Source organism: Rosa chinensis, chromosome 1 (assembly GCF_002994745.2).
Source record: "Rosa chinensis cultivar Old Blush chromosome 1, RchiOBHm-V2, whole genome shotgun sequence".
NCBI classification, from domain to species: Eukaryota; Viridiplantae; Streptophyta; class Magnoliopsida; order Rosales; family Rosaceae; genus Rosa; species Rosa chinensis.
In genome coordinates, this window is record NC_037088.1 from 12077915 (window position 1) to 12199810 (window position 121896).

General features: G+C 38.3%; 5 protein-coding genes, 3 long non-coding RNA genes and 2 pseudogenes across 52 annotated transcripts; 4 read left to right on the forward strand and 6 right to left on the reverse strand.

Annotated features, from left to right (window-relative positions):
• The first annotated feature begins 5478 nt into the window (after nucleotides 1–5478).
• Nucleotides 5479–6534, forward strand: LOC112201117 (probable receptor-like protein kinase At5g24010). Its single transcript, XM_024342134.1, has one exon. It carries the CDS (start codon nucleotides 5479–5481, stop codon nucleotides 6532–6534), a length of 1056 nt encoding a protein of 351 aa, XP_024197902.1.
• Nucleotides 6535–10466: 3932 nt separating this feature from the next.
• Nucleotides 10467–11011, reverse strand: LOC112201125. Its single transcript, XR_005803170.1, has 2 exons — nucleotides 10896–11011; nucleotides 10467–10795 (listed from the first exon to the last, which is right to left on the reverse strand). It is a non-coding gene; the product is annotated as an uncharacterized LOC112201125 (long non-coding RNA).
• A 771-nt stretch (nucleotides 11012–11782) lies between these two features.
• Nucleotides 11783–13516, reverse strand: LOC112173474 (protein NEDD1). 19 transcript variants are annotated; one of them, XM_040510550.1, is made up of 6 exons: nucleotides 13500–13516; nucleotides 13053–13102; nucleotides 12627–12734; nucleotides 12267–12457; nucleotides 11978–12191; nucleotides 11783–11876 (listed from the first exon to the last, which is right to left on the reverse strand). In XM_040510550.1, the coding sequence occupies exons 2-6, from the start codon at nucleotides 13057–13059 to the stop codon at nucleotides 11842–11844; spliced, it is 555 nt and encodes a 184-aa protein (XP_040366484.1). In that variant the 5' UTR covers nucleotides 13060–13102; nucleotides 13500–13516; the 3' UTR covers nucleotides 11783–11841. The 19 variants fall into 19 exon arrangements, 17 of the variants coding, with proteins under 17 accessions (XP_040366484.1, XP_040366474.1, XP_040366496.1 ...); XM_040510540.1 differs by lacking the exon at nucleotides 13500–13516 and adding an exon at nucleotides 13231–13301 and having other exon boundaries at nucleotides 12627–12741; nucleotides 13048–13102; XM_040510562.1 differs by lacking the exon at nucleotides 13500–13516 and adding an exon at nucleotides 13231–13292 and having other exon boundaries at nucleotides 12267–12440; nucleotides 12627–12741.
• A 24572-nt stretch (nucleotides 13517–38088) lies between these two features.
• On the reverse strand, nucleotides 38089–39988 carry LOC112173413 (probable jasmonic acid carboxyl methyltransferase 2). The gene is made up of 4 exons (XM_024311032.2): nucleotides 39843–39988; nucleotides 39350–39751; nucleotides 38977–39231; nucleotides 38089–38668 (listed from the first exon to the last, which is right to left on the reverse strand). Exons 1-4 carry the CDS (start codon nucleotides 39915–39917, stop codon nucleotides 38309–38311), a joined length of 1092 nt encoding a protein of 363 aa, XP_024166800.1. The 5' UTR covers nucleotides 39918–39988; the 3' UTR covers nucleotides 38089–38308.
• A 20013-nt stretch (nucleotides 39989–60001) lies between these two features.
• Nucleotides 60002–62374, reverse strand: LOC112201135 (annotated as a pseudogene).
• A 1236-nt stretch (nucleotides 62375–63610) lies between these two features.
• LOC112173491 lies at nucleotides 63611–66173 on the forward strand. 2 transcript variants are annotated; one of them, XR_005803169.1, is made up of 3 exons: nucleotides 63611–64210; nucleotides 65703–65800; nucleotides 65897–66173. It is a non-coding gene; the product is annotated as an uncharacterized LOC112173491 (long non-coding RNA). The 2 variants fall into 2 exon arrangements; XR_002925582.2 differs by lacking the exon at nucleotides 65703–65800.
• Nucleotides 66174–86756: 20583 nt separating this feature from the next.
• Nucleotides 86757–90321, forward strand: LOC112173391 (probable receptor-like protein kinase At2g23200). Of its 3 annotated transcripts, XM_024311022.2 has the most exons (3): nucleotides 87009–87150; nucleotides 87456–89287; nucleotides 89806–90321. In XM_024311022.2, the coding sequence occupies exon 2, from the start codon at nucleotides 87658–87660 to the stop codon at nucleotides 89278–89280; it is 1623 nt and encodes a 540-aa protein (XP_024166790.1). In that variant the 5' UTR covers nucleotides 87009–87150; nucleotides 87456–87657; the 3' UTR covers nucleotides 89281–89287; nucleotides 89806–90321. The 3 variants fall into 3 exon arrangements, with proteins under 3 accessions (XP_024166776.1, XP_024166782.1, XP_024166790.1); XM_024311008.2 differs by having other exon boundaries at nucleotides 86757–89287; XM_024311014.2 differs by having other exon boundaries at nucleotides 86757–89282.
• A 4667-nt stretch (nucleotides 90322–94988) lies between these two features.
• On the forward strand, nucleotides 94989–97204 carry LOC112201159 (zinc finger MYM-type protein 1-like). Its single transcript, XM_024342181.1, has 3 exons — nucleotides 94989–95438; nucleotides 95543–95664; nucleotides 95728–97204. Exons 1-3 carry the CDS (start codon nucleotides 94989–94991, stop codon nucleotides 97202–97204), a joined length of 2049 nt encoding a protein of 682 aa, XP_024197949.1.
• A 9931-nt stretch (nucleotides 97205–107135) lies between these two features.
• Nucleotides 107136–113561, reverse strand: LOC112188878. 24 transcript variants are annotated; one of them, XR_005804927.1, is made up of 13 exons: nucleotides 112951–113558; nucleotides 112690–112866; nucleotides 112142–112467; nucleotides 111930–112032; nucleotides 111424–111463; nucleotides 110938–111009; nucleotides 109834–109932; nucleotides 109364–109426; nucleotides 109201–109286; nucleotides 108764–108870; nucleotides 108186–108331; nucleotides 107578–107720; nucleotides 107136–107460 (listed from the first exon to the last, which is right to left on the reverse strand). It is a non-coding gene; the product is annotated as an uncharacterized LOC112188878 (long non-coding RNA). The 24 variants fall into 24 exon arrangements; XR_005804923.1 differs by having other exon boundaries at nucleotides 111930–112040; nucleotides 112951–113557; XR_005804926.1 differs by having other exon boundaries at nucleotides 111919–111995; nucleotides 112951–113556.
• A 1518-nt stretch (nucleotides 113562–115079) lies between these two features.
• Nucleotides 115080–118222, reverse strand: LOC112181638 (annotated as a pseudogene).
• Nucleotides 118223–121896: the final 3674 nt, after the last annotated feature.

A 121896-nucleotide genomic window follows, 5' to 3' on the forward strand; every position in this document is an offset into this window, starting at 1 on the left:
CTAGACCAAGCTCATAGTGTTCTTTTTCTTTGTTCAATTAAAAAAAAAATTGTTGAAGGATGTCGACATAATGTGTGCCTCTACAAACTAGGGTTTAGAGTTGTAATAGGAGAAGGTTCTAGGTATTCAATGAATTCGGATTCTATTACCTTTTGTGTACTTTGTAACTCCCTATATAAGGGCTCCTATTATCAATAATAAAATAGAATTACAATTCTCTACAACACGTTATCAGCACGAGTTCTAACCCTAGCCCAAAAGAAAAAAAAAAAAAAACCTAAAAACTCTCTCTCACAAAAATCTGCCGCAGCCCTCCTTACCCACAAAAACCCTAGCTCGGCCTACCTCCTGCCACAGCCTTCTGCAGCCCAGCCTCCTGCTGCACGACCTGCAGTCCCTGCCTGCTGCCCCTCCTTCTGTAACCTGCTGCTGCTCCTGCAACCTGCCGCAAGTCTGCAGCCCTCACAGCCTCCCTGCTGCTGCTGCTGGAAACTGCTACTGCTGCTGCTGAAAACTGCTGTTGCTGGAAACTGTTGAAAACTGCTGTTGCTGCTGCTGAAAACTGCTGTTGCTGGAAACTGCTGCTGTTGGAAATTGTTGTTGCTGCCGCCCTGCGCACCTACTGCTGCAAACTGTTGCTGCTGCCACTTATTGCTGCTGCCCCAAAACACGCCTGCTCCAACACGCGCGTGTCCTCAAACCAAGAACCATCACGTAAGTTTTTGTGAATTAAAGTTGCTGCTTTCATGTATTTTAAATTCTTTTATTTTCTGTAGAATATATGTTGCCAAATGGTTTTGAGTATTTAACAAAGCGGAATTGTGGGGATTCACGCTTAACGAAGTAAGAGTGTTCATAATTAAATGAACTAAGAGCGTTTGTGTGAACTAAGAGTGTTCACAATGCTTGGACTAAGAGCGTCCGTAAGCATCAAATGTTTGGTCTAATCCAAAAGTGATTCTTGGAAATTGATTTCTTGGTAGCATAGCTCGGAAATCTTATTATTTTAGTTTTCGTGGAAGTTTAGCTCCGAAACTAATTCGTTCTTGTTTCACCCTTTTTTAGGATGTCAAACTCGAACATACTCGATTTTGTTCCATTGGATTATGCAGGCAAAAGATACATATTGTGGGCTCAGGACGTTGAGCTCCATCTTATTCCCGTGAGCTATTGCACACAATCCAAGAGCTTTGTTCTGAAGGAACTGCTCCAGACCCTCAAACTGAGATTGACAATTCCAGGGCACTTGCCTTAATGATGCATCATATGGATAGAGACCTTTAGTTTGAGTTCATGAATGAGGATAGCGCCATAAAGCTTTGGCAAGCGCTTCGTGAACGTCATGGCAATGTTTGTGACTCCATCCTTCCGAATTTAGAAGCAGAATGGAATGATCTTCGCTTCTCTGACTTTGATACGGTCATACAATTTTATTCGGAAGCTCTCCGCATCACAGGAATGATGCGCTTCTGTGGCAAGACGATCACAGAAGAACAATTGATTGAGAAAACCCTCAATACCTTCCCTGTCTATGCTATGAGGTCCTTTGATTTACTTCGGACTCATATAAATGCAAGACAGATCACAAGCTTTCAAAAGCTTATTGAAGCTATGGAAATTGGTAAAAGGCAAGACAACGAGCTTGTGAGAAGAGAAATTGATAGGCTTCGAGATAGCTATCCAGAGCATCATCCCATGGCTAGAGAAAGTCGCCACAGATGTCATGATCCATATGATCGAAATGCTCATGAAGGTAGTCGCCAAAGGCGACAATCACGCCACCGTAGGAGCCGTGATTTTGAGGGACTAAGGGTTGGAAACCATAGTGCCAACATTGGCCATGGTCATACTCTTCCAACACCTTAGGTCCTAGGGACCATGCACATTGCGCCAATGCGCCTCAATCAAGGGATAATCCTCTTCATGGTATCTATTTCTGATATGGAACATCTGATCAATGGGACTGAGTTTGCAATGTACCTAAGAAGGTAGCTGCCTCACAGTGATCAAGACATCAAGTTCAAAAAGACTTTAAATCTGGCGATGAAGACAAAATGCCGCAGATTTTTATTTCGAATAGTCTTTTATTTTCCAAGAATTATGTAATGGCAGTTATGCCTTAAATCAATAAATGATATTTTTTTTTTAACTCTTTCTCACTTGGCTCACCTAATTAAGTATGATGTCTAGGAAAGTAATTGAGATTAGTGGTACTTAAGAGAGCCTCGCTCCACCGACATCTCTTCCTACTTTCCTGGTCATATTTGATTGGAGTCATCGAACGGATTGAGTGACTACAATCTGTCTAAGTTTGACTTTTATTTTTGGATTAGACTTTGGTTAAGAAACTTTGATGTAATCATTGGCTAATAATAAAGTGTCGATTCTTTTATTTGCGTTACAGCGAGTGACTGAGTTTGAGTCTAATATCTCATATTTATGCATATTTGAGTGTGCGGTTCATGTGCCAATTGCGCCGCCACAGCGCATCAACATGAGTCATTGCAACGAATGCAAATATATATATTTGTTGGACATGAGTCTCTAACTATAAGTCCACTATGTAGAACCGTTTACAGGCGATCTTTTTTTTTCCGCTGGATTTACGGATTGTCACTTTGATGAGACAGTCTTCCCGTCATTAGGGGGAGATTAGAACGTCAACGTTCAACAGAAACGACAAGAATTGTCATGGTCTGTCCCAACTATGTCTCATCTTGATCCCCTAAAAGTGATGAGATCACATATACCTGCCGCAAACATGTCTACAAGGATTGATGTCCCTATAGGAGGACATGGTGCCACCCAGAGGAGATAGGTACGGCACCACTACCATGGAATGTGGTATGGTGAAGCCATAAAGTGGCATAATGGCGTCATAGGCCATGGGTTCCGCTAGAGAGCGTAGGAGACCCATAGGTTCGATGGATTCTCGCCCTAGGAAGAGAGCAAGTTTGGCACAACTTGATCCATTGATCATTGATACTCAAAATCCGTCTCATGAGAATATCCTGGATTGTGGTTATGTCCAAGAGACATCGTTGGGGGACGCCTCAATGTTAGAACCAATTCCTGAGAATATAGAGATCTCTACAAACTACACTAGTATACATGAGGACGTGGAATTATTGAGACCAATGACATCGAACCTTACTCCGTTGAAGAATGCCAACGTAGAGAAAATTAGCCTAAATGGAAAGATGCGATCCAGGTTGAATTGGATTCACTAACGAAGATGAAGGATTTCGGGCATGAGATGCCAACACCTCCTAACATAAAACTTGTTGAAATTAATATGTCTTCGTTAGATAGCGTGATGAGAAAAAGAGATGATAATCTCGCCTTATGGTGCAAGGCTTCTCACAAAACGCCCTGGAATCGACTACGAGAAGACATATTCTCTCGTAATGGATGTCATTGCACTCCACTATCTTGTTAGTTTGGTAGTTTCCAAATAAATGAACATACAGCTTATGAATGTGGTCACTATGTATCTCTATGGGGATCTAGATACGGAATATAATGAAGGTTCTTGTGGACTTCATTTACCTAAATCAAGTGGCTCTTAACCACGGAGTGCGTTTGCAATGAGGGTGAAACGCTCACTAAAGTGACTATTTGATTCGGAAGGGATATGATGAACTATGCCCCTGCGTTTTCATGACAAGTTCTGGATTTGCAATTGTCACGGTTTATGTTGATAAACATAATTGGAACCCTTGAGAGCTAAGGGAAACCGCTGAACACCTGAAATCTGAGTTTGAGATGAAGGACCTTGGGAGAACACGGTTTTGTCTAGATTTAGAACTTGTAACCGTGTCAATAAATGCTTTGCATTTTGATAAAGTCAAAGATGCACTCCCATGGTCGTCTGTAGTCTTGGCCCTAAAAGGGATCCGTTTCATCCCAGGGATGATGACGAAAACGTGTTAATAGCAAAAGTGCTTACCTGAGTACAATAGGCGCATTATTGTACTTATCACAATACAAGACCGGATACCTCAATTATTACGAACTTGTTGGATAGATATAGCCCCGCACCAACGCAACATCATTGGACTGGTATAAAGACAATCTTTCATTACTTAAAATGTACGATAGATATGGGCTTGTTCTATCCCTGCAGAGAGAAAAGAATGACGAAAGAATGAGAACGGATCTCATTAGCCCAAGAGGCGTCGTCCAAGACGCCATGACCGACACAGCTGCCACCGCCAAGGGTGGCCGGCATCATCCTCCTCCCTTACACCAAAACAATGGTGATGTTTGCTGATGTAGGGTATCTCTCTGACCCTCACAAATGTCACTCCCAAACGGGTTATGTCTTTACCATGGGAAGCACTGCGATATCTTAGAGGTCTACAAAGCAGACCCTTGTTGCTACTTCCTCAAATCATGCAGAGATCATTGCTCTACATGAAGCTATGCGAGAATGCATATGGCTAAGGTCTATAGTTAGACACATTCGAGGAACTTGTGGTTTGAAGTCTACCACAGATGAACCTATATGCATTTATGAAGATAATGCAGCTTATATTAAACAAATGAAATTAGGTTTCATCAAGGGCGATAACACTAAGTATATATCGCCTAAGTACTTTTAAAATCAGCAACAACAAGCACTTCTAAATATTGAAGTGAATCAGATCCGATTTGAGGATAATGTAGCGGACTTATTTACTAAGTTGTTACCTAAATCCACCTTCGAGAAACATGTGAAGAGCATCGGATTAAGAAAGTTATCCGAACTCCCATGATTGTAGCAATCAGGGGGAGGTATGATGTCTACATGTTCGATCTCGAAGAGTGAATGACGTGTTGTGCTCTTTTTGTCCTTCGACCAGGGTTATTTTTGTCCCACAGGGTTTTTGTTACCTAACAAGGTTTTTAGTGAGGCAACGATCTAAGAGTCATCACCAAGTTTGAGCGGCACAAGGAGGAGTGTTGAAGGATGTCGACATAATGTGTGCCTCTACATACTAGGGTTTAGAGTTGTAATAGGAGAAGGTTTTAGGTATTCAATGTATTCGGATTCTATTACCTTTTGTGTACTTTGTAACTCCCTATATAAGGGCTCATATTATCAATAATAAAAATAGAATTACAATTCTCTACAACAAAAATAGAGCTCTTTTTGGGACCATTAATTGATGTTACTGTTATTCTCATCCAAATGCCAAAAGACAGCAAGTCTAAAAAGAGAAGACTTTTCAATTTTTTTGGGCAATCTGAGAAGAACTCCCAAAATGTCCTCTGTCTTATCTGCCAGTGGATGAAATGTATTAGGGATATATGAATAAATTTACGTTTATCTGGCTTGGAATTTTCCAAATTTGTATGGTTGATATTTCAGTTTTCTAAGTTTCGCAGACATTTCGTGTGCTTGGTCTCTGTCTTGCACAATTTACATGCTCATTGAACTCCATAGTCCTCTAAAGTTCTAAGTATTGGCAAATTCACCCAAGTCCATCATTTGCCATGGAACATCTTCGTATCCCGCTACTCTCTCTGTTTGTTTTTCTCCTCAACCTCTCACCCCTTCACTTTCTCTCTTTAGCTGATGATTATTTCATCAACTGTGGTTCACATGATGATGTGAGCCTCACTCCTGGCCAGAATTTCTCTGGGGAATCGAAGCCTGTAGGTTACTCTTTCTCCAAAAGCAAGGCTGTCAAAGACATCAACCAGTTGCCAGATATATCATCTCTATATAAGACAGCAAGAAGTTTCAATAAACCATTCTACTACCAGTTCAGCATCACTGAAGATGGTAATTATCTGGTACGCTTACATTTCTCAGCTTTCTCCTCCTCCTCCTCAAATAATCTCTCCACGGCTGTTTTTGGTGTTTTGGATTCTAAGAATTTCACACTGTTGAACAATTTCACCACCAAGAACACTACCTACTCCCCTGTGATAAAGGAATTCTTTCTCCGAATTGATATTACTGACTCATTTAGACTATATTTTACTCCTCAACCATCATCTTTTGCATTTGTAAATGCCATAGAATTATTCCCTGCCCCTGCAGATTTCATCGCTGAGAACTATACTAGTAATCTCCCTTTACACACAGTTTACAGACTCACCATTGGAGGTTCACCAGTAAATGACACAATATGGAGAAAGTGGGAAACAGATGATAGTCATATCTCTGATCAAAACTCTGCAAAGAAAGCCCCTCCTGAAAATGCACTCAATTTAAATTACCGCGGAGGAATTGAGGGTTTGCTTGCATCTAATGAGTCTGTAGCCCCACTTTCGGTTTACCAGACTGCTAGAGAGATGATGAATGGCAGTAGTAATATAACATGGTTTTTTAGTGTGAGTAGTAAAGCTAGACACATTGTTCGGGCTCACTTCTGTGACATTGTTGGTCAGCCTGGTAACAGTATATTTAACTTGTATGCAAATGCCAACTTCCGCAAGGAGGTCGGCAACATTTCTCAATCTTCAATTTTTCAATATTCGGCTGTTCCCTTCTACTATTCGGCTGTTCCCAAAACTAACTTCCTAAAAACTGACTCCACATAAAACTGACTGCAAATGCAAATGCATGTATACCTGATTCTCCGAGATCAGTAAAGAGACTCTTTGTATGGGAATGCCAATATGACATGTACAAGAGTTGTACCTACAATCTCCCCCTTTGGCATTCCTATACAAAACCATTCTATCACATGAAACTCCCCCTCAACAAGTACTTGAGAAAAATCACTCAAAGAATTCATCAATCCTGAAACACTCATCACACACAGATTGTGAAATAATCATGATAGTAACCAACACATAAGAGCAATTTAAGAGAGTCATTTACCACTAGTCCAAAGTCAACTACTCACTTAAAGCATAAAGAAACCTAGTCAAACTAAACTAATAAAATCTAGCAGAGAACAAAAACCAATTTAGGTCCAATCCTAGTCAAAATAAGTCTTCTCCCCCTTTTTGGATAGGTATGCCAAAGCTCAAGTGGAATGGACAAAGGTCTCACGAAGAGAGTGAATCTCCCCCTCAAGGTGATCTACGTGCTGAAGAAGAGCACCCACATCAGTTTGAAGCTGGTCCAACTTACGGTTCACCATAGTGAAATGATCACGCAAGGTGCGGGAGATTGAAGTGGTGTCAACAGAAATACCCTTGGTCTTGCTTTGGCTAGTACTGCGAAGAAGAGAACTCCTTGAAAAGACCTTCAAGGGAGGAGCCATTTCATCAGAGGCTTCGAAGACAACACCCTTGGCCTTGCAAACAGCAGTGATCACAGAAGGAAAGACCAATGCTGCCTTTTTGTGACAACAACCTTCAATAGTAGCCTTCCGGATGGCAGTATACATGTAATGCTCTGGAGGAAGATAGGGGCCCTTGGCCTGGAGAACATAGATGAGACGAGCTTCTTCCAAGGTAATCTTGCTGCTCTAAGTGGAAGGATAGAGCAAAGTACGAACCAAATGGCCCAACAATCGACAGAACTCACTAAGAGCACCAGCAGAAAGCTCCACGAGAGTGGCATCGGGACGATCCTCATAAATCACAGCCACAACGGTATCAATAGATAAAGCAGCAAGCTCCTTATCAATCGCAGACATCTCGGAAACAGGGGCAAGGAGACCCAACGTTTTGCGGATAGTGGTGGGTGTGAAAGGGACCGAGACGCCACGAGTATCCACATTGTAGCCAATCAGAGTAGCAGCATTAAGCAAGTCAACCTGCGCAAGCATATTTGGAGAACAACAAGCATAAAACTCTCTAACCACAGTGAGGTTAGGAGTGGGCAACACATCCAACACAGATTCCCAACGAAAAATGCGCACAGTCTCAGCAAATAGGGAACCCAATTTAGCCACAGTAAAACGTTTTTCATAAACCACCGGGCGCAAGCAAGTATATGTTTCATAATCAACTTGTTGAGTATGAGTTACAAATCGAGAATCCTTACGAGGCTTAGGTGGCTTGGATGACCGGGACGTGGAAAGAGCAGAGCGGCCGGAAGGGCGAGGACACTTGGCCGACAGAGCAGGAGAGGAAGGACTGACCGAGAGATGGGACGAAGTCGGAGTAGGTAAAGGAGAGACCGGAGCGGCCTTGGAGGCAACGGAATCGGAGAGAGCAGTGGCGGCGGAGGAGCGTTCGGACCCAGAAGGGGATGACGGTGCTTGGGAGGTGGACCGAGAAGGAGAATCTTCCAAGTCCTGAGGATGCTCTGCGGAGGTAGGCGGCCCAGAATCCTTCGGGCGGAGGAGGCAATTGGAACGCCGAGAGGGACCAGTGGCCGGAGGCGGGGCCAGAGGAGAGGTGGGAGCCGGAGCTTTGGGGCGCCGAATGGTGTGCTTGATTCGAGCCATGGGGATGGAAGGAGAGAGAGGGCGGCCGCGAGAGGGAAGGGAGAAATTGGGGAAAAAATAACCTTGCTTAACACACTTAAAGCACACGATGAAATAGAAAAAAAACAACAAGTAAAATTTTTTTTTATTTGAATTTTTTTTATTTTTTATTTTTTTATATTTTTTATTATATTATATTTTTTTTATTTAATAAAAGAAGTGAAGGAACCACTAACGAATCAACTACGAATTGTACAATCTGACCACAAGGTGAAGCACATAGAGCGCGTCATAGTAATCAAGTCCTGAAACCCCTTCTTAATGTACCATGCTATGAATGATGCAAAAATGCAATGCAAACACACAATGATGCTGGTCTGTATCCACGGGCAAGAACAGACTGAATTTGCATAGCTTTTCCAACAAGAGTAACACCACTTAACCGTAAATAAGAGTGCATCAAAATGAGGTTACACGAGTGAAGGTAGTCCGACAACCACAAGGTAAAATAGAGGATGAGCGAGTATTCTATACCTCTTGTGGTGTAGAGTGAACATAGCTCAAGATGGGGTGTGAAATAGTTGTGGAAACCTGAAAAGCAAAGCTCAGATACGAAACATATTTAAGCACATAAACTTTATTCCCCCTTATAACACCATGTGGGCAAGATTTGGAATTGTTCTTTTTGCCTTTCACACAATAGAACTTTTTTTTTTTTGGTTTAATAAGATTACGACCCATGTAACGAGTATTATGCTAGTAGCTCCCAAGTCAGATGACTTTAGGATACTAGACGTAACAAGGACATCCGAAGGAGCACATCTACTCGAGTCAATAGTCTCACAATCCACCGGGGTAACCAAACCATTCCCGTTTCTTCCCAATCCTCATATCATTCGTCATGACCGAGGCCTGTTACTTTGGGAATAGCCTGGCCATGCTCCATAAATCAAATTTTTTTTTTTATATCAAGGAGCAACCAACATGAGTAATTTCGTACATGAGCAATGAGAACAAGCCAACCATCAATGAAGACTTACCACCACTTAGAGTATGTGTGCATGTGAGGTTCAAGATTGTAGAGAATAGGTTGTTCAAGCTCACAATTTACAGAGTGATGTAAGTACAAGTTCAAAACGTGTTAGACACCTTGGTGCACACAGAGTTAAAGAAAAGAGCAGGACCCTTGTCAATCTAAGTTCAAAATCAGCTGTCAGACACATGGGGGTGCAAGCCAGCATTTCAATCCTGAATTTCCAGAAATTAAATCTAACAATGCAGAAACGTAAAGAGAATGCACCTATGCTACCGTGAAGACATACAAAATGAATGCATACTATGGTATATGGAAATTAGGGAAGAGTTTCAGAACTTAGAACACCAATGGCACTTCTAAGTGATTCAAATCGTGCATTATCCAATCACTACTACAAAAAGGTCATCAGACGACGGTGAATTTCTGTTGTCTGATGACCAAGCTCACCGTGGTCTAAGTGAGTGTTGTGTGATCAAAACATCAGACAACGGTGATTTCACCGTTGTGTGATATCACTTTGCTCAACAGAATACTAGTTTCCGTTGTGTGAATTCTGCGCAGGCGTGTGCCTGGCATGGCATGCGCGGGGATGCCGCGGCACAATCAGACAACAGAAAAGGGAATTTACCGTTGTCTGAGATTCATAACACACAACAGATATAACTCATTCTTTGTTGTCTGAGATTCATAACACACAACGGATATAACTCATTCTTTGTTGTCTGAGACTAATAACAGACAACGGATATAACTCATTCTTTGTTGTCTGAGACTAATAACAGACAACGGATATAACTTAATGTTTGTTGTCTGAGGAAAGTAACACACAACTGAAGTAAAATTATCTCCCTTGTCTGTTGATTACTCAGACAACAGAGATGATTTGATTTCTGTTGTGTGATATTAATCTCAGAGAACAGAATTTGTTTTCTTTGTTGTTGGTTGTTAGTTCACACAACAACTATATTTGGTTATCCGTTGTGTGAATATTGTAATCAATTGGGTACCAACCAGTGACTGTTGTAGGAGAAGCCTAAATTTTGAACTCTTTTATCATCATACAACACATGATTTTGCATTAAAGAGTTGCATGACTGAATATTAGATAGTAATTAACACATAAACAGTACTCTAATCCATATCATTCAATCACCATTTTTCAAACATCCATACATTCAAGATAGATAATGTACCAAACAAGAAATCATTCCTAACTACCTATACATGAAACAAAAGCTGATATAATATCTTTACGCTTCAACGAAGTTTCCTTTTGAAGAAGAACAAGGGCAGTCACAAGAGACTTGGCATTTGGCCTCTCATGAGGTTCATACTGCAAACACCATGATGCTAACCGCACCAACTCAATTCCTGGGATCACTCTTTCTGCCAGATTGCATACCATATTAGCAGTTCGGCCAAAATTCGTTCCTCCATGGTACTGTAACAAAATCAGAATAAAAGATGGTTAAATAACATAATTTTACCAACATTAGCAAAGATAAAATTAGTTGTGAAATGTAGAGGAGGAGAATAAGTACCATGTAGTAGTTGGCAAAAGAACCACCATTTTGTATAAACCTTGAAACTGAAAATGCCAAGTCCTGACTGTCCTGTGCAGGTCTAGTAGGAACTGCCCCAGCAAATTCTGTATACTTGTAAAGTTCACATAAAGAGTCAGAATTAGAAAGAGAAAAAGAAGGAATATTCATTTCGTTTAATGCATATAGTAAGTAATATAGGTTCGTTGATCATCTGCTCTAAGGAACTATAAGTAATATAGTAAGTAATATAGGTTCGTTAATATAGAAAAAGAAGGAATACTCATAAGGAACATTATGAGTGCTACTGTGACTACTTTCCCTCCTGCTAAAAGTAACTAATATAGGTTCGTTGATCATCTGCTCTCTCATGTTCATTATACACATATATACTTTTCTTGTCGATCTGCAGTTTCAATTAGGATTCAAGTTATACTGCAATCCTATTTTAGGATGCGAGCCAGCCTGCACTTCTAAGTCTGATTCCTGAAGTTGTTGACACATTGACTCATTTCCATTAGTTGGGGAATATTTACCCATTCTGTACTTACAAATCTAGTTAGCAACAAGCACATGGAAGCAAGCTTGGGACGTACTGACACTAAAATCAGATTTGTTGTTCATTCTCTCAGGATTTCTGGGTGGGAGGTAGAACACAGTTCAGATTCAAGCATAGGGCCTTCCCCATCTGCTGAAGTGGATTTGACATGCTAACTATTCTGATTTTCCAGATTTGAACATAATGAAAGTTTCTACACAATCCTAACCTATCTATATAAAACCATATACCATTCAAGTTCAATAATTAGAATTGTTACTGAACATATAGATTGTTTAATTAAGGAAGACATACCTGAGAAAGTATAATTGACAGAACGAGGAAGAAAGAGGAGGGGGTTGTTCAGGCGAAAAACGAGTTCAGCGATGGCATGTTTGGTAGTGAACATTAAAGCCACATGATGTTCCACTGTGATGTAGAACCTGTCAAACATGTCATTACTTAATAAATCCCCAGAATACGAAAACCTAAATCTAGAGACAACCGAATCCCAAACAACATCATTTCAGCAATTCAAATGTACCTAGAGAACAAAAGCCCATAAATGAAAGGCAAATTGTACAACACAAACAGCAGACATATTCCAATCCACACAACAAATCATTAACACTGAATACAATCTTCACCAGTGCTAAAAAAATTGCAGAAGCTGCTGGTTTTCTTTCCAGAGAGATTAACTTCTTCCGGACCTCAGGTTGGTTTGCTAGAATTTTACTCGTCACAGTTGACATTTCCATCTGTGTAATGGTTCCAAAAAATGAATGAGAAAATGAAAACAAAAAGGGGACAACAAGAGCATAGCAGATGCATACCGCTTGCATGTGGAATTGTCTTAAAATTTCTATATGAAGGTTCCTCATGTCTTCGCATACCGATTTCTGAAAGGAATCAAGAGTCTCTTCTAAAGTAAATTGAAAATCTGAAACGTAAAGGAATTCCCTGCTCACATCTTGTTCAGGGGCCTTCTGCAGTTCTGAGGTTCCTCCCTGTACAAGTATTGTCACTGAGTGAACTATAAAAATCTAGTATGGCAGAACAAAGCCAGCATGATAAACTCCTGAAATGGCTTCTACTGATGAGTTCCATCACCCTTTTTACTATTATTCATAAAAGAGCCTCTTTATATGCTACATAAGGCAATAAATTTTCTAATAAATCAAAGATATTCTTACGTTCATTGCTGGAACAACCCTGATTCTGTGGCAGTTGATGTATCTGACTTAGACACCAAGCTAGTAAACAGTTGATTTTGACCTTTGCCAGCAGAGACCTGTAACATCCTGATGACTACTGCAATTGATTAGTACCACAAATTTATGAAACATTCTGACAATATAAAAATTCAGATCTTTGGCTGAACAAAAAAATATTGTTATTTATGCAGACTATGTTCAAAGATAGAATAACTATAGTCTGTGCCAACAACAAAATTTCTATATGAAGGTTCCTCATATCTCGTGTACCGATTTCTGAAAGGAATCAAGAGTCTCTTCTAAAGTAAATTGAAAAATCTGAAACGTATCAGGCATTTTGACCATACAATCATCTGTCAAGAAAAAATGTATTTTGAATATCAGAATGCATAACTAATACCTTACCAGGCATTTTGACTAGACAATTTTTTATCAAGCTCCACACTAACAAACATCTGTCAAGGGAAAGTACTTTGAAATCAGAAAGCATTTCCGACTATGAAAGATTCACTACACCACAGCATGATAAAATAGCCTCCTAGTCTTATAACATAAGGAATGAAAATGTATAAGTCAATATTACTTATGCCCCCTTGTAATTAGATGGTGAGAAACTGATACCAGCAGTTGGTGCAGAGTGCTGCTTGAACCAAGAAATCTGGGAGTTTGAAGAAAAAAGAAAAAGGAGAAGAGAAACCAATCATAATTCAAAACAGAAGATTAGAGACAACAAATTAGTAGGAATGTAATGTAGTTGTTTATTTTTCTTTTCTTTTCAACTATTACCGTCCCTAGGTCTAATAAGGCAGAAATGATAACCAGTAAAGTAAAAAAAAGGACGATAAATCACACCATGTTAACTTCAATCTCATTCCATTCCCCCGTCTCCTGCAAAATCGACAAGTAGCAAGAAGTAATCAACACACCATTACACAATCCAGGAAAGAAAGACAACAAGTCCCACAATGTCAAGAGGGGAAATGATTTCCAACTCGAAGATAAATATCCTAACACAAGAAATTTTCTTGCATCCCATCTCAGTTACAAAACAAAATTACCTCAATGTTGTCACCACTGTCCGTCCAGGCCACCAGAATAGTCCCCAAGCTCTGCCCATTCTTATGCCACAACGATATCTTCTTATCATCTCCGGCACTCACCACAACCAAATCTGCAAAATCACAACCCACATTAAACAGAAAATTCACCTAAAAACTATTGATTCATAAAAACAGTTGCAAAGTTCAAAACCAAACGCAAAGAAATCTATAACCGTCTTCGAATTCATCAAAATGAAATCAACAAATGAAGAACAAGAGTGAGAGTGAGAGTGACTAACTGGTGTGCCACAAAAGAAGACCAAACAACTCGAAAATGAACAATAAGAATTTTCTTATCAAACATCCAAAAGAGAGCGACGGAGGAAGAGAGGAGAAGCACCTAGTAGTCAAAATTACGAGCAATACACACTGGGTATATTGCAATTAGGAGCAATACACCCAAAACACCAAACATCATGATTCACAAATCTGGACACCAAACATCATTATCAAACATCATCAGCATGGGTACTGGGTAATCGATGTTTACCTTGAAGGAGTCGCAGAGATATACAGAACTGCAGTGAAGGTGACTCGGTGGCAGAGGAGGTGGCTCAGGCAGACTGAAAGGGGAGGTGGCTCGGTGGCAGATCGAGAGAGAGAAATCGCGAACCAAAATGGAAGGCGGAACCAAAATGGATCCGAACGGGGAGAGAAATCGCGACCGGTGGCAGATCGAGAGAGAGAAATCGCGAACGGTGGCAGAGTCGGGACCGGCAGCAGCAAAGCACGATAGCAACAAGCCAGATCGAGAGAGAGAGAGAGCTAAGTGTAAGGGATATGCAGTCGAGAGAGAGAGAGAGAGCTGAGTGTCGATGTAGTCGAGAGAGAGCTAAGTTCTTTCTTTCTTTTAGACACGATGTGGGAATCAAAACCTAGCTAAAAATTTTCTTAAGTTATTCACACAACGGAAATATATCTCATTGTCGTCTGAATGTATAAAATGTGAAATCATGGAGGGAAACATGGCGCCTTCAACATTTTTGGTTAAAATGTTACCGCCAGTTGCATGTTCACACAACGGAAAACCTTAAATCTGTTGTATGATTATTGTAGCTTGCACTAGCCCTATCTCGGTGAAGACATTCAAGCAAGCATCCTTCAACTTTGGTGCTTAGTTTTCAATCACACAACGGCAATAATAAAACCCGTTGTCCTAGTAGCCCAGATTTCAGCTTTTCAACATCCATCCGAAACTCCGAAGTGGAGGGAAATCTCCCGCTAAATTTTTAAGGCTCAGACGACGGACCATGCTTAATTTCCGTTGTGCAATGTAGTTCCTATAAAAAAGTTATCACTTTGTTGGCATTCACACAACAGAATTCAACCAGCACCGTTGTATGATTAAACTAACTTAAACACACAACAGATGATTTGTGTTCCGTTGTGTGATTAGTGTTGTGTGATTAACTTTTTGTACTAGTGAATGGTTTTGTGAATAAGTCTGTTAATTGATACTCAATGGGAACAAATGCAAGTTCAAGTATTTCTTTCTCAACTAAGTCTCGGATAAAGTGATATCTCATGTCAATATGCTTAGTGCGAGAGTGCTGCACTGGATTTTTAGAAATATTGATAGCACTTGAGTTATCACAAAATATGGTCAACTTACCTTGGGAAATTCTGTAGTCACGAAGCATTTGCTTCATCCATAACATCTGAGTACAACAGCTACCCGCAGCCACATACTCTGCTTCAGCGGTGGAAAGTGATATACAATTTTGCTTCTTGCTATGTCAGGCCACCATGTTGTTTCCCACAAAGAAGCAGCCACCAGATGTACTTTTCCGATCTTTCAAGTTTCCTTCCCAATCTGCATCTGAATAACCTGCAATTTCAGCGTTAGTATCAAAGGTAAAGTAGATGCCACAATTCACTGTACCTGAGACATAACGTATAATCCTTTTCACTGCCTCCAAATGATATTCCTTGGGATTTGCTTGAAAACAAGCACATACTCCAACACTATAGGATATGTCAGGCCTACTGGCAGTGAGATAAAGAAGACTACCAATCATACTACAGTAGAGAGTTTGATCAACAGACTTACCTGTGAGATCCTCACTAAGTTTGGTACTTGGACTCATTGGATTAGTGACAATTTTTGCAGATTCAAGGCCAAACTTTTTCACAAGATTCTCAGCATATTTAGTTTGTGACAGAAACATACCTGCTTTCAGTTGACGAACTTGTAGACCCAGAAAGTAATTTAGCTCCCCACACATGCTCATCTCAAATTCATCTTCCATGATGTTAGTAAATTCTTTAACATAAGTATCAGAGGTAGAGGCAAATATGATATCATCAACATAAACCTGAGCAATCATGACATGGTTTTTATCCCTTTTTACAAACAAAGTTTTATCTATTGAACCTTTATGGTATCCTTTACTCACTAGGTAGGCAGATAAATGCTCATACCAGGCTCTTGGAGCCTGTTTCAAACCATACAAAGCCTTTTTAAGTCTATACTCATGATCAGGTTTACAAGGGTCCATGAATCCCTGAGGCTGTTCAACATAAACTTCCTCTTGCAAGACACCATTTAAAAAGGCACTTTTTACATCCGTTTGGTACAACTTAAACTTAAGATGACAAGCAATAGCAAGAAGAAGTCTAACAGATTCAAGCCTTGCAACAGGGGCAAAGGTTTCATCAAAATCAAGTCCTTCAACCTGTGTGTACCCTTGAGCAACAAGCCTAGCTTTATTCCTAGTAACATTACCATGCTCATCACTTTTATTCCAAAAAATCCATTTGGTACCAATAACATTGAATTCACTAGGCCTAGGAACAAGATACCACACATCATTTCTTGTAAACTGATTCAATTCATCATGCATGGCGTTTATCCAATCATCATCATTCAAAGCCTCTTTAACATTCTTGGGTTCAATAAGTGAGGCAAAACCACAATTGGAAATCATGTTTATGTTCACTTCATTTTCAGTCAGAAAACAAATAAGAGCATAATCAATACTAACCTGGGATGCAGCTTGTCTGCGCGTTTAAATTCTCCCATGTAAGTCCCCAATAACATCCTGAGTGGAGTGATCTTTCTAAACTTGTTTGAACTCTGTTCTCTGAACTGGTGGAGGATCAAAAATAGGATCATTTGAGGAATCATCCGTTTCTTCATTCAGTTTCACATTTACTCGGCTTCTTGAGGGTTGATCCTCATCTGCATTAACCTGAACAGTACTCACAGCACAATTATCAATAGATACATTATAGGATTCCATTACAGACATGATTCGCTTGTTGTATACCCTGTAAGCTCTACTATCCAGAGAATAACCAAGAAATATGCCTTTATCGCTCCTAGCATCAAATTTACCAAGATATTTTCTATCTCTATAAATATAGCAAGGAGATCCAAAAACACGAAGATGACTTACATTGGGTTTCTTACCTTTCCATAGCTCATATGGAGTTTTGTTAGTACCTGGTCTCAAGAATGCACGGTTTACAGTATAGCAAGCAGTGCTAATTGCTTCGGCCCAAAAGTTTAGAGTAAGTCCAGCTGAGTGTAGCATCACTCTTCTTATGTCTAGCAATACCCTGTTCTTTCTCTCAACTACACCATTCTATTGTGGGGTAATTGGAGCTGAAAACTCATGTGAAATTCCATGCTCAAGGAAAAAATCAGCAATCAAAGCATTCTTAAATTCAGTTCCATTATCAGTCCTAACTCTAACAATGCATAAGTTTGTGGAATGTTTTTCATTTGTTATTCTTTTGCACAATCCCTTAAAGCTTTCAAATGTATCACTCTTCTCTCTAAGGAAGTTCACCCAAGTAAAACGTGAGAAGTCATCAACTACAACCAAAATGTATTTCTTACCACCCATGCTTTCGGTTTGTGAAGGTCCAACAAGGTCCATATGCATAAGTTCCAATGGATGAGTTGCAGTGGATGAATTTAATGCTCCATGTGAGGCACGAGTTTACTTACCTGCCTTGCAAACCGTCACACATCTTGTCTGGCTTTCCACTCAGAGAAAGCATACCTCTTACACTTTCCTTGTGTGAAAGTTTCAGCAAGTCTTGAAAATTTACATGCCTCAGACGTCTATGCCAGAGTTCAAGAACATCATCTGATGTCTTGGATTTCAAACATGTCTGCACTTCAACAGATTTATTAGCACGTACATGATAACAATTATCTTTAGAGCACAAACCACCCATAATATTTTTTCCATTGTAATCAGTAACAATACATCTTGTCTTCTTGAAATTTACATCCTCATAATCATCAGCTAATTGACTAACACTTATGAGATTTGCATGAAGTCCTTCAACAGACAAGACATTTTGGAGATTAGGAATACCTGGAGTATTTACCGTTCCCTTACCCATTACCTTTGCCTTTTTTCCATCTCCAAAAGTGACTGATCCACTTGTAAACTCACTGGAAAAGGACACAAACCAACTCTTTTCACCGATCATGTGTCTTGAGCAACCGCTATCGACATACCAAACATCACCTTTCTTATCTTCAAGTGCAGTCAAAGCCACAAGACAAGTGGCTTCCACATGTTCAACCACATTTCTGGAACTGTAAGATGAAAGCAAACACGTTGCATTAATACATTCAGAAGATATGTCACAATTATCAATCTTAGTTGAGATGCATTTGGGTCCTTTCTTAACCCAAGTCTGTTTTGTTTTCGTTTCTAGATCCACGGGGATTAAAGCCAGCTTTGCAATCCTGGCTATCAGGTTCAGACCTTCTTTCAACTCAGCTTGCAACGAGGCAGGTGAGTTAAATCTCAATGTTCTTCTCTGATTTTGAGTGATCCTACGAAGCATGTTGCACCTAGGACGTATATGTCCTAATTTTCCACAATAATGACAAGTAGGAATGAAATTTTTGGGGTTGGTAACATACCTAGGCTGACGCATAGAGGTGTGCTTGTCAGAACTTACCGAAAGATTTTTCTAATGTGAATGAACGACTTTATGAGGTTCTGTTCTTTCAGCCAACTTGGAGCCAGATGGCTTGTCACTAGAGCTTTGTGAATTGCTTGACGAGCTCTCACCTTTCACACTTTTTACAAAAATCAAAGGTTTGCATGACTCACCATTATATCCTAATCCTTCCTTATTACCATAGGCTTTGCCAATTCCCATCATCTTAGAGACTTTTTCAGACCCTATAGAGAATTTGTTAAAGCTCTCCTTGACCATCAATAATTCTTCCTGCAATTTTTCATTCTCAAGGGTTAGAGAAACATTTAAGGAGGATTGAGCCTTTATTTCAACCTGCAAAACCTTGATTTTGTTTATAAGCTCCTCATGCTCCTTGTTCTAGTCTTGAGACTTGGACTTTCCCTGCAAAACTTTAATCTTATCACCAAGGTCATTTCATTCATCTTCCCATTCTTTCAAAGACAATTCAAAGTTTTACTAAATTTTATCTTTCTCACTCCTTAAGAATTCAATTTCCTCTTTGAGTTTATTATTTTTCTTAAGAACAATTCTTGAGGCATTGTACAATTACTTGCATTTTTCATTTGTTTCTTCATCAAAAGAGTCATCTTCTAAATCAGAAACATCAGACAGTTCAGAATTAAATGAGGAAGTAAGAGAAAGATTTACCTCTTCACCATCGGATTGAGTGCTATCATCACTGTCACTCCAAGTAGACTTTAATGCCTTATTACCACGCAAATTGTACCTCTTATTGCCACAGTCGGCAACAAGATGTCCAATTCCACCACACTCAAAACATTTTGGTTTTTCAGGAAAATTTTTCTTTTGAGGGAATTTAACAAACTTTGGATTTTTATCAAAACGATTTTCAGACATTTGATCCCTCTTTGAATTAGAAATTTTGTTTGAAGTATTCCCTGAAGAATTTTTGTTTTTCAAAAAATTCTTAAATTCTTTAGTTAGCAAGGCTAAATCAACAGAATCATCAATAACTTCTTTCTTTTTGATAGAAGAAAAAGCAACACTTTTTACCTTCTTTTTAGGCTTGAGTCGCATCTCAAAAGTTTTGAGATTTCCTACCAGTTCACCCAAAGTGTATGTGTCAAGGTCTTGAGCTTCCTCGATGGGAATCTGCTTGGCTTAAAATTTTGAAGGAAGAGCCCTGAGAAACTTCTTGACAATTCGGTGCTCCTCAAATGGATCATCAAGGCTGTGGCATTGGCTTGTAATATTGAGAAGTCAAGCATGAAAGTCATCAACCGATTCATCTTCCTCCGTGGTCATGTTTTCAAATTCCAATACTAGTCTTTGAAGCTTCTGACCTCTAACATTCTTGTTTCCCTCATACGTGACTTGAAGCAAGTCCCAAGCTTCTTTGGCTGTGTCACAATGGCTAATTCTCATTCTCTCCTTTTTGGATAAGGTTGTGAATAGTGAATTTCTAGCCTTAAAATCACAATTTCTGTTCCGAACTTCCTCTTCTGTCCATTCCTTTCTAAGTTTAAGAATTCTTGCAGATGACCCTTCCACTTTCTTTGACTCTTCGGACTTGGTTGGGTGTTCCCATCCATTCTCAACAACATTCCACATGTTTTCATCCTGAGAGTAGAGAAACGCTTTCATCATAATCTTCCATTGTGAATAGTCTTCACCGTCAAACAAAGGCGGGCAATTTATAGAACTAGAGGCCCTGTCACGTTCACGTTCCATCCTTGACCACAGATCAACTAAATAACTTTAGAACCCGCTCTGATGCCAAATGAAAATACAAGGACAGAATGTGATTTTCTGGAAAATGGGGGTTGCAGTGCACTGATCAATCCTTACTGGGCAGCAGAAACCAAAATAACAAACTGGACACTAGATTTTGGTTACGCAGTGAAAACCTCAAATATGAGATTAAAAATACTGCGGGGCTCTTACTCTTGAGAACCCAAAATAATAATCATCTTATTCAAAAGGATATGTTCTTGTACAAACTTGTATAACACTTGCTCGGCTATAAGATTTACACAAAACCTAACTCTAAGTTTGTCTTCCTTCTAGAACTCCTTCACTTGAATAATCTTCAAATCTTGTTCTTCTTTCTTCACAGTCTCTCTACTGATCTCAAGAGAGTATTATGCAAATGAAACTATGATCACAAACACTTATACATGGACCAAGTGTTTTGACTCTTTGTGAAGACACAAACTCAAACAAACATGCAAGACCTTATCACCAATTCTTGCGTTTTTGAAATTCCCCAGTTTTGCCGAGTATATCCCTCCAATATATATTCACCCAGCGGCAACTACTCAAACCCCAACAGAAACAACCCTAATTAGACTTCTATTAGGAAGGAGCTTTTATTCCAAGATATCCACAAAATCCTAGAATTCCTAGGACTTAAAAACTACCCTTTTATTTATCAGAGAAAATCTTTTAAGAATGTAATTCCATTAAGCCCACAACTAACTTCCTAAAAACTGACTCCACATAAAACTGACTGCAGATGCAAATGCATGTATACCTGATTCTCTGAGATCAGTAAAGAGACTCTTTGTATGGGAATGCCAATACGACAGGTACAAGAGTTGTACCTACACTTTCTTATAAAGAAAGGCCATTCATCAAAGAACAAATTCTTCAACATACGCGTGAGATCAGTTGCTATTATTTATCAATCTAGAGATTCTAGACACTAAAAATTATGTGTTCTACTTGCGCAACGTGTGGTTGGCTTGATGTTGGGATCATTTATTTTATGTTTAGAGAGTTAAGAGAGTCAATGAGATGGAGGTTGATATGAGTCTATGACCAAAAGGTAAATGACTCAGCATGCCTAAAGTTGTTCCATTAGACTGGAGCTATGTTTAAAGCACATCCAACTGTGCATGATCTTTTCTCTCTTGAATGAAAAGGCAGAACATAATTAGAGTACTTTAATGTATTAATCCTTCATTCTGATAAATTCAAGTGATCGAAAAAATGTGTATAGTACGTACTATCGCATAGCACACTGATTCCTGTTTCTATTTTTGTGTTATGGTTTATTAAGAATAAGAATAGCACGGTGATATCTTTTCTTCTATGGTTGTATTGTGGCCATTACATGCTTTTTTTTCAAATGATTATGATCTCTTTAGTTACAATAACAAGGATAATGAGGAAAATCAGTCTACAAATCCAATCGTCATAGTTGTAGACTTGTAACTTGTTTGCACCACCATTTTTTTTTTTTAGGAAACTAATTTGGTAGCCATCTTGAATACCCATTCTGTCTCCACCCTTATAAACTCATTCCAGTCCGTTTAGTTAACGGTATGTCTGTATCTGGACCCAAATTAGACTCCATAATGAAACTGACTAGGTGTAATTCTGAGAGAGAACATAAGGTGAGAAAATAGTGATATAAATGTGATCAGTAGTACACTACCATCGGGTTTTCTGGTTCCTTCATTTGATATTTTATCCAGCACATTTGTCAACAATTTCTACTTTTGTGCTAAGGTGTGCAAATCAACAAGAGAGCAAATTTCTTTGAATACATTATATACTTCTTTTGAGTTATCATCTTTTTAATTACAATAACAATGACATCTGTACCAATGCTTGATCTTCATCTCCAAGAATCCAATTGTTTGTAGCACCATTGATAACCATCTTGAATATCTTGATTTTTCCTTCTGCTTTACCCTTAAAAATATTGTTGTGGTCTGTCCATTTTCATCTAGAAGATTTGGTGAAACAGCTCAGAGAAGCCGAAAATGTGAGATGAGAGGTAAGTGTGTATCCTAATTAATTGCTCTGCTTGTTTTGGCCCTGTTTGAGCCCAAAAGTATTTTTGGCAAGATCCTTAGTGGGTTTAGCAGAATAGGGCGATACCTGCGGCCCAAAAATATAGTCTACTTGGGTTCAGGTTACAGCTTCACTCAGTCCAAAATCCATAAGGGAAACGAGCCCTTATAGGAGTCTAGTAGCGGAGGTTGAATAGGAAACTTCAATCAATAATCCTTCTATGACAAGAAACAGTCGAAACCCTAAGATATAAATACCAGGTTTCAACGGAAAAAGAAGACAACTCTCAACTCAACTAATCGCACAGATTATCAAGCCTCCCCAGAGCAAATCTTCAACCTCGTTGAAACCCGGTGACCGTATTTCTAGTCCTAGTCACCCCTGGAGCCGACTGTTAGTGCTACTGCCATCGATACTACCAGCAAAGCAAGGGTAAGGACCTCGCAACCCAGCGAAGCTAAAGTCACGCTTTAGCAAACCCTGTGCTTTCTCACAACTTCCCAGTGATTGCTCTGCTTAGTCTACAACACTAAGTATTGATACGGTGAACGCGAAGAGACCACAACCAAAGCCCTTACCCCCATAAGGCAAAGAAGTCCTTTTCCTGAAGCCAAGAAAAAGAGCCTTGTGACTAGGTTGGTGCTCTCCTCGTCCACAGCGCTTGATTCGAGAAGTCAGGGCAAGGGACACCCCAACGACTGCACCCCACAGTGCTGGCATGCCTGCGCACACGCTCAAAAGAGACAGTTTGAAAGCCAACTGGTTTTGGAGCCAAACAGGCCCAACATGTCTTATAAAAAATTGTTCATCAAACAAACTAGAAAACTATATATGAAAGAAGGAATAATTTTGTATTGGAAGTCATTTTGGCTGAAATTGGCAAAGAGGTCATCACTTGTTGAGTGTGTCGGTAAAGATGAGACAAATGTATTTGATACGGTCCCTGAGAGAAGTAGTTCCTCCAATTTAAGCTATGGCATAAAAGTTACGTAGTCTCTATCTTGCACAAATTCCAAAGAGCTGGGCAAAAAAGCCCAAACACCCAGAAACTGGCCCGATCGGTCTAGTCTTTTGATAGAATTTTGATTTTTGTACTAAAATCTGGATCGGTTCACGTTATATATCGGCCCGGTCTGGTCTGCAGCAGTGAATAAAAAAAAATTAGAAAATGACCGAAGTCTTGTTTCTTACCATGTGTCTACATATAATTCGTCATCCAAAAACTTATGATAGATTTGGCGTAGGTGATTACAAACCCCCTTATAAAAGGAAAACAAGATCAATTTCTCGATTTCAGTTATTCGATCAAATACGAACCTCTCTTCTCAACCTTCTTTCGAGAAAAAAAATCTAAACCCAAAAATGATTGTCATGAGTTCGTCTCCAATTAAAACTCTAAATTCCTAATCACCTCTCTCTTAACCTAATCCTCAAACTCTCACAAAACCCTTAAATCTCAAACTTAGGTTCTCAATCTCTCATTCTCTCTAATCAGTGAATCGAAACACAATTTGGCTCTGCACCTGTCCAACACTCCAACTCAGTCCGAAACTCCGATAGTCTCTCAGTCCAACCACTACACCAATTTTGGAATCAGACAGCACATATCAGACGGCAGCAAACATTTTAACTGTCGTCTGAAATAATCAGACGACAGCAAGAAATATTCAATCGTCTAAGTTTTCGAATCCAACAATAGTTTTTTTTTTTTGCTCTTGTGCAAAAGTATTTCTGACAATGGTTGATTTTTTTGATGTTGTCTGAATGAGTCAATTCAGACAATAGTTATTACGTGATGTTGTCCAAGGTTCATTTATACAATGGTTGATAAAAGATGTTGTCTGATTGTTTTTAATCAGACAACAGTTATTATTTCTCTGTTGTGCAATTACCATTAATATAATGGTTGAAAAAGATGTCGTCTGATTGTTTTGATTCACACAACAGTTTTTCAGTTGTCTATTGTGCAACTCTCTTTCAGACAATATACTGAAATTGCTGTTGTCTGAGTTTAAGGGTGTTCAATATTCTGTGGCCGTATTTGACTTCAACACTAGAGCCAAAAAATCTAAAATTTCATTTTTCCCTCCATTCAACCAAAACACCCAAAGTAGCGCCCCCCCCCCCCTCTCTTTCTCTCTCAAAATCACTTTCGATTTCACCCGAGCTGACCAGCCATCTCCCTCTCCTACTCTCCTTCTCAGCTTCCTCACTGCTTCCCATCTCTTTCCTCCTCCTATACAAGAAAACACATCGCGAGATAGACGACAATTAAGAAATCGAAGCCCAAATTTGTCTTCCTCTTTCTCTTTCTCTGCCACCCCCTACTGCAAAATCCTAGCTTTCGCTTGCCACCGCCCTTATCAATAACGTTTCATTGATGAAAGGGCTAATACAGAAGCCCACCGAACTGGTTGAAGATCTCTACTCCCGATGTAAGTAATTCTCTAAACCCTAGACTTCTGATGTGGGATTTTATAATTTGGGGGTTTTTGATTGGGAGACCCAGAACTGAGATGTGTGTGTGGTTTTAAAGGTGGAGGTTGCAAGTTTGTGAAGAAGGGTATGACCCCGTCTTAGATCGGTGTGATTCTTATGGAATTGCTCAGGTTAAGAGCGTTATCGGTAGCAAGATCTTGCGTATGTTTTTTTTTTTTAATTATGTTTTTATTTTGGTGGTTAAAATAAGGAATTGGTTCAGGCTTGAGCATGACCCCGTCTGTATGATGATTTCCTCTCCTTCTTATTGGTACCATTACGCAGAAGAATAGCACTGTCACACCTCCGAACCAAGGCAATGATTTCAGTAAGGAATTGATTTTAGGGTTTTATTTGGGGGTTTTAACATATTATATCAGAATCTCGTTTTTTGTTTATATTTTCTTGTCAGTTCTTCTGTTAATAGGAATATGATACAGAGTATATTTAGGTAGTTTATGTGATTTTGATAATGGGTTTTATGAACAAATTTTATTCGACAAATGATAGAAGTCTACTGATGTCACAGTTAATTGTGTCCTGCTGCAACTTTGTTGCTAATGAATTAGTGTTTTTTTTGTCTCCCAATTGTCTTGCTGCAATGAGTGCAATCACTATTTTGTATTGATGGGCATAATTGCCTTTACTTTAGATAATCACTATAAGAAGCATAGAATCCTTCCCTACTTCCAGGTTGGATTATTTTCTCCATTTGATACTTGTCAGTTTCTTCCTTAATGACTAGATTTGCATTGTTTTCTCCATAAAGGTATCCTATAGACATTCAGATGCACTATCATTTAATGTAGTTTGAAGTTTCATTGTGCATTTTGATTTGCTTTTAGTTTCTTTCTTAATAGCTCAGATGCAAGGATCAAGCTAACCATCTATAAAACTTGAAAGGTATTTCCTAGTTTGTAGTTTAGTATTCAGTTTGATATTTCTGTGCAAGTAGATTGTGATTGCAATTTGTGACAAGTACAATTGGATAGGTAATCCGGCTACGGGTAATTGGGATGTTCAGTTAGATAGTGATTTGTAGTTTATTTATTCGTATAGTTATGTCAGTGAGTGAGAATTAAGACAATCAAATCTGCAGCGGCATATGTACAATCTGTTGACAATTTGACAAAAAGGTAGTTTAATAGAAACTAATCTTTAGTGTAACTTATGTGGTACTTTGGTTCATATCTTCTTGAATCTTTTGTCCCAAGTCTATGTAGATAGTATAAAGCAACCACATGTCTGATCCGTTAATGAACAATGATCATGCAATTGTACTATCTATATGAGCTGCAAGTTAAAGCAGGAGGCCTTCAATGGTGCATTCGATTATAGGGAAAAGGCCCAAAATGTGAACGAGCATTATATGTGACTTGCCAGTTGTTTAAAGTTTATTTAAAGGTAATATTTCAAGAATACTTAGCTCATGGTACTTTTTTTTTTTTTTTTGAAAAGGCTCATGGTACATTTTAAGTTAACCTGAATTAGCTATAAGGTGATAGTTTGAAATCTCAAAGAAAGCACAAGTTGCCTGAGCTGGATGATGATAATCTATCTTCAACTATGTTGCAGCTTGGTACAGTTCACTTTTGTCGCAGTGTGATAAGGAGTATTGAAACTGCATGGATATTTGATTTTGAGGAATTCCCTAAGAGAGATAAGGTCAGAATTAGCTGTGATTGAGCAGATGCAGTTTTCACTCCTTTTCATTTCTTCTTTTCCCTTCCCTTTTGAATTTGTTCTCATTTTACAGTTCTTTTATGTTTGTTCTCATTGTTGTGCTATGGTATGCAGGTTACCTGGCCTACATGTATTATACAGGCCGTCAGAGGTTTTCAATGAAAACTTCCCTGCTATAAGTAACCTAGTTTTTTATGTTATTGGTATCGAAACTCTGATTTTCAATATCCACTATAATGCATGTAATATATATCTATATTGATCATTTCAGTTCAAGGGAAAAGACACACACTCAAGAAGGGATTGATGTAGTTCGAGTAAGATGGGCAAAGCAGATTGATGGATATATTCAAGATTAGCATGCATATGTAGATTTCTTATTTGTGGTATTATGAAGTTATATAAATTTGAAGTCTACTTAGTGTAGCAGCTAGCAACTTTGAATTAAATTTGTCAAAACAATAGTTTTCTGCATTTATCTGATGGTTGTCTCTTCCTGATCAATGTCTTTTTGTTTTAGCTGGAGACTACATCGCAGCCTTGAGCTTGCTGGATTTCAATACCTTGGTAGACCAGTGAGTCCAATGAGTTGACTCCTCCTCTCCCTCCTCCTCCAGTCCTCCCTTCCCAAACAAAAAGGTCCTAGTTTCAATACTAAATAAAAAGGTTCTTATTATGTGTTCTGGATTATAAGTAAGTGTTGTGACAGTTTCAGCTTATTCACAGTGGCAAATTATATTTGACTAACTGGTAGTGTCAAACAGTCAAACCGAATGTAATTGGGTAAAAAATGTGTTCATTTATTTCATTCTTAGTAATGTTTGTTTTGAATCTTTTCTTAATAAAGTATTGTAATGTTCTTTGTCATAGTACTTTTAATGGGAAATTGACCATGTAATCATACATAAAGCATCATAAAGAGGAAAAAATGAACTGGTTTTTATAGTTTCTAGGACTATTGGACTTGTGTGCTGGGTTTTGGACCATATATGTGTTTATTACAGTAGTTTCATAATATTTCTTGTTTTAACAACTTCAGGGACAGAGATAGATATGTACAATGAGACCGCCGATACAGAAAGGGATACCGCAAGCACAACCCCAGGAAAATGGTGAAGGTATGGGCTGAGAAAGAAAAGAGGAATCTGGACAGGTAAGATGGACAACAATCTTAAGTTATTTCTTGATAAGTAGATGATGGTGATATCATATACAAAGAACTGCTTGGCTTTAGCTTAAACCATAATTACGAAGCTGGGATCTTCCTGCTAATTGATAATAGATGGGTTGGTGTACATATGCAGGATGGTGAAAAATGGAATTACATGCCCAACTGCAATTGATATAAAAGATCATGTTTTGGTCATGTTTTGTCTCTTGGATCTTCTTTAAATAGCAGCCTACAGTTTACTAATTTCCAGTTTCCAAGTCATCAGTTGCATATATTTACTTCTACTTATGGATGTAGGTTATGGAGAGCGCCTATGGATTCCACTTACTCCTAGAATGGTAGACATGCTCAGTGAATAAGCTAAAGTAAACAAAGCAGGCCCTGAGCCTTTGTTCTCTGTTAATTATATGCAGCATCTCAGCAAGGAAAATTTCTATTCTAGGACACTTTAGGATGCCGGAAAGGGATCACTATCACATTTGCTTTAGTTATAGGCATGGTTAATGTACAATGGACACGTTTTATGGACAAGTTTATATTTTTTGGGTTTATGTATTTATAGGCACCTAGGCAGTGTTAATTCCTTGTAAATGTTGGGATTAATATTGCTTATGGAATGAAATGGTTTTTGGAATCAAGGATGTGTTGTTCAATTGTACATAATGTATGTCTTCTCTTCTATCTCAGACAATTCAACACCAACAATAAACCATTGTCTAACAAATGAACATGAAGAAAAAAGAAAGAAAAAACTGTTGTCTGGATCATCTATCTACAATAGTTATTAAACATATTTAGTTTTAGGATGCAATAACACACAATGGCTTTAACAACTTTTCTGTTGTCTGGTTCAAAGTCAGTGAATAGTATTCAATTACTTTGCTGATCTCCAAGCGTCCTTCAGACAACAGTTTTTTACAAAAAAAAAAAATGTTCTCCAACTGTTCTTTACACATCCCATCCTTCCAGGATCTGCCAACTGAAATTGCTTTGCACAGGAGTGAAGGTACCAACTCTGTTGTTCTTTGTGGTATTCAGACAACAGACTGGGTAGTAACTGCTGTTGTACTAAATTTTATCAGAGGACAGTTTTCTGGTATTGTCTGATTCATGTATCAGACGGCATTGAGATAGACAACAGCAAACCTTATACTCAGACGATTGAAAAACTGTCGTCTGATTGAAAAATTGGTGTAGTGAACCATAATCCCAAACTCTAACTTAGTTGAATTGATGAATTGAAGCTAGAACAACACTAAGATAATTTGCTACAAGACTCTCAAGCTAGTCGGAAATAAATATTGGGCCCGAAAAATTTCGGTCAATCAGAAATCTAGTTGGGCCTAGAAATTGAAATGAGTCATTTTATGACCAGCCCAAAAATTATGGGTCGAGATCGGTTCCTGCATCAATTTACTCGAGTTCGACCCTTGCCTATCCCTAATTTCCATACTTGTTGAATTCCATAGCTCTTCCGAGTACTAGCAAAATCAACCAAGTTCATCATTTGTCATAAAAAAAATAAAAATAAAAATAAAACTAAGTTCATCATTTTCCAAGGAATATCTTCACATTCTATTCATCTCTCAGCTTGTTTTTCTCCTCAACCCCTCATCCCTTCACTTTCTCTCTTTAGCTGATGATTATTTCATCAATTGTGGCTCCAATGTTAATGCAAGCCTCACTTTCTCTAGGGAATCGAAGTCTGGTTGCTCTTTCACCAAAAGCAAGGCTATCAAAGACATCAGCCAGTCGCTAGATATATCACCTCTATATAAGACAGCAAAAGGTTTTAGTAAACTATTCTACTACCAGTTCAACATCAATGAAGATGCTACTTATTTGGTATGCCTACATTTCTTAGCTTTCTCCTCCTCAAATAATCTCCCCACAATTGTTTTTGATATTTTGAATTCTAAGAATTTCACATTGTTGAACAATTTCACCACCAAGAGCAGTACCAACTCCACTGTGACGAAGGAATTCTTTTTCTGAATTGATATTACCAAAGAGTTTAGACTATATTTTACACCTCAACCATTTTTTGCATTTGTAAATGCCATTGAATTATTCCTTGGCCCTTTAGGTTTCATCGCTGAGAACTAGACCAATAATCTCCGTCTACGCACAATTTGCAGATTAAACGTTGGAGAATTACCAGTAAGTGACATAGTATGAAGAAACTAGGAAACATATGATAATCATTTTTCTAATCCAAAGTCTACAAATAATGCCAGTTATGGCCCTATCCATTTATATTGTTGCCCCAAAAAGGGTCTACCGGACTGCTAAAGAGATGAGTAACACTAGTAGTAGGCCAAACATGTCACGCCCCTGATTTTTACAACAATAAAAATCGATATATATAATCCCATAATTATACATGCGTGAATATTCAGTCATCAATACAAATACCTGGAACATCTTTCCCTTAAAACAAGTACTTACTGATACACTGAATCATCCAAGATAACATACACTCGCTCCACAGAGTTATATATTATACAAATTTACGAATTTAATTGTCATCACAATAAAACGTAAATGCTCCTCAGAGCTTACTGCATAGCGGAAGTCATATATTGGCAAAGCCAACAAAAATTGCTTCCTACCCGTTCTGCTGCCAACAAGCTCCTTCAGCTTCAGCCACGATTTTCCTGACCTGCAGGATTAACCCCTACACCATTTACAATGATGCACCGGGGTTGCCAAACAACAAACCCGGTAAGCTTCTTCAAGCTCGTATGAGTAACTCATGAACATCAATCAACAACTCACATCAATCTACTTAAGGAAACATGCAGCCATGAATCCTTCTAACATTCAATATCCTTTCCACAGAAAGGACAACATGAGTCACCACTATGACCATGCCTTATTTGCTAACTTAACCATCAAGTAGCAATTCAAGTCTCATCTAGACAATTAAAGAAGAATGCCATCGAACTCTCCTTTAAGCTGCATACCTATGAGTCTCAAGCAACCTCGACCGTTACTCCCATAAGCTATCATGGCAGATAAACTAGAACTCTATTGAAATTGTAATCACTCGTCCTAACCAGGACGTGATTACCTATTTCCTACCTTGATCACCATCTGTGGTCTATCACCATCTGTGATCTGTCACCATCTGTGACATATGATTTCAGACTCCGTCTAGTCAGGAAATCCACATCAAAGTCGCCATCTGCAACCTGTCACCATCTGTGACCTATAATCTTTAGACCCCATCTGGTCTCAGCTCAACCATTTATCACCATCTGTGACTCATGATCTTCAGACCCCATCTGGTCATGAAGTCAAACATCAAGGTTACCATCTGCAACCTGTTACTATCTATGATCTATCACCATCTGTGACGTAAGATCTTCTTAGACCCTATCTGGTCTTAAGGTCAACGTTAAGTAAGTCGCATCTGACCTAAAAACGTTACAAGCACCTAGCTTCGGCTTTCCTAATCCTTGCTCACCATCTGTGACCCTTGGTACGAAGACCAATACATCTAAAATGAGTCACGCTTGACTCAAAATGTAGTATCAAGCTCAATACTTTTCAAACAATAGAAAACATCTTTTTCTATAATCTCGTTTCCTGAAAAGTCGTATTCAACAATAATATGAACACCATCATGCATATTATTATTCATCACAATCATTCACAAGGATATATATATTTCATCTAAATATATATATGTAGTCATTCGCTCAGGAATGCCTACTAATACCAACTATAGTTTGCAGTTAAATAATTAACGCCAAAACAATAATGGTACTTATGTTCATAAAGGTCCTTGTGAGATTTACTCACCTTGAACTCCTGCTGCGTCTTCAGTACAGAACCGAACCAAAACTATCACCAACCACTCGTCTGAATACTTCGTCAAGTACCTAATCACATATGGTTCCAACTTAGTAATGATTCATATTTGTTTTAAGTTCGAAACCCCTGTTTTTGAACTAAAAACCCCAAAGTGGTGCCAATCGAGGCAAAACCACATCCGAGACCTCCCAAAGTCTTCGGAATACGTCCACGATCGATGTGACCAAACCACAAGTCGATCGGACGCTCGTATCTTCACGGATTGAATAAATTCACCGATATGAAACGGCAAAAATCATAACAAATCCATACGAACTCCAAAATCTGCATATTATATATCGAAACGCTCGTATCGACGAGTAGAAGACATATAATACCAGAAAAAGTTCCTTAAGTGGCCGGAACACCACCGGAACGCCACCACAGACGGTGGTGCACCGCCGCCGGCCAAAAACTCATTATTTCACAAAACTCCCAACATCAAAAAGCTTCATCTAAGCATGCTTGTGAACTTTCATAACTGGATCGAAGTCAGAAAACAAGCTTAAGGGATCGAAAACTACCTCACAAGCCGTGAATAGTAATCCAATCGGTGTTGATCGAATTTTCACGTAAACCGGTCGAAACAAACACCAAGGATCGACCAGGGAGCTTGTTCTGAACTCAACCCAAGAAAATCGAAGCCGCGCCGACGTCGGAACTGTGTTTTCCGGTCGGGTCCGAATTCCTCGATTTGCACCGCCTTGAACTGCCACTGAGACGGAGAATCGCCGTAAGAGAACACCAGAGGGACGACCAGACGGCGGAGGCGATCCTGTCTGTCCAAGTTTCACGGCCGGAGACCGCCGCAGTCGGCCGGAAAAGTCGGGTCGGATCGGCCGGGTTCGGGTCGGGTCAGGCGGAAAACTTCGATACCGAGGGCGCGGACGAGAGAGAAGAGAGAGAGAGGGAGTGGCTTCCGGAAAAGGAAAATGGGAAAATGAAATATTTTTCTGATTTTTCCTTTAAATACCAAAATGGAAACTTCTTTCCATGGCCATAACTTCCTCATACGAACTCCGATTTATGCGTTCCGCATGTCCACGAACTCGTATCGACGCGCTCTACAACTTTCGTGAAGGAAGTTTTCCGAGAATCCCAACATATAAAAAGTCAAACTTCACACGACCCCTAAACTGTGAAATTCAATTATTTATACGTACGAAAATCATTCCACTCCACAAAAAACCTACGAATAAAGCACTATAACAATTATTCATACAACTGGTCCATTATTAATTATCAAAATTACATAATGAAAATCCAGGTCATCACAAAACAAATCCTCCAACATAACATGGTTTTTAGTGTGAGTAGGAATGCTAAACGCATTGTCCAGGCTCACTTCTGTGACATTATTGGTAAGGCGTCTGATGACATTATATTTAACATGTATTCAAATGGTCACATTTCTTTATCTATTCCTTTTTACTATGATTTGTGGTGAATTCTTGTGAGTCTGAAATCATTAACATCACCATAAAACCAAATATTGATGCTACTTTTGCAAATGCATTTCTAAATGGTCTAGATATATTGGAGATAGTGCATGGATTAGCTCCAATTCCTAACATGGAATCCAAGAAGAGAGACAGAAATATATTGGCTCCTGTGACTGGTTCAGTTGTAGAGAAATGCACAATACCACACATTCTGTTACAATGTGAATTTTTGTCTATATGTGTTGTTCGCAAAGCCTTTTTTTTTTTTTTTTCAGTAACTTAGATTTTATTTTTAGTGATTTAAGGTTTATGTTTTTATAAGAATTTCAACCAGAAAAAGAAAAGAATAAGTATAGATTGTAAAATGAGAAATGTGGATTTGTCATCCTCCAAAAAAAAAATTTGAAAGGGTGGTTCTAGTTGGACCTCCAAATTCGATATTTGGACCTTTCCTACTTATTAAACCGTCAATTCACTTTTTTGAATACTTAAAAGGTAAATACACCTCCTTAATTTTACCAAAACACCCTTGAACAATTAAATCTATATTTTCAACAATTTGTTGTTTTTTCTTTTCTTTTCTTAATCTCTATCAATTCAACCACTAAAAATTTTGTTAGGGGAGCTGCCTACATTTTTGTGTACTTTCTGTGACGAAACCAGAAAGTGATTCTTGGAGCGCCGAACAAGTAGACAGTTACAAACATTTTTCTTTTAATCTGGATCGTAGTTTTTTTTTCCGGCAATATGGATGGTTGTAGAAAAGACTTTTGTTTTCAAATAAATTAGTAATAGTTACACTAAAATATTCAACAAATTTCTTTGTTTAAGGAAAATCCAAATCTGATTATTTTGAATTTAATTTTGTATTAAATGATAAGGTCGTAGGTAGAAATTAATAATTTTTTTTTTAATTTTAGGTAAATTATAAACTTATATAAGTAATATAAGAAAATTCTAAAAAAAAGTTTGAATGTTATATTAATGAGGGAGGTAAGAAGAGTATTTTTTTTTTCCTCTTTGTCCTTATTTGCCTTTTCATATGAGTTGACACAGTCTATTGATAATTGAAAAAAGTTGGAGGTCCAAATATTAAATTTGGAGGTCTAACTAGAACCACTCACCCAATTTGAAATTAAGTATATAAAAAAAAAAATTGCTATAATATTCACCATGCAGTGCAGGGATTGGTCATTGTCTTGCATTAGCCTAATTTGAAATGCAAACCATCTTATTAATGTTATCAAACACCAATTTCAAAGCGTGACGTGACATGACCTCCCACACTGAAACCTAATTTCCACATCCACTTCACAAAAAACCACACAAATTCAAACAAACAAAACCCTCCACAGCAATCAGAACCAAAAATTAAACTCAATTTGAACACTTGCACCCACCTAAGCCCTAAAACTGACAGATCGGAGGTACTCACTCACTGGTAGGGTTTATGCTAACCCGAATTGAACCATCAGAGGGGACACAGATGGAAATACCGAAATAGTTTTAGAGAGAGAAAAAATGGTTCTAGAGATAGAAAAGGGCAGAGAGAGAGAGTTTTAGAGAGAGGAGGCGTTGCCGCGAAACTTGAATATAAAGGAGAGATGGTGGGCCAATGAAATTTCAGAGCTTGAGCAATGTAGAAGATGAGGGTCTAGCAGGGAGACTCTAGGGTTTGTATTTTGAGGGGGGAGGATCTCCGTACATATGGAGGAAGGGAGGGAAATTTAAGGTGTGAGTTTGATGGGGGTGTTTGGTAGTGTGGGGTTAAGTGCAGGGGATTGGATTTGAAAATACTCTGGGATGTGGATTATTATATTAGTGCCCCGTATGGTTTTTGAAATGTTTTGGTGAATTTACGGGGATCTCCTTTTTGGGAGGATTCGGCTCGAGATTTGGGGCAGGCCCGACTTTGTGATGGTGTCATGAGTTTTCATAGCTTCGTACCTTAAATATGGGCCCAGTGGCGGAACTAGAAGGTTGTATTTGGGGGGGCCGAAAAATTGTGAAATATGTTTAACAAATTTTTAAAATTTTTTTTATTAGAAGACAATTTAATGCAAAACATATTTAACATTTATAAAGAAAGCTTTAATAGTAATTTTTGAGCTACGTACCAATGTATTCTTTCATAGCATCTATTTATGTCTTCTTTTTAGTTTTTCAAAAAATTTATTAATAGGTTATAGATATTGTACCACACAAGTGTTAAAAATTATTATTTTTTATACTTTTTCTACACAATCCAGAGAAGGAGGGGGGGCAATTCCATGATTCTTGTCTAATTCACATACCAATTACATGTTCCCACGTTTGCAATTCAAAAGTTTGGGGGGGCCAGGGCCACCTCTGGCCCCTTAATAGTTCCGCCACTGTATGGGCCCAGGCCCAAAGAAAATTTAAAAAGTATCATCAAAAATGGTTTAATTTTTTTTTTTTTGGAGAGGTGAATGTGAAATTTTATACACATGAGATAATAGTGAGATACAAGTACATACAAAATAAGTACGAAAATGTCAAAAAGGACACCCAACAACTTAATGAAAGTCAGTGACCAAAAACGCACTCACTACTAATTAGCTGCACTACTTGTAACTCTCACTAAAGTACATAATTATAACCAGAAAATATAAGAAGTAGAAAGATGTCTTCACTTCTGTAAACACGAAAATCTTGCAACGAATGAAAGAAGGACACGTGTACAAAATAATATATTTTTTATTAATGAATTTGAGGGTTACAATCTCTGTAGTTATTCTTTCACAAAAATTTCCTCTGATTCAATCTCTGACGTTGATTTGATCCAAGGGTGGCGAGCACTTGATCTTGAATCGAACAGTTGCAGTGTGAACTTCTTGTCGGGTTGGAGATTTGAGGAAGAAGATTGACCAAGAGCTGTAGAGGCTTGATCTTGGTCGGACTTAGGCCACGAGTGGTGTCATGTGGTGAGCATTCTTCAGCACGCATGTTTGGTGCGTGTTGATTCTCCACTAGCTTGATGAAGAACTTGTAGATGATTTATTTTTTTGACGACTTGTAGAAGGTAGTTGATCAAGGGATGCAGAGGCTTGCTCTTGATCGGATTTGAACCACGAGCGATGTCATGTGGTGAGTGTTCTTTAGCTTGGACAGTGGATGAATCGACATGTGTGCTTAGTGCTTGTTGATTCTCCACGAGCTTGATGAAGAACTTGGTAGAAGCTTTGCTTTGTTGATGACTTGATGACAACGGATGATCAAGGGCTGCAGAGGCTTGAACTTGATCAGATTTGAACCATGAGCGGTGTCACGTGGTGAGTATGACTTTGATGGCTGACGAACCGGCACGTTTGCTTGGTGCTTGTTGATCCTCCGCGAGTTTGATGATTTTTGAGCTTGTAGGTTATTTTCCTAGTTTGTCTGAAGTCGGTGAGGTGAAGAGACCGGCTATTTGGTAGCTTGATGGTTCTTCACGAGCTTGGGAGACTTCTGAGCTTTGGAGAGGTTTCTTCAGTCTGCTTGCGTCTGTCTGTTGTCCTCCCTTCTCTTGATTTGTGAAGGGGTATTTATAGTGTCAGCTTTTCCCTCAACTTGGAATGCATTAATGACACAACATTAATCACATACCTTAATTGTGTAATTAAATCAATGAGTTTTAATTGATTGATTTAATTATTTTTGATTTAAGGAATATGCCAACCAATTATGATTTGATTTAATGCTTGATTTCAATCAGAATTAAATAATTTAATCTGATTGATATTTGCATGTAATACTTGACTTCAATCAGAATTAATCAATTTAATCTGATCCGTATTTATATTTAATGCTTGATTTTCATCGAGATCAATCAGTTTAATATGATTGATCCATTTTAATGCTTAACTTGAGAAACAATCAATTAGCGATAAATTAACGCTTCCACGTCATTGCATCAGTGGACCACTCGTGTTTTGACATGTGTCATCCTCAAAGCTGACATAATTTTGGTGATGTACGGGCCACGTGTGCCGTTTGTGGAACCCATGTGCCAATTAAACTTGTTTGGTCAAAATTTTCAAGCTTGATCGACCGATTTATTTAATGAATTTTATTTTCATTAAATTTCTTGTGTCTACAACTTCTTCTATAAAACCTATTTTGTAAACCACTTGGTTGAAAAAACCACAAACAGTGAAAACTGACACAACAACTGAAACACCAAATCCCCATGGAATAAAAAAGGGGATCATTAGATGAAAAAACATGGTGTGTTCATTAACTATCTCTTTGAAAAATAGGTGGAGGAAAAAAAAAAGGTACAAAATCAATCTTTAGGTGTGTTCTACAAGTGAACACAAGTGAAATTGTGCTGCAAGAAAGATGACTCCAATGGCTGAAGAAAATCATCCAAAACATCTTGCTTTAGAAATTTGGACTAAGATACCAAGTTCATTTACAAAAATTTCTGAAGAACTTGGATTGATTCTATATATGAGACATAATGCTATGGTCTGAGCAAGCTCAGTTTAGGTTCCGGTTATAGCAAAATTACCAATTACAAATTCCGACGTTAGTGTGTTTTGGATATATCATTAGTACCAACAACCTTAGTGTGTTTTGGACATACGACAACGAAAACTCAAACCCTGGCCTCATCCATATCCCTTTATCAATCTCTTGGTGGCGTGGGATGCCAGAGTTCGATATGAGACTCTGAGTAGGCTGTGGGAGAGGGAGGTAGCTGCACGACAATACAGAAGTGCTAGTGCAGCAGAGTTGTTGATACGTCGGTGGAGGCTGTGCATAGACTAGACTGGGCCTAAAGCAAATAAAGTTGCGTAGATTGTTGGTATGACAACCCTTGCTAGTTGGTGCATGTTTGAATACATAGGATTAGTATATGCTTCTGTCATATTCGAGATGCTTTCTTGTTGCTCACTGTGATCGGGGTTTTAGACTTTATGTCCCCTATCATATTCAACAATTTCATTAATCAAAGTTTAAAGATAGCTGCACCAATCCTTATTTAAAAAAAAAAAAAAATGCCACAACGGTGGTACTAGATTGAATGACAGTTTGAAAAGATCGAGTATATGAATATGAAGAACAAACTCTGTTTGTTTATGTAATACTCTAATAATAGAAACACCGTAATGTGACGCAGTTTAAGACTACGTACGACGCCATGGCTACTAACCAAAACTAGAAACACTTATCCTTAACCACAACAATGCATGTTCTCGATTATTCTGCTCAATACTCCTTTGTCAACGATAGAACTATATCTATAGACTGGCACTTCTCCTTTTCCATGTGATCAAGAACATCTTTTTCAAACCTGTGAAACAAATCTTCCATGAGTCCCTCTCCAAAGTGACTGATCAGAAGAGGCTCCACCACAGACCTAATTTGAGTGGAAAGTATACCCGCCCTTGCTTTCTTACCGAGACCACTATCAGCTTCCTTTATAGAAGAGTCCCAATCACGTTTAAACACTTGATGGTCCGGCAACCTAAAGGATCCTTCGGTCTCGATCAGCTCCATCAGTTCCTCCATTGTAGGTTCATAGTAAGGAATATTGAAGTAGTCTAAGTTCTTCTTTTCAATCAAACCCTGAGATTCATGAAAGTAGCAAGAGAATAATAATTAAAACCAAAACTGAAAGGTCAAATCAAAGACAAAAATGCCGTTACAGACTTACATAGAAGTGTTCCTATGGACTTTTTGCATGGAATGGTGAAAATAATAAAAGGGTGTTTCTTCGATCAGATCAGAGTTGGAGGAGAATGTGTGTGTGTGTGGTCTATTCCAAATCAAAATGTATACTGTAAAAGTTGGAGGAGAATGTGCAGTACACATGATGTATTAATATGCCAAAGACGATTACTTAAACCATCTGCAAAATACACGTACTGACATACCTCTAAAACCATATCATTGATTTTCAATCCAAGAAATTCGAATATAGAGAGGGGTTCATGACTGTTTATGCTCCCCCTGATTGTGAGGACCATTCTACCCTGAGGGACCAACTCTTCTGCACGAGACCTTAGAAACACTCTGAAGTCTTTCTTAAATTGCTCAAAGTATTCATTAAACACAGAAGGTGGGCTTGTCTTGGCTATGCATATGTTTCCCTCGTTGAGTCCTCCTTTTGTTACCAAACCTTTTGGAACCTGCAGGCATTCCACCAATAAGATCAAAGCTGGGATTTTCATCGATCTGATGGTTGTGATCAGCAAAACATATGGATCGGAGATAACTTAATAAAAGAAAATAACATTATATATAAACCTTAGAGATCCAGTGCAAAGAGTAAGAAGAGTGAAAAAAGTTGATAGAACTCTGAGGAAAGAGCCTGCCATAGAAAGAACCGGGCATTCCTGCAATGAAGCATGGCTCCAGCCACTTCCTTTCTTCGAGTTTTTTGTAGAAGCTTGGCAATGATTTGAAAACTGTGTTAAAGTCGTTTTGGGGAAGATCATTCAAAAATACTTGGAGCGATGGAGGTCGACAGTTCAATTTTTGACATGTATTCTGGATCATGTCGATGACATTTGATACGACTAAAAGGGTGTTTGGTCCTGAAGAACATCCCAAGTCAGCTATCCTCAAACACTCTGCAGGGAGGTTGGAGCAACACAGCTTCTCTATGCTTGCATCTAAAATGGGCTTCACCCATAAAATCGCTGCTCTCTGAAAGGAACACGTATTTATGATATTAATTATATCTCCTGAGAAATTTTAAGAAACAAGTCGAGAGAGAGAGAGAGAGAGAGAGAGTAACTTGATGAAGCGAGTTGTTTGAATAGCTTGTTCTCCCACATCCGCCATTCATGTGAAGGACTTGCTCCACCTCCATATTGGATGTTTGCTTTCAAATGCTCTTCCTCTTTAAACACGAATTCAGCTGCTAATTAACCATATATACTACTTAAGGTGGCACGGGAAATAACAAATAACACAAAAAAGAAAATTAAAGAAAAGTAAGAAAATATTATAATATATATACACATATACCTGGAAAACTTTTTCCTTTTAAACCAAGTACATACTGATGCCCTAAACCCATTATGTCAATACAGACTCGCTTCGCGGAGTCAAATATTACACAAGTTTATGAATTAAATTATCATAACAAAATAATAAGTAAATGCTCCTGAGAGCTTACTACAAAGTGGAAGTCTTAACAATGGTAAAGTCACAAAATTGGCTTACTACAGTAAAGCTGCAACTATTAGATCTCAGCTTCAGCCACAAGTACCCTGGCCTGCAGTATTAACACTACATCATCGAATAGTGCATCAAGCTGCCACACAACAAGCCCAGTAAGCCAATGAAAGCTTGTATGAGTAAACTGAAAATAGAAAACCACACAACTCATACCGAAACGAGGAAAACCTTTCAACTCGTGAAAAAGGAACACAAACCATGCTTCCCAAAACAATAATCTTTACCCAAAAGAAACAACACAAGTCATCCCATGACAAAATCATATAAAATATTTCTCCAACAATTTAAAATATGATAACCAATCCAACCTATATAATAAAAGTCAATACACAATAAATCATATCTATTGTTAACCTAACAAATCAAATATGATACTTCGGTCCAACCTGGACAATAAAAGTAAACTCAATGACCAAATCATGTAAATTGTTGCCCCAACAATTAAATATGGAACCCTAGATATTAAAAGAAAGAATCCTTGAAATTTTCCTTTTAAAATACGTACCCATGAGTATCAAGTAAATCCCAACTACTCCCCATGTGTATAATAGTAACAGACTAGCTAGAGCTCTAATTGATCTTATCCACTGACCCGGTCAAATGCGTGAAGTCCCGATATATTTGCCTAAGGTCACTCCCAGCGACCCTGAATCCTCATGTCCCCGATCTTCAGATCAAAACATTTAAAAGCAATCACTTTGGACCAAAACATTACTCAACTCAATAGAGAAAAATCACAACCTGTGACTCCCAAATCCTCAAACCCTTGGTCGTCGGATTGAAACATTTAAAAGGGTCCTCCGGACTTGAAAATGTTACTCAAATCACAAAAGGAGAAATCACAACCTGTGACTCTCAAATCCTTAAACACTTTTCAAAACAATAGAAAATCCCATTTCCCACAATAATTATGTCCCAAAAAGTCGCATCACAATACAATAATGAACTCACTCACACATATTGCTTGTGTCACAAACATATACATTTCACTTAAATACACAAACACACACACACACACACGTAGTCATTCACTAAGGAATACCACTAATACCAACTATAGTTTGCAGTTAAATAAATAACTCCCAAAGCGATAAAGTAACTTTGTTTGTAAATGAACATTATGAGATTACTTATCTCTGAATCTTGTTGTGTCTTCTATACAGAACAAAGTAACACAATCACTAAATATCTATCCAAGATAACTTCGTCAAGTACCTAATCACATACACTCTCATCTCAGTACACAAAACACAAAGCGATTAAAGTTCGAACCCTCGTTTGATCTAAAACCCTGAAAGTAACGCTAGTCCACCCGAAGTCTCAGGAATACTTCTACAATCGATATGACAAAACTACAAGTCGATTGAACAGTTGAATCCTCACAGATCGAAAACAGAGCAAATCGAAAACACCTAAAACCCTAACATGCTCATACGATCTCCAAATGCTACAAACCATATATCAAAATGCTCGTATCAATGAGTAGATGATAAATGAGGCAAGAAACTACCCCAATCATGGACAGATGCGCTGCCACAGACGACTGCATGTGCACCGCAAGCACCACCGGCCAAACTCAAAACCACCCTAATCCAACCATCCAAAATGGAGATATTACCAAGTGGAGCAACTTTAATACCTGGAGCAAAACCCAACTTCGCCTAGATCGCCCCTGCAAGCCAAAAAGAACAGTGAGAATTGATCATCCAAACCTCCAAGGATCGAATGAGGATGCTCCCAGCAACCTAACACGACCAGTTTGAAGCCTCGCCGTCGCCGAAGCACGGAGTCCGACGTCGTTCGACTTTGCCGCCTCGATGCACTACCGCGGGTGAGAATCAGCGCTAGAAACCGCCATAGGGAGGACCGGAACAAGGAGGCGAGTCGATCTGGATTGGTTTCACTACCGAAGGTCTCCAGAGAATGAAACGGCAGCCTGGTTAAAAATCGGGTATGGGCTTGGTTTACTGAAAAGAAAGAGTGAATAAATTCTAGAAATCTCTAGAATTTTGCGCAAAAATGAAGGTTTCGGATTTTGTGAAGATATTTCCAGAATTTCCTTATTTATACCAAATTTTAGAAAACGGAAATAACTTTCGCTGAGCATAACTTTCTCATACGAACTCCGATTTTTGCGTTCCACATATGCCTAAACTCATATCGACTCGCTCTACGACTTTTATGAAGGAAGTTTTTGGAGAAATCCAACCAATAAAAGGTCCTTTGATCCTTTGAAAATAAAACGTTTCGAGTAATTATTCGTCTGAAATACTTCCACCTCATCCTTGAACTACGTACTTGTACTAACAACCACCGAATAAATTCTAGAAAATCCTCAGAAAATAATAACGAATTTCTGGGGTATTACATTAAGATAAAGAAAATTCGTCCCTTGCTACATATGGTTGAATAACAAACTCCCCCCCAGAATACAACAGCTCATTGAGCTCCATCATGCAGCTAAGAACCTCCATTTAAACTAAATCACCCGTCCACTCAAAACGGTGTTTACTTAAAATTGATATGTTCACCTTTAAAAAAACATAGATAGTAGACTCTTGAAATTTGAGTTGTCTTTGTGGGTATTAAAAGAGAGTGTGTGTGTGTTTTTTTTTTCAACAATTTTGGTTAGTCAATTTTATGGGTCATTTTGCCAAACTTTCGGGGCGAATCTTGTCACACTCTGGGTCCTAGATGGTTTACTATTATCTTCAATTTTTTAGCTATTGTTATGCGTTTTTATTAGTAGTTGTGTTAATAAGTTACCACCTTTTTTCGGTAGGACGAAGTGGGCTTGCTCCCAGTCTATGCACCTTGTGTGCCTTGCCTGCTCTAAGTAAGCGGCGAGTTCTTTGCATGGTCAAATGGTTGCAGCCTCCAAGTGGCAGGGTGAAACTAAATATCACCAGATTTATTTTTCAGTGCCAATATAGTGAGAAATGTGTGCTATTTGTAATGATGCTTCTTCATGATAGTGTTATTTTTCTGATATGTCACCACAATTGTAAAATTAATAGAGTAGCCAGTAGAGCACTCTTCGCTAGTTGATACTTACTACAATGTATTGTTTTAGTTGAAACTCTTGTTATTATCTCAGGAAGTTCCCATATATTCTGTGTTTTCATTAATTAAGTGTTGAGAAGAGATGCACAGGCCTTTATTCAAAAAAAAAAAAAAATCAATCTCATCTAAACCAATTTCTCGCATTCCATCCATGAGATATAACTATTAATAACCAAATGATATCGAAAAACCCTAAATTCAACCAATTAGAAGCAACTAATCAATGAACTAGATTGAAAATCCATATTGCTGATCCTTATTGTATCGACGTGATCGTCATGACCAATAGAGGCAACTTTGGTTGCAACACCCAGAAGATGAATTGCGTGTGTTTAAGGTCGTCTCTAATCCTAAGATCAAGGTCATGGGTTCGAGTCACCATGGGGGTAAGAGTGAAATCTTTTGATCCTCTTTGTTAAAATGAAGAAAAAAAAAAGGTTAGTCTCTAATCCTAGGTCTACAGTTCACTTTTCGAACCTTATCTTTCCAAAACTCATCCCCAAAAACAGATTGGGTCTATTACAAATAAAAAAAATAAAAAAATTGAGGGTTTAAAGGCCAAATTTTTGTTTACATAATTTAGACCATGTTGTAGACGGGAATGGTCAGATGTTGGTTCACCACATGCAACTTTAGTCATGAACGATTAGACATGGAAAAATTATAGACCTATTATTTGTATGAATAATACTTTTAGAAGGTCTAAAAATTTAAACTGTAGTTTGTTTTAGATCACCACAACTGAAGATGACCTTTGAGTTTAGAAATTATGTGTGTCTCGACGGAAACAAGCGATCCTATTTTGTCTTAGCGTAGACCATGTTTTTTTTTTTTTTTGTCAAGTGGTACATGGTAATATATCAATGAGTGAGAAGGCAGAGCTTCTATTAGCTCATTTTGTATCTCAACCAACCTAAACATAACACTTTCTTAACAAACAAGAGCTATTCAAATTGCTCAAAAATATACAAGATTATCCATGAGTTGTGGCACGTTGATTATTTGAAATAGCTGAAAACGTACAACTCACAGAATCAAACGTCATGGATTGAGTGAGATGGGTTGGAGTCGGTAGGGATAAAAAAAGGAGTACAAGTTTGACTTTCCACTTCTACTCGAGTAAAGATAGTCCGGCCGGACATGTTTTATAGCCTTATGACAGAAATTAAGCTATCCATTTGTCGTACAAAATAATTTTTATTTGCTGTGAACAAGAAGAGATAATATTAATAACTTGGAACTTGACAATTAGCTTCATGAACCAAGCACGAAAGAAGAAACAATAACTCAACAACTTTATTTCTAATGACCAGTGAGAGATAATATTAATGGCTTGGAAATTTGATACTTTTTTTTTTTTTGATCGAAACTACACGTTATCTTTAAATTTTTTCAGATTGAGAGACTAATCCGTGTCAAGGGGTCATATCAGAGCTCTTTGTCCCCTATGATTACTGAGAATAGATTGAGATTTAACTGCAATCAGCGTCGGCGGAATCCGAATCCTTGTGTAGAGGTACCACACCTAGAGGTTCTTACCAACACGATCACCTATGGTAGTTGGAAACTTAACAACTAACTTGATAAATTAAACATGAAAGGACAGACAATAAATAAATGAACTAAGATTAATTTGTTGAAGTCAAGATTATGGACCAAACTGATTTGATTATAACCTCATCATGGAAACTTTCAATACATCATGAACTTATTATTAATTAACAACTAATATACAATGGTTGGCTGAATAGTCAATTTTATCTATCTACATCTTCAACATTATACTTTGTATTTCCCATGGGAGAGGATTCCATGCACCAAGGGTCACTTGCACCAACAGTGTGTAAGTCACGTGCATCGTTAGTTGAAGTCCAAAGTTACTTGGTCCATGGTTAGTCAATGAGAATGAGATGGAGACAAAAAAAATTCTCAAATGCAGTAAAATTCAATTTTACCACGAGTTGATAGCAGACACCAAATCTAATTCAAAGACCAAAGAATCTTTGATTATGGCTCTCTCACCTCTTTCCCATTCTCCATCATCAACTACCGTATCAATCTCACACACTCACCCAACCAGACCCAATCACACATCACCCATCAATCAACCTTGTTCATCTTCTGGGTATTGCCTCTCAAAGGGGATCAAATTTAGGAATCTACCTCTTTACAATTACGAAGGTCCAGTATGGTGACCATCAAAAGGGTCACCGCCACAACTGCCGTCTCCTCCATAACCACAGCCACCAAGAAAATCAAGAACTCCGCCGTTCCTCACCGTAATCGACGACACTGAACAAATTGACATCATATTAGCAAAGCCCCTCCCTCCTTCAAATCTCTTCGTCTTGATGGTTTGATATACCCATTAGCGGCAGATTTGATTCAGTTGGCCATCATAGTCTTGATCGTTTGGTGGTGGGTCTGGATCGATCTGGGCAACTTTGGGTGAAGCAATTGGAGCCATTTTGGGAATTGAACAATCACTGCATCAAGGGCCTGGCCACAAGAAACATTACGAGCATCCTTCTTTAGTTCGAAAAATCTCTTCTTCGTCGGCGGCCCATAATCAGAGAATGTCCATGCCCGACTTTTCCAGTTTCATACTTCCAGATTTTACCGTAGTTTAATTAGAATTTACTATGTTGACCAATTCTTTTTTGGGTTCAATTCTCTTAACGGCGTTAGTATGAATGTTACTGCCACGTGGACGGCTAGATCAAATGAATGGTTGAGGTTAGATATTGGCTGTCGGTTCACTTACACTGTCAGTGCATAGAATAATTCTCGAAGTCGAGATTATGACAAGCGAACCAAACTGGTTAATTATAAACCCATCTAGGAAAATTTCAATACATCATAAACTTATTATTAATTAACAGCTAATATGCATGCACCGGTTGGCTAAATAATCAATTTTAGCTATCTATATCTTTGAACTTTATATAATAGCAGTGCAATATGATTATTGAATGATGCTTCATGAAGATTAGAGTTTCGATCGTGATGCTATTTTCAGGTGTGCTTCTAAGAATATGCTCCAAAACTCAAATCTCCTTTGAAAATAGTAACCTCTATGGCTCTATAGGTTACATCAGTGAAACTTTCAAGAAATTTAATGGTATTCTTTTTGAAATACTTTGAACTTTCCTTTGGTTGAATAAAAACCTTTGACCATCAGCTACCATAGTGAAATAGGAATCGTAGCAGTGCAATATGATTATTGAACAATGCTTCATGAAGATTAGAGTTTCAAATTCTGTTATTAATTTTCAGGTGTGCTTCCAAGAATATGCTCCAAAATCCAAATCTCCTTTGAAAATCGTATGTCTCCTCTACGGCTCTATAGGTTACATCAGTGAGACTTTTAAGAAATTTAGTGGTATATATTCTTTTTGAAATACTTTGAACTTTCCTTTGGTTGAATAAAAACCTTTAACCATCAGCCACCATAGTGAAATAGGAATCGTAACAGCTAGGTCTATATCTTCTTCATTCAAATTTTTTAGAATGAAAATTTATTAGAATGGTGCTTGCTGAAGGTAAAGTGTTCAGTATTTAGAGTGCTTGTAATTTTAGTGATCAAGATCTACAGGTAGCATATTGTATTGGTGCAGGCATAAGAACTCACATTTCTATGAATCCATAGACCCAAATATTAGCTGGAGGAACGATGATATTAGGGTTGATGTCTTGTTTTCACTCGGAGAGTATAGTTTTTTTTTTTTTTTTTTTTTTTGAGTAAATAAAGCATTAAGTTATATTAGTTCCTCTGTGAAAGCCGTTTTGAGGCATCAAGCTCTATCATATCTGGGAACCCACAACCCGTCCCCCCATTTTATTAATAAGATAAAAAAATATAAATACAAATAGGTGAAGGGGGACCAAACCAAAACCTTCCCCAAAACAATTTGAGTTAATTTGATTAAAGTCCAAAAGCTAGACCTTATATTGATTGTAGTCCGGATCAATTTTCTTGTTAATTGCGGTCCAATGACTCAACTACCATCTCGGATTTATTTCTTTTTCCATCTTACTGACTCAACACTCATAATTTTAACCATGTGGTGTGGTGTGGTGGATGAGCGGCCTAGTTTGGAACCCCCAGGTCTAGTGTTCGATTCTCAGCTTCACCCCATGGCCAACATATTTGAGGGACCTAGGTTATTTAAAAAACACCAGGGTGCGTGCATCTGCGGTGCAGTGATTAGTCTGGCAAAGCTGGGATACACTGCATGAGGGTGTGTGTGTGGTTACTATTGTCGTCCAAACCTAAAAAAAAAAAAACACACTCATTGATTTTTCTTTATTAGTAAAGCCCTTATTGAATGTCTTTGCACATAAAAGTCAAGAATTAATAGGATTAAAATTAGCAATATGATTAGTAATTTAAAATCATATTTGACGTATATCTTTCTTAAATTATTCTTATTGATCCAGCATAAAATTATGGAATTGATATGACATTGAATACGATATTTAATGTAAATCATTCCTAAAATTATCCTAATTTAAAACATGTCTTCCATAAGTTAGGAATTTTTCTAAAGCATTTTTTTTTATAATGTTTTTCTTCTTCAACACCAAAGCTTCTATGGTTATGGATCTTGTATATAATATCATGTTTTTTTATTTTTATTTTTATTATTATTATTTTTTTATGAACATGGTTCTCCTTCTTTTACATTAATCTTTCTATGGTCAAGGTATTTTCTTGTCAGCCTTATATGATTGTCATCCTTTTGGTGTCCTATTTTCTTTTTCTTCCATCCATAGATGTTAGCTTTTCTTCTTCTTCTTCTTCTTCACAATAGCCTTCCTAGAAACGAACACACACACACACACATGTTAAAGTAAAATGACAATTAGAATTGGTCTACTCATTTCATTTTATAGTCCCTTTATATAGGGAGTGAATTACAAAGGAAATATCAATTACAATGGTGACATTAACTGCTGATCGGTCCTTGATCCATGATGATTGATGGTGATTGCTAATTACTTGATTCCCTCCCCGTCAATCACTTTGACGAAGGCACATAATGTGTTTTTCCTTTAACACTCCCCCTTGTGCCAAGTCAAAGACGAAATGGTGCATGAGTTGTTGCCTCACTAAAAACCTTGCCAAGTAACAACAAAAACCATGTGGGACAAAAAATAAACCTTGGTCGAAGGAAAAGAGCACAACACACCTTTTACGTTTGAGGATGACATGTGTGTGTTAGACTCCCCCTGAGGTCTACACCTCCCCCTGATCCTTACATTAATCAAGGGAGCTTGGAAAGTCTTTGCATTCCTATGCTTTTCACATGTTTCTCGAATATGGCCTTAGGCAGTGATTTGGTGAACAAATCTGCCACATTCTCCTCATACCTTACTTGATTCACTTGAATCTTGAGGAGGGCCTGTTGTTGCTGATTGCAGAAAACTTTGGCGATATGTGTTTTGTATTATCACCCTTGATATATCCTAGCTTCATCTGTTCGATGCAAGCTGCATTATCTTCATAAATGCAAGTAGACTCTTTAGTGGTAGAACTCAAACTACTAGTCCCTCAAATATGTGTAATGATAGCTCTTAACCATATACACTCACAAACCACCACATGTAGAGCAATGATCTCTGAGTGGTTCGAGGAGGTAGCCACAAGGGTTTGCTTGGTTGATCTCCAAGATATCGCCGTGTTCCCATTGGTAAATACATAACCAGTTTGGGAACGATCTTTATGTGGGTCAGAGATTTATCTAGCATAAGCAAAACCGACCAAAACGTCATTTGGCGTTGTAGTGTAGTGAGTGGCATTTTCGCCATCAACATTTCCTTTAGGGATTGCAGTTCCATTTGCGGTCCATCTTGTCTCTCTGTAGGAAAGAACAGTCCCAAGTTAATGGTTCCTTTTAGGTATCGAAAAATGTTCTTGATACCATTCAAGTGTCGCTGCATTGGCGCTAAGCTAAATCTAGCTAACAAGTTCACTGAGAATGCAATGTCTGGTCGAGTACATTGGGCTAAGTACAATAATGAGCCTATTGCACTTAGATAGGGAATTTCAGCTCCCAACACCTCTTCGTCATCTTCCTTTGGACTAAATGGATCTTTCCTTGCATCCAATCTTCGACCGATCATGGGAGTGCTCGCAGGATGCGCTTTGTCCATGTTATATCGCCTAACTTTTGGACATACGCAGACTGGTGGATTAGTATTCCAGAAACTTGGTGTTCTAGTTTAAGGCCTAGATAGAATCAAGTTTTCCTAAGATCCTTAATCTCAAATTCGGATTTCAAGTAGCTCGCGGTTTCTCTTATTTCATCAAGAGTACCTATTATGTTCATATCATCGACATGTATAGCTACAATTGTAAATCTGAAACTTGTTTTCTTTATGAATACGCAGGGGCATAATTCATCGTTCTTATATCCTTTTCCAATCAAGTAGTCACTTAGACGGGTATACCACATCCGCCCGGATTGTTTCAATGTGTAAAGTGAGCGTTTCAACCTAATTGCAAACGCACTCCATGGTTTAGAGTCACTTGACTTGGGTAATGTAAGGCCATTAGGCACTTTCATATATATATATATATATATATATATATATATATATCTCTGAATCTAGATCCCATAGAGATATGCAGTAACCACATCCATGAGCTGCATTTCCAGTCCTTCGGAAACTACTAACCTAACTAAGTAGCGGAACGTTATAACGTCCGTTAAGGGAGAGTATGTCTCCTCGCAGTCAATTCCAGGGCGTTGTGAGAAACCTTGCGCCACAAGGCGAGCCTTGTACCTTAGGACTTCATTCTTCTCATTACGCTTTTTGACAAAGACTCATTTATGTCCTACAGGCTTTACACTTGTGGGGTTAGCACTACCGGACCAAATACCTGTCTCTTTGTCAGAGAATCTAATTCTGCTTGGATTGCTTCTTTCCATTTAGGCCGATCTGCTCTTTGTTGACATTCTGCAATAGAGTATGGTTCGATATCATCGTGCTCTATGATTCCTTGAGCAACAGTGTATGCAAATTCATCATCAATGTGTATGGAAGATCTTTCTATCAACTCATACGCACTCTCATAATCCATTGAGATTTCTTTGTTCTCTGGAATCATTTCAAACATCGGAGCATCTCCAGTATTGATTCATGGACATAACTGTAATCAGAGACAATCTCATAAGAGGGATTCTCTACATTGATGATTAATGGATCGGTTTGTCCCTTACTCACCCTCTTCTTCCTTGGGTGAGTGTCAATCGAACCAAGTGGCCTCCCCCTCTTCCTTTGGGGAGCCACAGCCTCAACCACACCTCCACTAAGTGTGGTTGTAGTGCCTCTATCTGCCGCACCATGCCCCTTGTTGGGGACTTCTAACCTTGCAGGCACATTTGCAGCTGGCATATGTGATCTCGTCACTTTTACGATATCAATAAACGCATCAGGCATCGAATCTGCTACGTTCTAAAGATCGATTATTCTTTTCACTTCACTTTCACATTGTGAAGTGTGGGGATCAAAATGAGACAGAGTGGGGACAAACCATGACAATTCCTATCGTTCCCTTGGAAAATCCTTTTTCCTATCTCTCCCTAACGACGGGAAGACTGTCTCATCAAAGTGACAATCTGCAAATCTAGCGGTAAAGAGATTGCCTGTCAAGGGTTCCAAATAGCGGATAATTGTTGGGAATTCGTATCCAACATAAATAATTAATCGTCTCTGAGGACCCATTTTGATGCGCTGTAGGGGCGCAATAGGCACATATATTGCGCAACCAAATATGTGTAAGTGTGAAATGTCAGGCACATATCCAGTTACCAACTAGTACGCAGAAAAATGGTTGGCTAGCAGTGGGTCTGAAACGAATAAGTAAAGCTGCATGCAATATTGCATAACCCCATGCAGATATAGGCAGGTTGGTGTGCATAACCAGTGCCCTAACCACCATATGTAGCCTTTTGATGGTGGCTTCTGCGAGACCATTTTGTGTATGTACATGGGGTACAGGATGCTCTACATCGATCCCGATTAACATGCAATAATCATCAAATGCTTTTGATGTAAACTCTCCAGCATTATCAAGCTTTATAGACTTGATAGGGTGATCAGGGTGGTGAGCCCTTAAACGTATAATCTGTGCTAGGAGTTTTGCAAATGCAGCATTTCTTGTGGACAATAAAATGACATGTGACCAGCGTGTCGAAGCATCCACCAGAACCATAAAGTACTTGAATGGTCCGCATTCTGGATGGATAGGTCCACAGATATCTCCTTGTATCCTTTGTAAGAATGGAATGTTTTGTTTTGTAGCTTTAGCATAGGAAGGTCTCAATCCTGTTTTTGTTAAAGAGCAGGCTTTGTGAAACGAGTGATGTGCCCGAGGCATAATGGTAGGAGGTAGTGCTTCTGGTACTTCAGAAGGCAATGACTGCATTTGAGTAGTAGTAGGACCGACACTTTGCAGTGTGGAGGACTTTTCTCCCATTTTATTTTTCACTCGAAAGAAGGGATGTCCATATGAGTTCTTTAAAATATGGATCATCATGTCACGACTGGGGTGCCCTAGGCGGTCATGCCAAAGCCTGTATGAGTCAGTGTCCCACATTTCATTGTTGGTGACAACATAGGATTCAATGATCCTAATCGTAGTGAGGTACAGTCTACTAGATTAACTCATAACTTTCTCTAAAATGTGTTTCCTTTCACATTTATTAGAGGTAATATAAAGGTATTCAGTTCCATTCTCACAGTGTGTTTTTACATGATAACCATTGGCACGAATATCTTTGAAACTTTAACAGGGTTCGATTAGCTCTTGGTGCATACAAAGCGCGTTTGACTTTAAATATGTCTCATATTCTTTAGAGTATTCTATTTTAGTAGAATGATAATCTTTTCATTCTAATATTTTTTCTCTAGATGTATTGCTTTACATCTTTATAGTGCTATTTCGAACCATGTAAATATGTGTAGTAAATAAATTTGAATAAATTCAGTGCTTCAAAATAAAATTCAAAATTTATTAATAAGCCAACGATAATCAAATCAAGGTCTTTGTTCAGAAATCTAATTCATCAAACCATTCTTTAAGACCAAATAATAGTCTAATTAAAAATGAGGCATTATGCCTTCACAACTGTCTATGGAAAAATGAATAAAGCAGATCAGTCAAGATTGAGAGCATCCATTGACTTAGCAAGTTCCTCTTTGCCATTGAAGTCTGCAATTATAAGGTTGACGTCTAAGTCATGACCTCATTCTTCCATATAGTGAGCCTCTTGTTCTTTAGACTCTCTATACCTCTTGTAATTGGCTGCTACTCTGTTGTTTGCTTAGCAGTTCTTGTACCAATGCCCAATGAATCCACACCTATAGCATGGTTCATTGTCAACTCTTTCCTTTTGCATCTTGTTTTCACGATCCCCATGTCCTTTTCCATGTGGTGCATGGTTGCCAAGTGGGTAGGGATCAGCATTTCTAAACCCCCTTGCATTGGAGTTCTTTCCACCTTTCATTTTTCCATAATTAGCCTCGGGAATTTTTTTTGTCTCAGTGGGCCTGGCATTGTTGTTCAAGAGAACCTCATTATGTCTCTCAGCCACTTGCAGTAGGCTTATTAACTTATTGAAGGTTGTGATTCTTTTGTTGTCATACTCCAACTTATACTGGTTCGCTAGTATAAATGTTGAAGTAGGAAAGGTGGTAAGAGTCTTGTAGATCATATCATCTTCTGTGATTTCCCTTCCACAGAAATTGAGACGTTCCTTAAGGCGCAACATGTCCTTTTGAAGTCATTGACCCTTTTGTAGTCAAGCAAGCGGATTCCATTCCACTGAACGGCCAGTTTTGGGAGCAAAATGTCATGAATGTTCCCAAAACATCCCTTAAGGGCATCCCACAGTTCTTTGGGTGTCTTCAACTAAAGGTACTCCCATCGTAGGCTAGGATCAATATGTCGCCTTAGAAACACTAAGGCATCTGCTTTCACCTTATTAGATAGTTCATCATCTTTGGGGTCGGTAATGGTGGCAGTGTTGTCTTTTGCTACAAAGACAGTTTCTACATCGGAAACCCAACGATGGTATTCAAGTCCTTCTGAGTCCAAGATGTCAAACTCAGGTCGAGTTGGATCAGCCATCTACATAAAACAAGAGAGAAGATATAAATTACACAGTCATAAAGACATCCACGTAAATTATTTTCCAAAAATATGAATTAGATTTCAAGACCAAGATTCGTAATGGTCACATTTTTTTCGATGCTACGTGAAAATGCATTATCACGGTAAGTATGTATGTATAATGCTCCTGAATTTTTATTATCATGGCAAAGCAGATTATATATGTTGCATTCTAAAAATAAGCATAACACATTTAAACATAGCATATATAAGAAATAAACTACATGGCATGCTCAAATTTCATAAATATACAACAAATTATATACTACACATAATAATAGCAAGAATATATCATGCACAAAATAAAATGTAAACAATAGCATAATACAAAGCATGCGTAGGCATAATTTATATAAGCGTAAATAAAATTCACAAAACATGCTCACAATTGCATAAATAATATATAACAAAATATATATGGTATGTTCAAAATAAAGTATAAACTATAGCATAATTAAAACATGCTTAAACATAATTATGTAAAACATAAATAACAAGACATGCTTAAAAGGATCAAAATTATCTAACTAAACATGCTAAAAGGTTGTAATTATAAATAATTAAATATACCATAGTATGAATATAAATAAAAGAGAACATACTTGGTTTCGAGAAAATAAAATAATCCTAACGCACGCGCGTGTTGATGCAAGCGTGTGTAGCGATGTTTTTGGACTTGAGAAAACTGGGCCGCTTCCTCTTTTTTTTAGTAGTGGGCCTTGGTTTTCTTTTTCTGTTCTTTGTTTTATTTTTTTTCTTTACTGGGCCAAGGGGCATGTTTCCTTTTTTTTTTTCTGGGCTGCAGGGCCTTTTTTTTTCTTTGGGCCGGGACACCCTATTTTCCTTTTTTTTTCTTCTTCTTCCTTCTTTTTTTGTTTTTTTTTTTTCCTGTTCTCTCTTCTTTTCCCTTCTTCGCATCTTCTCACAGGTGCTAGTCTCTGCGACTGGGCAGTGCTACATCGTGCGGCCTAGTGTGCTGGACGGTGGTTTACAGGCGCGAGGATCAGCACAGATGAGAGGCCGCGTTGCTCGGCTGGACAGTGGGCAGGGCTGGGAGCGCAGGTGCAGGCGCGTTGTAGCAGTAGGCCGGGAACTGATCAATGTTGGAACCTACACTCGATCGTGATCTGAACGACTGAGTCGAGTCTGGGTGAGAAACGAAAGGCCGGTCTGGACAGGAGATGGAGGGAAACGAAGGCCGGTTCTGCCGGAATGGTGCCAGAATCGGCTGGAGGAGCGCCGGATTGTGCCGGAATTGGGCCGTGTCGTAGTTGGGCGCGGAACTGTAGCCGAGTCAGGTCTTCTTTGGAGGTTACTTCTAGAGTGGGTATCCAAAGGGAAAGCTTGGGTGTCCAAAGGGAAAACTTGGCTGCAGGCGGATCAGCAGTAGCGCGGCCGGGGAGTAAAGGAAAAAAAAATTTGTTTAGGGCGGCAGAGAGAGGAAAAAAAATCTGGGGTTTGCAATGGTTTTTCTATTTTTTTTCGACAGGAGGAAGAAAGAAACTAGAAAATCATAGTCTTTTGCTTGGCTATTTGCTCTGAGCGTGCTGATAACGTGTTAAAGTAAAATGACAATTGGAATTGGTCTACTCATTTCATTTCATAGTCCCTTTATATAAGGAGTGAATTACAAAGGAAATATCAATTACAATGGTGACATTAACTGCTGATTGATGGTGATTGCTAATTACTTAATTCCCTCTCCGTCAATCACTTTGACGAAGGCACATAATGTGTTTTTCCTTTAACAATATATATATTGTAGGTTGACAAACCATTATTGTAACCTTAATCTTAGGTAAACATTACGCAATTTTTGTGGTAGATGTATTAAGAGCTCAAAAATTCAGCGTTTCAGTATACCTTATATATAGGTAGTTTTTCTCACCATATGTATCTCAAGTATATATACCTACAATAGAAGAACATTAATCCGTAAATTTTTATCTCTTAGGTACATATCTCAATTACTGTAATCAAGGAACATATATCTTTTACTGAGGTATGTATCTCTTAGTTATGGTACCTACAATAGAAGAAAGTTATTCCATATATCTCTTAATTTGTATATATCTCGATTACTTATACAATATACCTACAATAGAAGAAATCTAATCCGTAAGTTTATCTCTTTTTTTTAGGAAAAAAGATAATTTCATTCATTTATCCATGGCCAGAAGGCACGTACATCCAATGTTGTCTTACACCAAAATCATAAATGGTATAAGCTACCGAGCAAAGGACAGGTGACTCTCACTGCTAACACATGCGCTCACTTATTGAGCCTACATACAAGAGATCAAAACCTCACTACAAGCCTCTCTTTGAAAAGGAAACCTAGTCGCCTAGAGACCTCAATTGGTGTACAACTAGAGAGAGCTAAGAAGCAAATAGTAAAAGACTCAGTTTCAAGTACTAGGGAAGGAGACCCGGGAACCAAAGCTTCCCTTAGCCCTTATCTCGAGAATCCTCTGTCGTTACTACTTTCGTGCGTAGGTCCCTAACAAAATTAGAGAGTAATACTAACCTAGGGTTCCTATAACAAAGAGAAAATAAAGTAAAGTAAACTTAAAAAAAACACGAGGCAGGGCTCAAAAGAACCCCAACCCAAGCTTCAGCATAAAAAAGGCCCCCAGCCAGTGCCGAAACCCAGAAGTCATCCTAGAAGGTGGGTTGTACCCAACCCTCCCTGCCCAAGCCGCAGACTGCCTCGTCGTGCCTCCAACTCCTCCCAACCAGTGGCGTCGGATCTGCAACACGACCCATCGCCGCCAGACCAAACGGGGGGTGACCGCAATCCCGATCCATACCAAACCGCCTCTGCTTGAGTAGAAACCAATGTCTCATCACCGTCGTCAGCCAACCAACCAAAACATTCAAACACAGTCTGCCGATCACTGACCACCACTAGATGTCGCCTCCGCCTCTGCAATAACTCATGCCCACTCTGATCCCGTCCCATTGGCACGATGCATCCACCACCTACAACCAGGAGAGAGGCGGTAGAACACCCACCGATCTCAACCTCCGAGTTGGAAGCATGCCTCCAAACTAAACTACCCGTCCAGCCACCCCCAACGTGCGTCGGCTAGGCCAAAGATCTTTGCCGACTCCGGAGCGCAGCCAAACGGTGTTTTAGAGAGAAGGGTTCCTCTAGGGTTTATAGAAAGAGAGAGAGAGACCTAGTGTTTCAATTTCAACTAGGGTTCTATGGCATCTTGATGCAAGCCCGTAAATTTATCTCTTACTTAGGTATATATCTCGATTATAGTAATTAAAGAAAGTTAATCCGTAATCATATATCTCTTACTTAGTTACGTATCTCTACCTTTTTTTTTTTTTTGAATAAGGGAAGTTGTATATTCATCACAAGCCAGAATAAACCGTTACATACCTTTCCACTATCATTTAAGGCATAGACAGATAAGAAGATAGTGGTAGTACCCACAAATGGAACGTACATATATATCGTGCTACTCATTAAACATTCAAATACGTAGAGGTAATGGAGACCCTCCTTTGGTGCTACTCCAGAGACGCTAGAGATACATATAGTGCACATCGGTGCTTAGTTTCCCAATACAAGAAATTATTACAATTTAGACAAACTAAAAAACATATGAATAGGCTTAGGGCTAAAAAAAATCCTATCCTAAATTAGAAAGCCTAATAGGGCAGCCCTAAGAGAAAGAGGACCATACTCAAGGCCCAGTAAGATGGGGTTGACCCAAACCCACACCACATCTCCACCACGCCCTCAGCCGCTTATACAGCGGCGGTGCTGTCCTGCCGCCTACAAGCCTCACCATGAACCAGCACCACCAGTCTCGCCATGAGCCGCCCAGGAGAAACGCGCCGTCGAGCTCAGCCCCGAGCCCTACGAAGCCCGCACCGCAGCCCAGACGCCCTAAAACCCACACTACTGGATCTGAAAGTCCTCCATGAGAGCGCCAAGATGCTCGAAATGCTAGATCTACACACAAAAAATGACCTCAAAACGCCTAGAGATGCTGCCCAAAATTCACTGCCAACCCTTTCTCTTCAGACCACAACCCAAGGCAATGAAGTACCTTTCCGACAGTCAACACAAGGACAACATGGCATTGCCGGCGCTACCCATGGCCACCGCCAGATAGGAAACGTTTAGAGGTGTTGATACTCTTCCGCGGCGCTAGCGTTAAGAGAGAGAGAACCCTGTTAAGTTTCTTCCGTATCTCTTACTTATGGTATACCTACACTAGAAGAAATCTGTTAATTTATATCTCTTACTTAGGTTATACGTATCTTTTATCTAGAATGCTTTGATGAACTTTTTTTTGTACCTTCCAATTACGTTGATTTCCCATCTTTATTTGCTAATTTTATAAGACTAATTATATTTTGAATTATTGCAGGTTCAAAATTCAAATTGATAAAATAAAAAGAATAAATTAATGCTTAAAAGCAATTAATTTGTTTCTATATTTAACTCAAGGGGTAAAATGGGCATGGAAATATAATGACAAAAGTCAATGGACCTAAATTGATAATAAAATTACCTATGGACTGCATCCATCATGACGGAATGAAATTAGACTTATATTCAGAGAAAATAATGGAGAGTATAGTTACCTCGCCCCATATTTTTCTCAAATATCATATTCTATATTAAAATGTATAGAGTTACCTTCTGTATTTATGTGCCTCGAGTACAACCTGCCAATGACATTAATCTAATAGGGTATATATATATATATATATATTTTTTTTAGGGAAACGGAGTCTGGCTCCATATAATATTTCAAACGACGTCACTGCGTCAATCTAGAGGGATTCGAAAATCCCTCATAATACAAATCAATGATCAGGTCTGCACAACGCAGAATACAAACTGCCCAAAGTAGCCAAATTATTACAAGCCAACAAAAGTAAAACCTAAAGGAACTGCAGAAAACAAAAACAAGAGAATAAAACCCTAACCCTACCCTATCCCAAAGATGGAACCACTGTCTTGAGCATCTTGACGCCTAAGACCCATATGGTGTACGTTGCAACAAATCAACACAGTCACGCGGTAACATCCAAGAGACAAAAATAGGGTTAGAGAAAAAATTGACTACCTCCCCAAAAGCCCAGACCAGCCCAAACTAGGTGAAAAGAAAGAGGAGAACTGGGCCCAAAAACTATTTCACTAGGCTGCACAACACAACCCACTGCCAACACAAACACTAGGCCTAAGCCCACTGCCAAAATCCAACTTTGTCACACCACCCAGGCCAGCCCAGCCTTCCCAGAAGGCAGCCCCGCCCTTCATTCCGGCGGCCTCCATCACTCCTCCACCATTGCTGGGACCTCCTTGAGTCTGACCAGAGAGCCTGCTTTGAAAGAGCTATAAAAGGAGGCCTAGAGAATCGCCGCTACCGATTGAGAAAACAGCACCCGCTTTGCCTAAGATCCGAGACCCCGACCTCCGATCTGGAAAATAGGTGATGTCGAGCCTCCGCCGCAAATTAGTAAACCTCCTAGATCAAGCCTCGCACCACCCCGGATCGGAGAAGAAGTCGAACCTGAAGCCTCAATTCACACCGCCACAACCCTGAGCAAAGCGATCGGAGCCCGTCACCACTGGATCGAAAACACCACACCCTCGAAAGCTTCAGCCGAATGCCACCACGAATAGGAGCCGCACCGCCTCGAAATGGGCCTTCGAACAATCCTCAAGATCCGACGTCGCCGAAAAAGGATCTGCTCCATCTTCTCGCTGTCGCCCTGGTCTAGACACCGCACGGTCGCCGCAGCCACGAACCCTAGGTTTCGCACTCTTGAGATCGCTCTGTATTGCTCGGAGGCCTCCCTTTCATATGCAGTTCAGTCTTAATTCCGGTATTCTTAATCTAATCGGGTATATGATCTCCGGCTACCATAATTAATGCAAAAGATTCATTTTGCAAAAAAGCTGGTTTCAAAGAGAAGCAAGAACACCCTGAGGATGGGTAATAACATCTGTCAAGCCCAAAAAAAAAAAAATAGCGCAATTCAATTTAATTCCGACTCTCTCTCTCTCTCTCTCTCTCTCTCTCGGTCTGATAAGAAATCTCTCTCTCTTGGTCTGATAAGAAATTATTTCAGCTTGATTTTGAATTTTCTGCTGCAACTCTATATTCTATTAGTAATTCATAATTTCAATTCACTCACAAAGTTACCTAATTCATACAGGTGACTAGGTCAGTGCCTCATGTATAGTCAGAAGATAAACTAGGGATGCGAGTTAATTATGGCCAAACTTTTGATTCAAATCATGATAAAAACAGTTACACACACACCAAGCACATTTTGCAACAGGAAAAAGAGGTAAAGGAAAAAAAAAAACAGTACCATAAGGTGCAGTAAAAAGCAGTTTACATGTCAGAGTGATCAAGGAAGTGCCATATATAGCTTCAAGAGGTAAGCTGGTGTTTACTATCAGCAGCTTCAACTTTATTGTCATTCGATCAATTTGAAGTGGATGGAAAGGGATTGGGAGGCATGGTTAGATTGTCACCTTCTCTTTCCAACATTTGAACTACAACTTTCATCGAAGGACGATCTATTGGGTGCCATTGCATGCACCAAAGACGCACAATTGCAAATTTTCTAGCAAACTTAGCATCTCCTTCATCCTCAATATTAATCCGTAGGTCAATCCCTTGTTCTAAAAGGTTATAGATCCATTTTGGAAAGTAGACTTGTCTTGTGGAGTCCTCCATGATTTCGAAATTTTTCCTCCCTCTAACCATTTCAAGAAACAAAGTTCCAAAACTATAGATATCTGACTTATAAGAGACATGACCGAAGTTCCTAGAGAACACTTCGGGCGCTATGTAACCAATAGTCCCCCTAGCTGTAGTCATGTACATTGCACTTTGATCCTTAGAGCACAGCTTTGCTAGACCAAAATCAGAGACTTTTGGTGTAAAATTCTGGTCCAACAAAATATTGTGGGGTTTGATATCAAAATGGAGGATTCGTTGGTCACACCCTTGGTGAAGATATTCAATTCCTTTGGCTATACCTAAAGCAATTTCTTGCAACTTATCCCAACCAAGGAAAGAGCTCCTATCATCAGCTGATGATAAGAAATTCTTCAATGAACCATGTGGTAAGAACTTGTAAACAAGAGCTTGAATATATCCATCAGCACAGAAGCCAACCATACGAACCACATTTATATGGTGAATTCGACCCATTGTTCCCACTTCATTTATAAAATCTTCCCCCTTTTCATTTGAATTATTGAGGATCTTCACAGCAATAAGTAAATCCATAGAAATTGTTCCTTTAAACACAGCACCATAGGCCCCTTGGCCCAACTTTTCCTTGAACTGACTTGTAATCCTCTTAATATCAGATAGGAATATCTAATTCTATTCTCACAAAAAAAAAAATACAGAGGGAGAGAGAAATAGGAACGCGTCTCACGCGCCTAGGAAAAAAAAAAGAAAAAATCCCGATGGTAAGTGTTCTCTCCAGGCCGAACTCGGCCTGCGTTTCCAGTCACAACATTCCGACCTGGAAGAGGAATGATGAATCAGAGATGTTGGGCAGTGGTGTGGCCCAGGGAGGGTGGGTGTTTCTCAAGTTTCGGGCGGCACAGATCAATCTCGATTTGTCTTTCTTGGATCCGGGGTGGAGGCAGTGGTGCAGCAACGACGGGCTTTGGCTTTCCGATGGTGGTTTATGGCGTCTACGGTCCTACGGGGGATGTTTATGTGGCGACACAGATCGGCTCGAGGCAGTGGAGATCTCGAAATGGTTCAGCCTCTGCTTCGGTCTGGGGTCGTTCTGCGGTCGTCAGCCTGGTGATGGGGCTGGCTTCGGTGTGGCAAGGTGGTGCTGCGACAAATGATTTGCCGGCAACGAAATCTAGCATCCCTGATACGGGGACCTATGAGGCAGTTGAGATCTAGTTCTTAGGGCAGTGTTGGGCCTGGTGAGGGCCTAAATCTTTTTGGGATCTGGTTTCGAAGTTGATCGGGTTGTGGGGTGGCTTGCGGTGGAGCAGGGATGCGACGCGGTAGCTTTGGGGTCCATGGATACAGTCTGTGGCCGGCAGGTGGTGTTGGTTGAGTTGTGTTGGGTTGTGATAAAAGGTGATTGGGTTGGGTTGTGGTCACAAGATGTTGAGTGGTCTATCAAACTTTCCTTGAATTGGTTGTTTAAAAGGCGGTGGCGGCTGCTCGTAGAGTTGGCTGGGTCGATTCCGGTTTGGCTTTGTGATGGTAGGGTGTTGGTGGTAGTGCGTCTGTTGTTGTGGGGCCTATCTTTACTCCATGTTGGTGAAGCACGTCGTTTGTTATTGCTTTTAGTGTTTGGATCTGTCAGTTAGATTTCAAATATGTCCATACTCTATCGAGTTTCAGTTGTCGTCGTAGATTCCGGCGAGCAATTGGCTTTCGATATCTGGTTCATTGCTAATAGTACCCAGTCTTACTGCGGCTTCATGCCGTGTTTACATGCTGGCTTCATGGCGTGTGCATGTTTCTTTTGGTCAACTTAGCACAATCAGCTCCTCAAGTCGGTCTTCGGTGTTGAATCTATTGACGGAGGATATGTTGTGTCGGTTTTTGGTGCAGGTCCTTTGATATAATCCTTGGTTGGATGCAGTGATTGCACTGCAATAGCAGTTGTAATTGCAGTTTCGTTGAATGTAGTTCTTTTTTATCAAAAAAAAAAAAAAAAAAGAATAGGAATATCTACTTGGCTTTTGAGCTATAATCTTCCAAAAATCTTTCAATTTTCAGCTGATTTTCTTTTTCTACTTTGTTAGTGTTGGGTTTGGTGCCTATCCCTCCTTGGTGGAGATATTTTGCATGGCATGAATGCATGATATTAATTGTTTGTGCATTCAAGGTGACAACTTATGCATGGAAAATTGGTGCATGGTCAAGTGCATGCATTGGGTATAAATGCATGGTCAAGTTGATGCATTGGGAATACATGCATGGTTAAATTCATGTATTGACCTTTTTTAGTCTTCCTAGGGAGTTAATGTGGGAGATAGGTGGTTGATTCATGAAGGAGCATTGATGAAGTGAGTCTAGAGACTTCTATCAATGGTATAAATATATGAAGCTTGTGTGGAGGCAAGTAGAGGAGAGGTCTAGAGCAACTCTAAGGGTCTTTGTGTATAGAAGCAAAGTGAGTTGTGTTCAAGAGTGTGAATAGCTCTTGGGGTAGAGTGATCTTCTAGGTTGAGAGAGGGTGTACAAGGGGTATTCTATTGGATACAAGGGCTTGGGTTGGGCATAAACTTGAGCGGTGTAATCTTGTACTTGTGTAATTCTCTCATTAGTGAAGGTGAAACTCTCCGAGGACGTAGGCAAGGATATTGGCCGAACCTCGTTAAATCTTGTTGTCTTCTTGGCTTGGTTATTTCTTCTTTCTATCTCTACTTCTAGTACTTGCGTGGCGGAGGGATTAATTTCCCTAACAGTTAGAGCTATAAACATGGTAAATGATAATCCCTGTTGTCATAACCACCACAGAGAGTGTGGAAATACCTGCAGACACATGCTATGTGTTAAAAAAAAAAAAAACAAACAAACAAACAAAGCCATTTATCCAATTGGTCTTAATCCGAAGATTTAAATTAATAAATAAATGCTTGTTGGGAACTCGGGATAAACCTTTAAGCTTCGCCTTCCGAGGTGACTACCTGTGAAATTATTCATAAATAAAATAAGCAGCAAGTTCATATAAACATAACGAGTAGCTGAATTGAAGTGTTTGAGTACTCTACATGCATAATGGCTGCATAAACACATATAATACCTATAGAACGTTTAGGAGCATAACATTCTGTTTCATTATGTCCAGACAGAGGTTTGTACTTTGTTCGACATTTCTTGTTCATCTTTCCGCAATATTCACATGATGGTATCAACCAATGCAACTTGAGAACAACATTAATGCCCTGACCCAATTCGTATGGAACTGATGTGTAGTCACGCCGACGTTACAGCCTCTAGTCTGTGACCAAGCTGCTTTCGTATTTTATTCAGTAGAATTGGACCAAATTCGTTTTCGACTTTTCTGTTTTGGTGTTAGAATACAATTGCGTTAACAAAGTAGAATGATCTGTGATTGTTGTCAGCGTTCCATATATAAGTAGTACATCAAATACAAGTTTTGATACTAAGGGCTTGAGGTTTGCTATATACAATCTTAGTTTTGTAATATTTATAAACAGAGGTTGATCCTTTTTTGTTTAGTAATTATAATCTCTACAAGCCTGAGTTTAGTTTCGGGAGTAGTATATGGATTGTGTCTGTTCTTTGATAATTATTGTCTTCAAATGGTTTTGTAATTTGGAAGTGAGAGGACAGACCAAGTTAACTTGTTTTTATGCTAATCTACAGATGCAAATCTCAGACAGTCATTACCAGATCAAGTTCGCGTACCAGCTGTTTTTAAGTGCCATAGAGTCACTGCAATTAGCAATGGTGAAGCTGAGATTGCTTACCAGGCTACTGTGAAAATCAGTGGTCATGTATTCAAGGGGTTGCTCTATGATCGTGGGGTTGATAAGAAGAATGAATACCCTTGTATTTCACATATGCATTTGGGAAGTGGTAGTAACCAAAGGAATGGAGACTCTTCTTCTCCAACTGTGCCTCCATCCGATGTCTGTGTGGCGTCCACCAGCTGAAGGTTTTTTAGAGGTACAGCCAATGACTAAAAAATTGAATTTCTGTATTTGTGCATATGGTATGCTGTATAAAATCTCATCAAATTTTTGTTAGGAGTGAACCACTTTATTATTATTTCCTCATAAACTCGGCGTTGCTGAAACTTTCCTATGGATTCCTCTATCATAACCTGAGCTTCATATCATCAAATATTGAATCAATTTAGAACTAAAAGAAATTTTATTTGAAATATCCAGCAATTTGTGATGGAATTCCACGTTGTTCTGCAATTCAATGCCAGTTGTAGGTTTACACTGCTCTTTTTTTGCAATGCATAATTTTTCTTCTTTCTAACTTGTCAAGCATCTACATGTTTACAATTGCATTAGTTGGCAACTGCCAGCACTGATTAGTCATAGTGCCTAAAGTTGATGTAAATTATACAGTAGTTCCTTCTCATTAAGAACTTAAGATACTGAAGCATGGAAGAAAAATCATGATCTTGTAGAAACAGAACGAGGCAAACAAAGAATAAAAGGGAAGCTTCATGTCTCTACCTATCAAAGAACAAGGCAGTTCCATTTGCCTTTTTCAACTTAAATATCGATAAATTTCCATCATGCAAGTGTTACTGGAATTTTCATCCAACTCCCTGCTATTATTTTTCCTAAATACTATTACAAACACATGAACTACTCCTGACTTCCATAGTAGTTCAGCTTTGCACTCACTGATATGTATTGGTGTCATGCCTTCTTATTTGTTCCTTTTGTCTTTCTTCAGAGATAGTAAGGTTTGCATTGCAACTCTTGCGGAATTATCATATGGGCTGTTAGTGTAGTGTAAGAGCATCTCCCATGGTAGGCTAAAAGCCAAATGGTTTTAGCCTACCAAAAACAGAATATTCTCTCTAATATGCTTTTTTAGCCTACCAACAAAAAACAGTGCTGCCACCGTAGGCCAAATTCTGTAGGCCAAAATCAAATATCATTACATCTAACGGCTTAGAATATATTTCCGAGTATGGTTTTGACGAGGTTATCAATAAAACTAGTCGATTTAGTTAAATGAAAATAAATATATCATAAAAATTAATGGTTACACATTTATTTTAAAAATTCTAAACATATCAAATATTGGGCTCATATTGAAGATCTCAACAAGATATTTACAATAATGTAATTTTAATATTTAGTAACATTATAAATAACCCATGTATATAGGAAAAATGAATTTTCTTAAATGTAAAATTCATGTTATTAATGAAACAAAAAAAAAAAGGGCAGCGGGTCCCATATTTGGCTTACCAATTCTCAGCCCAAATTTGGCCTAGCATATTTGAGAAGGCCAAATTTTTTTCTTGGCATTTGGGATATAGCCTACGGTGGGAGGGGGTGAAGGCCATAAATAGGTTTTTAGCCTACCATGGGAGATGCTCTAAGAATGCTAAAAGTATGCTTTGTATTACTTTATTTCTTATCGGTCTACTACCTTCTTAGTAATGTTGGTGTTACAAACATTGCAGATAGCCAGATATTAAATGTGATTATACACGTTTGTAGTGTATAAGGGAGGTTTGCGTTGCAACTCTTGTGGAATTATCATATGGGCTGTTAGTGTAGTGTAAGAGTGCTAAAAGTATGTTTTGTATTACTTTATTTCTTATCGGTCTACTACCTTCTTAGTAATGTTGGTGTTACAAACATTGCAGATAGCCAGATAGCCAGATATTAAATGTGATTATACACGTTGATGCTTGGAAGCGCCAAGAACTATATCAGAGTCTGCTACAGTATAGAATGCAGATATGGTTCCGCCGAGCACCCAGAAGCCTGGTTTGGAGCTCTTAACATATTGTTAATTTAGTTATCTTTTCATGTAACTGAACACCATTTTGAATAATTATCAAACTAGGACATGAAAGCGTTGGATCAGAATAGATGTAAGAATGTGAATATGTGGCCATCTATCAAAATATATGGATCTTCTCTCAGTATGTCCATCTCTCATTTTTGGAACAGAGAAAATTAGTCTCTAAAAAGCTATGCTCTGTTATGGACTAGAAAGAAAGCTCATTTGTGGTACATAGAAAATTAGTCTCTAAATTTGCCATGCTCTGTTGTGGACTGGAAGGAAAGCTGATGAATGAGATTCACCAATATGGGATTCAAAAAAGCATATTTCTGTGCTATATAAGTTTGCACTGTTAATTATTATTATTTTTTTTAAATTTTTTGTTTTGTTTTCAATTTTGGAAGTAACTTCCAATCTCCAGTATTACTCTTCTTCTTTGATGATACATTGATCTCTTTGCAAGCAATTTTCAGAAGGGTCACCTTACCAAGTTGATTATCATGAATTCACAACTCTTATATTTGCAAAACACAACAAAGTTTGACCTAACATATCCAGACAAATGAAACAAATGACCTAAGGACAAAATAACCAAGAAGAAGAAAGCTTTGTGTTTGGGAAAACTCTAAATTCAGCTGAATGACATCTTCTTTCTCTTTTGAAAGAACATCTTGCATTATTGCATCATGAAATAAAATATAATTTTTAAATCATCACACACTTTCCTCATCTTGTTGATGATGGTATCTCAAGTGAGATATTGGGTTAATAGCTGTGGCATCTCGAGTAATTTTGCTCTTCATCCTAACCCTGTGGGATGTGAATGGTTGGGATGCTACCATGCTTTATGCCTACTTGTTCTTCAGGAGAGCTGGCATCACGCCCTCGGATCCTCCGATGGGAACTTTACTGTTAAAAAGTGCCTGTGCCAGCTTCTTTGATGATGATGAATATTTTGATTCCTGATGGAAGATTATCAGGAATCCCTCCAAATTTGAAGATTTGTTGATGGAGGATCTACATGGCAGAGGTCATTGAAAGTCTATAAGAGACGTGGCAAAGGAGGTTCCAAGGCTCAAGCCTTGATCTGGCACTCAGTAGGCGATGATGTGTCAACATGGGAACTTGACTGATTTGGGGTCAGCAAGTATTTGGAAAGTTTTATGATTTCTTTTCTTATTAGGATTCGTTTTATTCTTAGGAGATATTTTAAGGGAATCTTCTTAAGCCTAGGGATGTTAGAATTACTTCGTCCTAATTGTTCAAGGGTTGTTTTAGCTTCTCTATATATTGAAGCCTTTGTAGTCTTTTATTTTCAGATTAAGATTAATAAAATTGAGAGCGTTTGCTATCCTTGGTTGTGTGACTCAACCTTCTTCCTATATGTGACTCCTAGAACCTACTAGTGTGATTCCAGTAGTTATCTTTCTGTTTCTTAGCCTACTGTAGATTATCTCTACAACAACCTTAATCCTAGAGTTTACGTATTGGTCCAGCATCATTTTGGCATTAGAGCAAGGCTGATCCAATGGCTACACTATCAGGGAGAAACTTCAGAGGGCGTCTCACTGACAACCAGCGAGTTGGTTTGTTAATAAAGATTGTTGAGCAGCTTGAATCGATGGACACTCGGAGTGAATCGATGGACACTCGGATTAGAAAGTTAGAAGATCGTGGGAAAGCTTCCGCAACTGATAAGGCAGATGAAGAAGAAGATACTATAGTTGAGGAAACCAACACTGATGATAAAGAAGAGCAGGCCCAGAACAAGCAATCTTTTGGGAATTGGGTCAAAGAATACCTTGAATCTAGTAGTGTGCCTGACAAAGTGGATACTGCTGGAGATATTACCAAGAAAGTTAAGGTTGAAGTGCCCAATTTCGAGGGGAAAACTGATCCTACTGTGTTTTCAAATTGGCTTGCTAGAATCGAGGAGTACTTTGATTGGTATGACATGGATGATGAACGGCGTGTGAGGTTTGCTACTATGAAACTGGTGCTCTTGGCAAAAGTATGGTGGGTTGGTGTTGAAGGTGATATTATGAGATTGGGACAACCACCAATCAGCTCTTGGCAAGAGATGAAGGCCAAGTTGTGTGAGAAATACATGCCACCTAATTATCTTGACAAACTGTGCGATAAGCTCACTGCTCTCAAGCAAGGCAGCATGTCAGTATCTGAGTATATGCAAAAGTTTGACGAGTTAAAGACAAGGAGTCAGATTGTAGAAGACTCTAGACAAACTCTTGCAAGGTTCAAGGCTAGTTTGAGACCTGACATAAAGATGGAGATGATTCGACAACCAGTGTACAGCGTAGAACATGCTTTCCAAGTTGCTTTGGACTTGGAAGAATATTTGGGTTACACCACAGTGAGGAAATCTGGGAGTCAGGGTAATGACACAGCTCAAACAAAATATTTTGAGACTGCTGGTAAGACAAGGATAGGAAACCCATCATTCAATCGAGCACCAGATTCTATACCCTTTTCTTCAAAGGCCATTAAATCAAGGGTTTGCTTCAAGTGTGGGCAACCAGGTCACAAGGGATATCAATGTCCAAAAAAGAATTTGCATATTGGAATAGAGCAAGAGGAAGAACCAGAGCATCAAGTGGGAAACGATGACTTCGATTATGGGGAATACGATGCAGATGATCTCGAGGAAGAAGACCATGACACTTCCCTTTCCTCTGTCATGAGACGTGTGCTAGCAGCTCCTAAAATGGGGGGAGAAGACTAGCGTCGAACAGCTATTTTTCAAATGTTAGTTCGTTGTGGGGATAAAGCTCAGAAACTAATTATTGATGGCGGTAGTGGTATGAATGTTGTCTCAAGCTCAATTAACGCCTTAAACTTCAAGCACAACCACATCCACAACCATACAAGGTAGCTTGGATTGATAGCACCCAAATTCCAGTAACTCAACAGTGCCTTGTTTCGTTTTCTTGTGGTGACTACAGTGATTCTATTTGGTGTGATGTGGTCCCCATGAAGGTAGCTCACATCCTTTTGGGAATGCCATGGCTGTTTGATCGGGATGTGAACCATAATGGTAAAGAAAATACATATTCTTTCCTGTTCAACAAGAAAAAGGTGGTCTTGAAGCCAATGCAAGCTGCTGATTTGGCAAAGTACAAGGGAAAGGCATCTAAAGGCATAGGGACTAACAAGAAATCTCTCTTCATATTCTCACAAAGAAGAAATTTCAAGTAGAGAGTGAAAAAGCTGGGGTCATATATGCCGTAGTGGCAAAAGAAACTGCAGGAATCACTGCTGTCCCTAATTCTCCAGTTTGCCCAGAAAATCTAGAGTTAACCGAATTGTTATCTAGCTTTTCAGATTTGGCTCCAGAGGAGTTGCCTAACGAGCTTCCCCCTATGCGTTCTATTCAGCATGCCATAGATTTCATTCCAGGCTCATAATTGCCTCATCTTCCAGCTTATCGCATGAACCCGAGTGAACATGCCAAACTAAAAAGGCAAGTGGATGAATTGTTATCTAAGGGTTTTATTCGTGACAGTCTCAGTCCCTGCATTGTTCCAACTTTGTTAACACCTAAGAAGGATGGTAGTTGGCGCATGTGTATTGATAGTCGCGCTATCAACAAGATTACTATTAAGTATCGATTCCCTATTCCGCGGCTCGATGACATGTTGGATATGATGGCTGGTTCAAGTCAGTTTTCGAAACTCGACCTTAAAAGCGGCTACCATCAGATACGGATTAGGCCTGGAGATGAATGGAAGACTGCATTCAAGACAAGGGATGGGTTGTATGAGTGGTTAGTGATGCCATTTGGTCTCTCGAACACACCTAGTACGTTTATGCGGTTTATGAATCAGGTATTACAACCCTTCATCGGTCGGTTCTTGGTTGTCTACTTTGATGATATCTTAATATATAGCAGAACAAGGGAGGATCACCTCAATCACTTGGGGCAAGTTCTGAGGGTTCTTCGTCAAGAGAAGTTGTATCTAAACCTAAAGAAGTGTTCTTTCATGAAGCCAAGTGTTGTATTTCTGGGATTTATTATCTCCTCTGCAGGTGTTGAGGTCGACCCAATTAAGGTTAAAGCAATTGTGGAGTGGCCAGTTCCTAAAACTTTGCAAGAGACTCGAAGTTTTCACGGTTTAGCAATGTTCTACCGACACTTCATACAGAATTTCAGTACGGTAATGGCACCTATTACTAACTGCATGAAGGCTGGTCAGTTTCAATGGGACAAAGCAGCATCTCTAGCATTTGAGGCTATCAGGAGGAAAATGATTGAAGCTCCAGTCCTATGCCTTCCAGACTTTACAAAAGTATTTGAGGTCACTTGTGATGCATCTCATGTAGGAATTGGAGGTGTATTAAGCCAAGAAGGGCATCCTGTTGCGTTCTTTAGTGAAAAATTGAACGAAGCTAAAAAGAGATACTCCACCTACGACAAAGAATTTTATGCGGTAATCCAAGCACTTCGGTATTGGCGATACTACCTCATACCAAAAGAGTTTGTTTTATTCTCTGATCATGAGGCACTTAAGTATATCAACTCCCAAAAGAAGCTCAGTCACCGACATGGCAAATGGGTCTCCTTCCTACAAGAGTATTCTTTTGTTATCAGGCATAAATCTGAAGCTGAAAATAAGGCTGCTGATGCACTCAGTCGAGTGACTTACCTTTTATCCTCTATAGTTATTCAGGTCGTGGGGCTTGAATCGTTCAAAAGGGAATACTCAGTATGCAAGGATTTCAGCAGCATATATGCTGACTTCGTGGCAGGGCAAGGCAGGCAATATACTGATTTTTCTCTACATGATGGGTATTTATTCAAAGGCACGAAGTTGTGCTTGCCCAACACATCTGTTCGTGAACAAGTGATCTGGGAACTGCATGGTGGTGGTGCGGCTGGTAATTTTGGCAGAGACAAGTCAATTGCCATAGTAGAAGACCGATTCTATTGGCCAAGCTTAAAATGGGATGTTGCCAAGGTTATTTCTCACTGCAGGACCTGCCAAGTTTGTAAAGGTAGAAAGAAGAATGCTGGGTTGTATACTCCGTTACCAGTACCTGATTTGAGCGTTTCTCATTCGCCTATCGCGTAACAATCAACACGGTCATCAAAGATGGGAAGTATTTACGTCCCGGTTTATCGTACCTCGGGGATTACGAGCTAGCTAAGAATCTTATGGTTCTAGGTCACTGAAAATCAGTTGCACAAACAAATAAAACTAGAAAAATGCTAAACAAGGCACTGAGCCTCATTCAAGCATGACTTTGCATCACACAAATTCACATAGACGGCCTTGCACCAAGCAAGGCCTAGATAGGGCTGTGAAACACACAAAAGTGTTTGTAATGCTCACGCCCATATGGATTTACAAATGAATGGTAGTGGGAAAGTCACAATTTTTTTGGATTTTCATAAATGATAAATAAAGTAATTAACTACGACATAAAAATAAGATAGATAGAAGGATGGGATGCATGGCATCAAGGGTCACCATGGAATTCAAGATTCTCCACACAAATCTAAAATCATATGGAATGATGATGATTAATTCAAGTGATGCTTCAAATGTTTTGTCGGATTTCCGTTTAGCATTAAGAGGTCGAGAAGAAAGCTAAATTGATTGTCATAAAATAGTAGTCAAACCCTAAGCAAAAACAAGAAGAGAAAGAATACTTAGTTTTTGGCTACCCTATACTAGTCTCAAACCTTATGCCTTGTTAGGGCCACAAGTGCTAAAAACTAAATGCTTTATGTTTTGACAATCGATTGTAACACACTCTAGCAACCATCACCACAAATAATAAGGTCGAAAAGAGTACTTGTGATAACAATTACCCTACCCAACAATTCTGAATACTATTTCGAAAATCAAGGGTAATAATACTCAAAATTGGGTGACTTGAGAACCACAATCTAAGAAATCCAAATGGAAATAGAGATATGCAATGGGCAAATTAATTCCACCATACTCATACCATAATCTAAATTGAAATATAAATTCCCCAATTTAATATTCCAATTCCAACACACCAAACATAGATTAAGGAGGGGAAAACCTAAATCATACATCTAGAGTGAAGAAATTAAAGCAAGAGTACACAAATCATATGAATAAACATCAATTTTATTAATTCCTCAACAAAACCATATAAAACTAAACTTGGGTTTCAAAACCCTAAAACCATGAGAGGTCACACACAAGTATATATCAATACACATCAAACAACACCATAAGCAAGAAATAAGAGAGAGAAAGAAGAGGGAAAGAGAGGAGAAATCCATGAAAGTTAAGGCAAAGCTTGTCACTAGCTATTGCCATAACTTCATGGCTTCTCTTGCTACCCTTATGAAGCCATGGTGTAGAGATGGTGGCCTAGATACCAGAAATGTGTGTGCCTCCTCCTTGTGCAAGCTTACATGTGAAGAATGGGGGATGAAGAAGAGAAGAAGAGGTGAGAAAGGAGAGAAGTCCCAAATTCGGCCAAAAGGCCTAGGGTGTAGAAAAATGGGTCTTAAGCTTGTGAAATGTGTGTGCAAAGGTGCTTAAATACCCCCTTGGGTTCAAGGGTCAAGATTAGACTTGTACCCTAGATCCAAGGGCTCAAAAACAAGTAGAAAAAGGGCAAAATGAAAAGATTAAAACAACCTAATAAAAATGTAGAGAATTAGGAGATTAGAAAACATTTTGGAAAATAAATAAAAAAACCGGAGGGTAAAAGTGTAAGTGAGTGTGTGCCTAGTGTGAACACAAACAAATATCTCCATCCACATGTGTGATGTGTGTGAGGTGTGTGGTCCACTAATTATTATTGTCATTACATCCATTTTGAATTTGAAATTTGAATACAAAGATGTAATACAAATGGGCTTAGGTCTTCACTTGTGTGCTTCTTTGGTCTTGGGCCAAGTTGACTTGGTTGACCCGGTGGTCAACCAGTTGACTTTTGGTCCTCTAGTCGGAGTTGACTTTTTGCTCGAATTTACTACTTTTTTCGTCTTTTTCCTCTCTTGACCATAATTTCCTACAAATGAAGAAAACAAAGTAATACTACGAAATGATGCTTGAGTATTCGCTAATTTCAAGATAATTAGGGTTAGAAACACACGTAAATCGCGTGGAAATCAGTACCACATGAACCATGGCAAGACTTGAGTATGGACTTTATACTTAGATTACCAAGAACAATCCGAAGCAACGACTCCATTTTTGTCATCGTTGATCGTTTCTCCAAAATGGCTCACTTTGTTCCTTGTTCCAAGACTTCCGATGCGGTACACATTGCTAAGCTTTTCTTTCAAGAAGTTGTACGACTTCATGGGTTGCCGAAAACTATTGTTTTAGACTGCGATGTGAAATTTACCAGCTATTTCTGGCGTACCCTATGGAAATTACTTAATACCAAGTTGCAGTTTTCCTCAGCTTTCCACCCACAAACTGACGGGAAAACAGAGGTTGTTAACAGAAGTCTGGGCGAATTGCTCCGCTGTTTAGTTCGTGATCATGGAATTAGCTGGGACCAGGTTCTCCCTATGGCTGAATTTTCCTATAGCAGTTCTAAAAATCGATCCACTGGCCGTAGCCCCTTTGAGATAGTAACTGGACTACTTCCTAGAAAGCCAATTGATTTGATTCCTTTGCCACTTGAGGCACATCCTAGCGCTAAAGTTGAGTCTTTTAGTAGTCATATTCGCAACATTCATGATGACGTTAGGAGCAAAATTGCCTTGAGCAATGAAGGCTACAAGGCACACGCTGATTTAAGGAGGAGGCTTGTTGTGTTGAATGAAGGTGACATGGTCTTGGTCAGGATCAAGCCTGAAAGATATACTCCTGGCATTTCTAAGAAACTTCATTCTAGAACTGCTGGTCCCTACAAAGTTTTGCAGAAAATCAGTGATAATGCCTATGTCCTTGATCTACCTGAAGATATGGGCATCAGTAATGTTTTTAATGTTGAGGACCTCACCTTGTACCCTGGTCACACTAACGATACAGATGCCACACCCATTATTTAGCTTCCACGAGCACCCTGCTCGAGAGAGACCATAGAGGATATTGTTGATCATCAGATTGTATCCACCAGGAATGGTGGATATCAAAAGTATCTCGTCAAATGGCAGAATCGTCCATTTTCTTATTGTACTTGGCTTACTGATGCAAAGCTACAACGTTTAGACCCTGATCTGTACGATCGATTTCATGCTTTTAACTCGCCGGGGTCGAGTTTTTTCAAGCCAGGGGGAGATGATGGAGGATCTACATGGCAGAGGCCATTGAAAGTCTATAAGAGACGTGGCAAAGAAGGTTCCAAGGCTCAAGCCTTGATCTGGCACTCAATAGGCGATGATGTGTCAACATGGGAACTTGACTAATTTGGGGTCAGCAAGTATTTGGAAAGTTTTGGAAAGTTTTATGATTTCTTTTCTTATTAGGATTCGTTTTATTCGTAGGAGATATTTTAAGGGAATCTTCTTAAGCCTAGGGATGTTAGAATTACTTGGTCCTAATTGTTCAAGGGTTGTTTTAGCTTCTCTATATATTGAAGCCTTTGTAGTCTTTTATTTTCAGATTAAGATTAATAAAATTGAGAGCGTTTGCTATCCTTGGTTGTGTGACTCAACCTCCTTCCTAGGTGTGACTCCTAGAACCTACTGGTGTGATTCCAGTAGTTATCTTTCTATTTCTTAGCCTACTGTAGATTATCTCTACAGCAACCTTAATCCTAGAGTTTACGTATTGGTCCTGCATCATTTGTTCCTGGTTACTTATTCAAATCAGGCTGCAAAATAATGTAAACAGATAGCAAAGGGAACCTAACCTACTGATCCTAATTGCTATACTTGTCCTGATAGGAATCTATGCTCCATTTACTTTGTGACCGCCCAAAGGCTCAATCAAAACTAAACACGCACAGGCTCCTAGGACGGTTAGGCGTTGGGCCAATCTAGCTAGCAGCACCAATGTAGTTTCAAAAGGTATACACGGAATTGCCTATGGATAGGAGATTCATTTTACGATCCACATTTCATGCTTAGTAATGGGGATTCAATTTTTTTATTTTATTATTTTTTTTTTTTTGTATTTGGTAGATTATAAGGACAACCCCGTGAGTTTATTGTTACACTACAAGAGACCATGCATGAGCATTGTAGTTATTAAAGCTGCCAACTATTTGTTGGGAAAGGACCAATCTTCTTTTGTTATGCTGACTCAGAGTACCAGGTTCATAAACTTTCATATGACAATAATATGACTATCTTCCAAGTTCTAAAGTTTTAATGTAACAGATTTCAGCTTTTGTCTATTATTGTCTCTTTCAAGTTTGGCTAAAATTAGGAACTAGTGAACATAATGAACCAATAAGATTAAAATGAGTTGGCAAAAGAACACATAAGGAGAAAAGTTTAAACAGAAAGAATAAGAAATTCTTTAATTCTGTGTTTCATTTACAAAGTTTCAGATGCATACATTATATATAACTTTCAACCGTAAATTATAACCAATACATTTTGGAAAACTTGAGCTTGGATCGTCCGTCAATGCTTTGCTAACTCGGTCAGCTTTGTCCTCGATCATGATGACTCTACTGGCTGCTTCAAGAGCTGTTTATGGCACATAATAGTGTCCTTAAAATCCAAGAAATCATGACAAGTAGCAAATTTTGATCTCTCATCCTCAGTCATCTTTGAAAACCCTATTGAATTGCTGGTCCATGTACCAAGTGCACTTTGCGCAGAAGGCAAAACCAGCTTCTCAATTCCAAATTCCATGAGCCACTTTTCAAGCTCATTCATAAGAATTCGGCACATGCCAAGTCTCCGAAACTGAGGCGCGCCTAGTAGCCACAAGCGGCACTTCGGCCACTTCCCTATTGATCCTCACAATAGCCGCACAGATCATTTCCTCATGATGATCATGATCATTCCTCTCCAAAACCACAGTGTAAAACCCTCTCAAGTTCAACTCTGACTCAGACTCAAGATCAAAAACAATATCCTCAGCAATGTCTCTATTGGTGTATGGGTCCTTAGAGGGCTCGAAACACTCATGAATGACATTGAGAGCAGAATAGAGCTTGGTGCCGTAATAATTTTCAACGCTCATGTGAGGTATCAACAATCTCCAAGTAAGATTGCTCTGGGCACCCACTACCGGAATAGGGATCCCAAGAAGGGTGTTGATTCCCGAAATCTTGGACCTATTATCTTGCAATATATCCTCCATCTTTCTAAATTTCAATCCTCTTGACGACGACGTTTTATTCTTCCTACACCTGACGTACTGCTTCATGGCCACAGGCGGGTTTAACTGAGAGAGATGAACACACTCTCTTCCGCTTCATGATTGTTCGATTAAACAGAAACAGGTTCTGATGAGGAAGAAGATCTGGGTCTAGATCACCTTGCTAACTTAGCACAAACAAGAAATAAAGAAAGCTAGAGAGAGAGGGTTTCGATCGGAAATGGGTATCGATATTCCTAATCGAACTGAAAAAAATGGGAGGAGGTTGTGTTAATATATAGAATCTATTACTTGTCCTCCTCGACTGGCAGGGAAGTAGAAACTCTTCTCCTTCGAAATTAGGGATTGCAAAAATCAAAATTGGGGAATCCTTGCTTGAAAAGGATTAATGATTTAATGGTGAACATGTCGGTTTCTATTATTATTATTATACTATTTATTTTCTAACGGTCGGAAATCTGAGCTGGAGCATGCTGGCATGGCACCTGTATCAACTCGGGGAAAAGTGAGGGTGTTGTCGGTGTTTCGCATGAGATGCAGGGGTAATGTTGGTATAAGATCAAAATTGTCTGAATTTGATTGGCCAGTGATTCACTTTTTCTATTCAATCATCGCCATTAATTCAGACATATGTTTGCTTACTTGCTTCTACAGACTTAGGACCTTGTGATTCACCCCTCCTCTTCTGTCTCTGTCTCTCTCTCTCTCTCTCTCTGAGAAACGAGAAGAATTTTCGAATAATTTTAATTGTACATCTTAAAATACTTAATAAATATTTAGATTTTTCATATTAAAAATCATATTTAATGGCTAAATAAACGGAGCAAAGAATATATCAATTGGGCATATGTGAAAAACAATGAGACTATGAGAGCTCTCAATCTTGTTAACACAAGCGACACTGTACTCGAGCAGTTTGTCTCGCCATTCATCCAAGCATCCTTGAACTTTATTAGAAACCTCAACTTGTAAACTACCCAGTATTTCATTTCTTAGCACCGATCTCTACCTCAAAAACACTATGAAGGCTTTGACTGTAATAAGGGAACACAGAGTCAAAAGGGAAGCAAGCCGAACTCAACTTTATTATGTTTTGGTGGCAAAGTCTGAATGACAAAATAAATTTATATTATAATTAAAAAAAAAAGTGAGATTTACACTCTCCTGTTTCATTTTTTAGTAACGTAAATTTTATCCTTAGTGACTTAAGTTTTATTATTTTATAAGAATTTTAACTAAAATTTAAAAATAAAAAAAAATAAATAAAACAATAAAATGAGGAGTGTGAATTTCTCGCCTTCCGTAAAAAAGTTAAAATTAAGTAAAAAAAAAAATTGCTAGAATATTCACTTTGCAAAGCAGCAATGGGTCATTGTCTTACATTATCCTAGGAAACTCAAGCCCTAATTATGTATGTTAAGCCTCGTGCTCTTTTTGTGCTTTTTTTTTTTTCCTCTTTGGCCTCTTTACTTTTTTTTTTTTTCCTTCTTTGGCCTCTTTTCTTTTCTTTTTTAGGACCTCTCTTTTTTTTTTTCCTGGGCTCTTTGTCCTTTTCTTTTGGTGGGCCTTTTTCTCTTCTGCTTTTTTTGGTGGGCCTTGTAAGTGAAAAGGGCTTAACTTCAACTTGGGTCGCAGAGGCTAAAGCAAGACAATGACCCATCGTAGCAGCAAATATTCGGCCCAAATGGGTTGGGCAATAATCTGAGTTGTGTAATCCTATATAAACATTACTTTCCTAATCTATCTTTCCGATATGGGAAGGCCATGTCACGTCATACTTAGAATTTTTTTTTGGCGAACTGGATAATTCCATTACTGACCGGGGAAAACCTATAAAGCCTGAAAAGGCCCAAATCCTTACAAGAAAGAAAGAAAGGAAGCACATCTCCACCTCGTTCAGATTAAACAAGGGAAAGGAGAGAGAACCTAATCACAAAAAAACTGGAAAAAGAAAACCCAGAAACTAAACTGGAGCAAAGGGAGGGCATGGAAGCCCATCATTCTTCAGCACATGGATCAAAGAAGGTGGTGGCACATTTGCCCGTCTATAAAGACCCACCTTCCCTTTGGCAAGCGATGTTGCGGTATGTGCAACGGAGTTCGCTTCTCGGGGAATCCATTCCCATTTAATCTCCAAAAAAACTTTGCTTCTGTTCCTAATATCTTCAATCACAGGGAAGAGTAACCAATTTCGACTCTTATTCTTAGAATTTAGGTCTTCAATAACCTCCAAAGCGTCAGATTCAACAATCACCTTTGTGAGGTTATTTCCAATTGCAATGTTGATCCCTTCTAAAATTGCTTTTGCTTCTGCAACTAGCACAGATGCACAGGTATCCGAACCATAAAAACCTCCCACAACAGAACTTTGGTGATCCCTTAGAATCGCTCCAATGCCACTAAGACTTGAAGGATCAATTCAGGCTGCATCATAATTAATTTTGAGAACCCAAGAGGAGGAGGATGCCAGGCAATGGGGCACTGTGGTGTGGAGGCTAGATGATCGGACACCAGTGATTTGCCTCCTAATATTCATTTACCATAGAGGTGCTGTTGCTGATGACAACTTGTGGAGGAGAATACTTGCTTTGATAGATCATATCACATCTGGATTTCCAAACGTTCTAGCAGAGGAAGCTCATCAATGTAAGAAATCTTTTCCTATCCACAGCCTAAGTTTGTATACTGCTAATATTTAAAAACCAGTCATCCAGTGTTGTTATGCTTTGTTTGTCAATTCTAAGCCCCAGGGGTGACCCAAACCAAATTAGATCCACCCTTGGACACAAAAGAATGACATGCTCTATTGTTTCCTTAAAAACACCACAAATAGGACACACTGGAGACACAATAATTCTTCTTTTGTATAGGTTAAACAGGGTAGGGATAGCACCTGATAAGGCTCTCCAAAGAAAGTTCTTAACTTTTGGAAGTGTGTCTAATTTCCAAATCATCTTCCAGCAGCGCTTCTCCACAAAGTGAGAGGTGTGTTGAGAACTAGGATTTGATATGAGTTGCTTGGAATGGTACCAATGATATCCAGATTTCACAGTGTACTCTCCATTCCTGTTCCACGGCCAGACTAGTCTGTCACAGCTTGTACCATCTGCAAGTGGAATAGCTCGGATCACATTGACCATCCTAGGCTGCAGCAGGTGCATAATAGGGCTTAAAGACCAAGAATGAGTATCCTAATCAATTAAAGAATCCACCCGAGCAGATGGGTTCATAGTACCATCAACATTAGGGATTAGAAGCCCACAATAAGGAGGGGGGAGCCAGTTATCCCTCCATAAGTTTATTGATCTGCCATTCATAACCTGCCAAGTTTATCCCTGAAAATAATGTCTTTTTCTTCAATTAGGCTAGACCATCCCCAAGATGCCTTGTGCCCTTTCACATCATCCTTAAAATCACAGTTGGGAAAATATAGCTTTCAGAACTCTTGCTCAAAGTGAGTAAGGGCCTTGGATAATTCTCCAACATTGTTTTGCTAGCAGAGCCATGTTGAAATCATGTAGGTCTCTAAAGCCCAAGCCTCCTGATTCTTTTGCTAGCCCCAGAGACTCCCAACTCTTCCAATGAATCTTGTTTCCCTTCTCCGATAAACCCCACCAGAAATTCCCAAGCATAGAATTGATTTCATTGCAAATAGATGTTGGAAATTTAAAACAGGTCATAGGATAAGAAGGGATAGCAGTAGCTATTGATTTGATTAGTACTTCTCTGTCAGCCATCGATAAAATGCCTTGTTTCCACCCTTCAATTTTCCTGCCAATTCTCTCCTTTATATAGCTAAGGGCTTCTTTTTTTGACTTTCCCCAAATTGTTGGGAGCCCAAGGTATTTTCTAAGGTTGTCAACACATTCGATACCCAGCAACTCACATATGAGCCTACGCATCTGTATAGGTGTATTTGGGGAGAAGAACTGACTTGATTTCTCAAAGTTTATCAACTGTCCCGAAGCTGAGCAATACTCTTTAAATAAAGAGTTAAGTTGTAGACAGTTGTGCAGGGTAGCTTTCATAAAAAATAGAGAATCATCTGCAAAAAACAGATGACAGACAGAAGGGCTGCCTCTGCAGAGTTTCACACCTTTAATTAGACCATCAGAAACACCCTTAGTCAATCTTAGGGAGAAGACCTCACTAAAAATGAGGAAAAGATAAGGAGACATGGGATCTCCCTGTCTGAGACCCCTAGTAGGCTTGAAAAAGGAACTTGGGCTTCCATTCAACACAATTGAGAAGGATATAGAGGTAACATAAACCATAACCTGATTTACCCAATGCCTTGAGAAGCCAATTTAGTAGAGCTGCCTCTAGGAAATCCCACTCAACCCTATCATAGGCCTTATTCATATCAAGCTTTGGACCAAACTCATGATTGCCGCCTTCACGTTTCAGCCGAAGATAGTGATATGTCTCATGTGCAAGCATTAAGTTGTTTTGTATCTGGCGATCCGGAACAAAGGCATTTTGGTTTGTGGAAATAAGATTAGGGAGTATAGCCTTTAGCCAGTTTGCCAATAGCTTCGAAAGGATCTTGTAAGAGTTATTACAAAGGCTAATGGACCTAAAGTGAGTGGTCTTCTCAGGAGTTGGGATCTTAGGTATAAGCTATATGTGGGTTCTGTTAAGAGCCTCCAAACTGATTTGATTGTCTCCAAATTCCTTTGTAGTCTCCCAAACAACTTCATTCACAATACTCTAGAATCTGTGATAGAAAAGGCCCGGAAAACCATCAGGGCTAGGGAATCTCAGGGCAGCAGCCTTTACTTCCTTCAAAGAGAAAGAGACCAAAAGACTATCATTCATTTCTGTAGTAAACAACTGATTAACACCCACAAGCGCATCACCCCAAAATCGGTGACCCTGTCCTTGGAAAGTCTTTAAACTGCAACTCAAACTCCTTTCTGATATTTTTTTTCACCTAAGACCCAAAAATTGTCATCATTATGGATTCTCAAAATCCGATTTTTCTGCCTTCTGTGAATAGTTGTGAGGTGGAAGAATCTGGTGTTAGAATCACCAACTTGTAGCCAACTGATCCTAGAACGTTGGTGCCAATATTTCTCTTCCATGCTCCACAGGGAGTTCAACTTTGTAGTAAGTACCAGCTGTTCCTCACTACTGGTAAAAGGGGCAGATAGTTGCAGATCATTGAGTTCGATGAGGAAAATTTTTATCTCATTTTTTGTGCACTTTGGAAATATGTCTCTGCTCCACTTATTCAGTCTCAGCCTGCATCTATTTAAGTTAGAGGACCACAATGAGACATTAGGACCATAGCCGGTCTTTTTCCAACAGTTCTCAATGATAGGTTTACAGTCCTTGTCATCTACCCAAAGAGCCTCAAACTTGAAAGATGGTTTGGGCTTGCAGAGTGCTGGGTTTGATTCCAACAGGATTGGGTTGTGGTCAGACCCAATCCGAGTTAGATAGGAGAGAGAAGAATCTGGCCAAGAGGTGAGCCAATTCTCATCCACAAAACAGCGATCAAGTCTTTCTTGTAGAATGATAATGCCATCCTCCTTCCTTGCCCAAGTGTAGCTTTGACCCTTGAACCCAATATCTAGGAGTTTGTTAGTGTTTTGGAAGTTTCTCAAGTAGGCTCTTCGAGTTGGCCCCAAAGGAGCACCTCCAAGTTTTTCATGCTGACCCATAATCTGATTTAAATCACCAATGACCAGCCATGGTGTACCATCATTCCAGTTACGATTATTCCAGGAGTACCAAAAGATCTCCTTCTTAGCTCCATAGGGAGGACCATACATCCATGTAATCCTACAGCTGGTATTCTCACCAGTTTTTGAGATAACAGTATCAATAAAATGCGTGGAGTAGTCAATGACATCAACTATGTAGTCAGGTTTCCACCATAGAGTGAGCCCACCAGCAGTGCCAATAGGTTCAACAGTGTAGCCTTTACTAAAACCAAAACGTTTCAGATAAAAAAACAAAGTTTGGATTGTGGGAGTGGGTGAGTTCCCTCAGTGTTTGGACTGTCAACGACTTCCCCAAGCCTTGACAGTTCCAAGCTAGAGATATCATTGAGACTTGCAGCTAGTTTCGGCCAGCTGCCACAGCCTTAGAGGTGGGTTAAATCCTCCATACCTTCGTTTGGAGTAGGCACAAATTCTTGTTCCATCGTGGAAATCCCACTAAGCATAGAACCATCACAAGTATCTGCAGCTTGGCCCTTACTATAAGAGGGAGCTCCTCTACCCCTTCCACCTTTACCACCCCTAGAACCTTTGCCTATTTTGCTTGCCCTTTTACTCCCCTTAATCTCAGTCTCCACTTGCTCATCTATCTCTTCAAGTTTCCTTTTCTCACTCTCCCTTGTTCCCCTTCCCCTTCCCCTTCTCCTTCCTCTCCCTCTCCCTCTGTTTCTAGCATTTAGTAGTTTGAGCTCAGGACTAAGAATCACTTTTGTTTTTTTACTCTTCGGGTAAGTCGGTGAGCAACAGGGATACTCACCAATCTTTTTTTTGGAGGTTCCAAGGGGGAATTTGGAGGAGTCAGCCGGTCACTTTGATTCAACTCAACAATCTGCAAAGTGCTACTGATAGGTTTGGTAGCACGCGGCTCCAAATCAACTTCCACATAACCAGGAGCAGGGAACATAGGTTGGCCTTAAAAAAATCCTCCTTCTTTTTAAAAGCCCATGGTGGAATACATTCTGGGTCATCCCAAGTGTTGGGCTTTAGGTTAAGCCCATTTATAGCTAACAGTGACACTCCCATTGCGGAACAGAGACCCATGTGTGTCAGGATCCTACATGTCCACCCACCTTTTCTGAGTATTTGTCTTCTGTACCCCAGTTGAGGACAAAGAGAGATTACAGTTTGTTGATTGTGACCTTGCAGGAACATCACCATCGTTTTGTGAGCAGAGATCAGTGCTGGCGTCATCACCATCTCTGTTAGTACCTGTCACATCTATCTAGTCTCCCATGTATTTGAATTTGTTTGAAATTTCCTTTATGCTTTGACGGAATATTCCGGTCGTCGGAGCATAGGGAAATTCCAGTGGGAAGTGAACTTGAGTGAAAACAGGCTTCTGTAGAGGCTCAGCCACTAGGGAGTTATCATACACAACCCCAAGTTTCAAGAATATAGGATTTACCTGATATCTGCAAGCGGTAATTAGATGGCCTAACCTTCCACACTTAAAGCAAAAGCACTTTAAGTTTTCATACTTGAGCCAGATCTTGGTAGTATGGGAGTGATCCTTAGGTAGTTGACAGAAGGTTGCCAGCGGTTTGCTAGTGTCGAAATCCACTCTGAGGCTCAGGAACCCCCTATTGCCTGCAGCCAAAGGGTCTTCCACTTCTATAACAGACCCTAATATATTGCCTAGCTTCCTTCCATTTGTAGCTGTTATCTAGTCTCTTGGGATACCATGAGCTTGTATCTAGTAAGTAGCACGATGAGGGTCAATTTCCTCTATTGAGTGGCGTAAAGGCCAGTGTCTGATTGAGAAGTAGTAGCCTTTAACATTCCAGGGGCTGTCATTGATTAACTTCTTTGCCATTTTCTCTGAGCCCACAGTGAGGGTATAAACGTTCCTCTTGACCCTAATGATTCGGATCTGACCAAGAGTTTTCCAGATACCCATGAGAGCTGCCTTGATACCACCCAAGCCCGACTCTTCATCAGCAATTAGAAAGCCTAGTAGGTTAATACCATACTCCAGATCCACAAAGTCAACACTTTGTTCAAAGTTGATGGACATAGCCTCGATGATATCTTCATCATGAAAAGGAATATCCTCTTTACTGTGTGAGGCAGAAGCCATTGTATGTAAAGAGACAGAAGCTCTTGAAACTAACCACGAAGGGGGAAATAGACTCCTCAAAGTATATCAGAAGAGACCTCAAGGGATAAGGTTCTTCTGGGAGACCACAAGGGAACAAGGGAAAACTTCCAAAAAAATATTCAAAGGAGGGCAGGTGACTAAGCTGAAGACTCAATAGTAACCAGGAAAGTGTAACTAGAAATAAACAAAAAGTCAAGAATCTTCCTCTTTTGTAGGCTCATGAACTCCGAGGAGTAGGGCCAAAGCGCAGAGGCGATTGCTCCCTTCTTGTAAAAGAAGAAGGGCTTGACCTTTTTGTTGAAGCCTTTCCCTCTAGTCACATAGAGTTGAGTGAGTTACTGTTCAAAACTGTTGCTGGAATCTTTAGCTTAGTGAAACTGAGAAAGTGGTAGAGCTTTTCTATAGAGAAGGAAGACATTCTCTCTCTTCGTTGATACTAGCTCAATTTCACTAAGCTTATTTTCTCTTTTCTTATACTTAGAAATTTTCAATCCTACTTACTTGTCCAACCAAAACAACGACATAGCATCTCTTCTCTCAGAGTCGGACAGTTACTCCTGATTCCCATCGTGTGGAGTCGCATGTGCGTCTTGTCTTCGTCTTCATCTGAAAACCTCAAAAAAGTTTCTTAGTTCAGATTCGAATTACCATTTACCGGGCATGAATCATTCTTCTTTCCCAGATTTCTAGTAGTTGCTTCGATGCCTTAATTAGCTTATTCCTAGATTTCCCAGTAATTGTTGTGATACATTACATACTTTTTACTTTTTTAGTTATCATCTCCTTGATTACAATATAATCTTTACCCATCTCCAACAATCCAATCTCGTCTGCTGCACCATTCATAGCCATCTTAAATCTCTTGATTATCCCATCTTTATCCACCCTCAGACACCATGTTGCAGTCTGTCTATTTTCATCGAGAAGACTTGGTGAAAGCTCAGAGAAGCCGAAAATGTTAGAAGAGAGATTTGTATGTATTGTAAGTACATTGGACTATCCCTATTCAACACATGACTTTCCTAAGGACATTAGGAGAGCAGAATGTGCAAGGATTTGGGAGAATAATTATCCTGCCTTTCCAGTGATTCAAGATAACAACAAGAAGATTGCAAAATCGGAACATGCAGAAGAAATCAAGGAGAATCGTCTCACTGATCTTGAGTCTAAGGATGGTATTCATTTCATATCCTTAATATGATTTTGAAATCGATATGCATATCGCTTTAAGATGATTATCTGCATTAAAAGGCTTCTGATATGCATATCGAATAAAGAATGGATTTGAAAAATATTGAATGTCTATCGAAATCAGTTTTAAAAGACTTTCCTTGTTTATCTGATTTTGATATGAAAAGAGTTTTGATTGAGGGGGAGTCTTGCTCCCCTATAAAAGGTTTCGAACCAATTTTATTGAGTAGAGTTTTTGCGCAATAAAATTGTTCTTCATTGTGCTGCATAAGTTTATTCAAAACAGTTACAGAAAACTCTGATTGCTTGTTTCATGTTTTCTCTTGCATATGTTATTATTTTTATAATTCATTCTCAAGATCTGTGAGATGATCAAGTGCAAGGAAGAATGAAGATTGACTTGGTTACATGTTGTATTGATTGAGTTAGAAGTTAGAACAGTTGTAAAACAAGTTAGCAATTGGCTATTTGAAAGTGATTGTTATGAACATCACTACTTGTATACTGTAAACTTCATTGTTTCATAGTGGATTGAATTTTTCGTGTTGGCTACGTCAAAAGCTACGCAGTGAAGTTTCCTCAAAGGTGAGGTTTACACTGTGTTAGCAATTCCTGTGTACTTCTTGATAAAATTATTTTCTGTCAAGCAGTCCTATCAAATATATTGCTATATTGTTCCATCAAGTATTTTCACGTATCCATGGTTCCTAACCAGTTGGAAAAAGCCAATCTCACTGTTTTAATTAATCTGCTAGTTTTGGCCCAACATGACTATCAGTAAGAAATTTTTCATCATACAAACTAGGATACTATATATGATATATGAAAGAACGAACGATTTCGTTTTGGGAACTCATTTTGGCTGAAACTGTCTTAATTCCTACTTCTTAAGCTATGGAACAAAGCTTAATGTCTTGAAACTTCAGTAGATAGTTGTCATTGCTTGGTTCTAATTAAGGTGATAGTCATTCAAAATCTTATTTCAGTAGTCAGGTGTTTTCCCAATTAAGTTTTGACAATATAAATTGATTTAATTTACACGCTACGTACTGTTCTGTTGGTTTGCCATTAGTACAGGCTGATATTTTCATCCACAAGCCTGGTTTAGTTCTTGTTTATTATTCAATAGTTTTAGGCGCTGAAAATTGAAGTCAACTAGACCAATCTCATAGTGTTCTTTTTCTTTGTTCAATTAAAAAAAAAAAAATAGAGCTCTTTCTGGGACCATTAATTGATGTTACTGTTATTCTCATCCAAATGCCAAAAGACAGCAAGTCTAAAAAGAGAAGACTTTTCAATTTTTTTCGCCAATCTGAGAAGAACTCCCAAAATGTCCTCTGTCTTATCTGCCAGTGGATGAAATGTATTAGGGATATATGAATAAATTTACGTTTTTCTGGCTTGGAATTTTCCAAATTTGTATGGTTGATATTTCAATTTTCTAAGTTTCGCAGACATTTCGTGTGCTTAGTTTCTGTCTTGCACAATTTACATGCTCATTGAACTCCATCGTCCTTCTAAAGTTCTAGGTATTGGCAAATTCACCCTAGTTCATCATTTGCCATGGGGCATCTTCGTATCCCATTACTCTCTCTGCTTGTTTTTCTCCTCAACCTCTCATCCTTTCACTTTCTCTCTTTAGCTGATGATTATTTCATCAACTGTGGTTCACATGAAAATGTGAGCCTCACTTCTGGCCAGAATTTCTCTGGGGAATCGAAGTCTGCAGGTTACTCTTTCTCCAAAAGCAAGGCTGTCAAAGACATCAACCAGTTGCCAGATATATCACCTCTATATAAGACAGCAAGAAGTTTCAATAAACCATTCTACTACCAGTTCAGCATCACTGAAGATGGTACTTATCTGGTACGCTTACATTTCTCAGCTTTCTCCTCCTCCTCCTCCTCAAATAATCTCTCCACGGCTGTTTTTGGTGTTTTGGATTCTAAGAATTTCACACTGTTGAACAATTTCACCGCCAAGAACACTACCTACTCCCCTGTGATAAAGGAATTCTTTCTCCGAATTGATATCACCGACTCATTTAGACTATATTTTACTCCTCAACCATCATCTTTTGCATTTGTAAATGCCATAGAATTATTCCTTTCCCCTGTAGATTTCATCCCTGAGAACTATACCAGTAATCTCCCTTTACATACAATTTACAGACTCAACGTTGGAGGCTCACCAGTAAATGACACAATAGGGAGAAAATGGGAAACAGATGATAGTCATATCTCTGATCAAAACTCTGCAAAGAAAGCCACTCCTCAAAGTACACTCAATTTAGATCGCTACGGAAAAATTGATGGTTTGGTTGCATCTAATGCGTCTGTAGCCCCACTTTTAGTTTACCAGACTGCTAGAGAGATGACGAATGTCACTAGTAACATAACATGGCTTTTTAGTGTGAGTAGTAAAGCTAGACACATTGTCCGGGCTCACTTCTGTGATATTGTTGGTCAGCCTGGTAACATTATATTTAACTTGTATGCAAATGGCAACTTCCGCAAGGAGATCGGCATCATTTCTCAATATTCGGCTGTTCCCTTCTTCTATGACTTTGTGGTGAATTACAGTGAGTCTGAACTCTTTAATATTAGCATAAGACCTAACAATGGTGCTTCTGAACAAAATGCATTTCTAAATGGTCTGGAAATATTGGAGATAGTGGAGGGATTAGCTCCAATTCCCAATGTGAAAGAGTCCAAGAAGAATGTTGTGGCTCCTGTAGTTGGTTCAGTTCTTGGAGGCCTGTCACTCATCTGCGTTTTAACAGTTGGATTTGTGTTTGGTTTCAGACACAGAAAGGCAGAAAAGCATGTGGAGACTTCAGTTTGGTCACCAATGCCTGCAAATGGAGGAGGGAGTTCTCACAGCTCCGCTCTCAATCTAGATTATCTTGGGTTGAAGATATCTTTCAATGAAATTCAGTCTGCAACAAACAACTTTGACACAAAGTTGGTGATAGGTAAGGGTGGCTTTGGGAATGTTTATAGAGGCACTCTTTTGAATGGCACAAAAGTGGCTGTGAAGCGAGCTTATAAGCGAGATGAGCATGGGTCAGGATCAGGCCAAGGCCTCCTAGAATTCAAAACAGAAATCATAGTGTTATCGAAAATCCGCCACCGCCATCTTGTCTCCTTAATTGGTTATTGTAATGAAAGGTCTGAAATGATACTAGTGTATGAGTTCATGGAAAAAGGGACGTTGAGAGATCATTTGTATGATTCAGACGTGCCTCGCTTGTCGTGGAATCAAAGACTTGAAATTTGTACTGGAGCAGCAAGGGGTCTTCATTATCTCCACACAGGTGCAGCTAGGGGAATCATTCACCGAGATGTCAAGTCCAGCAACATATTGCTTGATGAAAACCATGTTGCCAAAGTTGCTGACTTTGGCCTTTCGAGATCTGGAGCTCTCGATGAAACGCATGTCAGCACTAATGTTAAAGGCACTTTTGGTTACCTTGATCCTGAGTACATGATGTCTGAACAATTGACAGAAAAATCTGATGTTTACTCATTTGGTGTAGTTCTTCTTGAGGTGTTATGTGGAAGACCTGCTATTGATCCAACGCTTCCAAGAGAGCAAATGAACTTGGCTGAATGGGGAATGCTTTGCAAGAAAAAAGGGTTGCTTGAACAGATTGTTGATTCTTCATTGAAAAATCAGATTGATCCTAGCTCACTAAGAACTTTTGGTGAGACGGCTGAGAAGTGTTTGCAAGATGATGCTTCTGATAGGCCAACAATGGCCGATGTGCTGTGGGATTTGGAATATGCATTACAGCTTCAGAAAACAACAAAGCTTAAAGAGGCTCATGAGGACAGCACCACCATTGCTGCTTCATCAGCAGCATTCAGTTTGCCAATTGTTCAGCGTTTTCCTTCACTTGGTTCGACAACAAATGGAGATGATACGAGGGACAGCGACTTGGACACAACAGAAAACAAAATTTTCTCCCAATTGAAAATTGGTGATGCCAGATAGATGTAAGGTTTGTCAGCTAACATTAACTGTGATTTTGTTTTTTTAGCCTGTCAAGTAAATTGGTGATGTGCCTTGTTACTTTATCTATATGTTTGTTTTATTAGTATCTCTAAGATGTGATATATCATAGTGTCTCAATTCTGCATAAATACAAGCTACATATGATTTCATCTTCACTGTGTTCCTGAGGCTACTTCAGCCGTCTTCATACTTTCATAGCCTAAACTCTCATTCATGCTAGTTACCCTTTTTATCCTTTCTTTGGCATCCATTGATGTTGTCATCTGACTCAAACAAGTTGCAAAAATAGGTAGAGCCTAAGACAAGATTTAACTTGGACAGTAAGATCAGGGTAAAAAAGAATTCAGATTAAAGAAAAACCAGATTTACAGTAACAAATGGTTAATCCTCAAACCTGAAAAGTCTTAGATGGAATGGCTAGAACTCTCAGAAAATCTCATTTATATCAGGAAGAAATCCTATTTATTAGTCAGGAAGGGGTTTTTAACTTGTGTTTTGCTTCAGTCAGGAAGCACCAGGAGGATGTCTTTGCAAGTTTACTGCTTTCTTATAAAGAAAGGCCATTCATCAGAGAACAAATTCTTCAACATACGCTTGAGATAAGTTGCTATTATATATTTATCAATCTAGACACTGGAAATTATGTGTTCTACTTGCCCAACGTGTGGTTGGCTTGATGTTGGGATCATTGATTTTATGTTTAGAGAGTTAAGAGAGTCAGTGAGATGGAGGTTGATATGAGTTTATGACCAAAAGGTAATTAAACGACTCAGCATGCCTAAAGCTGTTCCATTGGACTGGAGCTATGTTTAAAGCACATCCAACTGTGCACGATGTTCTCTCTTGAATGATTAGGCAGAACATAATTAGAGTACTTTAATGTATTAATCCTTCTGATAAATTCAAGTGATCGAAAAAATGTGTATAGTACGTATTATCGCATAGCACACTGATTCCTTGTTTCTCTTTTTGTGTTATGGTTTTTTAAGAATAAGAATAGCACAGTGATATCTTTTCTTCTATGGTTGTATTGTGGTCCATTACATGCTTTTTTTAATGATTATGATCTCTTTAGTTACAATAACAAGGATAATGAGGAAAATCAGTCTACAAATCCAATCGTCATGATAGTTGTAGACTTGTAGCTTGTTTGCACCACCATTTTTTTTTTTTTTTTTTTCAGGCAACTAATTTGGTAGCCATCTTGAATACCCTTTCTGTCTCCACCCTTATAAACTCATTCCAGTCCGTTTAGTTAACCGTATGTCTGTATCTGGACCCAAATTAGACTCCATAATAAAACTGACTAGGTGTAATTCTGAGAGAGAACATAAGGTGAGAAAATAGTGATATAAATGTGATCAGTAGTACACTACCATCGGGTTTTCTGGTTCCTTCATTTGGTATTTTATCCAGCACATTTGTCAACAATTTCTACTTTTGTGCTAAGGTCTGCAAATCTACAAGAGAGCAAATTTCTTTGAATACATAATATACTTCTTTTGAGTTATCATCTTTTTAATTACAATAACAATGACATCTGTACCGATGCTTGATCTTCATCTCCAAGAATCCAATTGTTTGTAGCACCATTGATAACCATCTTGAATATCTTGATTTTTCCTTCTGCTTCACCCTTAAAAATACTGTTGTACGTGGTCTGTCCATTTTCATCTAGAAGATTTGGTGAAACAGCTCAGAGAAGCCGAAAATGTGAGATGAGAGGTAAGTGTGTATCCTAATTAATTGCTCTGCTTGTTTTGGCCCAACATGACTTTCAATAAGAAATTGTTCATCAAACAAACTAGAAAACTATATATGAAAGAAGGAATAATTTTGTATTGGAAGTCATTTTGGCTGAAATTGGCAGAGAGGTCATCAGTCGTTGAGTGTGTAGGTAAAGATGAGACAAAGGTATTTGATACGATGCCTCCTTTTTAAGCTTCGGCACAAAAAGAAGACATCTTGCACAATTTCTAAAGGGCTGGGCAGAAAAGCCCAAACACCCAGAAACCGGCCCGATCGGTCTAGTCTTTTTAACAAAATTTTGAGTTTTGTACTAAAATCGTTTATATATCGGCCAGGTCTGGTCTGCCGTCGTGAATAAAAAATTAGAAAAGGACCGAAGTCTTGTTTTTACCATGTGTCTACATATAATTCGTCATCTAAAAGCTTATGATAGATTTAGCATAGGTGATTACAAACCCAATTATAAAAGGAAAACAAGATCAATTACTCGATTTTAGTTGTTCGATCAAATACGAACCCTGGCCTCTCCTCTCAACCTTCTTCGAGAAAAAAACTCTCAACCCAAAAATGATTGTCATGAGTTCATCTCCAAGTAAAAACTCTAAATTCCTAATCACCTCTCTCTTAACCCAATCCTCAATCTCTCACAAAATCCTTAAATCCCAAACTCAGGTTCTCAATCTCTCATTCTCTCTAATCAGTGAATCGAAACCCAATTCTCCGAGGCCACTGCACCTGTCCGACACTCCAACTCAGTCCAAAACTCTGATAGTCTCTCAGTGCGACCATAGTCCAAAACTCTAACTTAGTTGAATTGAAGCTGGAACAGAACTGAGATTATTTGCTGCAAAACTCTCGGGCTGGTCAGAAATAAATATTTGGCTCGAAAAATTTCGGTCCGGAATCTAGTTGGGCTTAGAAACTGCAATGAGTCATTTTAAGACCAGCCCAAAAATTAAGGCTCGAGATCGGTTCCTGCAGCAATTTACTCGAGTCCGACCCTTGCCTAGCCCTAATTTCCATACTCGTTGAACTCTACAGCCCTTCCAAGTTACTAGCAAAATCAACCAAGTTCATCATTTTCCACGGAATATCTTTACATCCCATTACTCTCTCTGCTTGTGTGTTTTCCTCAACCTCTCATCCCTTCACTAGCTTTCTCTCTTTAGATGATGATTATTTTCTCGGAAAATTTGGTCGATGGATGCTATTTTCGTCACCAGATTTCATCTCCTACAAAATCACATAAATACAATATATTAATAACAAATAACAATTATCATTTCATTGTGATAATATACTAAAATACCAAGAATCATAACACTTATCTATTGGATTTGTAGGCATGTAAACACTGCCCTTAAGAGTAGATTTCGCCCCTCGGAGACAATGTCTCGGTGTAGCAGGTTTGTGGCACCCTACCCTCCAGGGTACAACAACCGTTAATCCTTGTAAGCGTACACTCGCAAACTTGGATCCTAGAAATGCTTGATTTTTTTCCTTTGACATTATGGAAGAGTAAAAACAAGGAACACTCTAGAATATGTATGAACTCACTAGAGAAATGGCTATGGAGAGGACTATAGAAGATAATGAATTTCATTGTGTGTGTAAGACGAAGAAGTGATAGATATAGATAGTAGATGAAAAGGCTTAGAGATATTATGAAAATTTAATAAGATAATTATTGGAATATCGTAACTCCCGTAACCTTAATATGCTATAATATTATGAACATAATGAAGTAGTAACGTTTAAGCATAAATGTATAGTAAATAGTTTTTCAAAGTATTGGGAGTTACACAAAGTATTTTGAAATACACAATCAAAATTTCCAACAATCCCCCACATATTTCAAAATACGGAAGCTGCTAACTGAAAGGAAATTATAGAGTGCCAAAGGAAAATGAGAATCCAATGCTTCTGAACTGGTGTCTTTTGGACTATGAACCAGCCATAGGATAAATAATTGTGATCCATAGAAATTTGGCGAAAATTAAATTTTCTATGAACCAAAATTTCTTAATATGAATCAGAGAACTACCATCCACACTGAACTCTCGAAATCAAGCATTTTCCGCGGGTGGGTACGAATAAGCCATGCACCCCTACCTAGATATTCATGAGTGCTCTAGAAGACTTGCCCAAGTTTCATAGGAAGCGGCCCCACTTCCACACTCATATAAGTAAGTCCATCAAGTGTGTACTGGAATCAAACACACCACCCATGTTTAAGGGCTATGGTATTTATTAAGAACAAAGTTTATCCTTGTACGTTCCAGTTAAAGCATTATCTATGCATCATAGGGATGGACTCAAAGTTTAATTTGATAGTGTGTCACTGATCAGCAAGTGACTTGTTATTACCCATATGAACCTACTTCCTAGGATCGCCATTCACATAGGTTGGGTTACCATCACTGTTGACCTTTGTTATAGGCATAATCTCATCCCCCTCGATGTATTAACCACCAGCTTCGGCCTTTAGCCTAGTGGTTTTGTCAGAGTATTGGCCAAAATTAACTCTGACCTACACCGCTTGTTGAATAATCTCAACAATAAGTAATCTTCATTGGATTTTTAGTTATCCAATCTCACTTAGATATAAGAGCCCATTTTTTCTTGTCTTTCCTTGACCCCCACATTTTTTGAGTTTGTCTGAATTGACCTCAGGCTTATATAGGCAAGATTATATCAAGCCATATATATTTAGGCAATGAATATTCACATGTCAAGGACTTGGGAATTTAATAGGCAACAGTATTTACCGATTTCGTGACTTCGGATACTTTAGTCACACCCACATTTAGAGACATCAAGTGTCTCTTTATTCTTGATCAAAATTAAATTTGATCATGGAGGTACATCGAATGTCCATTTTCTCAAAGCAAACCGAACGCAGCAATTAATGTGATAGTTTTTTTCAGGCATCAGCGTAAGGGACAATATCGAGGAGTCAATGAATAAAAACCGCATATATTTATTTGTTTTGAAGTAACATTGACCAAAAGGCAACTAAAATTCAAAAGGCAACCCAAAACCTTAAGGAAACATATGGAGCCAATCATCTAAGCAAATATGGCTAGCTAGGGAACCATATTTAGAGACTTGTTGTCTCTGCATTATATCCGGAAGCAGGGGCGGATTCACATATAGGCGAGCTTAGGCACTTGCCTAGGCTGAGATTTTTTTGTTTACCTTGGATTTATATAGGTTGGTTGTAGGCAAGCCATGGAAAAATGGCAGAAAAGGGCAAAAACTAGAAGAATTTGGGGAAGAAGACGTCTACAGCGCGGCATTCTTTTTTTTCTTTGAGATTTTCATTTAATATTAATGATAAGCCAAAACGACGTCGTTTTAAAACCAAATAAGAGAAAAAAAAAAAAAAACCTAACGCACAGTTCAAATAGCACTTGGAACTGACGTCGATTTGTCTGCCACTCTGCCCCAAGTCTCAAATTCCCAATTTTGGAGGGCTTCCATATCTCTCTTTAGCCCTATTCTTTAGATTTGTTTGACAATTGAAGAATTGAATATTGTAATTGATCTATTGACAATCAAGTAAGCTGTAAGTTTTTTTCTTCTTTTTTTTTTTTTTGGATCATGACGTTTGATGAATGATGATGATGCTTTGAAACTTTTCAATGTCTCAAAGTCCAGGGCTTATTACGTACTTCACATTGACAGCTTGACCCATTATGCTTTGAATCCTTTGATGATGAATTGATGATGCTTTGATTCCTATAATTACATTTACATAGCTACTGACCATATTTATGCTATTGGATTTCATCAAATTATGCTACTGAACTTTAACACAATCCATTTATGTTATTGAACTAGTGAACTTCATCAAATTAGAATTAGTTTATCCATTTGTATGCATTTTATTATTTTATGGCAATATCTTTTATGCGTAAAATTCAATGATAACAGTTATGAAGAGATATTTTAAAAAAGTATCGAGACCAGAGGAGACTTCATCTTCTACGAAGAACAATGTTGATAGTGAAAGCTCAAAGAAAGATGAACTTGAAGCAATTTTGGATAATCTTCCTTCAGACCCTGCAAGTCGAAAGCGTATCTTGGATTATGATCCAAATATTCGTGATGAAGTTCGACATCGTTATTTGCTCAAGGGTCCTTGTCAGCCTCGAAACCATGAGTTTCCCCAAACATTAATAAGTGGAACAAAACGACGTTTTGTCCCTTCTTGGTTTGATGAACATCCTGAATGGTTAGAGTATAGCATAGAAAATGATGCTGTGTTTTGTCTCTGTTGTTATCTCTTTAAACTACATCATGGTGACCAAGGAGGCGGTGATAATTTACCTGCAAAGGCTTCTCTAATTGGAAGAATAAAAAAGGACTTCAAGATCATGTTGGAGGTTTGGGTAGTGTTCACAACCAAGCTTTGCTAAATTGCCAAGCTCTAATGAATCAGAAACAACATCTTGAGTCAGTTATTAGTCGTCAATTGGAATCCTCTAAGCATAACTATTACACTCTCTTGAATGCTTCAATTGATTGTGTTTGTTTCTTGTTGCGGCAAGGTCTTTCTTTTCGTGGTCATGATGAATCTGAATCCTCTAACAACAGAGGAAACTTTCTTGAACTTCTAGAATTTCTTGCTGAACATAATGACAGTGTGAAGGCTGTTGCCTTTGAAAATGCTCCTAGAAATCTACAGTTAACATCACCTGTTATACAGAAAGATATTATAAATGCAGCTGCAGTTGAAACTCTTAATGCAATCATGTTTGATATGGGTGATGCACCATTCTCTATTTTGGTTGATGAAGCACGAGATCATTCAGTAAAAGAGCAGATGGCAGTTGTTCTTCGCTATGTAGACGATAAAGGCCAGGTAATTGAAAGGTTTGTTGGCATCCAACATGTTAAAAGCACTGATGCACGGTCCTTAAAACTTGCAATAGACGAGTTATTCTCCAGAAATGGGTTGAGCATATCAAATCTTCGAGGACAGGGCTATGATGGGGCTAGTAATATGCAAGGTGAGTTCAATGGTCTTAAGGCACTTATCTTGAAAGAAAATGATTGTGCATTTTATGTTCATTGTTTTGCACATCAACTTCAACTTGCCCTTGTTGCTTTAGCTCAAAATTATGTTCCAGTTGCTTCCTTTTTTTTCTTAGTGACAAGAGTGGTTAACATTGTTGGAGCATCATGTAAACGTCGTGATCTTCTTCGAGAGCAACAACAGAATGAAGTTATGGAAGCTCTTCACAATGATGAACTTCTAAGTGGAAAAGGGTTGAATCAAGAAACTACTCTCAAACGTCCTGGTGATACACGTTGGCGTTCACATTACGGCACCTTACTGAGTATTATTTCTATGTTTTCTTCCACAATTAAGGTGATTGAAATGATTATTGAAGATGGAACATATCCTGATCAGAGAGGGGAAGGTAATCTTTTGTTAGCACAAGTGCAATCGTTTGACTTCATATTTTGTCTGTTTTTAATGAGACAAGTGTTAGGAGTCACGAATGATTTATCACAAGCATTACAAAAGAATGATCAAGATATTGTCAATGCTATGGATTTAGTCAAGGCATGCAAGCAGCAACTACAAACAATGAGGGAAGACGAATGTGAATGGGAAACTTTTCTTGACAAGGTTTATTCTTTTTGTGGCAAGCATGGTATCAAGATTCCCAATATGGATGATGTCTTTGTTGCTCAAGGGAAATCCCAACGGAGAGCTGAAAAAATAACAAACCTTCATCATTATCGAGTGGAGGTCTTTTATATTGTGATTGATAGACAATTTTCAGACTTGAATGACCGTTTTAATGAGGTAAACTCTGAGCTTCTTGTTTGTGTTGCAAGTTTAAGTCTAGATAATTTATTCTCCTCTTTTGATAAGCAAAAGTTACTCCGTCTTGCCAAATTCTATCCAAGAGATTTTTCTGAAAGAGATGTCTTATCACTTGAAGACAAGCTTGATATTTATCTTAATGAAATGCGATCCAACAATGAATTTTCTCAATTGAAAGGAATTGGTAGTCTTGCTAAAAAATTGGTGGAGACAGGAAAGCACAAAACACATGCATCAGTCTACAAGCTTCTAACTTTGGCTTTAGTTCTACCGGTTGCAACAGCTTCAGTGGAAGAGTATTCTCAACTATGAACATTGTGAAGAATCCACTTCGTAATAGAATGGGAGATCAATGGATGAATGATAGTTTGCTTGTTTACATTGAGAAAGATATATTCAATAGCATTGGTAATGATGCTATAATGCAGCGTTTTCAAAATATGAGATCGCGCTGTGGACAATTACCGTCTCGTTGATTGAAAACTTGTAATGTAGTTTTTTAATTTTTTAATTTTTTATGGAGTTAGCATTTTCAAGTGACTTGAATTAGTATTGATAAACATTATTTTTTCATTTTTTTTTTAATATCTTACTAACTTAATTTGAATCTTGCCTTACCTGAGAAAAAATCCTGGATCCACCACTGTTCGGAAGCACCAACAATATAGAATCAGGCAACTATTTTCTCGGTGACCAAATTCTCAAGGCAACCATGTTCATTACCATTTAAATATCGAGCATTTTCCGGATAGGCAACCGTGTTCATTACCATTTAAATATCCAGCAACCCTTATAATTTGTAACCAAATTTTAAGGCAACATTTTTCCGAAGGCATCAACCGGAGGGACATAATAATATTCTGAGGCATCAAATTACCAAAGTCAACCGTCAATATAAAACTGACAAATAGTTTCTCAATGCATTATTCATGATAACACGTTTATTTTTCAGGCAATCGAGGCATCATCTTAATCAAGAGGCACTGGAAATATTGAGAGGCCTACTATATATATGATCCCTAGCTTTCCAAATAAAAATATACAACAAGAAATTCAATCTCCTTTGTTTCCTTTCCGAGCTCAAAGTATTCATGTGTTTCCTTTAATTTATCTATTCCACCAAAAGAAAGTTTCAAGCTGTTCGATACGATCCGAGTATTGTGAGTGTACACCTACAAGGATCGAGGTTGTTGTACCCTGGAGGGTAGGGCGCCACAAACCTGCTACACAGAGACATTGTCTCCGAGGGGTGAAATCTACTCTTAAGGGCAGTGTTCACACGCCTCAACCTAAAACTCTTTTCGAGTAATATTTCCTTTAGAAGCCTATAAATTGAAGAGATAAGTTCTATAATCCTTGTTATTTTATCTATTATGACAATAATATTATGATTATTATTTGTTACTAATATATGTTGTATTCGTGTGATTTTGTAGGAGAATTTATGACAATAATATATGGTGACTCAAGTAACATCCATCAACCAAATTTCCAACAATCTTAAGAGACTTTATTATTTCTGAAGAAACAATAATCCAAAGGCAACATTCAAATTTTTTTTTTTCCTCCTTGAAGAAAAATACTTTGAAGGGACCTAATCCGAAGGCAACAACAAAGGAACAACTTTTCGAGTTATAACGGTAAAAGTATTTTAATGCATAGAGAATAATTATGGTTCAAATCATATAATAAAGAGAATTAAAAACTCTTGCTAAACCATAAGGTTAATAGCAATGATGTAAAATAAATAGTACGAAAATGAGAAAACGATATTAATACAGCTATTACTATAGAAAAGTAGAAATGCAAAACTGTTTGTTTTAAGTTACAAACACAATGCATTGAACAATGAAGCGAATGTAAATTAACCTAAAAGTAATAGTATCACACAACTTAAATCATCATTACACCATGCATTACTAACTCAAAAATATACATTCTAGGTTCAATATTCAAATGCAAACTGAAAACCTATTAACAATTAAAATATATACTTTACCATTATAACATATATTAAAAGATGTTAAATTATAACAAGATCAAGTATGTAACTATAACCATACAAAATAAGTAGTATTAAAAGAGAAAATTATCTTGAGCAAAGCAATAATTGTACAACTGTAAAACTGTTTTGTTTTTCAACAGACAACTAAGACCTCAAGAAAAGGAATGAATGCAATAGATTAATAACAATCTGGGCATATTGAGATCTTAATTGAAAGGCTAAGCAGACACTTTATAATCATAAGCCAAAATAAAATAAAATTGAAACTTAATGCATGATTAAAATGCAACGGACATTTTGCAATCTGCAAGAAGCTAACTGCCATACTAATAATTCTAAACCAAGAAGAACAAACTCATTCATAGATATATCTAAAGATATAATAATATTAACTCCACAGTATATTCTTTTCAAATTTCAGAGCGGAAAGGCAATCTGTTGAATGAGAAAGAGTTATACTCACAACAACTAAATGAATATCAGACTTATCTTTATATCCAAGCTTTCCACAAGGAAACATCCACCAACGATATCTACTCTTAAGATTGTTGGAAAATTTGGTCGATGGATGCTATTTTCGTCACCAGATTTCATCTCCTACAAAATCACATAAATACAATATATTAATAACAAATAACAATTATCATTTCATTGTGATAATAGACTAAAATACCAAGAATAATAACACTTATCTATTGAATTTGTAGGCTTCAGGAGGACAGATCATTCAAAAAGAGTTTGTGGTTGAGGCGTGTAAACACTGCCCTTAAGAGTAGATTTCGCCCCTCAAAGACAATGTCTCGGTGTAGCAGGTTTGTGGCACCCTACCCTCCAGGGTACAACAACCGTTAATCCTTGTAAGCGTACACTCGCAAACTTGGATCCTAGAAATGCTTGATTTTTTTTCCTTTGGCATTATGGAAGAGTAAGAACAAGGAACACTCTAGAATATGTATGAACTCACTAGAGAAATGGCTACGGAGAGGACTATAGAAGATAATGAATTTCATTGTGTGTGTAAGACGAAGAAGTGATAGGTATATATAGTAGATGAAAAGGCTTAGAGATATTATGCAAATTTAATAAGATAATTATTGGAATATCGTAACTCCAGTAACCTTAATATGCTATAATATTATGAACATAATGAAGTAGTAACGTTTAAGCATAAATGTATAGTAAATAGTTTTTCAAAGCATTGGGAGTTACACAAAGTATTTTGAAATACACAATCAAAATTTCCAACATATTTCATCAATTGTGGCTCCAATGTTAATGCAAGCCTCACTAACTGTCAAGAATTTCTCTAGGGAATCGAAGTCTGGTAACTCTTTCACGAAAAGCAAGGCTATTGAAGACATCAACTAGTTGCTAGATATATCACCTCTATATAAGACAGCAAAAGGTTTTAATAAACCATTCTAGTGCCAGTTCAACATCAATGAAGATGGTACTTATATGGTATGTCTACATTTCTCGGCTTTCTCCTCCTCAAATAATCTCTCCACAACTGTTTTTTGGTGTTTTGAATTCTAAGAATTTCAAATTGTTGAACAATTTCACCGCCAAGAGCAGTACCAACTCCCCTGTGATAAAGGAATTCTTTTTCCGAATTGATATTACCAACAAGTTTAGACTATATTTTACACCTCAACCATTTTTTGCATTTGTAAATGCCATTGAATTATTCCTTGGCCTTTCAGGTTTCATCGCTGAGAAGTACTATACCAATAATCTCCCTTTACACACATTTTGCAGACTGAACGTTAGAGAATCACCAGAATGACATAGTGTGAAGAAACTAGGAAACATATGATAATCATTTTTCTAAACCAAACTCTGCAAATAATGTCAGTTATGGCCCTATCCAATTGTACTATTGCCCCAAAAAGGGTTTGTTGGACTGCTAAAGAGATGAGTAACACTATTATTAGGCCAGCCAAATCCTCCAACATAACATGGTTTTCAATGTGAGTAGGAGTGCTAAACGCATTGTCCAGGCTCACTTCTGTGACATTATTGGTAAGGGTCTGATGACATTATATTTAACATGTATTCAAATGACCACATTCTTTATCTATTCCTTTTTACTATGATTTGTGGTGAATTCTTGTGAGTCTAAAATCATTAACATCACCATAAAACCAAATATTGATGCTACTTTTGCAAATTATACATACATCTAAAGCTAAACCCACTTTTCATAAGGGCCTGAAATGGAGTTACGGTTTTGCCCCTATGTTTCTCCTTAATTACAGTTTGCCATTCCTTTTTGCACTCTGATTGGTTTGGTTGGTCTCCACGTGGCTCTGTTTGCTTGCTCCACGAAGAGAGAGATCAAGAAGGATTGAGATAGCCAGACAGGTCATGAAGGATCGAGAGTGTACAGGTGTGTTTCTTTGCTTTCTGAGGAGAGTGAGAGAGGAGTTATTCAGGATTGAGAGGGTGCAGGTTTGTTTCTTTGTTTACTACATACTATTTCTCAACGCGCTGTTCATCGGCTTCTGAATTGGGTGTTTTGGTAAGAGAAAGTTTGAAAATTGGGTTTACAGAAAGGGAAAGATTACATTTTTATGCTATATAATTGATAGCTTAGAGCTTCATTGAGGATCTGAATTTGTTTTGTTTTGCTATTTCTTTTGTCTTACTTTTTGTTTTGTGGAATTTCTGAAGTGCATGGTGTAGCAGATCAGATTCGTTTATAGGTGTCTTCAGATTAAGCTACTCTGGTACAAGGACTAGGACTACCCTGAGAATAAGTTAATGTGTTGGAACCATTATAGATTAATGTGTTGAAACAAGGTCTACGTTGAGAATTTGTTTTCAAAGATAGTGATATGTGTGTGCGTTTGTGTGCTGTACTTTTGTTGGAAATTAAAGGTTATAATTTAGAGATAAGTTAGCTAGGTGTGTGTGTGTATATATATATATATATATATATATATATATATGCCTTGAGAATTAAGATGCATATTTTTACCTTTTTTTTTTGGGTTTATAGCATTTGATCTAGAAAAGGACCAGTAATTACTCAAAACTTAATTGGGGTGTGATCGATAAGGTGAAAACTGATTGTAAAACTTTGAGTTTAGTTATAAGATCTATGGTGTTGGCAATAGCAACCTTTTTAGAATAGTAATTAACTCTACATATTTAAGTAGACTTATGGAGAAATCAGCTAGAATTGGGTGGGGCATTATGGCATTCAGATCAATCCTCTTGATCGAACATATAATTATGTAGTTGCCTACCACAAAGCTGGAATACTGGACAGTTCAAAAGCAAAAACATGTGAATTTGATTCAGTAAATCTGTGCATGATCCAATTATATTATGGTCAATTTGTCAAATTAACTTTACAGCTATCATTTTGATTCGAGTCTCCCAAAAATTGCATGTGATCAGATTATTGCTATCACCATATAGTTATACACATCACTCATGACTAGCTTAACAATAATCATCGAACCAGTACTACTTTAAGCTGGAGGAAGCACCATATTTTCCCCCCTGTTTCTGCCTTCTTTGACTTATTTTGTTTATGTTCCATATTCTAGGTAAGTGATACAAAAAGAATGGGTTTGTATGAGCAATTAGGAGTGGCTAAGTGACGGATTTTGTTTAAGTAAAGTATGCACGGCTTTTTCTCTTTTGTTTTTTTGTTATTCTTAATGCTGCTCATGTTACTATTGAGATTGTTGTGTAATTTCCATTGTGATCCAATAACATCATTCTGAAATGTATGAAAACTGATCAGTTAATGTGCTGTGCATCTTGAATTGAAACTGATCAGTGTTGTTGTGCATATATTCATGTATAGCAGAGCAAATACTAATAACTCCTGAATTCATCCCTTGAAAACTGATCAGTATGTGCTGTGCATATTGGTAATTTATATTGGATGGTAAAGGGTGAGAAGCAGATTCATATTGAAAGACGTTATTAGACAATCAATATTAGTCTGGACTGCTGTCACTTTTGGTATCAATGTAACTGGAGGAAGCATCATTTTGAAGAACTTCCGTTGATACGTGGTAACCAACATCAACACCACTTTTCAGCAGACAGATGAAATGTAGCTAGGTTAGCCTATAAGTAGAACAATATACTTTTGACAAGCTGTGTCAACAACAGTTGTATTGTACATTTGCACATTATCAAAACATTCATATTACCACTATATTTTTGACAAGCTGTGTCAACAACAGTTGTATTGTATATTTGCACATTATCAGAACATTCATATTAATGGTAATGTTAGTTGCAAACATAAGTCTCTAGCTGTCCAAACTTGCAGATTTTGTTTGAACACCCGCAGCAACGTGCGGGGCACCTATTATAGTTTACTATATACTATTTATCAACGCACTGTTCATCGGCTTATGAACAGTGTCGGCTCGAACAGAGTCGTACTGTGAAAAGTCGATTTTACCCCTGCCTCCTGTCTCTTGCATGGACACCTGCCGTACTGCTCAGTGCTATCGTGTCTTTGCTTCTTCGCTCCAGAGAGGTGGAGAGAGAGAGAGAGAGAGAGAGAGAGAGAGAGAGAGTGAGGAAAGTGGTGTTGTTCGTTACCATTTACAACTCTGATTCCATCTTCCTTGCTACGACGTTCCTTTTGTCCTCCGATCAGCTCCTCCGGTGCAAGTGATTTGCGGGTAATTTGTTTTATGCTCGGATCTATTCTTCGTAAAATTTATGTGTTTTATCATTGGCAGAGGGTATAAGAGAGGGAGAAAGTTGCTAATAATAGGTTCTGCATGTCAAATTCGATTCGGTTCTTTGTATATGACTGATTTGGGTTTTGGTGATGCAATGGTTTACGATTGTCATATTGGTTTTGTTATCAAGAAGGAGAAGGAAGGCGATTTTTGGAATTGTGTTGAGGAAAGCAGGAAAGCTGCAGGTGAGACACTCGCTTCTGTTTTGATTTTTGAAATTCGTTCAATTTGCATATCAGGTAGAACTTGCTTAAAGTATTTAAGAAATGCTGGCAACAGAAGCTGTCAAATGGTTTAGAATGTCTTGATTTTGGATGACACAGCGTAAATAACTGTTCATATTTCTGCAACATCATAGATGATTATATACCAGACTTTATGTCAATCCGACATATTTAACTATCAATATTACTCAAATTTTTACCCTTTTTCTCTGTTTATTTAACTATCGATGGAACAACATGGTTAGCTGTCCAAAGATCACAGCAACAGTAATAGTAATCATAAGCAATTATACCAAAGATATCATAAGGCCTCAAAAGGATCGTGTCTACCACTATTTCAGATTTTGAGTTCCAATTGGTATATTAATGATTTATGCATACATTGATACAAGTAAAGATATGCAATGAGTTAAGTACACATGCCATCATCAAACCTGAATGTGTGTTCATGTGTGGTGTTACCAAGGAGGAAAGTGAAGGAAAATTAGAGACAATAGACTTACTGATACGTCATATAGAACCAGTAAAGGAAAACATAGCAATTAGTTCTGAAAATGCTTTTGCATTGGCTTCTTAGGGTTCTTCTGATGCTCCGATAAGGACTGAAACACCAAAAATAAGAGGGGAGTGACTACAGATGGATAAATATAAGTGGATATAGAGAAAGAAACACAGAGTGAAGGGTACTATAATTAAAAGAAGACTGCAATAAAATCATAGACAGGTCTATTCTGTTTTCCCATTTATAAGAAATAGACAGGTCTGGATCTGTATAACCGTATGATTTCTTCTTTGACTATACATGTTTTCAGTGAAGATTGTATATATCAGTGCTGGTTGTGTTATCTAATCTGTTTGTTGTTATATGCTGTGCCACTCTAATGGGTTTTCTCATTGATTATAGCTACTGTAGCTTTTTTGTCAGCTATTGTCTCTATTTAAACAGTTGTCTTTATGATTTATTCTTCAATTATACAGTTTTGCATTTCTTGGATTGATTAGTTTGTGGTGGATTTGCAGCTTGAGAAAAGAGTGAATGAGGTCGAGCAGTATTACTTGAGGAAAGGTAGTTTGCAACCAACCACTTCGACGGATAAAGACAGGGATACACACTTAAATACAATTAAGAAGCAGCAACAAGATGCATCACGTAGGGAAGTCGCTGCTGCAAAGAGGATGCAAGATTTGTTGAATATGTTTTTCCACAATCTTCAAAGAGGTATGCACTAACCTCATGATAGGTCACTGGCAATGGATCAACGTACTTGGGTATCTAATGATGAAGATATTTGCTTTACATGCCAGGGTTCTGCTAACGTAAATGATTGTTTTGTAACGTAAATGAGTGTTTTGTATGTTTGTTAATTATGCTTTCTCTTGATAATATTGTTGAATATTTTGATTTTAAAAATCAACATCTAAAGTTATTTCCTAGAGAAGGGGGAAACTGAGATGATGAGGTGTTGGGAACAAACTCAAATATGGATGGTGAAATTAAAATGCTATATGCTGTTATCAAATTTGAAGGATAATGCCAAGTTTTGGATGTTCATGTCCATTTCTTATTTCTTAAAGCTATAGACTGTAATAAGTTGATACTATTACATAATATCAAGGTTGATATTCTGCAATCAGTTGTTCATGTTTATCTCTACAATCACAAGCTAAACAGGACAATGTTCATTGTCACTTATAGATTATTTCTTAGGTGGATATTAAGTTTCACAAAAAGCAGAGCCAAGGAGGTTATATAATGATGGAATTTTCTCTTGCTGCTAGAAAACTATGTTCCTTCATACAATGGTTTTATTTTTTTTTAAATTTTTTTTACATCTAATATTACTACTGCTGCATCTATTGGTGAGGGTTACAAACTACATATGCCGGTAGACTTTTATCTGTTTTCATGGTTTACTTTGTATAAGGCTTTGCCTTACTTCTTCGATTTGAAGCTTTGCTGCTTCAAAAGTGATGGAAGTATTTGTCCTTGCTTAATCAACAGAAGTTCACTATTATGTGTGAGTGTTTTTCTGGGTTCTATCCTATTTGTTGTTAATCTGTTGATTTGTTTGGAAAGAACCTTTCTTATTGGAAAATCTGATCTGGGATTGTAGTAGATGGTGATTAGCTCCAACTTGCAGGGATCAAAGTGTGAAAGAGATGAGCTTTTGTTCTGTTTCACCATTTGTTTTTTTTGTATTCCTGCTTAGATTACGACCCGTAGGTGTCCTTTCTGTCATTTCTTTATCTCAGTAATATGTAGCTGTAAATCAGAGAGAGCTATCTTTTTTTAAAAAACTTTACATGTTGACAGGGCAAAAACAATACTTAATAAGTCAGTAACTGGGAGAGTAGCTGCGGAGGCCTGAGTGCTCATTAGGGGGGAGCTCCAAAACGGTGAGGAAGTCATCATACATCAACCCGAGGTTAGCTCCTGTTTCTTTCTTTTGATAATTAAGACATAACATGAATAATAGAGTTAACTAATTATCTCATGAAAGAGAGCCACTTCATCTAATAACACATCATCTCCCCATTGCAGTAAATTTTGCATTCTTCAGTTATGAGAGCAGTGTGGTAAGCTATTTCATCTGTTACACCAATAAAATAAGCAGTTTTGTATCTCTAAGTATTGTATATTTGTGCACCACATAGCTGCAATGATGAATTCTCTGTCTAACTTCATTTGATGCTTCATAGGTTATAGATCCAACCCACCATGAAGAGTCTGTTATAGGTGAACGAATGACTGCTACACTTAATTCTAATGGTGATGTTTGTGCCATTCAGAAGGCTGGAAGGGAGCATATATGTTGGCGGAGATATCACTAGAAAAATGTACTTCATGTGTTCTAAACCATCTACAATCAGAATATTGTACTTCGTTCTCTATCCTTTCAATTTCAATTCTCAAATTAGGATCAAAACATCCAACACTTTCAAAGCTCGCATCAAAGTGCGTGCACAAATTCTTGTGCATTTCTAAATGGTCTAGAAATATTGGAGATAGTGGATGGATTAGCTCCAATTCCTAATGTGCAGAAGTATATTGGCTCTTGTGATTGGTTCAGCTGTAGAGAAATGCACAGTATCACACATTCTATTACAACGTTAATTTTTGTCTATATGTGTTGTCCGCAAAGCCCATGTTTTTTTTTAATAACTTAGATTTTATCTGTAGAGATTTAAGGTTTATGTTTTTATAAGAATTTCAACCACAACAGAAAAGAATAAGTATAGATTGTAAAATGAGAAGTATGGATTTGTCACCCTCAGATAAAAAAAATTTGAAATTAAGTAAAAAAAATTTACTAGAATATTCACTATCCAGTATAGTGATTGGTCATTGTTTTGCACTAGTTATATTTGCCCGGGCTTTGCTGCGGGAATTACTGTTATATGTTACTGGGATAACATTACATAGCAGAATGTTTCTGTTGCAAACCTTCATTAAAGAATGATTAAAATATGTTACACGAATTTCTCACTGGAATCAATAACTTCAAATCAAACTTGGTATGTATCGGCTAATAAAGCAATAGATGAAAGACAATAATGAGAACTGTTTGATGGATGTTGGCTAAAAAATTAGCGGTTTGGCTTGTCATTCTGAAGTTCCTGCAATGTACATTTGATAACTTTTATTGAGAATGAATGGCTATTGCTGATTTCAAAAAGTCAGCATTGTTTGGGGAATGTGCTGATTTCATTTGTGTAGTTAGTGATTATGCTAACCTTGGAGCGCAATATCTTAAGCTTCCAAATCTGTGTATCAGTGAACATCCAATTGCTGCAGTTGTAGAACATGAGCAGCTACTGCACTACCTCCACACCAAGTAGAATGGTCTGCTTAGATACAACCAAGACATTTTTTGACTCTGCGAAGGACAGTAGGAACCATGGTCATCAAATGCCGAGTAGTCAACAAACTTGCAAAAATAGTGTCAACAATAATCAAAAACACATGCTATTGAATCAATTCAGTGTTAATATTTACAGTTGGATCTGATTTTCTGTGGCTAAAGTCAGATAAAGAAAAAAGAAATAATAAGGAGAAAGGAAAACCGTTATGAATGCAGAGAGAAAGTAAGTTTGAAAGTATACATTATATCAAGATTGAATTGAAATGAAATCTAGTATACATTATATGAACATTGATACAATTTACTTTTAATCAAAAGTAACTTTAGAGTAAATCATCAATTTCATGCTGAAAATAGGAAATGATAAAGAATCAATATACAGTGATGATCGTATTTTTTTAATATGAAAAGAGTGGAGAAGTAGTGGAGAGTATATTTTTATCAATCATAGTGATAAAATAGCTTGCAGAGAAAACTTACCAAGGAAGGGATAAACTATTCTTTAGGTGTGTCTTGCGTTTCAGTCTCCAGCTAAAGAGTGATTGCAGGTAGAATGCTCTTTTGATGCTTTTAGATAATCATTTCATAAGGTGTTGGCCTCTCTTGGTTTGTCGAGCACTTGATACCTAATCAGCAGCATATCAAATGAAGAATCATAAATAGAAGATTCACTATTGTACCCTTTAAAACAAAGTAATGAGAAGAACTTCTGAAAAATACACGTGCCACACAAAACCAACCAAGCACAAAGCATGCATATCATAAGGAAAAGGCAGAATAACGTCAACTGAATCACAATAGTGTTTTAGATTCATTGATCAAGAACAAGATAGTGTTTTCATAATAGTGTTTTCATATGGTTGAAAGTTAAGTCAATATATATGCACAAACAACACAAACAGTGTAATGAATATATGTGGTAACTGTGAAAACACAAAATTATTGAAAACCTGATTCTTTATCAGCAAGTATTGAATTTTGAAGCATTCAATCCTTGACCGATCAAATACAGGATCCACAAAAAATTTCAAATCAAATTCGCACAAAATCACAAATACCTTCCACTTGTTTTGTTTTGAGTAACAACTTTCCGCCTCTCTCTTCTGCTTCTTTTCCTTATTCCCTGTTCTTTTCTCTCTCTCTTTGTTTTGTCTCCTCTCTTTTTCTGTATTGGATGAACAACAAAATCCGAAAATTACGAATCGGAGCATATAATAAGAAATCAAACTATCAAATTAATAAAAATAATAAAATCAAAACAGAGACTTAAATCACCTACTACAACTTTGTCACCTTGTTCTTTTTTTTCTTCAAATAATCATATACGCAAGTTCATGGAAAATATTAGAAAGTATTCATTTAGACATGCCAGAAACAAAGAAAAGAAAAACTTGTACGTCTTTGAAAATGATTGAATGTTAGAAAGGAAATTCATTTGAACTGAGAAAGAAGATCACAAATTCAACTAAAGCATAGATTTAATTACTTGACTAACCTAGAGAGCAACCTCTGTAAGTGAAGATCCTCAAATAAACTCAGACTCAAAGCCGTTCTATTGTGCTTCGCTGAATCAGTAAGCTCCTGTAAATTTCATTAAAATAAAAGGATCGCTAAAGAAAGAAAAGAAATAAGAAAAGAAGTATGTTCACAGATGAAACCTTTTCTATTTGATTTTAGTCAAATCTTCCTCTCAGACTATCAGTGGAATTTTAATTTGGGAGCTGTTCAAAAAACAAAAATACAAATACAAATCAGTGAGCTAAATACCTTTTATCTTCTTTGGCCTCCATAATCAGAGTGTATTATTTTTAAGCTCTTAACTTGAAATTCAATTGAGATGCTTTGATTTCATGAATCAGAGTGTGGCCCATTTTTCTGTCAATTTAATGTGAAATAATGCATATCAATTTGTAATTATCTATATCAAATAAGATATTGTGTAGAAAAAGTAGAAACAATAGTGCAAAAAAGTTCAATTCAAAATCTACAGTTGAGTTAGAGTGACCAAAGGTACTTCGAAATAGAACTGTATGAATATCAGATGGTAAACGAATCAAATTAAAATAATACGCTGAACTTTGCAGAAGATAAAAGGTATATGTGATTTTATTTTGAGAAATATATTTACCTTCTAGATGTAAATTGATTAGTTTCAGGTAGCCTCCTGCTGATTCTGTTTTGGTCAGCTAAGTTTTTTTTTGTGAGCATGTCCAGAGAATTTTTTTTGCTGTAAGAAAACAGAAAATCTATCAGTAATTTGCATATTTCTAAGTGTGAAAAAGGAAGATGGACTTTTGTTCATACATATTTCGTATGCTTATTGAGTATGTAAATTACGAAACTATGTCACATTGCAATTCACGGGAAGAAAAGACAAACTATATTGGTCTAATTAAACCTAAATGCAAAAACTAATATATTCTGATAATCTAATAAAGGTAGCCAGTGCATTAACATTGTTGTTTCTAAAACTGGTTCAACAGGTGAACTGTAGCTGCAAGTTATCATGCTAAATTCAAATCTATCTCTTGTGTTTGAAACATGAAAATCAGAGAAGAAATTTGATAATACATAGAAATGCAATAAATCAAGGTTATTAAAATGTTGACATATTGAACCCAATGACTGAAATTCAGGACCCAAAAAAAAAAAAAAAGTACAGTAAAAGATCACAATGTTTACTGTTATTACCTACTATAAACAGTTTAGAATGCAAAGAGAGATGGCTTTGGTGCTTTCATTCTAAGATTTCAGAGCTAGAATTGTGACCATGAAAGGTATTCTGTTATGCAAAGATGTAAATAATATTACAAACTATGACTTCAAACCGAGTAGGTATAGTAAAAAGATGAGTTAATGATGATAACAGTCAAAATGAAGTTCACACAATGTAACACCTATATCCATGTATTAGCTTTACTGAGAAGGTTTTGATTCACATGTGTTATTATGTAAGATAAATTGGAATTATTTAATACAAACGATGCTTTGTTAACTATATGCTATATAACAAATACAGTGGTTTTGATTTGTTATCTTGATTTCACAGTGCGAAAAAGCTTTGGCCTCTGTAGATATTCAAAAGCTACAACAGATATTTTAATCAACAAAACAAAGAAAGAAAAAAGGTTTTTGTTTTGATGAATTGGAAAATTTCAGTAATCAATCACTATGAAGATAGCAGTACTAAATTCATTCCAATCAATCTCAAAAACCAAATATCAGTATCTACCTTTTCCAAAACGCACACAATCTGATTTGCCGTCTTGTCTTTTGTATCTGAGTGGTTGATCTCTTATAAAGACTGCAAATCGTAGAAAAAACAGTTTGAGATCAATCGTTTTCAGGAACATATTAATATAGCCAAAATCAAACAAAAGCAGCTCGGGTAGATCAGTAAAAAGTAGTTAACATGATATAGATAATAATTTTTCATAGACGAAAAATTGAATTTCCTTGCAAACTTCTTCAATTCCTAGCCTTCTGCAATTTCTGCTTCTGCCAGCCTCCTAGATTAGATCTTTACTTCAATTTCCAAAACATTTTTCTAAGCTGTATTCACACTTTCTTTTCTACCCTTTCATTTTCAGTTTCATGTCAATTGTATTCAGTTTCAGTTTCTTTAATCCCACACATAACAACTTCTTATGTATACAATCACTTGCTTTCCTAAACAATTCACTAACAATCCTAACTCCCACAGCAAAGTGCGGCCAACCTGAATAATTTTATCTCAAAGCAACTGATCTATGTTCAATCTGAAAAAAAAAAAATGAAAAACAAATAAGGTTACAGGTAGCATATATATAAACCATTATTTCATTACAAACAACTGATATCATTTTCATGACTCGATTGCTAACCAAGTATCATTGTTCTAAAGTGTATAAGTCATTCTCAGTCAACTTGCAGACCATTAAAACCAGCCAAAAGGAGGAATCTTTACATTCCTCCCAGCATGCCATTATCAGTCAACCTGCAGACAGTTATCAGTCTACACCCATTTAATCGATTACCAGAAAGAAACTATCTTTTGAATCATGCCGACTCAAAACGTTCCCAATTCTAAATTAACTCTTACTCTCTCACACTCAAAAAAAAAAAAAAAAACAATTTGACACTTTGACCTTCCTGATATCAAATTCTTGAGAACAAAAATCAAAAGGTCAAACCTTGAACCTCTGCCAACTCAAAAAACAGTGCAAAAATTCACCTTTAAACTACCTTATGGAAGGTCAACAGCGATCGAAAATGCCCTCAGGCTTTTGCAAACCACAATCCAATCTGAAACTGTCCTTGAAAATTGGGAAATTGATCAATGAAAAATCTGAACAGCTGAAAAGAGTCTATGAATCAAACCACAAATCCACAAAAACCAACTAGCTAAAGCTTCAATCAATCAGAAAAAAACTGTGAAAAAATTCAAAACCACTTACCCTTGCTGGCCCCAAGCTTCGTCTACCCAAAACCAATCCAGTCACCAAGATTAAACAAAAAGAACAGATGATAAAGATCGAATAGAAGTCGGATGCAAAGAGCAGACGATGATTGCAAAGATCTCTGATGCTGAAGATTGAATAGGAGTCTGATGATGCTGGAGATGGAATACAAATCTGACGCAAACAACGATCGGAATAGAACGGCAAGTCCAACTACCTATGCTATGAGATCATCTACAAAGCTTCTAAAAAAAACTCACCTGGAACACAGATGATCTGAGAGAGAATTCACTTGAAAGAGGAACAGTAGTAGTGAGCACAACCTGCAGGCAAAATCCATGACAACCCAATATCAAAAACAGCATAATCAATATATTTGCTCATTGTGAGAGCACAAAATGATTCAAAGCCTCACTCTTTATGATCAAGTATTCAATTTTGAAGCATCCAATCCTTGACCGATCAAATAAAGGACCCAGAAAGAATTTCAGATAAAAAAAAAAACAAAAAAACAACAAATCAGATTCTCACAAAGTCATAAATACCTTTCACTTGTTTTCTTTTAAGCAAGAGCTTCCCGTCTCTCTCTTCTCCTTCTTTTCCTTCTTCCCCGTTCTCTTCTCTCTCTCTCTCTCTCTCTCTCTCTCTTTCTCTGTGTTGGGCGAACAACACAGAGAAAAAAGGCTTTATCGCTGTTGATCCCAGTGGCTAACCTTGATAGTCTGCAAGAGTTGATGTCGGTGTAGAGATGTTAGTGCAGATAGGTATTTCCAGAAAGAGAAAGAGCGAGGTTTATCGTTACCTACCCAGACTTATCAGAAAATAACCGAATCGGAGACTTCCGGTGGAGCCGCGGATCTTCAAATGAGATTAGAGATGTTTGATCGAACCGAGGAAGAGAGTGGAAAAAAAAAGGTCAGTGGCAGAGGCGTAAAAAAAATCCAAATGAGGGCAGAACCGTCTTTTCAGTCTCTTAAGAACTACTGTAACCAGCCAACCGGGCTTTAGTATATAGTATAATAATTAGCCTAATTTGAAATGCAAACCATCTTATTAATGTCATCATACACCAATTTCAAAGTGTGATGTGACATGGCCTCCCACACCGAAACCTAGTTTTCACAGCCAAAGTCCACAACTACCAAAAAAATAAACTCAATTCGAACAATTGCGCCCACCGAAACCCTAAAAATGACAGATCGGAGGTACGAATTGAACCATCAGAGGGGACACAGATGGAAATACTGAAATTTTAGAGAGAGAAAAGATGGTTCTAGCTAGAGACAGAAAGGGGCAGAGAGAGAGACAGAGAGTTTTAGAGAGAGGAAGCGTTGCCGCTAAACTTGAATATAAAGCAGAGAGGCTGGGCCAATGAAATTTCACAGAGCCGGCCTGAGCAATGTAGAAGATGAGGGTCTAGGAGGGAGACCCCAGGTTTGGAATTGGGGGGGGGGGGGGGGGGGGATCTCCGCACACATGGAGGAAAGGAGGGAAATTGATGGTGTGAGTTTGGTGGCGGGTGTTTGGTAGTGTGAGGTTAAGCGCAGGGGATTGGATTTGAAAATACTCTGGGATCCACTAGTGCCCCATATGGTTTTTGAAGTGTTTTGGTGAATTTACGTGGATCTCCTTTTTAGGTTTGGAGGAGTCGGCTCGAGATTTGGGCCAAGTCCGACTTTGTGATGGTGTCATGAATTTTCATAGCTTCATTTTTAGAGAGGTGATAGTGTGAAATTTTATACACATGAGATGATAGTGAGATACAAGTACATACAAAATAAGTACGAAAATGTCAAAAGGACACCCAACAACTTAATGAAAGTTAGGGATCAAAAACGCAGTCACTACTAATTAGCTGCACTACTTGTAACTCTTACAAGAATACATTATTATAACCAGAAAATAGAATGTCTTCACTTCTTCTATAAGACCTATTTTGTAAGCCACTTGGTTGAAAAAACCACAAACAGTGAAAACTGACACAACAACTGAAACACCAAATCCCCATGGAATCAAAAAGGGGATCATTAGATGAAAAAATATGGTGTGTTCATTAACTATCTCTTTGAAAATAGGTTGAGGAAAAAAAAAAGGTACAAAATCGATCTTTAGGTTTGTTCTATAGGTGAACACCAGTGAAATTGTGCTGCAAGAAAGACGACTCCAATGGCTGAAGAAAATCATCCAAAACATCTTGCTTTGGAAATTTGGACTACGATACTAAGTTCATTTACAAAAATTTCTAAAGAACTTGGATTGATTCTATATATGAGACATAATGCTACGGTCTGAGCAAGCTCAGTCTAGGTTCCGGCTATAGCAAAATTACCAGTTACAAATCCCGACTTTAGTGTGTTTTGGACATATCATTAATACCAACAACCTTAGTGTGTTTTGGGCATACTACAACGAAAACTCAAACTCCCATCCATATCCCTTTATCGATCTCTTGATGGGATGCCAGAGTCTGATCTGAGACTCTGAGTAGGTTGTGGGAGAGGGAGGTAGCTGCACGACAATACAGAAGTGCTAGTGCAGCAGTGTTGTTGATACGTCGGTGGAGGCTGTGCATAGACTGGACTGGGCCTAAAGCAAATAATGTTGTGCAGATTGTTGATATGACAACCCTTATTAATTGGTGCATGTTTGAATACATAGGATTAGTATATGCTTCTGTCATATTCAAGATGCTTTCTTGTTGCTCACTATGATCGGGATTTTAAGCTTTATGTCCCCTATCATATTCAACAGTTTCATTAATCAAAGTTTAATGGAAGCTGCACCAATCCTTATTTAATTTTTTTTAAGCCACAGCGATGGTACTAGATTGAATGACAGTTTGAAAAGATCGAGTATAAGAAAAGGAGAGCAAATTAAAGATGAATCTGAAGGACAAGCTTTGTTTGTTTATGTAATACACTAATATTAGAAACACCGTAATTTGACGCAGTTTAAGACTACGTACGACGCCATGGCTACTAATCAATAGTAGAAAGACTTATCCTTAACAACAACAATGCATGTTCTCGATTATTCAAGTAGCTCAACACTCCTTTGTCAACGACAGAACTATATCTATAGACTGGCACTTCTCCTTTTCCATGTGATCAAGAACATCTTTTTCATACCTGCGAAACAAATCTTCCATGACTCCCTCTCCAAAGTGACTGACCAGAAGAGGCTCCACCACAGACCTAATGTGAGTGGAGAGTATTCCCGCCCTTGCTTTCTTATCGAGACCACTATCAGCTTCCTTTATAAAAGAGTCCCAATCATGTTTAAAAACTTGATGGTCATGCAACCTAAGGATCCTTCGGTCTCGATCAGATCCATCAGTTCCTCCATTGTAGGTTCAAAGTATGGAATATTGAAGTAGTCTAAGTTTTGCTTTTCAATCAATCCCTGAGATTCATGAAAGTAGCAAATAAGAGAATAATAATTAAAACCAAAAACTAAAAGGTCAAATAAAAGACAAAAATGCCGTTACAGACTTGCATAGAAGTGTTTATGTATTCCTGTGGACTTTTTGTATGGAACTAGGCCTGGCATTTAAACCCGTACCCCGCAAACCCGCACTATACCCGCATTCTAAAACCCGCACAAACCCGCCCGTTTATTAATCCGGGCTAAAAAAAACCCGCACGGAAAAAACCCGCAAATTAACGGGTTTTGCGGGCTAAACCTGTTGGAACCCGTTTACTCAAAATCCTTCCCAAAAACCCATTTCCCATTACCCATACGGGTTCCCCATTTTATTATTTTTTTTTTTTCAACCAGGGCATTTTTATAATTTTTCTTATTCCGTTTGAGGATCCGACAGTTGAATTTTCGTATAATTGTGAAAAGATGATTCAAAAGGATATCCGTGAGGATTCGACCGTTGGATCGTCGTATAATTTTGTGAGGATGATTCTAAAGGCGATCTGGGACTATTCAACCGTTAGATCTTGGTATAATTGTGCAAAGATGATTCAAAAGGCGATCCGTGAGGATCCGATCGTTGGGTCGTCATATAATTTTGAGAGGATGAATCTAAGGGCGAACCGTGAGGATCTGACTGTTGGATCATCATATAAATCGGTAAAGATGATCATCTAGGTGATCCGTGAGGATCTGACAGTTGGATCGTCGTATAATTTTGAGAGAATGAACCTAAGGGCTATCCGTGAGGATCTGACCGTTGGATCATTGTATAAATCAGTAAAGATGATCATCTAGGTGATCCGTTAGGATCTGACCGTTGGATAGTCGTATAATTTTGAGAGGATGAAACTAAGGGCGATCCGTGAGGATTTGACCGTTGGATCATCGTATAAATTGGTAAAGATGATCATCTAGGTGATCTGTTAGGATCTGACCGTTGGATCGTCGTATAATTTTGAGAGGATGAAACTAAGGGCGATCTGTGAGGATCTGACCGTTGGATCATCATATAAATTGGTAAAGATGATCCTCTAGGTGATCCGACCGTTGGATCATCGTATAAATCGGTAAAGATGATCCTCTAGGTGATCTGTGAGGGTCGGACAGTTGGATCGTCGTATAATTGTGATTTGTGAATTATTTTTTGTCAAAAAGGAAAGGAAAAAAAATCTAAAAAGATAGAAAATAAAAAATTTCAAAATAGAAAACCAAAAAAGTTCATATAGAGAAAATGGCGAATGAGGGGATATATATATAAGTCTTAATTGGTTTTAGTTGCTTTGATAAAAAGTTTAAAAAAAAAAAAGTGTATGGGTTTTAACGGGTTCCAACGGAAAACCCGCAAATCCGCCGGGTTTGACCCGCGAAACCCATTAAGCTAATGGGTTCTTACCGGGTCGGCCCGTTAAGAACCCGCACCGTACCCGCACTATACCCGCACGTTGCCAGGCCTATATGGAACGGTGAAAATAATAAAAGGGTGTTTCTTCGATCAGATCAGAGTTGGAGGAGACACAGTGTGGTCTATTCCAAATCAAAAGGTATATTATAAAAGTTGGAGGAGAATGTGCACTGCACAGATGTATTAATATGCCACAGATGGTTTAAGAGTAATCATCTGCAAAATACACGTACTGACATACCTCTAAAACCATATCATTGATTTTCAATCCAAGAAATTCTAATATAGAGAGGGGTTCATGACTGTTTATGCTCCCCCTGATTGTGAGGACCATTCTACCCTGAGGGACCAACTCTTCTGCACGAGACCTTAGAAACACTGTGAAGTCGTTTTTAAATTGCTCAAAGTATTCATTAAACACAGAAGGTGGGCTTGTCTTGGCTGTGCAAATGTTTCCCTCGTTGAGTCCACCTTTTGTTACCAAACCTTTTGGAACCTGCAGGCATTCCACCAATATGATCAAAGCTGGGATTTTCATCGATCTGATGGTTGTGATCAGCAAAACATATGGATCGGAGACAAGTTAATAAAAAAAAATAACATTATAGATAAACCTTAGAGATCCACTGCAGAGAGTAAGATGAGTGAAAAAAGTTGATAGAATTCTTAGGAAAGAGCCTGCCATAGAAAGAGCCGGGCATTCCTGCAATGAAGCATGGCTCCGACCACTTCCTTTCTTCGAGTTTGTTGTAGAAGCTTGGCAATGATTTGAAAACTGTGTTAAAGTCGTTTTGGGGAAGATCATTCAAAAATACTTGGAGCGATGGAGGTCGATGGTTCAATTTTTGACATGTATTCTGGATCATGTCGATGACATTTGATACGACTAAAAGGGTGTTTGGTCCTGAAGAACATCCCAAGTCAGCTATCCTCAAACACTCTGCAGGGAGGTTGGCGCAACACAGCTTCTCTATGCTTGCATCAAAAATGGGCTTCACCCATGAAATCACTGCTCTCTGAAAGGAACACGTATTTACGATATTAATTATATCTCCTTAGAAATTTTAAGAAACAAGTCGAGAGAGAGAGAGAGAGAGAGAGTAACTTGAAGAAGCGAGTTGTTTGAATAGCTTGTTCTCCCATATCCGCCATTCATGTGAAGGACTTGCTCCACCTCCATTGGATGTTTGCTTTCAGATCCCCTTCTCTTTAAACACGAATTCAGCTGCTATTTAAGCAGATTCCGGCCCATATATATACTAGTTAAGGTGGCACGGGAAATAACAAATAACAGAAATAAATTTGGGGGCGGATGGGTGTTATTATTGTTAGGATTATATTCTAAATCTTGTCCATTAAATCAAATAACAATCGAAGGTTCAGAGTAAAGACAATTTATTGGTTCTTTTTTAATAGGGTTAAATATTGTTTACTCTCTGAACTTTCAGAGAAAAAACAGTTTAGTCCCTCCCTTTTTAATTTCACCGTTTACTCCCTTATCTCTCAATTTTGGACCAATAGGTCTATTCCGTCCAATTTCTTGGTTAAGTCACTGTTGTGGTTATCCCTTCCACGTCAAAATGTCTCATATACCCCTCAATTCTTTTTTTAATTAATTTATTTTTTCCTCTCTCTCTCTCTTTCCCTTCTGCTTTTCTCTCTCTTCTCTCTCTTCTTCCTCTTCCACCTCCGATGGAATTGGGTGGATCGACTGGATCCTAAACCACAACTCCATTCTCCACCTCCCTTTCCAACTTCTCCTTCACCCCATCTGAATCCGAATGTCCGGCTCAAAACCCTTCACATCAACCATCTCCTCGATCTTTCAGCTCCACTGCCCTCTCCATCTTGCAATTGTCCACCAATCCTTTGATCAAAATCTTGCACGTCATCGGAGTCGACTCAATCTCCTCTGTCTCCTTCTTCACCGACTCAATCTTCCTCACTTCCTCACTCTCTTCTTAAACCCCTATCCTCCATTTCTCTTCCTTTCTCTTGCTACAGGTTTTCTGACTGCAGCGGATGAGTTGATCTCCCTTCTGGTTGAGTGCCATGCAATTCTGATAGCCACGGCCAACTGGGACTGGTTGGTTTGTGCTCAGATCGGGTCTGGAAAGATGGCGGCGTTTTGCTTTCCAATTTGCAGCTTGAGGTCGGTGCAGTAGTCCATAGTGGCGGTGAAAGGGTGGTGGTGCAACGTGGGTAGTGATGGTAGTGGAGACCATGGAGGTGGCGGTGGCAGTGGCATGAGGATGGAGGGGAGAAGATATAAACAGAAGAAAAAAATAAATAAAATAAAATAAAAGAGAAAGAATAAATTAAAAAAAAAACAAAAAAGATGATCGGAGGGTATAATAGACATTTTAATGGGGTATGGATTGCCATGTCATCTAGTTAACGGAGCTTTTTGACGGAGTTGGACGGAGTGGACCTATTGGTCCAAAATTGAGAGATAAGAGAGTAAACATGTGAAATTAAAAAGGAAGGGACTGAACTGTTTTTTCCCTGAAAGTTCAGCGAGTAAACAGTATTTAACCCTTTTTAATAAATACAATATATAATATCAATTTTGTTTTAGGGAAACGATATTTGACAAAGAATTGCTGTGTATTCTCATTGATAATAAGGGCCTATTTATATAGAGGATTACAATGCATATAATTTGAATCGTACAAGAAAAGATAATCATACAATGAATGGATATCTGTAGGATATTATCCGAGATTATCTCTAATTAAAACTCTATTACCACTAGGTCAAGTAACCTAGAGTTTAGGCCAGACACAATTTGGATTTACTTAAACACTCCCCCTTGTGTCGCCCAAACGCGGTGTTTCTCTCGTTGTCTCATTAAAAAACCTTGCCGAGTAACAAAAACCCTGTGGGACAAAAATAACCTTGATCGAAGAGAAAAAGAGGACAACACACCCTTCACGTTTCGAGACCATACGTGTAGACATCTCCCCCTAATGTCTGCATCTCCCCCTAATGACAATGGTCATGCGAGTTCGGATACTTCCACCAACGATGCTACCAAGATGTTTTTCAAAAGTGGAATTTAGTCAATGACTTAGTGAGCAAGTCTGCCACACTTTCCTCAGATCGAACCTAGTTCACTTTGATCTTGAGGAGAGTCTGTTATTGTTGATTATACTTGGTGTTATCGCTTTTGATGTAGTCTTACTTCATTCGTTCAAAACAAGCAACATTATCCTGAATGCTCGTAGGCTCATCTGTGGTAGACTTCAAACCACAATTGTTCGAACATGCGTAAATATAGATCCAATCCATATAGATTCACTAACTATTTCGTGAAGAGCAATAAATATGCATGGTTCGAATATATAGCGACTAGGGTCAGTTTTGTAGACCTCCAAGATATCATAGTCTTTACCCATGGTGAACACTTAACCAATTTGGGAATGACCTTTGTGTGGGTTAGAGAGATACCCAATATCAACAAAACCTTCCAAAACGCTTATCGTTTTGGGATGGGGATAGTGGACGCAGGTCAGTGTTGGCAGCGTTCCTGGTGTGTGATGGGTCCGAATCCATTATCTCTCTGTAGGGTAAGAACAAGCCCATATCAATCGTACATCTCAAGTACCAAAAGATATCTTTACACCAATCCAATGACATCGTGTTGGCGCTAAGCTATATCTAGCTAACAAGTTCAGGAAAAATGAGATGTCTGGTCTTGTGCATTGAGCTAAGTATAATAATGCGCCTAATGTACTTAAGTAAGACACTTTTGTCTCTAGCACATCTTCGTCATCATCCTTTGGGCGAAGAGGATCCTTCTCATGATCAAGAGTACAGACGATCATAGGGGTGCTTGAAGGTTTGACTTTGTCAAAATGCCTAACCATCTATCAACACAATGTTCAAGTTCCAAACTTGAGACATAATCGTGTTCTCCCAAAATCCTTCATCTCAAACTCGGATTTCAAGTGTTCAGCGGTTTCTCTTAACTCTTTAAGGGCTTCTAATGAAGATCATGTCCAACATAAACTGTGATAGAATCCGAAACCTGTTATGGAAACGCGCAGGCATATCTCTTCCCAATCAAGTAGTCACTTTAGTGAGCGTTTCAACCTCTTTGTAAATGCGCTCCGTGGTCTAGAGCCACTTGACTTGGGTAAATGAAGTTCACCATGAATCTTCATGTATATTCCGTATCTAGATCCCTATAAAGATACGTAGTGACCACATTTGTAAGCTACATGTTCAGTTATTTGGAAACTACCAAACTGACAGGGTAGTGGAGTGCAATGACATCCATTACGAGAGAATATGTCTCACCGTAGTCGATTCTAGGGCGTTTTATGAGAAGCCTTGGGCCATAAGTCGAGATTGCCATCTCTTTTTCTTATCCCGCTTTCTAACGAAGACCCATTAGTCAATAGGTTTTATGTTAGGAGGTGTTGGCATCACTGACTCGAAAACCTTCCTTTTCGTTAGAGAATCAATCTTAACTTGGATTGTATCTTTCCATTTAGGCCAAATTTCTCTACATTGGCATTCATTCATCAACGGAGCCTGGTTCGATATCATCGGACTCAACAAACTCATGCGCAACTACATCATCAGTTATGATGGAGTTTCTATCCCACCTCTCATGTACACTAGTATAATATTCATAGAGCTCCATATTCTCAGGAATAGGTTCTGACATTGAGGCGTCCTCCAACTATAACCATAACCCGGAAGATTCTCATGAGACTAATTTTGAGCCTTGATGATCAAAGGATTGGAATGTGCCAAAGTATCCTTCGAACCCACTGGCCTCCCACGCATCCTAGTTGGGGCCATGGCCTGTAACGCCAAAGTGTTGGCGCCATGCCTACATCCGTGTAGGGTGGCACTACGTCCTTTTGAAGGGACGTCCATCCTTGCAAGCATGTTTGCAGCATATTTGTGTGATTTG

Coding starts and splice junctions, on each gene's coding strand:
- LOC112201117 (XM_024342134.1), top strand. CDS start 5,479: ATGGAACATCTTCGTATCCCGCTACTCTCTCTGTTTGTTTTTCTCCTC.
- LOC112173474 (XM_040510533.1), bottom strand. CDS start 13,137: ATGCTTTCTGATTTCAAAGTACTTTCCCTTGACAGATGTTTGTTAGTG. Junction 12,742..13,047: donor TAGTCAAAATGCCTGGTAAG/GTATTAGTTATG, acceptor CAATTGCAGTAG/TCATCAGGATGTTACAGGTC. Junction 12,458..12,626: donor GGGTTGTTCCAGCAATGAAC/GTAAGAATATCT, acceptor TAGTTCACTCAG/TGACAATACTTGTACAGGGA.
- LOC112173413 (XM_024311032.2), bottom strand. CDS start 39,917: ATGGAGGTGGAGCAAGTCCTTCACATGAATGGCGGATGTGGGAGAACA. Junction 39,752..39,842: donor CAAACAACTCGCTTCATCAA/GTTACTCTCTCT, acceptor TGTTCCTTTCAG/AGAGCAGCGATTTTATGGGT. Junction 38,669..38,976: donor TCAATGATATGGTTTTAGAG/GTATGTCAGTAC, acceptor CATGAATCTCAG/GGTTTGATTGAAAAGAAGAA.
- LOC112173391 (XM_024311008.2), top strand. CDS start 86,848: ATGGGGCATCTTCGTATCCCATTACTCTCTCTGCTTGTTTTTCTCCTC.
- LOC112201159 (XM_024342181.1), top strand. CDS start 94,989: ATGAAGAGATATTTTAAAAAAGTATCGAGACCAGAGGAGACTTCATCT. Junction 95,439..95,542: donor ACTTCAAGATCATGTTGGAG/GTTTGGGTAGTG, acceptor GAATCCTCTAAG/CATAACTATTACACTCTCTT. Junction 95,665..95,727: donor AACAGAGGAAACTTTCTTGA/ACTTCTAGAATT, acceptor TGAAAATGCTCC/TAGAAATCTACAGTTAACAT.